This window comes from Ranitomeya imitator, chromosome 2 (genome assembly GCF_032444005.1).
Source record: "Ranitomeya imitator isolate aRanImi1 chromosome 2, aRanImi1.pri, whole genome shotgun sequence".
Lineage (NCBI taxonomy): Eukaryota > Metazoa > Chordata > Amphibia > Anura > Dendrobatidae > Ranitomeya > Ranitomeya imitator.
Genome location: NC_091283.1, coordinates 332,344,519 through 332,457,204, shown reverse-complemented (window position 1 = coordinate 332,457,204; position 112,686 = coordinate 332,344,519). Strand labels below are relative to the sequence as shown.

Genomic DNA, 112,686 nt, shown 5'->3' with positions numbered 1-112,686 from the left:
TTTTAGTTCGGCTCCCTGCAAATGCTGAAATAATTGCTTTTATAATTTGTCTTCAATACCTTGAAATAGACCAGGGGGCATGTCTTTTCCCCCTAGACAGAAACTCCTCCCAGCCGTCACTCAATACTCTGCGCGCCTGGCTCCGCCTCCTCTGCCTTCATTAACGTCCCACATGTATGCAGTCCTTGAGCAGCCGATCGAGGGTGCATACTGCTGTGCGAGATGTGAGCACGTTGTGCATTTGGAAACCCAGATTCTGACTCTAAATGTGCAGCTGGCAACACTGAGATCCATAGACAATATGGAGAGGAGTCTTCTGCTCACGGTGCAGACGCTCAATGGGACAGATGAGGGGGGTGATGGTGGGATGGAGCTGCAGGACAATGAAGTAGCAAGCTGGGTGACAGTTAGGAAGCGGGGTAGAGGGAAGAGTGCCAGGGAGGCTAGTCCTGATCTGGAACACCCCAATAAGTTTGCTAAGTTGGCAGATGAGGGGGGTGCCAGTACAGGGGTAGCACTGCTGCAGCCAGGCATGTCCTCTGAAAGCCGGAGGAGTGACTGCTCCAGTAAGGAGGGAAATAGGAGAGCAGGGCAGGCCAGACAGGTGCTGGTAGTGGGGGACTCAATTATTAGGGGAACAGATAGGGCAATCTGTCACAAAGACAGGGATCGTCGAACGGTGTGCTGCCTACCTGGCGCTCGAGTCCGACACATCGCTGATCGGGTGGACAGATTATTGGGAGGGGCTGGTGAGGACCCAGCGGTCATGGTGCACATTGGCACTAATGACAAAGTTAGAGGTAGGTGGAAGGTCCTTAAAGATGATTTCAGGGAATTAGGCTGCAAGCTGAAAGCAAGGACCTCCAACGTGGTATTTTCCGAAATACTGCCGGTACCACGTGCCACGCCAGAGAGGCAACGGGAGATTAGGGAGGTTAATAAGTGGCTCAAGAATTGGTGTAGGAAAGAGGGGTTTGGGTTCCTGCAGAACTGGGCCGACTTCTCAGTTGGCTACAGGCTCTACGCTAGGGACGGGCTGCACCTCAATGGGGAGGGTGCAGCTGTGCTGGGGGAGAGAATGGCTAGAAGGTTGGAGGAGTGTTTAAACTAGGAATTGGGGGGGAGGGTATTCATTTTATAGGAGGGGAAGATAGTGCAGACAGAGACCTGGGCACAAATAAGGAAGTTGGGGGTGGCGGTGGCATGGGGGTTGGGGTCAGAACAGTTAATAATTTAAGAAATAGAAGTACAGAGAGGAACATAAAGTGCATGTATACTAATGCCAGAAGCCTCGCCAACAAAATGGACGAATTAGAACTAATGTTGTTGGAGCATAATTATGACATGGTGGGGATATTTGAAACGTGGCTGGATGAGAGCCATGACTGGGCTGTTAACTTGCAGGGCTACAGCCTGTTCAGAAATGACCGTACAGATAAGCGAGGGGGAGGGGTGTGTCTATATGTAAAATCATCCTTAAAACCCATCCTGCGCGATAATATAGGTGAATTTAATGAAAATGTAGAATCCCTGTGGGTGGAGATAAGGGGAGGGGGAAAAAATAATAAATTACTGATAGGGGTTTGTTATAAATCTCCAAAAATAATGGAAGCAATGGAGAATATCCTCGTAAAGCAAATAGATGAAGCTGCGACTCAAGGAGAAGTCATTATTATGGGGGACTTCAACTACCCTGAAATAGATTGGGGAATAGAAACCTGCAGTTCCAGCAAAGGTAATCAGTTTTTGACAATTATGAGAGACAATTACCTTTCACAACTGGTTCAGGACCCAACAAGAAGGGGGGCACTGCTAGACCTAATATTAACCAACAGGCCAGACCGCATATCAAATATAAGGGTTGGGGGTCACTTGGGAAATAGCGATCACAAAATAATAAGTTTTCAAGTATCCTTTAAAAAGATGTGTAGTAGAGGGGTTACAAGGACACTAAACTTCAGGAGAGCAAATTTCCAACGGATGAGAGAGGATCTTGGTGCAATTAACTGGGACGATATCCTGAGACACAAAAATACACAAAGAAAATGGGAGACGTTTATTAGCATCCTGGATAGGACCTGTGCACAGTATATACCGTATGGGAATAAACATACTAGAAATAGGAGGAAACCAATATGGCTAAATAGAGCTGTAAGGGGCGCAATAAGTGACAAAAAGAAAGCATTTAGAGAATTAAAGGAAGTAGGTAGTGAGGAGGCATTAAATAAATACAGAAAATTAAATAAATTCTGTAAAAAGCAAATCAAGGCAGCAAAGATTGAGACAGAGAGACTCATTGCCAGAGAGAGTAAAAATAATCCTAAAATATTCTTTAACTACATAAATAGTAAGAAACTAAAAAATGATAGTGTTGGCCCCCTTAAAAATAGTCTGGGTGAGATGGTGGATGAGGATGAGGAAAAAGCCAATATGCTAAATGACTTTTTTTCATCAGTATTTACAAAAGAAAATCCCATGGCAGACAAAATGTCTAGTGATAAAAATTCCCAATTAAATGTCACCTGCTTAACCCAGCAGGAAGTGCGGCGGCGTCTAAAAATCACTAAAATTGACAAATCTCCGGGCCCGGATGGGATACACCCTCGAGTACTGCAGGAATTAAGTACAGTCATTGATAGACCATTATTTTTAATCTTTAAAGACTCCATAATAACAGGGTCTGTGCCACAGGACTGGCGTATAGCAAATGTGGTGCCAATATTCAAAAAGGGGACAAAAACTGAACTCGGAAATTATAGGCCAGTAAGCTTAACCTCTACTGTGGGTAAAATACTGGAGGGCATTCTAAGGGATGCTATACTGGAGTATCTGAAGAGGAATAACCTCATGACCCAGTATCAGCACGGGTTTACTAGGGACCATTCATGTCAGACTAATTTGATCAGTTTCTATGAAGAGGTAAGTTCCAGATTGGACCAAGGGAACCCAGTGGATGTAGTGTATATGGACTTTTCAAAAGCTTTTGATACGGTGCCACACAAAAGGTTGATACATAAAATGAGAATAATGGGGATAGGGGAAAATATGTGCAAGTGGGTTGAGAGCTGGCTCAGGGATGGGAAACAAAGGGTGGTTATTAATGGAGCACACTCGGACTGGGTAGCGGTTAGCAGTGGGGTACCACAGGGGTCAGTATTGGGCCCTCTTCTTTTTAACATATTTATTAATGACCTTGTAGGGGGCATTCAGAGTAGAATTTCAATATTTGCAGATGACACTAAACTCTGCAGGGTAATCAATACAGAGGACAATTTTATATTACAGGATGATTTATGTAAACTAGAAGCTTGGGCTGATAAATGGCAAATGAGCTTTAATGGGGATAAATGTAAGGTCATGCACTTGGGTAGAAGTAATAAGATGTATAATTATGTGCTTAATTCTAAAACTCTGGGCAAAACCGTCAATGAAAAAGACCTGGGTGTATGGGTGGATGACAAACTTAAATTCAGTGGCCAGTGTCAGGCAGCTGCTACAAAGGCAAATAAAATAATGGGATGCATTAAAAGAGGCATAGATGCTCATGAGGAGAACATAATTTTACCTCTATACAAGTCACTAGTTCGACCACACTTAGAATACTGTGCACAGTTCTGGTCTCCGGTGTTTAAGAAAGACATAGCTGAACTGGAGCGGGTGCAGAGAAGAGCGACCAAGGTTATTAGAGGACTGGGAGGTCTGCAATACCAAGATAGGTTATTACACTTGGGGCTATTTAGTTTGGAAAAACGAAGACTAAGGGGTGATCTTATTTTAATGTATAAATATATGAGGGGACAGTACAAAGACCTTTCTGATGATCTTTTTAATCATAGACCTGAAACAGGGACAAGGGGGCATCCTCTGCGGTTGGAGGAAAAAAGGTTTAAGCATAATAACAGACGCGGATTCTTTACTGTAAGAGCAGTGAGACTATGGAACTCTCTGCCGTATGATGTTGTAATGAGTGATTCATTACTTAAATTTAAGAGGGGACTGGATACCTTTCTGGAAAAGTATAATGTTACAGGGTATATACACTAGATTCCTTGATAGGGCGTTGATCCAGGGAACTAGTCTGATTGCCGTATGTGGAGTCGGGAAGGAATTTTTTTCCCCAATGTGGAGCTTACTCTTTGCACATGGGGTTTTTTTGCCTTCCTCTGGATCAACATGTTAGGTTAGGCTATGGGTTGAACTAGATGGACATATAGTCTTCCTTCAACCTTAATAACTATGTAACTATGTAACTAGGGCTCCCGGATTTACCGCCTCGTCAGTGACCACTGCGGTGCATCCCTCGCTTCCCAGACAACCTTCCGCGGTTGGAGCAGCAGCCGCAACAGCGACCACTTTGAGGAAGTCAACACGCAGCAGTCGCCCGTGTGTTCTGCTGCGGACCCGGCGCCTGCGCTGTAAGTTCAGAGGGCAGCGCAAACTGCAGGGACCCGAACTAAAAGAGCCACCTTGACAGAATGCAGCATTAGTGCTGCACAAGGTGTCTCTTTTAGTTAAAAACACCTGGGGGGATTTTTCTGTATTTTCATGACTATGAAAATTGTAAATTCACACTGAAGGCATCAAAACTGTGAATTAACACATGTGGAATTATATACTTAACAAAAAAGTGTGAAACAACTGAAAATATGTCTTATATTCTAGGTTCTTCAAAGTAGCCACCTTTTGCTTTGATGACTGCTTTGCACACTCATGGCATTCTCTTGATGAGCTTCAAGAGGTAGTCACCGGGAATGGTTTTCACTTCACCGGTGTGCCCTGTCAGGTTTAATAAGTGGGATTTCTTGCCTTATAAATGGGGTTGGGACCATCAGTTGTGTGGTGCAGAAGTCTGGTAGATACACAGCTTGTATTATTGCAATAAAAAAGCAGCTAAGTAAAGAAAAACGAGTGGCCATCATTACTTTAAAAAATGAATGTCAGTCAGTCCAAAAAATTGGGAAAACTTTGAAAGTATCCCGAAGTGCAGTTGCAAAAACCATCAAGCGCTACAAAGAAACTGGCTGACATGGGGACCGCTCCAGGAAAGGAAGACCAAGAGTCACCTCTGCGTCTGAGGATAAGTTTATCCGAGTCACCAAACTCAGAAATCACAGGTTAACAGCAGCTCAGATTAGAGACCAGGTCAATGCCACACAGAGTTCTAGCAGCAGACCCATCTCTACAACAACTGTTAAGAGGAGACTTTGTGCAGCAGGCCTTCTTGGTAAAATAGCTGCTAGGAAACCACTGCTAAGGACAGGCAACAAGCAGAAGACACTTGTTTGGGCTATAGAGCACAAGGAATGGACATTATACCAGTGGAAATCTTTGCTTTGGTCTGATGAGTCCAAATTGGAGATCTTTGGTTCCAACCACCGTGTCTTTGTGCGACGCAGAAAAGGTGAACGGATGGACTCTACATGCCTGGTTCCCACCATGAAGCATGGAGGAGGAGGTGTGATGCCGTGGGGGTGCTTTGCTGGTGACATTGTTGGGGATTTATTCAAAATTGAAGGCATACTGAACCAGCATGGCTACCACAGCATCTTGCAGCGGCATGCTATTACATCCGGTTTGCGTTTAGTTGGACCATCATTTATTTTTCAACAGGACAATGACCCAAAAAACATACCCAGGCTGTGTAAGGGCTATTTGACCAAGAAGGAGAGTGATGGGGTGCTATGCCAGATGACCTGATGGTTTGGGGTGAGCTGGACCGCAGAGTGAAGGCAAAAGGGCCAAGTGCTAAGCATCTCTGGGAACTCCTTCAAGATTGTTGGAAGACCATTCCCGGTGACTACCTCTTGAAGCTCATCAAGAGAATGCCAAGAGTGTGCAAAGTAGTCATCAAAGCAAAAAGGTGGCTACTTTGAAGAACCTAGAATATAAGGCTGCCGTCACACTAGCAGTATTTGGTCAGTATTTTACATCATTTGTAAGCCAAAACCAGTAGTGGAACAATTAGAGGAACAGTATAAAAGAAACATATGCACAACTTCTGCATTTATCACCCACTCCTGGTTTTGGCTTGCAGATACTGATGTAAAATACTGACCAAATACTGCTAGTGTGACGGCAGCCTAAGACATAATTTCAGTTGTTTCACACTTTTTTGTTAAGTATATAATTCCACATGTGTTATTTCATAGTTTTGATGCCTTCAGTGTGAATGTACAATTTTCATAGTCATGAAAATAGAGAAAAATCTTTAAATGAGAAGGTGTGTCCAAACTTTTGGTCTGTACGGTAAATATATGCCGGTGGGAGTGTAGTGTCTACAGATATACATCTATATATAAATATATGCCGGTGGGAGTGTAGTGTCTACAGATATACACTGATATCGTATATATATGCACCAATGTTCATACAGAAAAAGAATAACGTACAGGGATGATTTGTTGGTGATGATGTGATATCCACAAATATTTACCTATGGCTAATTATTACATAATTTAATCAAAACAGATGCTATCATACAGGAAAAAGGATAGGGAAATTGTTATTTAAAAAGGAATAAACTCAGCTTACGATGCTGATAGATAAAAATTCATAGTTAATAATAAATACAGTACATAAAAAGTTGAGATGGGTGGACCCCTGGATGTTCAGATCTGGGGAGTTTGGCTGAACAGTTAAAGGAAGTTCGGGTTTGGGTATGAGAACGGAACCCTGACCCCTTTCACTTGAATGGGGGGCCCGAACATCCAGTGTTCATGACAGTATGCATGACAGCGTGGCAAACACTGCTTCTGATTTTCTGACAGATGAGAGAATGAGCCCACAGTTATAAAAAGTTTACCTCTGGTCACTGGCATTGGCTGATGGGACTACTATTCCAATCAGCTTACACCTGCTGTCGCTAATAACAGCGAGAACAGGCAGCGGCTGATGAGAGTATTCATCAGCCAGTACCTACAATCTAAAGAAATAATAATAATTTAATAAAATGGTGTGAGATCCCCTGTATTTTTGGTAACCAGCCAGGCAAAACCGGCAGCTGGGAGCTGCAACCCTCAGCTGTCAATGTTAGCAAGGCAGATTATCAAGAATAGAGGTGTCCACATGCTGTTTTTTTAAATTTAAATAAATAATGTAAAAAAAATGTGGGATCCCCTCAATTTTTGACAACCAAGCCAAAGCAGACGGCTGGGGGCTGATATTCTCAGACTAGTAAGGGGCCATGGATATTGCCCCCTCAGCCTAAAATTAACAGTCCGCAGCTGCCCAAAAAAGGTGCATCTATTAGATGCACCAATTCTGACTCTTTGCCCAGCTCTTCCCACTTGCCCTGTGGCGTTGACAAGTGGAGTTCATGTCACCTTTGTAATGTCCAGGTGACATCAAGCCTACGGTTTAGTAAAGGAGAGGCGTCTAAATAAACACACAGCAAGTATAAAGTATTTTATTTGAAATGACACTTTTTTCCATTTTTATTTAAAAATAACAAACAACCGTTATGCTCAAATAACACCCATTCCATTGAAGCCATCCTCTCCTGTAAAAAACATAAAACAAAAATACTCAACCAATGCCAAATTCCACTCAAGCCGACGCCTCCTGTAAAAAAATAAATAAATAAAATAAAAAAACAACAATATCCCTCACCTGTCCGACTTTCTCTCCCACTCCATAATCCATGTCTGGGGATAAACACTTTTCAACCTAGACAGTGCCAAGATGCAACCGTCTAGGCTGAGAACCACTGGGGAATGAGCTGCTGCGAGCGCAGCATCAGTGACTAGCAGTGACATCATTGAGGTTACCACAGGTCTCTGAGGCTGCGTTCCCCACCATGCTAATGAAGTACAGTGACCTTGGTGAGATCACCGCTCACACAGTCTCATGGTACAGTGGTGATGATGTCACCACTAGTCATTGATGCTGCTCATTCTCCCATTTGCTCTCAGCCTGGACAGTTGTATCTTGGCACCATCCAGGTTGAAAATTGTTTATCCCCTGTGGAATGGTAACTGGTCATGTGATTAATGGGCAGTATGTATCACAGAGGTGGGTGGCCCTGTGATGGAAGCCTGGGCTTGTTTTGCTCAGCAGATCTACTGCTGAGGATTACTATACATTGGGAAGGCTTCCAAGTGACTTGGGGAGATGGGTGGGTCCAGTCACCTACATACACCACCCCCAGGGGGTGTGTCTGAAGACCCAAGATGGAGGCTGTGTTTGTGCGTGGCGGCAGTGCTGGCTAGTCTGAGCCAGAGTGAGGAGGCATGTGATATACCTCCATAGAGGACGCCTCTGAGGATAAGAGGTATTCGGGAACCTGGGCGGTCGTCGCAGACCATAAACGGACACTAAGCCGTATTAGGCACGAGGTGCTGTATGTCACCAAATTCATGAAGAAAGGTTTATGCTGTGTAAATAAACCAATTGGACTTTTTAACCCTGAGTATCCCAGTATATTCCTCAATAACCAGCCAAGTGAGTACTCCCCGTCCACAGATAATGGAGACCTGTCACACCTCAGACATGGATTACGACGTGTGACAGGATGATGGACAAGTGAGGGATAGCGTTCAATGGAATGGGTGTTATATGAGAGTAAGTGTGTTTGTTATTTTTAAATAAAAATGGAAAAGTGTGTTTTGTTTTTATTTCAAATAAAATACTTTATTCTGGCTGTGTATTTACCAGATAACTATAGGATTAGTAGTGGATAGGTGCCTTATAGTCGCCTCTCCATTACTAATCCGTGGACTTGATGTCACCAGACAATACAAAGGTGACATCAACCCTACAAATATGAATCCCACTTGCCACCACTACAGGGTAAGTGGGAAGAGCCGGGCAAAGTGCCAGAACTGGCACATCTAATAGAAGTGCCTTTTCTGGGCAGCTGCGGGCTGCTATTTTCAGGGGGGGCAATATCCATGGCTCCTTACCAGACTGAGAATAGCAGCTCCCAGATGTCAGCTTTAGGTTGGTTGGTTGTCATAAATGGGGAGGACCCAAAGCTGTTTTCTTTAATGATTTATTTCAATAATTAAAAAAACAGCGTAGGAACTCCTCTATTCTTGGTAACCAACCTTGCTAAAGCTGACAGCTGAGGGTTGCAGTGCCCAGAGGTCATTTTTTCCTGGCTGGTTATCAAACTTAGAGTGGAACCCTCGCCGTTATTTTTTTTAATGATTTATTTAGAGCACAGGTGCTGGCTGATTAATACTCCCTCTTGCTGTTATTAGTGGCAGCAGGTGTATGCTGATGGGAGCAGTAGTCCCATTAGCTGATGTCAGTGACCAGAGGAGTTAAGCTTTATACCTTCAATCACAGCTGTGGACTCACGCTTTAATTTGACAGCATGGGAAAAGAGGCTGTCTGCCCGTTGGTAATGATTGTCACGTGCATAACAGCGTGACAAACACACGGTGTTAAGGAGGCTGAACCCAAGCAGTAACACAGACTTCCTAGTGATTTCCTTGTTCAGCGTCCGTGCCTGAACAGTAGGCTCACCTACCATTACCATTCTAGGACACTGCCTTTTTTGGATATCAGTTTACAGGTTCAGGAGGATGGGTCCATTGACAAAGACGTTTATCGTAAAAATGCATCTGTGAATTCACTCCTCCATATTTCCTCGTCCCATACGCATTCTACAATTGGAGCTATTCCAATTGGGCAATTCCTACATATGAGAAGGATCTGTACGTCAGATGAGGCTTTCGAGAGGCAGGCAGTGGACCTTGGGGAGAGGTTTCGGCCCGAGAATATAGCAATAGGAGCTTTAAACGTGGCTATTCCCTGGCCAGAAACTCGAGGAGAAAGGATTTACTTATCCCTCATAAGTCTGAGAAATCTAATGATTTAGAAATAAGGTTTATTTCTACATACAACCACCAATGGGAGACCATGTGTAGGATTACGCAGAGACACTGGTCGGTCTTGAAAACAGAGCCCACTCTATCTAAGCATTTATCAGATCTACACATGATGACCGCATGTAGAAGTAGAAACCTGAGGGACATTTTGGTCAGGAGTCACTACGTGGCTCAAACACCTGATGTCTTTCAGGCAGGGAAACGCAAATGGGGTTTTTACCCCTGTGGTGATTGCATGGCGTGCCGGAATCACGTACGTGCGACGTCGTTCTCCTCTGCTGATGGCTGCAAAGAATATAAGATCACTTATTATATCTCGTGTTGTACAACCTTTGTGATTTATTACGCCACCTGCACATGTAAGTTAATATATGTTGGCCTCACTTCTCGGGAACTCTGGGTACGGACCCGTGAACATATGAGGGACATTATGGCAGCCAGCGAGGTGGATGACATCCAAACCCTGAAGACGATTCCAAGGCACTTCAGACTACACCACAGGTGTAACCCCAAGGACTTCAAGGTTTTTGGAATTGATCAGGTATGTAGTGAAATTAGATGAGCAACATAAAATGCCTACTCGCGCAGACTGAATGTCGTTGGATCTCAATGTTAGGCTCTATGACAACGGTCGGTCTAAATGAGCAATTAAGTTTTGTTCCATTTCTGTGATTATGCTGTTCTGATTTGGAATTTAACCGGTGTGTTGTTTCTCTATTTTTAGTACAGTTCTGTGTTTGATGGCTCACCTACACCTATTGTTCTTACCGTCCGGACCCTGCTGGGGGATGGGGATCAATGTAGTAGAACAACCTCCAGCACTCTCATAAGAAAAAAAGTCTTGTATCAAATGATGAATTCTTTATTATTATAATTATTTGTTCTGGGAGTTCACAGCCATGACAACAGGATATAACAGAAAATTTTCCCAACGTTTCGACCATAAAGTGGTCTTTGTCAAGGGTACAATCTGTGTAAGAGACAAGGTTCCAGACGGCAGTCCCAGAGCAGTCAGATGGGGATCAATGTCAGGCAATTACCCATGTTGGAATTAACACCTCTTCCTTTAAGAAGCTTATCCCACCTGGCATATGGATATGACAAATTCCCTCTCATCATTAAGGCTACTTTCACACTTGCGTCATTTGGCCTCTGTTGCAATGCATCGTTTTGGGAAAAAAAACCATCCTGCAAATGTGCCCGCAGGATGCGTTTTTTTCCCATAGACTTGTATTAGCGAAGGATCGCAACGTATGGCCACACGTTTCGTCCGTCGTGCACTGAATCCGTCGGAATTTGGCGGACCATCGTCTGGTAAAAACGTTCAATGTAAGGTTTTTTGTCTGCGTCGGAAAAATGTGTCACAACGGATCCTGCGGCATACGTCATTGGCTAGAATGGAAGCCCATGGACGCATGATCCGTCGTGACAGGTCGTATGACGGAATCCAGCGCTGGAGAATGTTTTTTTACACTGAGCATGCTCAGAATCAGGATTTATCTATAAATCAATATAAACCTGGCCTGGGGCGTCACCCCCAAATGTGCCAGCAAGACTCCTGCCAGAAGCCAGCCAGCATCCAGCCAGAATCTGTGCGTGTTTGCGTGCGCCTGTGAACTATTATTGCCAGCCTATTGGTCTCAAAAATAACATCAGAACATATGGTCGCCATCTTCACGAGCACTCCTTCCATCTCTGCCACTTTCTCTAAACCCTGTCAAAGATGGGGTGTAAAAACAGTCAATATATAGGTTTCCCTTAAAACGGATCCGGCAAAAAAAACGGATGAAACGGATGGTAAAAACGGACAAGGTGGATGCAACGGATCCAGTTTTTTGACGGAACGTCTAGCGGATCCGTCGAAATACTGTATGCGTTGCATCCGTTTTTCACTATTTTTGACGCATCCGTCGATACGTCACGCCGACGCATTGTGACGGCCGCCAGACGACGCAAGTGTGAAAGAAGCCTTAAATGGAAATCATTGCCAGAAGAGCAGCTCTGACCACTTTTATAGTCTTCACATATTTATTACTTTTAGTAGTACTTTATAACGGAGCACTGCTGTAACATGTATCACTTATTTATCTACAGTTAGGGCCAGAAATATTTGGACAGTGACACAATTTTCGCGAGTTGGGCTCTGCATGCCACCACATTGGATTTGAAATGAAACCTCTACAACAGAATTCAAGTGCAGATTGTAACGTTTAATTTGAAGGGTTGAACAAAAATATCTGATAGAAAATGTAGGAATTGTACACATTTCTTTACAAACACTCCACATTTTAGGAGGTCAAAAGTAATTGGACAAATAAACATAACCCAAACAAAATATTTTTATTTTCAATATTTTGTTGCAAATCCTTTGGAGGCAATCACTGCCTTAAGTCTGGAACCCATGGACATCACCAAACGCTGGGTTTCCTCCTTCTTAATGCTTTGCCAGGCCTTTACAGCCGCAGCCTTCAGGTCTTGCTTGTTTGTGGGTCTTTCCGTCTTAAGTCTGGATTTGAGCAAGTGAAATGCATGCTCAATTGGGTTTAGATCTGGAGATTGACTTGGCCATTGCAGAATGTTCCACTTTTTGGCACTCATGAACTCCTGGGTAGCTTTGGATGTATGCTTGGGGTCATTGTCCATCTGTACTATGAAGCGCCGTCCAATCAACTTTGCAGCATTTGGCTGAATCTGGGCTGAAAGTATATCCCGGTACACTTCAGAATTCATCCGGCTACTCTTGTCTGCTCTTATGTCATCAATAAACACAAGTGACCCAGTGCCATTGAAAGCCATGCATGCCCATGCCATCACGTTGCCTCCACCATGTTTTACAGAGGATGTGGTGTGCCTTGGATCATGTGCCGTTCCCTTTCTTCTCCAAACTTTTTTCTTCCCATCATTCTGGTACAGGTTGATCTTTGTCTCATCTGTCCATAGAATACTTTTCCAGAACTGAGCTGGCTTCTTGAGGTGTTTTTCTGCAAATTTAACTCTGGCCTGTCTATTTTTGGTATTGATGAATGGTTTGCATCTAGATGTGAACCCTTTGTATTTACTGTCATGGAGTCTTCTCTTTACTGTTGACTTAGAGACAGATACACCTACTTCACTGAGAGTGTTCTGGACTTCAGTTGATGTTGTGAACGGGTTCTTCTTCACCAAATTAAGTATGCGGCGATCATCCACCACTGTTGTCATCCGTGGACGCCCAGGCCTTTTTAAGTTCCCAAGCTCACCAGTCAATTCCTTTTTTCTCAGAATGTACCCAACTGTTGATTTTGCTACTCCAAGCATGTCTGCTATCTCTCTGATGGATTTTTTCTTTTTTTTCAGCCTCAGGATGTTCTGCTTCACCTCAATTGAGAGTTCCTTTGACCGCATGTTGTCTGCTCACAGCAACAGCTTCCAAATGCAAAACCACACACCTGGAATCCACCCCTGACCTTTTAACTACTTCATTGATTACAGGTTAACGAGGGAGACGCCTTCAGAGTTAATTGCAGCCCTTAGAGTCCATTGTCCAATTACTTTTGGTCCCTTGAAAAAGAGGACGCTATGCATTACAGAGCTATGATTCCTAAACCCTTTCTCCGATTTGGATGTGGAAACTATCATATTGCAGCTGGGAGTGTGCACTTTCAGCCCATATTATATATATAATTGTATTTCTGAACATGTTTTTGTAAACAGCTAAAATAACAAAACTTGTGTCACTGTCCAAATATTTCTGGCCCTAACTGTATATACTTTATATATGTTTTGTATGTATGGTATGTTATGTTTTTACATTGTTATTCTGTCACATATTTCCCCTTTCTCTTTACAATTATATAGTTATAATTTACTGCTGCTGATTTTTTTCACCATGCACCTGTCACTTTATTGCTGGAATTTCTTTCTTCCATATCCTGAGATACATTTAGAGAGGTTTTATGCATTAGATGTTGCCTCGCATGTGCGCATGCCCACTGTGATAGTATCCACGGGGCATCACCTCCGGCATCTGTATGCAGCCTGATGTGGTCTTTGACTTCATGGAGGATTTCCTCCTGACCCGTCTTGCTGCTGTTGATGCCCGACGTGTCGCCACTTTCGGGAGCTCTGTGCAGTGCGCATGCGCCGCTTAGCGTCGCTCATTGAGAGGCACCTAGTCCGGACGATATATAAACCCTTTTGGGACACACCGTGTTACGGCCCCCCGAAGAAGTCCATGCGAAACGCGCGTCGGGGCTGCATTGTACTGCCCATCACGCAGGCATTTTCATAGGTAAGCTGTCCTTCCATTTGACCATCTCTTATATTCTTGCTTAGTGCCTGACTTCAGCAATGCCATGTGGCAGGGCGGTGTATGGTACTTTTTTGCTCGGGGCATATGTGCAATAGACTATGAAGATTAGAGCGTGCCAATTAACCTTATACTGACATATTTGGCATTGGCTGCTAGATTTAATTTGCACCAAGCACTATATGTTGTTACTCTAGTAGAACTGTATTCCCTGATCCTGTTTACTTACTGTGATGCAGTCTGGTCCTCACACCTAAGCCTTTCTTTCTGTTTGACTTGCATCAAATACATACTGTTTTGTTACTTTATTATGCCTAATTATTTAAATAAACTTCAATTTAATTATAGTTTTTTGGACTATAACGCCGTTGTTTTTGTAGGATATATTTTCGGGGTGGGGGGGGGGCAATATCCATGGCTTCTTACCAGACTGAGAATAACAGCCCCCAGATGTCAGCTTTAAATTGGTTGGTTGTCAGAAATAGGGAGGACGAAAAGCTGTTTTTTTTTTTTTTATGATTTATTTAAATAATTTAAAAAACAGCGTAGGGACCCCTCTATTCTTGGTAACCAACCTTGCTAAAGCTGACAGCTGAGGGATGCAGTGTTCAGTGGTCAGCTTTGCCTGGCTGGTTATCAAATGTACAGTGGAACCCAAGCCGTTATTTTTTAAAATTATTTATTTAGAGCACAGGTGTTGGCTGATTAATACTCCCATCAGCCTGCTCTCGCTGTTATTAGTGGCAGCAGGTGTAGGCTGATGGGAGCAGTAGTCCCATTAGCTGATGTCAATGACTGGAGGAGGTGTGCTTTTACCTTAACCCCTTTACCCCCAAGGGTGGTTTGCACGTTAATGACCGGGCCAATTTTTACAATTCTGACCACTGTCCCTTTATGAGGTTATAACTCTGGAACGCTTAAACGGATCCCAGTGAATCTGACACTGTTTTCTCGTGACATATTGTACTTCATGACAATGGTAAAAATTCTTTGATAGTACTTGCGTTTATTTGTGAAAAAAACGGAAATTTGGCGAAAATTATGAAAATTTCGCAATTTTCCAACTTTGAATTTTTATGCAATTAAATCACAGAGATATGTCACACAAAATACTTAATAAGTAACATTTTTTTTTTGTTAGCGAGTTGTAAGGGTGAAAAGTTGACCAGCAATTTCTCATTTTTACAACACCATTTTTTTTAGGGACCACATCTCATTTGAAGTCATTTTGAGGGGTCTATATGATAGAAAATACCCAAGTGTGACACCATTATAAAAACTACACCCCTCAAGGTGCTCAAAACCACATTCAACAAGTTTATTAACCCTTCTGGTGCTTCACAGGAATTTTTTGAATGTTTAAATAAAAATGAACATTTAACTTTTTTTCACAAAAAATTTAATTCAGCTCCAATTTGTTTTATTTTACCAAGGGTAACAGGAGAAAATGGACCCCAAACATTGTTGTACAATTTTTCCTGAGTACGCCAATACCCCACATGTGGGGGTAAACCACTGTTTGGGCGCATGGCACAGCTCGGAAGCGAAGGAGCGCCATTTGACTTTTCAATGCAAAATTGACTGGAATTGAGATGGGACGCCATGTTTCGTTTGGAGAGACCCTGATGTGCCTAAACATTGAAACCCCCAACAAGTGACACCATTTTGGAAAGTAGACCCCCTAAGGAACTTATCTAGAGGTGTGGTGAGCACTTTGACCCACCAAGTGCTTCACAGAAGTTTATAATGTAGAACCGTAAAAATAAACAATCATATTTTTTCACAAAAATTATATTTTTGCCCCCAATTTTTTATTTTTCCAAGGGTAAGAGAAGAAATTGGACCCCAAAAGCTGTTGTACAATTTGTCCTGAGTACGCTGATACCCCATATGTGGGGGTAAACCACTGTTTGGGCGCATGGGAGAGCTCAGAAGGGAAGGAGCGCCGTTTGACTTTTCAATGCAAAATTGACAGGAATTGAGATGGGACGCCATGTTGCGTTTGGAGAGCCACTGATGTGCCTAAACATTAAAACCCCCACAAGTGACACCATTTTGGAAAGTAGACACCCTAAGGAACTTATCTAGAGGTGTGGTGAGCACTTTGACCCACCAAGTGCTTCACAGAAGTTTATAATGCAGAACCGTAAAAATAAAAAATCATATTTTTTCACAAAAATTATCTTTTCGCCCCCAATTTTTTATTTTCCCAAGGGTAAGAGAAGAAATTGGACCCCAAAAGTTGTTGTACAATTTGTCCTGAGTATGCTGATACCCCATATGTGGGGGTAAACCACTGTTTGGGCGGATGGGAGAGCTCGGAAAGGAAGGAGCGCCGTTTGACTTTTCAATGCAAAATTGACAGGAATTGAGATGAGACGCCATGTTGCGTTTGCAGAGCCCCTAATGTACCTAAACAGTAGAAACCCCCCACAAGTGACACCATTTTGGAAAGTAGACCCCCTAAGGAACTTATCTAGATGTGTGGTGAGCGCTTTGACCCACCAAGGGCTTCACAGAAGTTTATAATGGAGAGCCGTAAAAATAAAACAAAAATTTTTTCCCACAAAAATTATTTTTTAGCCCCCAGTTTTGTATTTTCCCGAGGGTAACAGGAGAAATTGGACCCCAAAATTTGTTGTCTAATTTGTCCTGAGTGCGCTGATACCCCATATGTGGGGGGGAACCACTGTTTGGGCGCACGGGAGGGCTCGGAAGGGAAGGAGCTCCATTTGGAATGCAGACTTAGATGGAATGGTCTGCAGGTGTCACATTGCATTTGCAGAGCCCCTAATGTACCTAAACAGTAGAAACCCCCCACAAGTGACAACATTTTGGAAACTAGACCCCCTAAGGAACTCATCTAGATGTGTTGTGAGAGCTTTGAACCCCCAAGTGTTTCACTACAGTTTGTAACGCAGAGCCGTGAAAATTAAAAAAAAATCTTTCCCCCCAAAATTATTTTTTAGCCCCCAGTTTTGTATTTTCCCGAGGGTAACAGGAGAAATTCGACCCCAAAAGTTGTTGTCCAATTTGTCCTGAGTACGCTGATACCCCATATGTTGGGGGGAACCACCGTTTGGGCGCATGGATGGGCTCGGAAGGGAAGGAGTGCCATTTGGAATGCAGACTTAGATGGAATGGTCTGCAGGCGTCACATTGCGTTTGCAGAACCCCTAATGTACCTAAACAGTAGAAACCCCCCACAAGTGACCCCATATTGGAAACTAGACCCCCCAGGGAACTTATCTAGATGTGTTGTGAGAACTTTGAACCCCCAAGTGTTTCACTACAGTTTATAACGCAGAGCCGTAAAAATAAAAAATCTTTTTTTTCCCACAAAAATTATTTTTTAGCCCCCAGTTTTGTATTTTCCCAAGGGTAACAGGAGAAATTGGACCCCAACAGTTGTTGTCCTATTTGTCCTGAGTACGCTGATACCCCATATGTTGGGGTAAACCCCTGTTTGGGCACACGGGAGAGCTCGGAAGGGAAGAAGCACTGTTTTACTTTTTCAACGCAGAATTGGCTGGAATTGAGATCGGACGCCATGTCGCGTTTGGAGAGCCCCTGATGTGCCTAAACAGTGGAAACCCCTCAATTATAACTGAAACCCTAATCCAAACACACCCCTAACCCTAATTCCAACGGTAACCCTAACCTCACCTCTAACCCTGACACACCCCTAACCCTAATCCCAACCCTATTCCCAACTGTAAATGTAATCTAAACCCTAACTGTAACTTTAGCCCCAACCCAAACTGTAGCCCTAGCCCTAACCCTAGCCCTAACCTTAGCCCTAACCCTAACCCTAGCCCTAACCCTAAACCTAGCCCTAACACTAACTCTAGCCCTAGCCCTAACCCTAGCCCTAACCCTAGCCCTAACCCTAGCCCTAACCCAAGCCCTAACCCTAGCCCTAACCCTAGCCCTAATGGGAAAATGGAAATACATTTTTTTAATTTTTCCCTAACTAAGGGGGTGATGAAGGGGCGTTTGATTTACTTTTATAGTGGGTTTTTTAGCGGATTTTTATGATTGGCAGCCGTCACACACTGAAAGACACTTTTTATTGCAAAAAAATATTTTTTGCATTACCACATTTTGAGAGCTATAATTTTTCCATATTTTGGTCCACAGAGTCATGTGAGGTCTTATTTTTTGCGGGACGAGTTGACGTTTTTATTGGTAACATTTTTGGGCACGTGATATTTTTTGATCGCTTTTTATTCCGATTTTTGTGAGACAGAATGACCAAAAACCAGCTATTCATGAATTTCTTTTGGGGAAGGCGTTTATACCTTTCCGCGTTTGGTAAAATTGATGAAGCAGTTTTATTCTTCAGGTCAGTACGATTACAGCGACACCTCATTTATATCATTTTTTTTGGTTTTGGCGCTTTTATACGATAAAAACTATTTTATAGAAAAAATAATTATTTTTGCATCGCTTTATTCTCAGGACTATAACTTTTTTATTTTTTTGCTGATGATGCTGTATGGTGGCTCGTTTTTTGCGGGACAAGATGACGTTTTCAGCGGTACCATGGTTATTTATATCTGTCTTTTTGATCGCGAGTTATTCCACTTTTTGTTCGGCGGTATGATAATAAAGCGTTGTTTTTTGCCTCGTTTTTTTTTTTTTTCTTACGGTGTTTACTGAAGGGGTTAACTAGTGGGACAGTTTTATAGGTTGGGTCGTTACGGACGCGGCGATACTAAATATGTGCACTTTTATTGTTTTTTTTTATTTATTTAGATAAAGAAATGTATTTATGGGAATATTTTTTTTTTTTTTCATTATTTAGGAATATTTTTTTTTTTTACACATTTGGAAAAATTTTTTTTTACTTTTTTACTTTGTCCCAGGGGGGGACATCACAGATCAGTGATCTGACAGTGTGCACAGCACTCTGTCAGATCACTGATCTGACTTAGAGCAATGCAGCCTTCACAGTGCCTGCTCTGAGCAGGCTCTGTGAAGCCACCTCCCTCCCTGCAGGACCCGGATCCGCGGCCATCTTGGATCCGGGTCTGGAGCAGGCAGGGAGGGAGGTAAGACCCTCGCAGCAACGAGATCACATCGCGTTGCTGCGGGGGGCTCAGGGAAGCCCGCAGGGAGCCCCCTCCCTGCGCGATGCTTCCCTGCACCGCCGGCACATCGCGATCATCTTTGATCGCTGTGTGCCGGGATTTAATGTGCCGGGGGCGGTCCGTGACTGCTCCTGGCACATAGTGCCGGATGTCAGCTGCGATAGGCAGCTGACACCCGGCCGCGATCGGCCGCGCTCCCCCCGTGAGCGTCGCCGATCGCGCTGGACGTACTATCTCGTCCGTGGTCATAGGGGCCCACCCCACCTCGATGGGATAGTACGTCCGATGTCAGAAAGGGGTTAAATCACAGCTGTGGGCTCACGCTTTCATTTGACTGCGTGGGAAAAGAGGCTGTCTGACTGGTGGTAATTGTGCCAGTAGTGAGGGGAAATAATGGCGGAAATGTCACTGACTGTGGATGTGCAAATTGCCTCTTTAGAGAAAAAGAGGACTTGAACTCTATAGCGCCACCTATTGGAAGTAGCGATCCTAAAAGTCACAATCAACCCTTTAACAAGTCTTGCAATATGACATAGCATAAAAGCCAAATTGAAATGAGATACTGATTTGGCTCTTATCCTAAGTCATATTGCAAGACTTGTTAAAGGGTTGATTGTGACTTTTAGGATCGCTACTTCCAACAGGTGGCGTTATAGAGTTCAAGTCCTCTTTTTCTCTGAAGAGGCAATTTGCATATTAAATTTCCCAGAGGAGCATTGCACAGCGAATAAGCCTCCTTACCTTGACAAGCCAGAGCTGGTATTTCACTCTCCATAAGGAGAAACGATACCCCTTAGACCAGGGCCGGTGTAAGCACCCGGCGCACCGGGCAAATGCCGGGGCCCTGGGGAGAGAGGGGGGCCCACTCACGCTGTCATAGATACAGCTGGGAGAGCAGAGCAGGAGATAACATGCTCTCTCCGCCCACAAAGTCACTGCTGGCTGCGTTCTCTTAACCCCTATGTGCCAGCTCTGACACAAGCATCTTCTCACTCAGTCAGTGCAGCCAGGCAGGCACACATAGGGGTTAAGAGAAGGCAGCCAGTGTGACATTGTTTGTGGGTGGAGAGAGTGCATGTTCTCTGCTCTGCTCTCTGCGCCTGGCTGGCTGCCGTGCTGCTGAAGTTATGAGGCAGATTCAGGAGGAGCTCCTAGTCCTACCAGTGCCTGAGTGAGTGGCGCTGCTATATACTACGTGGGCTGCGCTGCTATATACTACGTGGGCTGCGCTGCTATATACTACGTGGGCTGCGCTGCTATATACTACGTGGGCTGCGCTGCTATATACTATGTGGGCTGCGCTGCTATATACTACGTGGGCTGCTATATACTACGTGGGCTGCGCTGCTATATACTACGTGGGCTGTGCTATATACTACATGGGCTGCTATATGCTACGTGGGCTGCTATATACTACATGGGCTGCTATATACTACGTGGGCTGCTATATACTACATGGCTGTGTTTATATGCGATCATGAATCGGGGTATGTGTTAAAGGGGGGGCCCACTGAGACTCTTTCGCCCGGGGGCCCTCAAAAACCTGGAGCCGGCCCTGCCTTAGACCACTGACTGAGGAGAAGTTTTCATGTAGCGTCTTCACTCCCGATATCATTCACTGAGGCCCCTGATCATGTGACCCCTGACTCCTCCCCTCCTGTGACCTCATCACAGGTCCTGTGCGCACAGAGCAGCCATATATGTGGAGTGCGGCTCTGCGGGTGGAGGTAGGTGCTGGAGATTCCCCATTACTGGCGCATTAATACTAGGAATATATTGCACAGGGGATATCGCAGCCAATTCCCTGGAAACACAGAATTAGAAATGATTCTTTCTCCGCAGTTTCTATAGGACTTAATACATTCCTGATTCCGGAGAGTAATAGAAATACGGCAGAAAACAGGAAGAAAGTTCAGAGAAGAAGCTTCATAGAAAGACACTGAAGTTACAGACGCCATTTAACCCTTTGGGAGAAAGCGATTCCACCACTTTACCGTGTAAATCCCTCCAGAACTGTAGCAGTTAAAGACCCCAATATCCACAGGTGTCCCCTCTAATTGGGGGAAAACTATCACCTCTTATAATCCTCGGACAGTTCTGACAAACACGGTAAAGTGCCCCTTTATGGAGGTGACAGAAAGTCTGTTTAGTCACTTTAGCTTCATAGTATCAGCTCTAATCCAATGGGGAGAGAGCGATTTACCCTGAAGAGTCACAGATTGTGGGGGTGTTATAAAATGTTATAGTTAGGGGGGGTTTGTGTTGTCTCCTTAGAAGAATTACAATGGTTTTGTTCCTTTTCCGCTGATAGATACAAACGACCCAACTATGAAAGATGGGAACCAAGGAAACATGTATTACTCTTATAGTACGGGGCCTCTACACAGTATTGTATGGAAACCTTCATATAGACGGCCTGTGGTGATGGAGTCAATGACGGACTCTGGACAAATCTGTTTCTAGAGCCGTAGTAGAAGATGAAGATGTCGTCCTCATCATGAAGTAGTTATTTCTCCTGTCACGTGTAATGAATATCTCCTGCAGTATTGCTAATGCCGATTCCAGTGTCGGTAAATGAGACGAGAATTAGCGTTATGGAAGATGAGTCTATGAGAAACGTATTCAGCTGCCGACTCCGAGGGAGAAACTGCTTGTTGTCTGTGGCCTAAATATATAGGATTTATTAGTAGATGTAAAGAAGAAAACTAAATACTGTAAAATAATAAATCTCCTCATGTTTCCCTAATTATCTCCAGTAATTGTATTATTACACAGGATTGTTATGATATTACATCGTCTCATCTTCTCATTCAGGTCTCTACACTATTGGATCCTCTCAGTGAAGATCTTCTATATAAGAGAATTTTCCTGATTTACCCATCAAGGATGGATATGGACAGAGACAAGATGGTGGAGAGGATATTACACCTCACCCTAGAGATCCTCTTCCGGCTTACTGGAGAGGTGAGAGATTCTGATGACGTCACATTACATCATTCTTATCTATGGGAATAACAGATGGACAGAACTGGAGAGGTGAGGACTCTGGAAATGTCTGTAGTGAGATTTATTAATGTGTCTCTCCATAACCAGGATTACACCGTAGTGAAGAAGACCTCTAGTGAACGCTGTCAGGACCCTGTGTCTGAGGGATGGGGAAGACCCCTGAGCCCAATCACAGGACCTCCACCTCACCCCCTGATACATGAGGACATCAATGACCAGAAGATCCTAGACCTCACCTACAAGATGATTGAGCTGCTGACTGGAGAGGTGACACTGCTGGGAATGCTGGGACATTATACAGTAACACTATGAAGGGATCGGGGGGATGACTGTATCATTGTATGTGTCAGGTTCCTATAAGGTGTCAGGATGTTGCCATCTATTTCTCCATGGAGGAGTGGGAGTATTTAGAAGCACACAGAGATCTGTACAAAGACGTCATGATGGAGGTTCCTCAGCCCCTCACATCACCAGGTAATAGACAGGGCAAAACACACGGCCTATAACTATCTGTATGTAAAGAATGAATTCAGTCCCTGTATATGTTTCCTCCAGATCTATCCAGTAAGAGGACAACATCAGAGAGATGTCCCCGTCCTCTTCTTCCACAGGACTGTAAACAAGAAGATCCCAGTGTTCCTCAGGATCATCAGGTAGATGGAGAGAAGGTGTCATGAGATCTCCTCTATGATGTGTAGATGGCTGTGAAGGTCTTGTGCTCAGTCTTGTTTTATCCACCAGTATTATATGCTTTATACTTGTGTAATGGAACGGCGGAGATGGCAAGATTAGAGCTGATCATAGATTATTATTATTATTTATTATTATAGTGCCATTTATTCAATGGCGCTTTACATGTAAGGAGGGGTATACATAATAAAAACATGTACAATAATCTTGAACAATACAAGTCACAACTGGTACAGGAGGAGAGAGGACCCTGCCAGCGAGGGCTCACAATCTACAAGGGATGGGTGAGGATACAATAGGTGAGGATAGAGCTGGTCGTGCAGCGGTTTGGTCGATCGGTGGTTACTGCAGGTTGTAGGCTTGTCGGAAGAGATGGGTCTTCAGTTTCTTTTTGAAGGTTTTGATGGTAATTGAGAGTCTGATATGTTGTGGTAGAGAGTTCCAGAGTAGGGGTGATGCGCGTGAGAAATCTTGTATGCGATTGTGGGAAGAGGAGATAATAGGGGAGTAGAGAAGGAGATCTTGTGAGGATCGGAGGTTGCGTGCAGGAAAGTACTGGGAGACGAAGTCACAGATGTATGGAGGAGACAGGTTGTGGATGGCTTTGTATGTCATGGTTAGGCTTTTGTACCTGGAGTCTCTGGGTAATGGGGAGCCAGTGAAGGGATTGACAGGGGAGAGGCCGGGGAATAGCGGGGGGACAGGTGGATTAGTCAGGAAGCAGAGTTTAGAATAGATTGGAGGGGTGCAAGAGTGTTAGAGGGGAGGCCACAGAGCAGGAGGTTACAGTAGTCGAGGCGGGAGATGATGAGGGCATAGATGTGACTTCTCCATTTGTCTGTGACTTTTACAATATTTGTTTCAGGGTGAAGATCTGACCCATATTAATACTACAGAGACATATGTGAGGGGTGATGAGCGGTGTAAAGAGGAGATTCCTACATATGACTACCCAGGTGAGTAGTAACCACCTAATGCAGAGAGAGTCACAGATTATTCTCAGTCACCGGCTATGGCTGCTTTATCGATGGTGTAGTCTGGCCACATCACAATCATGTGATCACCATTGTGCCTTAAGACAACAATATTCTCCTTTATCCGAAAACTTTGAAATTACTTTGTGAAATTGTGAAAGCCACTGACCGTTACCTGCCCAGATCTGTAAACTACAAAGCGAAATGACAGTGTATGTAGAATGTGTAGAAGTTAGAAAATCACTTGAAGAAAAAGTGTTATGATGGACCTCTGCAAGAAAGAAGAGGGTAATGATGCTGTTGGCTTCCTAGAACCCTGATATCTTATTGGATGAATCTCCCTTCTCTCCCTTCTGTGCTGCTGAATGTGATCATATGGTCCCCACAAGACCAGGTCTTTCTGGCCAAACTTCACTTTTATGATCGACAACAGTAAATGTGCAGTGAGGGTCAAGTGTGAATTTCTATACAATAACCACAGAGTTTCCCTTCATCCTGACTTTTCTCATTGTTTTAAAACTGACTGAACAGAATTTCGATTCTTGTATATACCCGAGTATAAGCCGAGGCACCTACTTTTGCCACGAAAAACTGGGTAAGCTAATTGACTGAGTTTAAGCCAGAAATGCATTGTTCCCTCATCCTTATCATGGTATGCATGGCCCCCCTGTCCCTGTCATTGTATGCATGGCTCCCCCGTCCCTGTCATTGTATGCATGGCTCCCCTGTCCCTGTCATTGTATGCATGGCTCCCCCGTCCCTGTCATTGTATGCATGGCTCCCCAGTCCCTGTCCTGGTGTGCATGGCTCCCCAGTCCCTGTCCTGGTGTGTATGGCTCCCCAGTCCCTCTCCTGGTGTGCATTGCTTCCCAGTCCCTGTCCTGGTGTGCATGGCTCCTCAGTCCCTGTCCTGGTGTGCATGGCTCCCCAGTCCCTGTCCTGGTGTGCATGGCTCCCCAGTCCCTGTCAATGGTGTGCATGGCTCCCCAGTCCCTGTCAATGGTGTGCATGCCTCCCCAGTCCCTGTCCTGGTATGCATGGCTCCCCAGTCTCTGTCCTGGAATGCATGGTTCCCCAGTCGCTGTCCTGGTGTGCATGGCTCCCCAGTCCCTGTCCTGGTGTGCATGGCTCCTTATCCCAATATATGATTCCTGTTAAAAAAAACAAAACAAAAAAACATCCTATTTATCTGCCTGCGCTCTCTCGGTGGCACTGGATCTTTTTCCGGCTTCCAGCAGCTGTTCCTGGCGAGCGATCACATGGCCCTGCTCATTGAGGTAATGAATATGCATGCCACGCCTATGGGAGTGGAGAGGCATGCATATTCATTACCTTAATGAGCGGTGCCACGTGATAGCTCGGCTGGAAGAGCTGCAGGCGACGGCAGCCGCAACAAGATGCAGTGCCAGCACCGAAGGCGTGCCGGTAGGTGAGTATGATGTGTGCTGGATGCTGGTGGCTGCAGCTGGCACTGTGCATTACTACAGCAGCGGCACATGCTTTAGCCACAGCCACCGGCTCCTGCCTCTGTGACCCGCTGCTCCCCCTCCCCCGCCAGCTTTCTGGGTCCATAACTTGTGTATAAGCCGAAGAAGGCATTTTCAGCACAAAAAAATGTGCCGAAAAACTCTGCTTATACACCACGAGTATACATGGTAACTATTCAAAAACCATTACACCTGTATCATGTTATATCTCTAAGCTGTGTGTAGCTGATGGCTGTAATATACATTTATTCACACCTGCAGGAGATGTGTTGGCATGGCTCGAGCTCTGGTGTCATGGATTCAGTCCGTGTCAAATTCCATTATGTTTTCGATCATAAGGAATTCAGATTACTGCACAATCTCTCCTGAAATGGGGGCACTAATACTTTCTCTACTCTTTTCTTCTGGTCAGAACTCTTAGGGGCCCTGCAACTCCCTGAAATGTTATGTTTGACTATCTAATATTTCTTCTTGAAACTCATCTGATAGAAAATATTGATCCTTGAGATAGTTTAGATTGTAAGAGCCACCAAGACCCATACTCTAATTACCCCAGAGAGGTTTCACCACTACTCATTTTTTACTGATGACGACTGTTGAGTTTGATTGTTTCAGTAGATGTGTTATTGTCTATAGTCACAGTTTTAGACTACAGTAATTAGTGTCCAAAATACTCTGATTTAACCTCTTCCCGTAGCCAGTTTTTTTATCCTAATCAGGCCCCGTTTTTCAAATCTGTGCCATTTTATGTGATGATAACTTTGAAATTCTTCACGAAATATAAGCTCCAATTTTTTAATTTTCACAAAGGGGAATAGCAAAAAGATGGATCTTACAAATTATTTTCCAACTTCTCTTGAATCTGACAATACCTTATATACAGTTATACACTACTGTCTGGACATATGGCAGAGTTAAGAAGGGCAGGAACGCCATTTAGTTTTGGTTTTTTTAAACCAATAATTTTTATTGAATTTTCAAAAAAATTTTGAGCACACAAAGGGGGAAACAAATCCCATAAACACATACAATGACAAAATACCATAGGCACCAATACACATTTTACATACATTCATTAAAACATAACTTCTTCACCACCCCACAATAATAACGAAACTCACGGGAGAAAGCATGATGTTATAATCCCACTAATGTAAGTTTCAGAAGACCAAATAAGGTTTTGTATCTTCAGTGGAAAAGGGCTGACCTTTGGCTATCTAGCTTGGATCCCATATACACTGAATTCTCTTTTTGGCTGAGGCGGACTGAGTCAACGCCAATTCATATTGGCAATGTGTATTAATCACCTCTTTTATGGATGGCAAAACTGTCCCCCTCCACTTAGCTGCGAGTGCTAACCTGGCTGCAATCAAAATATGCAAAAAAGAGCCTCTAAGCACCTGCGGTACTTTATCTATGCCAATGTGTAAGACTCCCATGTTGAACTCCAAAACCAACTGCACCCCAAGAAACTCTCGTATTAAATCACCAATATCCACCCAGAATTGAGCTACAACTGGACATGACCACCTCATATGTCCTAGTGTCCCCCTTTGCCCACAACCTTTCCAACATGCCTGAGATTGGTCAGGTCCATAATGAGCTAACCGCACCGGACATTGGTACCACCTTAAGTGCACTTTTTAGCTGTTCCAAGTGATTTAGACATGATGATACTCTTTGCACTTCTCTTAAATCGTCCATCCATGTCTCCGGGTCCAGGGATATGCCCAGCTCCCCCTCCCACCGAATCATGTATGGTAATTTAGTATCAGCAACCGGGGTTTTCCAAGCACTATTTAGAATGCAAATTCCCCTAGATCCCAACTGCGGTCTCAGAATATACCCATTAGTCCTATGGTCCAAGGGATTCTTAAAAAATGATGACTCTGGTAATGTATGAATCAAGTGTCTAAGTTGCATATACAGATAAAATAGACATCATATACCCGGATGTTTTGAGGACAATTGATCGAAGGCGAGGATGAGAGCATCATAAAGCAAGTTCTGAAGAGTTTCAACACCTGCATTGATCCAATTATGAAGACTGATGTAAGGGATATGTGACTCAAGAGCTTTCAAAGACACATCGGTGAGGGGGATTTTTAATAACTTCGAAGCTATTTGTCTCCAATAGTCTATAGTAGCCGCCATCGTCGGAAGACATGGGGCATACGAAGTTTTCTAGTCTCACTTTCTAGTGTAAGCCAGGTTGAGCCCCTACTAGCATAAAATACTTCAATCTGTAGCCACCTATGAGCATTATCTATTAACCACCAGTCTCTTACCCCAACAAGAACTGCCATCCTAATCAAGTTGGGAACTCCCATTCCTTTCGCATCATACGAGTAATACATCAACTTTCTGGCCACCCTTGGTCTTTTATGAGCCCAAATATAATGATTTGCAATTTTTTGAAGAGACAAGAGAAATCTAATAGGAACTCTAACTGGGATACACCTAAGATGATATAGAATCTTAGGGAGCACCATCATTTTAAAAATATTGATCCTGGCTATCCATGACGCTGGAACAGAATGAAATTAATCTAATTTGAATTTGGTCTCTTTCAGAAAGTTAGAGAAGTTTCTCTCTATGAGCTGGTTAGAATGTGTAAGAACTATACCTAAATATGGGATCCCCTCATCTACCCATTTAAAAGGGTATTTACATTCTAATAATTCTCGAGTCGCGAATTTAACCAAAACAGGAAAAACTAATGATTTAGTGGCATTAAGTTTATAGTACGATACTTTAGTGAATTATTCTAACGTGGTGACAATGGCAGGAAAAGATGATTCTAAGTTAGTGCACGAGATAATTACATCATCCGCGTACAGTCCAATTTTGTGAATTACTGGCCCAACTTTAATGCCCATTATAGTTGGAGAGGATCGTACTTTTTCAGCTAATCGCTCCATACATAAAGAGAAGATGATGGGAGACAGGGGTCAAATCTGATGTGTTCAGTTAGTTATTGCAAATGAGTTTGACAATCCTGACGACGATACCCTAGCATTGGGGTTGGAATACATGGCACAGATCGCTGAGAATATGGGGCCCACCAAACCAAACTTCATCAATACACTCCTAAGATATCCCCAGTGCACCCTGGGAAAGGCTTTTTCAGCATCCAAAGACAGGAATGCCCTGGGGAGTCTACAGAGCTCCGCCACTCTGATTAAGTTAATAATTCTGCGTGTCCCGTCCTTTGTTTCCCGACTCGCCACAAAGCCAACCTGATCCGGGGAGATTAATGTGGGTATAACGTTATGTAATCTTAAAGCTAACATCTTAGAGAAAATTTTTACATCTCAGTTTAGTAGTGCAATCGGCCTAAAGTTGCCATGGAATGTTGGAGATTTCCCTGGCTTTGGCAGAGTACAAATTGTAGCTTCTAAGTTAGTTTTAGATATAGTCTCTTTATCCCACCATAATGTATACAAACGCAGAAGAAAGGGAGATAGAATCTTTTGAAACGAAACTGACCATAGTACTCATTTGGCAACCCATCTGGACCTGGAGCCTTATGACCCTTGGTGGACCTAATGGTGGTTTAAATTTCCTCAAGATATCGGTGCATCTGGCCTCCTGATGAGCCTGCATAGGTACACAAGATATCGGTGCATCTGGCCTCCTGAGGAGCCTGCATAGGCGAAACGCGTTGAGGCGTGTTCTTTAGATGGTGTCTCTTGTAACACAGCGGCACAGATGAGTATCCATACTCTGAGTTTGTGGCTATATGTGGGAAATTACTAACAGTGTTATAGTAAGACCGGAGCAGGGTAACAGGGACACATGTTTTACGTGTCAGTCCATGCATGGAAATGAGTAGATCCGGCTGTATCTATTTTGATTTTTACCCACACTGTTCTGAGCAATAGCCCATGCAAATGGTTGAACCGGTTGATGCATATTCACAATGTGCTAATGATCTCCGGGCCGCTGTGAATTAATTATTATCTAGTTGATATATATCTATCGCCATATGTGTTTGTATATAGCTTGTTTCTGTTGGGGAACTAGGTAATCCCTAGCATAGTAGTCATCTGTATAGTGCTAGAGGACCCCTTAATGTCTGGGTAGTGGCTTACACTAGTGGCTGTAGGGTTTATTAGGGCCCTTAGGGAGAGTCATCGTTGAGCGGAGGCGCCATAACGCTCCCCCTAGGGCGTCTACCTCCGCAGCCAGGGGCAGTATAGGTGCCTTTAATAGGGTGCTATAGGTTTCCCCATCAGTTGCTTTTTATTCGGTTTGAGCACATTTTTTGTTTTCTTTTTGTTGGTTTTTTTCTTGTCAGTTATTGTAGGTGGGGTTGTTGCCTTGTTTTTAATAATAAAAAGGAATTTTATACTGAGGTTCTACATATGAATGTGATGACTTATACCTCGTTTCTTTTGGATTTTGAGTTGGATTTATTTTAAATTTCCTCTTTAGTAAAGGGCGTATTAAGTAAATTCAGTTGTTCCTGGGAATCCTTAGGTAAGTTAATGCTTTGCAAGTACTGAAAAATTGCCGCTAGAGAGGGCTGGGGTGTATCAGGATCTTTCCCTAAATTATAAAGTTGAGTATAATATCTAGCAAACTCATTAACAATCTCCTTGGGGTTTCTGATAGGTTTCCCTTGGGGGTCCACTAGATGATCAGTCCTGGATCTTGCCTCTCTTTTCTTAACCCTACGGGCAAAAACAGCACCAGCCCTGTCCCCATTTGTGTAGGTTTTTAGTTTTAAGTTTAAAATTATGTTCAGGACTGGGGTAAATAACCGCTTGGCTTAGCATCTGTTTCATTCATGTGGGCAGTTAGCACAGTTCAGTTGCAGAGCAAGCTCAACCCTTATGCTTCCTCTCAAGTGAAGTCGACAGGGTATTGTACCTAGCGTCATAAGAGTTCATTCTCTTGGCACAACTTCTGCTTCATTCGTATGTGCGGTTTACTTGCAGAGCAAGCTCAATCCACGTGCTAACATCCCTGCAATGTTAACAGGGTATAGTAATTATTAATAACAATAATCTTTATTTATATAGTGCCAACATATTCCGCAGCGCTTTACAGTTTAACAGCTTCAAACCCAACAGTCATAAGTAACAACGTTAACAATACAATAATTAGCAAGATAAAACGACCCTGCTCGTGATAGCTTACAATCTACAATGAGGTGGGGGAGATACAAAGTACAGGTGTGTATTTACAATGATGGTCCAGCCATCTTCAGGGGATGGGGGATGGATGGAAGTAGTGAATGGGCTACACACACACAAAAATAAAATGACTTTGATTAGGGAACATGATTGGCCGCTCTGAACAAATGTGTTTTGAGGGAGTGCTTAAAAATATGCAAATTGTGAATGGTCCTAATATCTTGCGGTAGAGCATTCCAGATGACTGGCGCAGCATGGGAGAAGTCTTGGAGTCGGGAGAGGGAGGTACAGATTAGTGCAGAGGTTAGTCGAAAGTACTTAGCATTTTTAGTGCAGTACCTCTCTGTGAAGTAACTGAGCTTGGTACTCAGTGTTCTGATCACTCTGTGTGGCGTTAACAAAGTGTGTTTAGGTAACGCTCGCTGTTTTGTTCCGTCATTGTTCACACTAAGAGCAGGTTCATCTCTGTGCAGTGGAACCCGTGGTTCGATTGCAATTTATTTTATATTTTATTTAGTGCAATCTGCCAACTCTAACATTACAGTATGTTTCTGTCTTTAATACTTTCTGGAAATTAGCACGCAGTGGACGTTGGAGAGTAAAAATTGTAAATATGCAATTTTATTAACCAACACATAGTGCCCAGATTGTGCTCCAGGAGATACAGGCCGTAAATTAAGTGGGTTCCTCTCACTATTATAATGCCAAATACTTAGGATCCTAAATGTGGTTTGTGCACACCGAAAGGCTGAGAAGCGAGGGGAAGATTTGGGAGAAAGGATATTGCTGGATTGGATTATGGAAGCCATGTTGCTTTTGAAGGACCTTTAAGCCATAAATAATGTGGAAACCTTTTTTTTTCACTGACAGATGATGGACCTGAATGGGGGCTTCTTTTTTGTGCTACAACTAGAAGTTTTTAGTTTTATTTTCACCAACATAACATTGTTTAGTGGCTTTTTATTCCATTTTTGGCAAGCAGAATGAATAAACAGTAGTAGTAAGGGGGAGGTATGTCTCGTCAAAAAGAAATCTGACAGGTGCCCCGCCCACTATCAAATTGATATCAAATTGATATCAAAGTGATATCAAATTGATCTTATAGGGAATTAAATAGATATCATACGGCTATCGTAGTGTATTAAAGGGAATAAAATAGATATTATATGTCGATCGTAGTGTATGAAAGTGTATTAAATTGATTACAGGCACGATTCCTACAAATTGATAACAAAGTGCGCTGTTTTATAAGCCGATTGATACGTTAATGAGAATTGTTTCCTTGTGCCTATTATTTTATAGGGCCAATAATTATATAGGTTTTTGCTGCAGCTATTATTTATATAGGTTCTATTATGTATAGCATCGATATTATGCTTTTATTGTAAATTTGATACGCTAAAAAGGAGTAAAATAAAGAACGAGAGACGTGGTTTTCAGATAAAAGTTATAATGTTTATTGAACAAAATCAATGACGTTTTATAAAGACGTATGAATAAATTTAATTGTTCAATTAGAATCAATCAGTTACAATACAGAGCAATTAAACAAATCTTTTTTTCAGATAATAGTTATTTTTATTTTAATCAAATTAATTATCACTCAACTCTCGCTATTACAATCATATAGATGAAAACATAATATTTCTTACATAATAATTTATAGCAATACAAATGATAAATGCTACATAGTGAGCCACGTGGATTGTAGTATCGGCGATACTCTTTTTTTTTTTAAGTCTCATTGGCCCTTGAGCGATACCTTTTGGGGTAGAATGTAATGGACGGATTTCACGGCGTGGTGTGAATAGAGTTCGTGGCTTAGATGCCCCATCAGTTTCATTCAATGGAATTTTTAATCGATCAAATTGTTCTCTAGTAGTGGAATTACCCACAACGGTGGAGGGCACATTTAATTCAGCCATAGCCTGCATAAACGTATCCCAGCCCCAGGGGAAATTCTTCCTGGACATTGCATGACTCTGAGTTGTGTTACGCACCAAATCCAGCATGTTAGAGCCAGGAATTACAGTTCCTTTGAATATAAATTCACTTTTGTCATTCCACGATGTAATATTTTGGTTCTGTAACAGTCTGCTTAGTAAAAATTCTGCATTCTTTTTATATCGAGGATTTACATGACTTACAATTTGAAAACCATCTGTATTTTTATCAGCTTCAAAATTCAACAATTGTTGGTGATCAGATTCCTATGGGTAAATATTGAAGAATCAGTATTTCACACCTAAGGCGCCCGGATCATTTGGAGGAATTGACAAATTATTTAGAGAGACCAAACACCATGAAATTAAGAAATCTGATGTGGCTGATTGGTTGAATAACCAAGATACGTAGATTTTGCATAAGCCTGTAAGAAAAAGATTTCAGACAAATAAAATTATAGTTTCAGATATAGATAAGCAGTGGTAAGCGGATCTCGTAAGCTTGATTGAATATTCAAGGGAAAATGATAATGTCAAATACATCCTGACTGTAATTGATACTCTATCGAGATATGCATGGTGCGTGGCCTTATCAAACAAGACTGGATCAGCTGTAGCAAGATCATTCGAATTAATATTTCAAAATGATAAGCACATACTGGAATTGCAGAAGGATCGGGGCAAAGAATTTATAAATTCATCACTCAAGCGACTATGTAATATGCATAATAATGATCATTTTTTTACCAACAATACCGTAAAGGCCGCTATGGTGGAGCGCTTTAATCGTACATTAAAAACCCGTATGTGGCGCTATCTTACGAGACATAACATATTTAGGTACATTGATATTTTACTGGATTTGGTGCATAGCTACAATCATACTTACCATTCCACTATTCAGTGCCGACCGGTTGATGTCACAAAGCAAAATTCGCTACAAATATGGAGAAATATTTATAGCTCTATTATGTCTAATAAAATAATTAAACCGACTTTAAAAATTTCAGATAATATCCGCCTAGTACGATACAAACATCCATTCTGCAAAGGTTATGAGCAAACATATACTGATGAAATATTTACGATTATCGGAATTGACAAAAAATTCCAAATACCGGTTTACAAAATTGCTGATTTGAGTGGCAAACCTGTAGAGGGATCATTTTATAAGGAGGAGATACAAAAAGTACCAACGGATGAGAATCATCTCTAAAAAGTAGAAAAGATTTTGAGAAAAAAACGTGTCAGAGGTTCGACAGTTTATCTGGTCAAATGGGTTGGATATCTGGAAAAATTTAACAGTTGGATAAAAGATTCCCAGCTGGCGGATATATAAGAAGGGAATCCGCTTCATTTTTTATTACATTGCCAAGTAATGCTTCATCTACATATTTTCCAGAAAATTCCATATCCTGTTATAAGACAAAGCTGGCGAAACCAGTACATTTAACTGGACCATACGAGGTAGCTCTCACAGAAATTCAATATCCCCATACATGGTATACGTTTGAACAGAATGAAGGCAATTTCTTTATTGATAAACGAGGCGATGTATTAAGGGAGGATTTTGTAAAGTCGGGCTATTATTCAAATATTACGGATCTCATAAGAGCGATTAATGAGCGTATTGACTCTTTGAAGGTTGCCAGCGATGGTTTTAAACTTCGTTACGATGAAGTCAAGAGAAGCGTCACTCTATCGGATTCCCCCACGATACAGTTTGCTCCAGGTCAAAAATTGTCGCATATTTTAGGCTTACCGATTCATATTGAGATGTACGATAATAGTCTGCTGGATAGAAAGAAGACGTATGCCGATATAAAAGCAGGATTTTATACATTATATGTGTATACAGATATAATTCAACATCAACTTGTGGGAGACAGCTACCTGCAACTTCTGAGAACGGCTCAAGTCAGTGGAAAAAGTTCTGAAATTATCACCCTCCAGTACACAATTCCAGATTATGTACCTCTATGCAAACAACACTTTGATTCTGTAACCATCTCTATTTTGACAGATCAGGCGACCCCTGTTAAATTCAAGTACGGGAAAACAATTGTGCGATTACATTTTAAACCACGACGTGAATGACACGATAAAATGGTGTCTCAAAGGATATACGGCGATCCAACCATTTATGCCCACTACTATATTGCTCAGTCGGGTCATGGCTTAGAGGGATTTCGCGGTAATGAATACATGTATGGTGCCGGCCTTGCAGGCATTTTTAGAGGTCTTTTTAGAAGAGCTGTACCCCTTTTCAGAAAAGGCCTAGAGTTAGTAAAACCACACGTGGAGACGGCCATCAGAAACATTGCTAAAGATGCCATTACATCCCTCTCAACGTCCGTAATGAATAGATTAAACACATCTTGCCAGGAAGGTGACGGTATTGTTTACATTGGAAAGAAGCAGAAAAAAAGAAAAAGGCGTACTCCGCCTATTCTTATGAATAAAATTACAACCGCAAGACGCGCCCGTCAGAAACGAATAAGACGTTCTGTTGAAGACATCTTCTAAGCAATAATCATGGCTTTCGTACACGATTCTTCTGTAGAGTGCGCAAAATCTGAACTGGATATATTTGACGTACCCCCCACGCAAACAAGTATCGAGAAATCTTTTTGTAGAAGTTCAACCTATTGCAGCTCTGTCTGACAATGGTCTGTTGGAATTTTTCATATCGGGGCGCAGTGAATATTATTATGATTTGAACAACACTCTGCTCTACATTAATTGTCGTGTCGTCAAACAAGATAATTCTTCTATTGCTGATGGAGCCCGTGTAGCACTTATAAATTCCACTCTAGCTTCTCTTTTTAATCAGGTTGATATTACTCTGGGAGACCGGCTCATCTCGCAGTCTGACAATCTCTACAGCTACAGAGCCTACATTGAAACACTATTAAATTACAACTCGCAGACGTTATCGTCCCAATTCACTGCTGGATTATTTTATAAAGACACTGTGGGCCATCACAATGTTTGAACCCTGGATGGGACAAATGCAGGATTCTATAAAAGAGCCCTCGCAGTAGCTCCCTCTAGACCTGTTGATCTTTTAGGACCGATTTTTGCTGATATATTTAATCAACCGAAGCTTCTATTGAACGGAATTGACCTTAAGATCAAGTTAACATGAAATAAGGATTCTTTCTGTCTGATGTCGGCTGAAGCTGATCTGCTTAAAGTACAAATTTTACAAGGTCCAAAAGAAGAAATATAAATACCCGCACTGCTGTCATATGCGATCACCTATCAGCGTGCTATTCAGTGCTGTACTAGTACCTCTACCTCCTCCTGGTTGTGTGGGCACTAGGGTGCATAACCAAAAAAGTGCATTGAATCCAAAAACGAAAGAAAAAAAAGTAGCTAGCACTCACCAAGTCCGCTGCTGTAACAAGTCTTTATTAGGACATGGACAGGGAGAACATGATGTCTAAAGGATGACAGCTGTTTCGCGCTACATGCGCTTCCACAGATCCAGATTTTACAAGCCTCTCTCTATGTAAAGAGAGTACAAGTTTCGCCGGCTGTACGGATAGGCCATAGTCAAGCCCTGTTAAATGCCACAGCAAAATACGCTATTGATAGGGTATGCATGAAAGTGTACAGCATTCCCGCAGGGACACGAATCTCCAATCATGAGAACTTTTGTTTAGGTTCTCTTCCGCATTTGATTATATTGGGTTTTGTAGATAATGAAGCTCTCAGCAGAGCGTATAATAAAAACCCGTTGAACTTTCATCATTATAACATGAATAATGCGGCTATATTTTTGGATGGTCAGCAGATTCCGGCCCAGCCATATCAACCCATTTTCAATATTGATCTAGCAGTTAGAGAATATATGGCCCACGCCCATATATCTGGTAAACAAAAGGCTGATTGTGCTCCAGCGATTGATCGAGAAGAATCTATGGATATATTCACATTTTTGCATTTGATTTATCAGCTGATCAAGAACCTGGAGGACACCTCTCTCATTAAAACAGGTAACCTACATGCCGAAGTACGCTTTGCTCTTCCTACGCCACACACTGTAAATATGGTGGTGTATGCCCTGAACTCATCTATTCTAGAAATTAATAACCGTCGTGAAGTCTTCTATGATTTCTACTGATGATGGACTCCATACAAATTACAAGGCTGATGAAGAAGGATTGTTATACAGAACGAATATTTTCTGGGGTGTTTCCCTGTGATTTGCTTCCAGAAGAAAGAGTGACTAAGAGACCCGCGGCCTTAACGTATCAAATTGACAATAAAAGCATAATATCGACGCTATACATAATAGAACCTATATAAATAATAGCTGCAGCAAAAACCTATATAATTATTGTCCCTATAAAATAATAGGCACAATCAAATTCTGATTATCGGATCAATCCCACTTTGTTTCACTTTGGAATAATTCTTGGCCCTATAAAATAATAGGCACAAGGAAACAATTCTCATTAACGTATCAATCGGCTTATAAAACAGCGCACTTTGTTATCAATTTGTAGGAATCGTGCCTGTAATCAATTTAATACACTTTCATACACTACGATCGACGTATAATATCTATTTTATTCCCTTTAATACACTACGATAGCCGTACGATATCTATTTAATTCCCTATAAGATCAATTTGATACCAATTTGATATCAATTTGATAGTGGGCGGGGCACCTGTCAGATTTCTTTTTGACGAGACATACCTCCCCCTTACTACTAACAGTTGAACACCCCGCTCTACTGGTTCATGTTGAGTTTTTTTTATTAGACTGTGAACTGGCATTATCGGTGAATAATTCATTTTTTTTAGATTACTTGCCATTTTTACAGACAGTTTAAGTAGAAATGTTCAAAAAGAAAAAGTTAAAGGATATTTTATTAAAAAATAATAATTGATTTTATTCTCATTCTTGGCAGATGACTGTACCAGGAGATCTGAGGGTCAGCTGACATCTTCAGTTTTTAAATCGGATGATCTTGAGATACCACAGGATATAATTGTAGTGAATGCCATTACTCCAGATATACCATCATCCCTTCACAACAAAGATCTGTCATCTGATCCTATGAAACAGGACCTGTCTTTTGATTCATTACCGACTACTAAGGAAACTCAAAGTCAGAAAATAAGCATTAAAAAACAAACTGCTCCTAAAGTAAAGAAGCCATTTTCGTATTCAGAATATGGCAATCATTTTTCTCTTGAAAAGTCTATTCTTAAACATCAAAAAATTCACACATTGGAGAATAGATTTTCTTGTTTCAAGTGTGGGAAATGTTTTACCCAGAATTCAGATCTCGTTAGTCACCAGAGAACTCACACAGAGAAGCCATTTTCATGTTCAGAATGTGAAAAGTGTTTTTTATGGAAATCATATCTTGTTAGTCACCAGAGAACTCACACAGGCGAGAAGCCTTTTACCTGTTCAGAATGTGGTAAATGTTTTAACCAAAAATCAGATCTTCTTATTCACCAGAGAACTCACACAGGGGAGAAGCCATTTTCTTGTTCAGAATGTGGGAAATGTTTTAACCGTAAATCAGTTTTTCTTAAGCACCACAGATCTCACACTGGGGAAAAGCCATTTTCCTGTTCAGAATGTGGTAAACGTTTTAAGCAAAAATCATATCTTGTTGTTCACCACAGAACTCACACAGGGGAGAAACCTTTTTCATGTTCAGAATGTGGGAAACGTTTTAACAAGAAATCAGGTTTTCTTAAGCACCAAAGAACTCACACAGGGGAGAAACCTTTTTTTTGTTCAGAATGTGGGAAATATTTTGCACAGAAATCAAATTTTGTTGTGCACCAGAAAATTCACACAGGGGAGAAACCTTTTTTTTGTTCAGAATGTGGGAAATATTTTGCACAGAAATCAAATTTTGTTACGCACCAGAAAACTCACACAGGAGAAAAGCCTTTTTCATGTTCAGAATGTGGAAAATGTTTTAACCAGAAATCATATCTTGTTAGACACCAGAGAACTCACACAGGGGAAAGGCCTTTTTCTTGTTTAGAATGTGGAAAATGTTTTAACCAGAAATCGGATTTGGTCAAGCACCAGAGAACTCACACAGGGGAGAAGCCTTTTTTCTGTTCCGAATGTGGGAAATGTTTTGTGAAGAAATCATCTCTTTTTAGGCACCAGAGCAGTCACACAGGGAAGAAGTCTTTTTCATGTTCTTAATGTGGGAAATGTTTTACACGGATATAAACTCTTAATAAACATCTGCTTAATAAATATCAGAGTGTCACGATTTCTTTGCTCAGTGTGTCTTGCACACGGTAACAGATAGCTCAGTCATCCAATCTGGTGCAGGGGTGTCCTGAGCTATCGGTGGTTTAATGGACAGCTCAGCTGTAAAATGTGAGTCTGTGAGGTGCTGAGCTTCTTTCAGGTGTTCTCTGTTCCAGGTGACTACATAGTTACTTAGATGAGCTGTCAGTCTCAGACCTTTGCCAGATGTAGCATCTGCTCAGAGATTTGCCTTGTATTTCTGTGCTCTGTTGACATTGGGCTTCTTCCTGACCATTCATTTGCATAGCCCCTATGCTCTCATTCGCTATCTTCCTTGTATTCTCACCTCAGATCATGACTTGACTTTGACTTTTATCTTTTCACTTTTTAGTTTTCTATGTGCTCTATAGGTATCTGACCCTGGAACTTTTGACTACCCTGCCTCACAGCCTGCCATGATTGGTGACTATAGTAGTGTCACACTATGTCTGGCCTATTCTGCTTTTTTCTGCACCAATGGATCCAGTTCGTGTTCACTGCTGTGAACAGGTGCGGAATCTGACCCAGATGGCCCAGGATTTGACCAGGGTATACCAGAAGCTAAGATCTTCACAGTCCAAGCTGCAGGGTCAGCTTTCTGGTACTATGAGTGCTTCCCAAAGTTCTCCGCTAACGACTGTAGTTATGACTTCGGTATCAGCTGACGTGCAATTGGTCACACGAACCAGTAGTATGTGGAAAGGAAAGAAAGAGGGAAAATCTGCACTGCAGGTAGATAACAGTAAATCCAGGGCCACACTAGAATAATATGCGGTTTCTATTGTGTACGCATTTCAAAGTACTATACTTCCTCCTCGGAACAAAAAAAACATATGACAAGTGACAGAATGCAGCCATACAGCAAAGACCAAAAGTTTGGACACACCTTCTCATTTAAAGATTTTTCTGTATTTTCATGACTATGAAAATTGTACATTCACACTGAGGGTATGTGCACACGTCAGGATTTCTTCCAGAAATTTCCTGAACAAGACCGGACATTTTCTGAAAGAAATCCGCATGCGGTTTTTTTTTTTGCGTTTTTCTCACGTTTTTTGCGCTTTTTTTGCGTTTTTTTTCCAGAAGTTCCCAATGCAATAATATAGTGGGAAATCTGCAAAAAATCCACAAAATTAATGAACATGCTATGTTTTTTTACTGCGATGCATTTTTTTCGCGGGAAAAAAAACGCAACATATGCACAAAAATTGCGGAATGCATGATAAATGACGGGATACATATGTATGCGTATTTATAGCGAAAAAAACACGAAAAATCCTGAACGTGTGCACACAGCCTCAAGGCATCAAAACTATGAATTAACACATGTGGAATTATATACTTAACAAAAAAGTGTGAAACAACTGATTTTATTCTAGGTTCTTCAAAGTAGCCACCTTTGCTTTGATGACTGCTTTGCACACTCTTGACATTCTCTCGATGAGCTTTAAGACGTAGTCACCAGAAATGGTCTTCCAACAATCTTGAAGGAGTTCCCAGAGATGCTTAGCACTTGTTGGCCCTTTTGCCTTCACTTTGCGGTCCAGCTCACCCCAAACCATCTTGATTGGGTTAAGGTCTGGTGATTGTGGAGGCCAGGTCATCTGGCGTAGCACCCTATCACTATCCTTCTTGGTCAAATAGCCCTTACACAGCCTGGAGGTGTGTTTGGGGTCATTGTCCTGTTTAAAAAGAAATGATGGTCCAACTAAACGCAAACCGGATGGAATAGCATGCCGCTGCAAGATGCTGTGTTAGCAATGCTGGTTCACTATGCCTTCAATTTTGAATAAATCCCCAACAGTGTCACCAGAAAAGCACCATCACACCTCCTCCTCCATGCTTCACGGTGGGAACCAGGCATGTAGAGTCCATCTGTTCACCTTTTCTACATCGCACAAAGACACGGTGGTTGGAACCAAAGATCTCAAATTTGGACTCATCAGACCAAAGCACAGATTTCCACTGGTCTGATGTCCATTCCTTGTGCTCTTTAGCCCAAACAAGTCTCTTCTGCTTGTTGCCTGTCCTTAGCAGTGGTTTCCTAGCAGCTATTTTACCATGAAGGCCTGCTGCAGAAAGTCTCCTCTTAACAGTTGTTGTAGAGATGTGTCTGCTGCTAGAACTCTGTGTGGCATTGACCTGGTCTCTAATCTGAGCTGCTGTTAACCTGTGATTTCTGAGTTTGGTGACTCGGATAAACTTATCCTCAGAAGCAGAGGTGACTCTTGGTCTTCCTTTGCTGGAGCGGTCCCCATGTCAGCCAGTTTCTTTGTAGCGCTTGATGGTTTTTGCAACTGCATTTCGGGACACTTTCAAAGTTTTCCTAATTTTTCGGACTGACTCAGGAGAATACCAAGATTGTGGAAAGCAGTCATCAAAGCAAAAGGTGGCTACTCTGAAGAACCTAGAATATAAGACATATTTCAGTTGTTTCACACTTTTTTGTTGAGTATATAATTCCACATGTGTTAATTCATAGTTTTAATGCCTTCAGTGTGAATTTACAATTTTCATAGTGATAAAAATACAGAAAAATCTTTAAATGACAAGGTGTGTCCAAACTTTTGGTTTCAAAGGGTTTCAAAATATATAATTTACATATTGCTTATAAGATAAATGAAATTGAGAAAATAATAATAAAATGCATATTTCCGGTTATAAGTTTAATCTAAAAATAAATGTAAGTAATAACAAAAATCCCAGGTACATATTTACAAACCAGGGTGGTGGGAAAATAGTAAAACCCACCCCCGGAATAACCATATCAACTCCAATAAACTAAAAAGAAAAAAGGAGGACTAGGAGTACCCAATGTTATGCACTAAAAACAGTAATTTTATTATTCCAAATATAAGATTCAAAGTTCAATACATCATAACAAAAATAGTGCCAATCCAATGCAGGTTAAATAAATCCCCCGCACTCCCCCCGTGAAACCCAACAACACCTCAGGTAAATCCCATACATATATCAAGTTGATCATAAGAGGGTAACAATGGGCTCCAAGTCAATACATAGGAGACAATGTGAGCTAGTAAATAATCATAAGTATGTCTTTACTAGAAGGTCAATAACCCACCGTACCCAGTACTAAAACAGGTAACATTGATAAGCAGAGCTCATCTGTGGATGTGTGGGGAGGAGAGGGGTCGGACTGTGTACCCCGATGCGCATTTCGCGGCGACGCAAGCCCGCTTTCTCAAGGGGATATAACAAAGGCCCTGACTGGACCTTGAAATAACCCGACGATCCCGGTCACATGACCAAAAGCAGTCTATCGCGATGGCGCATGCGCATTGGGGCCGCCAAGTCCTAGTCTGAGGATAACGCATTATGCACAGCGTTCACGCGCCGGGAGGGGAATCCCATAGCGTGCACACCGGGCATAAAGATGCCCATCCACAGACGGTACCCGGCTGGTCACAACGCGATGCGCACGGCCATTTTAGATGTAACCCAGAATTAAAGGTCCATATGCTGTATTAATAAGTTGAGATATGACCGGCAATATCATGTGAATCGCTCCCCAATGTCCCTCAACAACATAAGGATGAACAAACAGCACATATGGATAGACCTGAGCCTATGCAATGTGATAGGACTTTGACCAGAGCTGCACGGCAAGAACACAGACGTCGGAATGGGCTGTGTTTTTACTGTGGTGATTCCACTCATGCTATCTCCAATTGTCCTAAGCGCACTAAGCGTTTCGCTAGGTCTGCTACCATTGGTACGGTACAGTCGAAATTTCTTTTGTCCGTTACTCTGATTTGCTCTTTGTCATCCTATTCTGTTATGGCATTTGTGGATTCAGGCGCTGCTCTGAATTTGATGGACTTGGAGTTTGCTAGGCGCTGTGGTTTTTTCTTGGAGCCCTTGCAGTATCCTATTCCATTGAGAGGAATTGATGCTACGCCTTTGGCCAAGAATAAGCCTCAGTACTGGACCCAATTGACCATGTGCATGGCTCCTGCACATCAGGAGGATATTCGCTTTTTGGTGTTGCATAATCTGCATGATGTGGTCGTTTTGGGGTTGCCATGGCTACAGGTCCATAATCCAGTATTGGATTGGAAATCTATGTCTGTGTCCAGCTGGGGTTGTCAGGGGGTATATGGTGATGTTCCATTTTTGTCTATTTCGTCATCCACCCCTTCTGAAGTCCCGGAGTTTTTGTCGGATTACCGGGATGTATTTGATGAGCCCAAATCCAGTGCCCTACCTCCTCATAGGGATTGCGATTGTGCTATCAATTTGATTCCTGGTACTAAGTTTCCTAAGGGCCGACTGTTCAATTTATCTGTGCCAGAGCACGCCGCTATGCGGAGTTTTGTAAAGGAATCCTTGGAGAAGGGTCATATTCGGCAGTCGTCGTCACCATTGGGAGCAGGGTTCTTTTTTGTGGCCAAGAAGGATGGTTCTTTGAGACCTTGTATTGATTACCGCCTTCTTAATAAGATCACAGTCAAATTTCAGTACCCTTTGCCGCTGCTGTCGGATTTATTTGCTCGGATTAAGGGAGCTAGTTGGTTCACCAAGATAGATCTTCGTGGTGCGTATAATCTTGTGCGTATTAAACAGGGCGATGAATGGAAAACAGCATTTAATACGCCCGAGGGCCATTTTGAGTACCTGATTATGCCATTCGGGCTTTCCAATGCTCCATCAGTATTTCAGTCCTTTATGCATGACATCTTCCGAGAGTACCTGGATAAATTCCTGATTGTATATTTGGATGATATTTTGGTCTTCTCGGATGATTGGGAGTCTCACGTGAAGCAGGTCAGAATGGTGTTCCAGGTCCTTCGTGCAAATTCTTTGTTTGTGAAGGGGTCAAAGTGTCTCTTTGGAGTTCAGAAGGTTTCATTTTTGGGTTTCATTTTTTCCCCTTCTACTATCGAGATGGACCCTGTTAAAGTCCAGGCCATTTATGATTGGACTCAGCCAACATCTGTGAAGAGTCTGCAAAAGTTCCTGGGCTTTGCTAATTTTTATCGTCGCTTCATCAGTAATTTTTCTAGTGTTGCTAAACCATTGACTGATTTGACCAAGAAGGGTGCTGATGTGATCAATTGGTCTTCTGCGGCTGTGGAAGCTTTTCAGGAGTTGAAGCGTCGTTTTTCTTCTGCCCCTGTGTTGTGCCAGCCAGATGTTTCGCTTCCGTTTCAGGTTGAGGTTGATGCTTCTGAGATTGGAGCAGGGGCTGTTTTGTCGCAAAGAAGTTCTGATGGCTCGGTGATGAAACCATGTGCCTTCTTTTCTAGAAAGTTTTCACCTGCTGAGCGCAATTATGATGTTGGCAATCGAGAGTTGTTGGCCATGAAGTGGGCATTCGAGGAGTGGCGTCATTGGCTTGAAGGAGCCAAGCATCGCGTGGTGGTCTTGACGGATCACAAGAATTTGACTTATCTCGAGTCTGCCAAACGGTTGAATCCTAGACAGGCTCGTTGGTCGCTATTTTTCTCCCATTTTGATTTTGTGGTTTCGTACCTTCCAGGCTCTAAGAATGTGAAGGCTGATGCCCTGTCAAGGAGTTTTGTGCCCGACTCTCCGGGTGTTCCTGAGCCGCGGGTATTCTCAAAGAGGGGGTAATTTTGTCTGCCATCTCCCCTGATTTGCAGCGGGTGCTGCAAATATTTCAGGCTGATAGACCTGACCGTTGCCCAGCGGAGAAACTGTTTGTCCCTGATAGGTGGACGAATAAAGTTATCTCTGAGGTTCATTGTTCGGTGTTGGCTGGTCATCCTGGAATCTTTGATACCAGAGATTTGGTGGCTGGATCCTTTTGGTGGCCGTCTCTGTCGCGGGATGTGCGTTCTTTTGTGCAGTCCTGTGGGATTTGTGCTCGGGCTAAGCCCTGCTGTTCTCGTGCCAGTGGGTTGCTTTTGCCCTTGCCGGTCCCGAAGAGGCCCTGGACGCATATCTCTATGGAATTTATTTCGGATCTCCCTGTCTCTCAAAAGATGTCGGTCATTTGGGTGGTTTGTGATCGCTTCTCTAAGATGGTCCATTTGGTACCCTTGTCTAAATTGCCTTCCTCCTCTGATTTGGTGCCATTGTTTATCCAGCATGTGGTTCGTTTACATGGCATTCCGGAGAACATCGTTTCGGACAGAGGTTCCCAGTTTGTTTCGAGGTTTTGGTGAGCCTTTTGTGGTAGGATGGGCATTGATTTGTCTTTTTCCTCGGCTTTCCATCCTCAGACAAATGGCCAAACCGAACGAACTAATCAGACTTTGGAAACATATCTGAGATGCTTTGCTTCTGCTGATCAGGATGATTGGGTGTCCTTTTTGCTTTTGGCTGAGTTCGCCCTTAATAATCGGGCCAGCTCGGCTACTTTGGTTTCGCCGTTTTTCTGCAATTCTGGTTTCCATCCTCGTTTCTCTTCAGGGCAGGTTGAGTCTTCGGACTGTCCTGGTGTAGATACTGTGGTGGATAGGTTGCAGCAGATTTGGACTCATGTGGTGGACAATTTGACATTGTCCCAGGAGAAGGCTCAACGTTTCGCTAACCGCCGGCGCTGTGTGGGTCCCCGACTTCGTGTTGGGGATTTGGTTTGGTTGTTGTCTCGTTATGTTCCTATGAAGGTTTCCTCTCCTAAGTTTAAGCCTCGTTTCATTGGTCCGTATAAGATTTCTGAGGTTCTCAATCCTGTGTCGTTTCGTTTGACCTTTCCAGCTTCTTTTGCCATCCATAATATATTCCATAGGTCATTGTTGCGGAGATACGTGGCGCCTGTGGTTCCATCCGTTGATCCTCCTTCCCCGGTGTTGGTTGAGGGGGAGTTGGAGTATGTGGTGGAGAAGATTTTGGATTCTCGTATTTCGAGACGGAAACTCCAGTACGTGGTCAAGTGGAAGGGTTATGGTCAGGAAGATAATTCCTGGGTCTTTGCCTCCGATGTTCATGCTGCCGATCTGGTTCGTGCCTTTCATTTGGCTCGTCCTGGTCGGCCTGGGGGCTCTGGTGAGGGTTCGGTGACCCCTACTCAAGGGGGGGGGGTACTGTTGTGAATTCTGTTGTCAATCTCCCTCCTGTGGTCATGAATGGTACTTCGGCTGGTTCTGTCCATGGGCTTCCTCTGGTGGTTGTGAGTGGAGCTGCGGCTTCTGAGTTTCCTTCCACAGGTGACGAGGTTAATTCGTTAGCTGGCTGCTCTATTTAACTCCACTTAGATCATTGCTCCATGCCACCTGTCAATGTTCCAGTATTGGTCTAGTTCTCTCCTGGATCGTTCTTGTGACCTGTCTTCCCAGCAGAAGCTAAGTTCCTGCTTGTTTTTCTCTGGTTTGCTATTTTTCTGTCCAGCTTGCTATTTTGATTTTTGTCTTGCTTGCTGGAAGCTCTGGGACGCAGAGGGAGCGCCTCCGCACCGTGAGTCGGTGCGGAGGGTCTTTTTGCGCCCTCTGCGTGGTCTTTTTGTAGTTTTTGTGCTGACCGCAAAGTTACCTTTTCTATCCTCTGTCTGTTCAGTAAGTCGGGCCTCACTTTGCTAAATCTATTTCATTTCTGTGTTTGTAATTTTCATCTTTACTCACAGTCATTATATGTGGGGGGCTGCCTTTTCCTTTGGGGAATTTCTCTGAGGCAAGGTAGGCTTTATTTTTCTATCTCTAGGGCTAGCTAGTTTCTTAGGCTGTGTCGAGTTGCATAGGGAGCGTTAGGAGCTATCCACGGCTATTTCTAGTGTGTGTGATAGGATTAGGGATTGCTGTCAGCAGAGTTCCCACGTCTCAGAGCTCGTCCTATATTATTAGTAACTATCAGGTCATTCCGTGTGCTCTTAACCACCAGGTCCATTATTGTCCTTACCACCAGGTCATAACATGGTTCCCAACCTGTAGATCACTAAGGTTTTTAGATCTTTTAGGGGCTATTAGGGGAAAAGTACCCAGAGCGGCCCCAGGGAGGAATCAGTCCCCAAATGGGCCAATGTTTCCTCAGAATGGCACCCATGTTGTCCCATTCATGATTGTAGTTGGAGATGAACTGAATGGGTCCATCACCACCTGAATTCCTGCTCCTTTTGGCTGTGTGTAACAAATTGTTACGTGGGGTTCTCCTTGCACGATCATACCCAGACTTGACACATCTGCGGCTGTAACCACGAGCCGAGAAAAGATTTTTTAGATCTTTGGCTTGTGCCTCGAAGTTACTATCAGAGGAGCAAATTCGTCACATCCTGAGTAACTGTCTGACCGGGACAGCCCTAATGGTAGCTGGATCATGGGCTGAAAAGGCATGTAATAACGAGTTGACAGATGTAGGCTTCCTGAAGATGTCCGTCTGGATGCACCGGCCAGAGTCAACCTCCAGGAGGTCATGCAGGAAATCAACAGTCAACAATCCTATCATTAAAGTATATGTCAGCCGAATGTTAGAAGTATTATCATTAAGAATCCTCTTGAAATCTCCGAGCTGGTGAGGTGCCCCATCCCACAGAAAAAAAGATGTCATCAATATAGCGATACCAGCATAGCACATGGGAAGGAATCGGTGGGCCCCTGTCACCAAAAATCACCCTCTTCCAAGTGCTCCCAAGAAGAGATTTGCACACTAGGGTGCACTCACCAACTCGAGGATCAACTCACACAAAGGGCTGTCCAGGTCAGAGGCCCCCAGGAAGAGAGGAACAGCATCCAAGCCCTGAGAATGATCAATGCAAGTATAGAGACGCTCCACATCAGCAGTAACAAAAAGAGTATTGGTGTCCACAAGGACAGAATGTCCGTCATGTTGCAAACAAATGAGCGCAGTGTTTCCACAAGAGATTTAAGGTAAAAGTCAATAAATTGACATACTGGATCACATATGCCCCCAATCCCCTATAGGGAGTCCAGGGGGATCAAGGGCATCCTTGTGGACCTTAGGTAACATAAAATGTTGGGGTTCTGGGGGACCTGACCATTAAACCATCAAACACACTCTTGGTAATGGGTTGAAAGACAATTTTAGATATGTTTTGGGATCCTTAATTTGGCGGAAAACTTCCTTCTCATACTTGTCATTGGGCCAGATAATTATATTCCTCCCTTTCTCCACCGGTTTAAACACAACATCTTTAAAGGATTAGAAACAAAACCTCAGATACAGATACCATTGCCATAAGAAATAGTCCTGTCTGGATACCCAGGACTAATTGGGATAATACCCCGAGATACTTCCTAATATATAGAAACCAAGGAACATGAAGTATATCAACTCATCAATGTATTAAAAAGGTATAAATTTATTGAATCAAAACCTAAATTTACAAGACAAAACTCCAAATAAAATAAATAAAGATATAACATACAGATAAAGTTGAATATTGAGAATGGGTGCCCTAAAACCAATGTTGCATCATGGATGTAGAGAAGGGATATACATAGTAGTAATTAGATCCAATAAATGACTACCGGGAAAAAAATATATATTCACATGCTAGTGCTTACTACATCCTCAAGCAGCCATAAGGATCAGAGCCATATTACTAAGTGAGGCAGAAATACCCCGTGGTCCAGTGACCCCAAAGTGATATCACGATCAATACAGGGGAACTAGTCCCATGCTGTGTTCTTACCCTTCTCACTATCCATAGATGCCAACACGCACCCCTACGCGCGTTTCGCCCACGGCTTCCTCGGGCCCCCCCATTCTCAATATTCAACTTTATCTGTATGTTATATCTTTATTCATTTTATTTGGAGTTTTGTCTTGTAAATTTAGGTTTTGATTCAATAAATTTATACCTTTTTAATACATTGATGAGTTGATATACTTCATGTTCCTTGGTTTCTATCTTTAAAGGATTGTAGTTGTGTGATGGCATACCGCTTTGTGGATGTTAAAATGTCATGACTCCACCTAGAGGACAATTTTTTAAATCCTCACTGACCAAATTTGTAAAGATTTCAATAGTTGGGCTAAAGTACAAACGGGGGAATCTAGTAGATCTAGGCATGATTGAAGAGGGGAACTAAATAAAAATAAATATAGCGTGATGTAAAAATATCGGTATGTAGGTCAGGCTACAAGTCACAGGCCCAAAGTATCGAAATTGGAGTGAGTGATGTGATGTTGGCGTGCCACTGAGAAAAATCAATGAACCAGAAGATTTAAAAGAGGGGGGATGGGATGTATAGAACCATAAATGTATTACAAAGTGGATTGTAGTGAATAAGTGTTTATCACATTGGAATGTTACATTTTTAATTATTAGTAATTATGAGCGAATATACTCGATATTTCCCGAGCATGCTCGGGTGTCCTCCGAGTATTTGTAATTGCTCGGAGATTTAGTTTTCATCGCCGCAGCTGAATGATTTACAGCTATTAGCCAGCATAAGTACGTGTGGGGGTTGCCTGGTTGCTAGGGAATCCCCACATATAATCAAGCAGGCTAACAGATGTAAATCATTCAGCTGCTGCAAGGAAAACTAAATTTCCGAGCACTAAAAAATACTCGGAGGACACCCGAGAATGCTCGGGAAATCTTGAGTAACGAGTATATTCGCTCATCACTAATTATTAGATATTATATTGACATATAAAACACATTTTTAATGTGAATGTATGAGAAAAATAAGATACTAAAGGACTAGCCATAGAAAGAAAATAGCGTGGGAAGAAATCTATGCGGCTCGGAAAGTCTTTTAGATGAGATCATCAGTCGGGGATAAACCAGCTGCTAGAGAGAGAGGCTGGGGGAAATCATGACGTGACGTGACAACATTCTTGTACAAGCCTCCAGCGAAGCCGAGAAAGAGGAATAAAGAAGAGATCTTCAAGCAAAATAAGTGGCAAAACAAAAAATGAAGTGGAAGTGAGTTCAAATCCTACCTGAAATAATAAATTGAAGTAACCTATCATTGGACAAATATTAAGAGATTATACCGTACACAAAATATAATTATTCAAAATATTTAAGAAATATATATTTCATAAAAATGGTGATTGATAAAAATCAAGCATAACATGGAAAAGTCATTCGGCAAGATAATATATTCGTGAGGGGTAGTTTCTACAGTGGGTACAGAAAGTATTCAAACCTCTTAAAATTTTTCACTCTTTGCTTCATTGCAGCCATTTAGTAAATTCCAAAAAGTTTTTTTTTTCTCATTAATGTACACTCTGCACCCCATCTTGACTGATAAAAAAACAGAAATGTAGAAATTTTTGCAAATTTATTAAAAAAGAAAAACTGAAATATCACATGGTCATAAGTATTCAGACCCTTTGCTCAGACACAAATATTTATGTTACATGCTGTCCATTTCCTTGTGATCCTCCTTGAGATGTTTCTGCCTACTTCATTGGAGTCCAGCTGTGATTAATTAAACTTTAAACTGATAGGACTTGCTTTGGAAAGGCACACACCTGCCTATATAATCTTATAGATTGTAAGCTTGCGAGCAGGGACCTCACCCCTAATGTCACTGTTTAAATTGTCTTAACTTGTACTGAATTTATTGCCTGTACATGTCCCCGCTTAATTGTAAAGTGCTGCGGATTATGTTGGCGCTATATAAATAAAAATTATTATTATTATATAATACCTCACAGCTCACAGTGCATGTCAGACCAAATGAGAATCATGAGGTCAAAGGAACTGGCCAAGGAGCTCAAAGACAGAATTGTGGCAAGAGACAGATCTGGCCAAGGTTACAAAAGAATCTCTGAAGTACTCAAAGTTCCTAAGAGCACAGTGGCCGCCATAATCCTTAAATGGAAGAAGTTTGGGACTACCAGAAGTCTTCCTAGACCTGGCCGTTCAGCCAAACTGAGCAATCATGGGAGAAGAACCTTGGTGAGAGAGGTAAAGAAGAACCCCAAGATCACTGTGACTAAGCTCCATGGAAGCAGTAGGGATATGGGAGAAAGTTCCACAAAGTCAACTATCACTGCAGCCCTCCATCAGTTGGGTTTTTATGGCAGAGTGGCCCAACGGAAGCCTCTCCTCAGTGCAAGACATATGAAAGCCCGCAAAGAGTTTGCTAAAAACACACGAAGGTCTCCCAGACTATGAGAAATAACATTCTCTGGTCTGATGAGATGACGATAGACCTTTTTGGTGATAATTCTAAGTGGTATGTGTGGCGAAAACCAGGCACTGCTCATTGCCCGCTCAATACAATCCCAACAGTGAAACATGGTGGTGGCAGCATCAGGTTATTGGGGTGTTTTACAGCTGCAGGGACAGGATGACTGGTTGCCATGGAGGGAAAACATGAATGCGTCCAAGTACAGAGATATCCTGGATGAAAACCTCTTCCAGAGTGCTCTGAACCTCAGACTTGGCCGAAGGTTCACATTCCAACAAGACAATCAACCTTAGCACACAGCTGAAATAAGAAAGGAGTGGCTTCAGAATAACTCGGTGACCATTCTTCACTGGCCCAACCAGATTCCTGACCTAAACTCAATTGAGCATCTCTGTAAAGACCTGAAAATGGCTGTCCACCAATGCTCACCATCCAACCTGACGGAACTGGAGAGGATCTGCAAGGAAGAATGGCGGAAGATCCCCAAATCCAGGTGTGAAAAACTTGTTGACTCATTCAAAAGAAGACTCATGGCTGTACTAGCTCAAAAGGATGCTTCTACTCAATACTGAGCAAAGGGTCTGAATACTTATGACTAGGGTTGAGTGAAACGGATCGGACAAATTCAAAAATCGCCAACTTTCATGAAACCCGACCTGATCCTAGTGTGCTTCTACTCAATACTGAGCAAAGGGTCTGAATACTTATGACCATGTGGTATTTCAGTTTTTCTGTTTTAATAAATTTGCAAAAATGTCTACATTTCTTTTTTTCAGTCAAGATGGGGTGCAGAGTGTACATTAATGAGAAAAAAATTAACTTTTTTGAATTTACCAAATGGCTGCAATAAAAGAAAGAGTGAAAAATGTAAAGGGGTCTGAATACTTTTTGTACCCACTGTAACAATATATATATTTGTGAGGTAAATGGGTCAGCCTATTCCTTACATATGAACATTTGCAGACAGCTAGCTTCTCAGGTGTGATATTGGCTGCTTTCAGGTTCTCTCTTTGTGGAGACCCTCACTCAGTTACACCTCAGTGGCTGAGCTGACTTGCCCTCCCAGAAATGCAGTGAAAATCCTCTCACAATGGCGGCTGTCCGCTGCCTTCCCTTCTATCTCCCTGTGGCAGGGCTCAGATCCCTTTAGAGCAGAGGTCTCAATCTGCATTCCTCAAGGGCCGCAAACAGGTCATGTTTTCAGGATTTCCTTGTATTGCACAGGTGATAATTTAATCACATGCACAGAATGATTCCAGCACCTTGTGCAATGCGAAGGAAATCTTGAAAACACGCATGGTCTGAGGCCCTCAAGGAATGCAGTTTGAGACCCCTGCTGTAGAGGCTTGTCTATTGTCAGTCTCAGATACCAGTCCTTGCTGCCATCATATCCTTTTCTGACTGACTCAAATCTTACCGCTTCATAAAATTTTGCTCCTCCCCATAACATGTGACTTTCCGAGAAGCAGTCATTGGTTAACTGCACTGTCAATACGCCTTCCCATAAAACTCACTAAAACCTTTACTGATGTTGTCCTTGTAAAATACATTCACAATTAAGACAAGCAAAGAAATGGGAATAACATAGGAAAAAAACCACATACATTGAAAATGCAGAAATAACATAATAACAAAAATACTTTTATCTCAGAAACGTTATGTGATATAGCAAAACGAAGCATATTTTTTATATCAGCACATCAAACTCCATAAAACAGACATATCTTTGCTGATTAATTTTTTTTATGTTGACCAGTGTTATAAGAAGTCCAGTGCAAGAAAATCAATAACCCATATAGAGAATAGATTGCACATAGAAGAACCAAAGGATATCATAAAATAATTTGTATTAAACAACTTGTATTAAAAAAATATATCTGTTACAATAGTATAGGATGACAAGACAGTGAAAACTACCAATAGTGGAACCACAGGTCAGAGGCAAAAAAATAAATAATGAATCCAAATGCCCACACCAAACAACAGTTGTATACATATATCATAATTAGATATTACACCAATATAGAACTAAGTAAAGCCACTGGTGAGTATCACCAAAAGATAGTGGAAAATGGAAGGGTAAATAGAGGATAGTGGTAGATAATAATTACTTCATACCTGCGGTGCCATGGCCCCTACGCACGTTTCGGCGTGTGTGTCCCTTCTTCCGGGAGAGTACTTTTGGTAGTTCTCACTGTCTTATCATCCTATACTATTGTAACAGGTGTATGTATGTGTGTACGGTATGTGTATATAACTGTGTGTGTATGTACGGTATATGTAGGTATGTACAGTATACACCATGCTCCAAATTATTATGCAAATTATATTTTTCTCAGATTTTCCTAAATCATCTGTGCAAATGACAGTCAGTCTAATAAAAGTCATTGAATTTTATTGAAGAAACCTCCCAATCAGGGGTGCCGCTACCATGAGGCAAGTTGAATACTTTGCCTCAAGCGGCACTGCCTTCAATGGAGAGAGAGGGCGGAAGATTCTGCCGCTATAGTAACTGAATTTGCATCCTGAATCCTTCCTTCCAGTCCTCCCCGCCTCACGTGACCAGTCACGTGATTGTGACATCATCACAGGTCCTGAAGCTGAAGCTGCTCCTCTCCTGCATCTGCTTGGGCTGCTCAAAGAAGGCTGTTCTGGTTTCTGTGCACACAGGAGCTGTGATGAGGTCACAGGAGGGGAGGAGTCAAGGGTCACAAGATCAGTGGCCTCGGTGTATGCATGCAGGACTCTGCTGTGCTGGTTGTCTTGGTGCTGGATTAGGGGAAGTTTATGTGTGGGGTCAGGAACGGTTTATAGTGTGGTTGTAGCAGAGCCATGTGTGTGAGGCATATGGAGCAAAGCAGCGTGTTTACAAGGTGTATGGAGCAGAGCCGTATGTGCAAGGTGTATGGAGCGAAGCCGCGTGTGTACGAGGTGTACGGAGTGGAGCCGTGTGTGTACAAGGTGTACGGAGTGGAGCCGTGTGTGTATGAGGTGTACAGAGCAGAGCCGTGTGTGTATAAGGTGTACGGAGCGGAGCCGTGTGTGTATGAGGTGTACAGAGCAGAGCCGTGTGTGTATGAGGTGTATGGAGCGAAGCCATGTGTGTATGAGGTGTTTGGAGCAAAGTCGCGTGTGTACGAGGTGTATGGAGCGGAGCCGCGTGTGTACGGGGTGTATAGAGTGGAGCCGCTTGTGTACGGGGTGTGTGTACGAGGTGTACGGAGTGGAGCCATGTGTGTATGAGGTATACGGAGCAGAGCCGTGTGTGTATGACGTGTATGGAGCGAAGCCGCATGTGTACGAGGTGTATGGTGCGGAGCCGCGTGTGTACAGGGTGTATGGAGTGGAGCCCTGTGTGTACGGGTGTATTGAGCGGAGCCGTGTGTGTACGGGGTGTATGGAGCAGAGCTGCGTGTGTAAGGGGTGTACGAAGTGTATGGAGCTGAGCCGTGTATGTGTATGGAGCGGAGCAGAGCCGTGTGTGCACGAGGTGTATGGCACGGAGCCGCATAAGTACGTGGTGTACGGAGGGGACCCTTGTGTATGAGGTGTATGGAGCGAAGCCACGTGTGTAAGAGGTGTAAGGAGCGGAGCCGTGTGTGTATGAGGTGTACAGAGCGGAGCCGTGTGTGAGGTGTATGGAGCGGAGCCATGTGTGTGCGAGTTATATGGAGTGAAGCCGCGTGTGTACGAGTTGTATGGAGCGGAGCCGCATGTGTACGGGGTGTATGGAGCGGAGCCATGTGTGTACAGGGTGTATGGAGCGGAGCTGAATGTGTGTGGGGTGTATGAAGCTGAGCCATATGTGTACGGGGTGTACGGAGCAGAGCCGCGTGTGTACGGGGTGTATGGAGCTGAGCAGTGTATGTGTACGGAGCAGAGCCATGTGTGTACGGGGTGTATGGCACGGAGCCGCATAAGTACGAGTTGTATGGAGCGGAGCCACATGTGTTCGGGGTGTACGGAGCAGAGCCGCGTGTGTACGGGGTGTATGGAGCTGAGCCGTGTATGTGTACGGAGCAGAGCCATGTGTGTATGGGGTGTATGGCACGGAGCCGCATAAGTACGTGGTGTGCGGAGGGGAGCCGTGTGTGTACAAGGTGTATGGAGCCGTGTTTATGGGGTGTAGAGCTGAGCCGGATCTGTAAGGGGTGTGCGAAATGGAGCCCTGTGTGTTGTGAATTCCGCTCTTGGGCTCCCTCCGGTGGTTGTAAGTGGCACTTTTGTGAGTTCTGCTCTTGGGCTCCCTCTTGTGGTTTCTAGTGGTATGGCTGCTCCTTGGAGTTAGCTGTCATCAGCTGCCTCCACTTATCGTCTCTTCTGCTCGGCTAATTAGGCCTGGCTCTTTCTTCAGCCAGTGCCACTTGTAAATGGTTCCTGGTTGGATTCACATCTCTTTGGAATTTCCCTGTTATCCTGACCAGTTCAGCAAAGCTAAGTTTTTGCTTGCGCTTTTCTGTTCACAGATTGTGGACTTATCCGTTCAGTGCTTTCTATGTTTGTCCAGCGTTATCAGTATGAATTAATTCTGTCTTGCTGGAAGCTCTGGGAAGCAGATTTGCCCTCCACACCTTTAGTCAGGTGTGGAGATTTTTTGTAAACTCTGCGTGGATTTTTGTAGTGTTTAATACTGACCGCACAGTATTCCATCCTGTCCTATCTATCAAGCTAGACTGGCCTCCTGTGCTCATCCTGGTTTCATTCTGTGTATGTCTTTTCCCTCTCCACTCACAGTCATTATTTGTGGGGGGCTAATCTATCCTTTGGGGATTTTCTCTGAGGCAAGCTAGTTTTCCTGCTTCTGTCTTTAGGGGTAGTTAGCTCTTAGGCTGTGACGAGATGCCTAGGGAGAGTTAGGAGCATTCCACGGCTACTTCTAGTTTTGTGTTGAGCTTAGGGACTGCGGTCAGTACAGTTACCACTTCCTTTAGAGCTCGTTCCATGTTGCTCCTAGACCACCGCATCATAACACCTGTGTGTACGAAGTGTGCAGAGCTGAGCCATGCGTGTACAGAGTGGAGCAGAGCCTTGTGTGTACGCAGCGTAGCCGCTTAAGTACAAGGTGTATGGAGCAGAGCCGCATGTGTACAAGGTTTACGGAGTGGAGCCATGTGTGTACAAGGTGTACGAAGCGTGGCCGCGTGTGTACAAGGTGTACGGAGCAGAGCTGCATGTGCACTGAGTGGAGCCATGTGTGTGCGCGAGCTGTACGTGGCGGAGCTGTGTGTGTACAAGGCATACCAAGCGGAAACGTGTGTGTATGAGGTGTGCGGAGCCATGCGTGTACGAAGTCGGTGAATGGTGAGGAGCAAATTTCATACCTCCCAACATCCTGGATCCAGCAGGACAGTCCCGATTTTAAGAGTCTGCCCCACTGTCCCGGCCAGGAGCTTACTTTTCCCGCGGACACAGGAGTACACGGCGGAGCCCCGAGGAGCACTTTAAAACTCGCACGTGATATTCCACCGGAAGTGACGTGCTGGAAGCTAACAGGAAATGAGGTAATTTCGGGAGGAGATTGTGACGGAACCATGGAGGCACTTCAGGGAATGATTCAGATCCATCACCGTGTCCTCCGACAGCGGGATCGCCTTGGAATCGGGGATGCCGGCCATATGAGCGGATCATGATATGTCCTGCATCGGGAGACTCAGGTGGGCATTACAATGGGAGCCAAGCTGCTGTAGTATCTTTATAGAATCTTTCTTTTTCTTTCTCTCTCTGTTCTTTCTTTCCCTCTCTCTCTTTTCTTTCTATCTGTGTTCTTTTTTCTTTCTCTGTTCTTTCTCTCTCTCCTTTCTTTTTTTGCTCTGTTCTTTCTATCTCTCTGTTGTTTCTTCCCCTCTTTCTCGCTCTATTTTCTTTCTTTCTTTCTTTCCCCTCTTTCTTTCTCTCTCTGTTCTTTCTTTCCCTCTTTCTCTCTGTTCTTTCTTTCGCTCTCTATTCTTTTTCTTTCCCCTCTTTCTATCTCTCTGTTCTTCCTTTCTCTCTCTGTTCTTCCTTTCTCTCTCTGTTCTTTCTTTCTTCCCCCTCTTTCTTTCTCTCTCTGTTCTTTCTTTCCCCTCTTTCTTTTTTTCCCCTCTTTCTCTCTCTCTGTTCTTTCTTTCATTCTCTGTTGTTTTTCTTTCCCCTCTTTCTTTCTCTCTGTTTTTCCTTTCTCTCTCTCTCTCTCTCTGTTCTCTTTTCTTTCTTTCTTTCTTTCTTTCTTTCTTTCTTTCTTTCTTTCTTTCTTTCTTTCCCCTCTTTCTTTCTCTCTGTTCTTTCTTTCCCCTCTTTCTTTCTCTCTGTTCTTACTTTCTCCTTTCTTTCTCTCTGTTCTTCCTTTCCCTATAACCATTATAGTCATTTTGCTATCAGGTCAGATTAATATTGGGGATCCGAGAGGCCAGTGGTACCTTTTTAACAACCCTCCCCCCCCCCCCTCCTTTTTCTGTTCGTTGGTTATAGGGCACTTCCTTCACTGTGGTACCCCTTTGCTTTTGTTTGACTTATTTGGCTTTTTACAATTTTACCTAATAAAGGATAAGTTTTAATATGCACCTTTCTACACAGATAATCTATTTTGTGGATTGTCCAATTCCTGATTTATATGTTAATTAAGGGATATTATTACTGCAGTGATGTATTTATTTTATTTTTTTGAGGATACTGTTTTAAATAAAGGAGGCGGTCCTGTTAATGTGCAAAGCAACACTGTCCCTTTTTTTCTTCATCTGGTGTAGTTTAGACTTTGGGATAAAATTAAGTAGTGTGTTCTGGAAGTGGTGCTCTAGAGAACTTTGTTACTTCCTGCAGAGATGAGCCCTGGCAGGAAGACGTGATGGTGGTCTGTACTGGATGAAGATTAAAAGCGAAGATGAAGGACTTCTCCTAGAGATGTCACTGGTGAGTTAGTGTATTACATGTACACGCACACTATACACTGCATACTATATACAGCGGTCCAGTGTATAATGTCACTGGTGATCACTGTATTACCTGCACACAGACATTGTATACAGAGCTCCTGTGTATAATGTCACTGGTGATCACTGTATTACCTGTACACTGACACTATATACAGAGCTCCTGTGTATAATGTCACCGGTGATCACTGTATTACCTGCACACTGACATTGTATACAGAGCTCCTGTGTATAATGTCACCGGTGATCACTATATTACCTGTAGACTGACACTATATACGGATCTCTTGTGTACGTCACTGATAATCACGTATTACCTGTACACTATACACTATATACAGAGCTCCTGTGTATAATGTCACCGGTGATCACTATATTACCTGTACACTGATACTATATACAGAGCTCCAGAGAAGCCGTACTGGGCCCACGGCACCTAAGGGGAGGCCGACATGACAGGGTTACGTGGGACTTGGTGAGCTGAAACAGAGTTTTAGTTAGGATTTGGGTCGGTATGGGGTTAAGTGGATTGTGAGGGGAGGGTTAATGGCCATGGTCTAAACTGGGAAGGAGGTGGGATTAAGGGGCGAAGGGGAGGGGGAGCATAAAAGGGAACACGCACCTCACGCAGGCATCCATTTTAGGTACCTGCTAGACGAGAGTGGAATCTCCCACCCACCCTCTTTTTCTTGCTAGGCTAAATGGTGCGAATTTGGCCCGTTAGGTTATTTCTGTTATGGGGTACACAAAAATACTTGTTTATGGTGTTGTTAATACTAACGGTGTATTGTCACGGCAGTTTGTCGGGGGTGGAGGTCCTCGAAGTCGGTGGAAATGGTAAATGGCGGTTCACTGGGGGGGGGATCTTGAGAGGTCCTGAACTCCCCATGAGCGAATTTAACAAAGCGTGGTTCGATTATCCCGCTGGAGGGCCCCTGGCATGGGTTCTGGTTCGGTGGACCAGGATTGGTTGTTATCTATCCCTGAGCTGGTGCTTCACGGCTGGGGGTAAGACTTAACCTGGGCTGAACAATGTGGAATTTGGATACTGAGGTTTATAACTTTGGGGCTTCGAGGACTACCCCTCCTAATTTTGGTTGTTAAAGAAATTTGTGTTCTACTGTATGTTAATAAAATGGCTGCTGTGGCCAATTAACCCCTTTCTGACATGGGACGTACTATCCCGTCGAGGTGGGGTGGGCCCCCATGACCACGGACGGGATAGTACGTCCAGCGCGATCGGCGGCGCTCACGGGGGGAGCGCCGCCGATCGCGGCCGGGTGTCAGCTGTTTATCGCAGCTGACATCCGGCACTATGTGCCAGGAGCGGTCACGGACCGCCCCCGGCACATTAACCCCTGGCACACCGCGATCAAAGATGATCACGATGTGCCGGCGGTATAGGGAAGCTTCCCGCAGGGAGGGGGCTCCCTGCAGGCTTCCCTGAGCCCCCCGCAGCAACGCGATGTGATCGCGTTGCTGCGAGGGTCTTACCTCCCTCCCTGCTTCCTCCAGCCCCGGATCCAAGATGGCCGCGGCTCCGGGTCCTGCAGGGAGGGAGGTGGCTTCACAGAGCCTGCTCAGAGCAGGCACCGTGAAGACTGCAGTGCTGCATGTCAGATCAGTGATCTGACAGAGTGCTGTGCACACTGTCAGATCACTGATCTGTGATGTCCCCCCCTGGGACAATGTAAAAAAGTAAAAAAAAATTTTTCCAAATGTGTAAAAAAAAATAAAAAAAAATATTCCTAAATAATGAAAAAAAATATATATATATTATTCCCCTAAATACATTTCTTTATCTAAATAAAAAAAACAATAAAAGTACACATATTTAGTATTGCCGCGTCCGTAACGGCCCGACCTATAAAACTGTCCCACTAGTTAACCCCTTCAGTAAACACCGTAAGGAAAAAAAAAAAAAAACGAGGCAAAAAACAACGCTTTATTATCATACCGCCGAACAAAAAGTGGAATAACACGCGATCAAAAAGACAGATATAAATAACCATGGTACCGCTGAAAGCGTCATCTTGTCCCGCAAAAAACGAGGCGCCATACAGCATCATCAGCAAAAAAAAAAAAAGTTATAGTTCTGAGAATAAAGCGATGCAAAAATAATTATTTTTTCTATAAAATAGTTTTTATCGTATAAAAGCGCCAAAACATAAAAAAATGATATAAATGAGGTATCGCTGTAATCATACTGACCCGAAGAATAAAACTGATTTATCAATTTTACCAAACGCGGAACGGTATTAACGCCTCCCCCAAAAGAAATTCATGAATAGCTGGTTTTTGGTCATTCTGCCTCGCAAAAATCGGAATAAAAAGCGATCAAAAAATGTCACATGCCCGAAAATGTTACCAATAAAAACGTCAACTCGTCCCGCAAAAAATAAGGCCTCACATGACTCTGTGAACCAAAATATGGAAAAATTATAGCTCTCAAAATGTGGTAACGCAAAAAATATTTTTTGCAATAAAAAGCGTCTTTCAGTGTGTGACGGCTGCCAATCATAAAAATCCGCTAAAAAACCCGCTATAAAAGTAAATCAAACCCCCCTTCATCACCCCCTTAGTTAGGGAAAAATTAAAAAAATGTATTTATTTCCATTTTTCCATTAGGGCTAGGGTTAGGGCTAGGGTTAGGGCTAGGGTTAGGGTTTGGGCTAGGGTTAGGGCTAGGGTTAGGGCTAGGGTTAGGGCTAAAGTTAGGGTTAGGGTTAGGGCTATGGTTAGGGCTAGGGTTAGGGCTACAGTTTGGGTTGGGGCTAAAGTTAGGGTTGGGGCTAGGGTTAAGACTACAGTTAGGGTTGGGGCTAAAGTTACGGTTAGGGTTTAGATTACATTTACAGTTGGGAATAGGGTTGGGATTAGGGTTAGGTGTGTGTCAGGGTTAGAGGTGTGGTTAGGGTTACTGTTGGGATTAGGGTTAGGGGTGTGTTTGGATTAGGGTTTCAGTTATAATTGGGGGGTTTCCACTGTTTAGGCACATCAGGGGCTCTCCAAACGCGACATGGCGTCCGATCTCAATTCCAGCCAATTCTGCGTTGAAAAAGTAAAACAGTGCTTCTTCCCTTCCGAGCTCTCCCGTGTGCCCAAACAGGGGTTTACCCCAACATATGGGGTATCAGCGTACTCAGGACAAATTGGACAACAACTTTTGGGGTCCAATTTCTCCTGTTACCCTTGGGAAAATACAAAACTGGGGGCTAAAAAATAATTTTTGTGGAAAAAAAAAAGATTTTTTATTTTCACGGCTCTGCGTTATAAACTGTAGTGAAACACTTGGGGGTTCAAAGTTCTCACAACACATCTAGATAAGTTCCCTGGGGGGTCTAGTTTCCAATATGGGGTCACTTGTGGGGGGTTTCTACTGTTTCGGTACATTAGGGGCTCTGCAAATGCAATGTGACACCTGCAGACCATTCCATCTAAGCCTGCATTCCAAATGGAGCTCCTTCCCTTCCGAGCCCTCCCATGCGCCCAAACAGTGGTTCCCCCCCACATATGGGGTATCAGCGCACTCAGGACAAATTGGACAACAAATTTTGGGGTCCAATTTCTCCTGTTACCCTCAGGAAAATACAAAACTGGGGGCTAAAAAATAATTTTTGTGGGAAAAAATTTTTGTTTTATTTTTACGGCTCTCCATTATAAACTTCTGTGAAGCCCTTGATGGGTCAAAGTGCTCACCACACATGTAGATAAGTTCCTTAGGGGGTCTACTTTCCAAAATGGTGTCACTTGTGGGGTTTCTACTGTTTAGGTACATTAGGGGCTCTGCAAACGCAATGTGACACCTGCAGACCATTCCATCTAAGTCTGCATTCAAATGGCACTCCTTCCCTTCCGAACCCTCCCATGCGCCCAAACAGTGTTTCCCACCACATATGGTGTATCATCGCACTCAGGACAAATTGGGCAACAAATTTTGGGGTCCACTTTCTCCTGTTACCCTCGGGAAAATACAAAACTGGGGGCTAAAAAAATAATTTTTGTGGGAAAAATTTTTTGTTTTATTTTTACGGCTCTGCATTATAAACTTCTGTGAAGCACTTGGTGGGTCAAAGTGCTCACCACACCTCTAGATAAGTTCCTTAGGGGGTCTACTTTCCAAAATGGTGTCACTTGTGGGGGGTTTCAATGTTTAGGCACATCAGTGGCTCTCCAAACGCAACATGGTGTCCCATATCAATTCCTGTCAATTTTGCATTGAAAAGTCAAACGGCGCTCCTTCCCTTCCGAGCTCTCCCATCCGCCCAAACAGTGGTTTACCCCCACATATGGGGTATCAGCGTACTCAGGACAATTTGTACAACAACTTTTGGGGTCCAATTTCTTCTCTTACCCTTGGCAAAATAAAAAAATTGGGGGCGGAACGTTAATTTTTGTGAAAAAATATGATTTTTTATTTTTACGGTTCTACATTATAAACTTCTGTGAAGCACTTGGTGGGTCAAAGTGCTCACCACACATCTAGATAAGTTCCTTAAGGGGTCTACTTTCCAAAATGGTGTCACTTGTGGGGGGTTTCAATGTTTAGGCACATCAGGGGCTCTCCAAATGAAACATGGCGTCCCATCTCAATTCCAGTCAATTTTGCATTGAAAAGTCAAATGGCGCTCCTTCGCTTCCGAGCTCTGCCATGCGCCCAAACAGTGGTTTACCCCCACATGTGGGGTATTGTCGTGCTCAGGACAAATTGTACAACAATGTTTGGGGTCTATTTTCTCCTGTTACCCTTGGTAAAATTAAACAAATTGGAGCTGAATTAAATTTTTTGTGAAAAAAAGTTAAATGTTCATTTTTATTTAAACATTCAAAAAATTCCTGTGAAGCACCAGAAGGGTTAATAAACTTCTTGAATATGGTTTTGAGCACCTTGAGGGGTGTAGTTTTTAGAATGGTGTCACACTTGGGTATTTATTATCATATAGACCCCTCAAAATGACTTCAAATGAGATGTGGTCCCTAAAAAAAAATGGTGTTGTAGAAATGAGAAATTGCTGGTCAACTTTTAACCCTTATAACTCCCTAACAAAAAAATTTTGGTTCCAAAATTGTGCTGATGTAAAGTAGACATGTGGGAAATGTTACTTATTAAGTATTTTGTGTGACATATCTCTGTTATTTAACTGCATAAAAATTCAAAGTTGGAAAATTGCGAAATTTTCATAATTTTTGCCAAATTTCCATTTTTTTCACAAATAAACGCAGGTACTATCAAAGAATTTTTACCATTGTCATGAAGTACAATATGTCACGAGAAAACAGTGTCAGAATCACTGGGATCCGTTGAAGCGTTCCAGAGTTATAACCTCACAAAGGGACAGTGGTCAGAATTGTAAAAATTGGCCCGGTCATTAACGTGCAAACCACCCTTGGGGGTAAAGGGGTTAAATCCAAACATATATCTCAGTCTGTTTATTGGGGTATGGAAGAAGTTAATTTTATAGGAAGTTAAGTGCAAGGGATCCCGTCTTAAGGGGATGGGAAGGTTTTTATTCAGGTCACGGAACTCAAGTATACCATTTTGTCATGTGTATGTCACTGGTGATCACTGTATTACCAGTACACTGACATTGTATACAGAGCTCCTGTGTATAATGTCACTGGTGATCACTATATTACCTGTACACTGACATTGTATACAGAGCTCCTGTGTATAATGTCACCGGTGATCACTATATTACCTGTACACTGACACTATATACGGATCTCTTGTGTACGTCACTGATGATCACTGTATTACCTGTACACTATACACTATATACAGAGCTCCTGTGTATAATGCCACTGGTGATCACTGTATTACCTGTACACTGACACTATAGACAGAGCTCCTGTGTATAATGTCACCGGTGATCACTGTATTACCTGTACACAGACACTGCATACTAAGTACAGATCTCTTGTGTAAAATAGCACTTAAGGTGATATTAGTATTGTTTTTTTTTGTTAATGATCAGTATTGTAGTATTCAATCACTATGTGGTGGTAATATGTTGTCCGGCTATGGTGTGGCGTTATTTGTTCCTTGTATGTGGTGGTAATATGTGATCTAGTCATGGTGTGGTGATATTTGTTTGTTGTTTGTATACCTAAATTGTATTGGATATTTTAACAAATGTTTAATACGTTAGAGTAGAGTAGAGCTGGACCAAAAGAGTCTGCCTTGCCTTGGTGGAGGCTTAAAAAATCTTTCCTATTAGTTATCTAGAGCACCGCTTCCAGAGCACATTCCCCACTTTTTTCCTTTCTTCTACACTACACATCTGAATACAGACGTTCACCCACCATTAATATATACAGTAATTGGTTATTACGCAACCCTCCATTCCAAATATAAATTATAATCCGCCACTGTGCCCCCACTATCTGTACATAGCCACTTTCCTCATTTAATATATAAATTAATTAGCACCTGTACTCTTTCCCCCAATTTATTTCCAGTCACTTTATCCTGAACGACCCCACTATGTACCCCCAGCTCTAACCCATACCCCGATTCATTATAGTTACATGCCCCTTCTGCCTCAATTCATTGTCATGTCTTCTCTCTCTCCCACCCTCTATTCATCAACTGCTCTTCCCCACCCTCAAAATTCATTATTTGCTCTCCCCACCTTCAATACACCATTTGCTCTCCCCACCCCCACCTTCAATTCAATTGTGGTCCACCGGCCCTCACACTCACTTGATATGCAGTCCCCATCACCCCCACTTCATCATTTGCAGTCCACCTTACTTCATCATTTAGTCCCCTATCCCCCCTTCACTTCCTCTGCAGTCCCCCTTACTTCATCATTTGCAGCCCCCTATCATTTCATCATTTGCAGTCCCCCTCAAACACAATTCATCATCTGCAGTCTCCATCACTCCTACATCATCACTTGCAGTCCCCATCATTTGCAATCCCTATCACCCCACATCATCATCTGCAGACCTCATCATTTGCAATCCCCATCACCCCCACCTCATCATTTCCAGTCCCCATCTGTTGTGAATTCAGCTTTTGGGCTCCCTCCGGTGGTTGTAGAGGGTAATGCAGTTGTGCCTGGACTGCAGGAGTGGACAGGTGTATCTACTAATTGCAAAACTGACTGGGGTATATAGCTTTGCAGGATCCTTTAGTCAGTGCCAGTTGTCCATTGTTTTTGAAGGATTCACTTCCCTGCTGGTCTCTCCAGTTTGCTGTGCTTTTCTACAAAGATAAGTCCTGGCTTTGTTTTGCTGTCCACCTGATGTGGACCTTATAGTTCTGTGCATTTTCATGTTTTTGTCTTGTCCAGCTTAGTCTGTGAAGGATTTTTTTGCAGCCTAGCTATTTCTCTGGAGATGCAGATATACCCCCCATGTCTTTAGTCAGATGTGGTGATTCGTATGTTCTGTGGTGGATATTTTCTAGTGTTTTTATACTGACCGCATATTATTCTGTTCTATTCTTTCTTTTTAGCTAGTATGGCCTCCTATGCTAAAATCTGATTTCATTTCTGCGTATGTTATTTCCCTCTCCTCTCACAGTCAATATTTGTGGGGGGCTATCTATCCTTTGGGGATTTTCTCTGAGGCAAGATAGGTTTCCTGTTTCTGTCTTTAGGGGTAGTTAGATCTTAGGCTGTGCCGAGGGGTCTAGGGAGTGTTAGGTACCCCCCACGGCTACTTCTAGTTGCGCTGCTAGGTTCAGGGTTTGCGGTCAGTACAGGGACCACCTTCTCCAGAGTCCGTCTCATGCTACTCCTAGGCCACCAGATCATAACAGAACAACTGGCCAACAATGAGTTAATTGCATCTCAGAAGAAGGGAGGGAAGCTTTTGAGCCATTTTTTTTTCCTTAACCTGTTTGGTATTTTCCTCCCTCTTTATATCTGGGTGGCTACGGAATCTAGTATTAACATGAATGTTCAGGAGTTAGTTTCTCGGGTGGATCAGCTTGCTGCTAGGGTAAAGGGTATTTCAGACTTTATTGTTCAGACTCCTGCCTTAGAACCTAAGATTCCCACTCCTGATTTATTCTTTGGTGACAGATCCAAATTTTTGAGTTTCAAAAATAACTGTAAACTGTTTTTTGCATTAAGACCCCGGTCTTCTGGTGATCCTATTCAGCAGGTTAAAATCATCATATCTCTGCTGCGTGGTGACCCACAGGATTGGGCATTTTCCCTGGAAACTGGCAATCCTGCTTTGCATAATGTTGATTCGTTCTTTCAGGCATTGGGGTTGTTGTATGATGAGCCTAATTCTGTGGATCAGGCTGAGAAAATCTTGTTAGCCCTGTGTCAAGGTCAAGAAGCAGCAGAATCGTATTGCCAGAAATTTAGAATATGGTCTGTACTGACTAAATGGAATGAGGATGCCTTGGCAGCAATTTTCAGAAAGGGTCTTTCTGAATCCATTAAAGATGTTATGGTGGGGTTCCCCACGCCTGCTTGTCTGAGTGATTCTATGTCTCTGGCCATTCAGAGTGATCGGCGCTTGCGCGAGCGCAGAGTTGTGCACACTGTGGCGTTGTCCTCTGAGCGGAGCCCTGAGCCTATGCAGTGTGATAGGATTTTGTCTAGAGGTGAACGTCAAACATTCAGGCGTCAGAATAAGTTGTGTTTTTACTGCGGCGATTCTGCTCATGTTATTTCTGATTGCCCTAAGCGTACAAAGAGAATCGCTAGTTCTGTTGCCATCAGTACTATACAACCTAAATTTCTGTTATCTGTAACCTTGATCTGCTCACTATCATCATTTTCTGTTATGGCATTTGTGGATTTAGGCGCCGCTCTGAACTTAATGGACTTAGAATTTGCCAGACGTTGTGGTTTTCCCTTGCAGCCTTTGCCGAACCCTATTCCTTTGAGGGGCATTGATGCTGCACCGTTGGCTAAAAATAAACCTCAGTTTTTGACACAGCTGACCATGCGCATGGCCCCAGCCCATCAGGAAGATTGTCGTTTTCTGGTGTTGCATAATTTGCATGATGATATTGTGCTGGGTTTTCCATGGTTGCAGCTACATAATCCGATGTTAGATTGGAAATCCATGTCTGTGACTAGTTGGGGTTGTCAGGGGGTTCATAATGATGTTCCTTTGATGTCAATTTCCTCTTCCCCCTCTTCTGAAGTTCCTGAGTTTTTGTCTGACTTCCAGGATGTATTCTATGAGCCCAAATCCAGTTCCCTTCCACCGCATAGGGACTGTGATTGTGCTATTGACTTGATTCCAGGTTGTAAGTTCCCTAAGGGCCGACTTTTCAACCTGTCTGTGCCTGAACATACCGCCATGCGGAACTATATTAAGGAGTCTTTGGAGAAAGGGCATATTCGGCCATCTTCTTCACCATTGGGAGCGGGGTTCTTTTTTGTTGCCAAGAAGGATGGCTCCTTGAGACCCTGTATTGATTATCGCCTCTTGAATAAGATCACGGTCAAATTTCGATACCCTTTGCCTTTGTTTACTGATTTGTTTGCTAGGATTAAGGGGGCTAGCTGGTTTACTAAGATTGACCTTCGAGGGGCATATAATCTTATTCGTATCAAGCAGGGTGACGAATGGAAAACTGCATTTAATACGCCCGAAGGCCATTTTGAATACCTTGTGATGCCATTCGGACTCTCTAATGCCCCATCTGTGTTCCAATCCTTCATGCATGATATCTTTCGGAGTTATCTTGATAAATTCATGGTTGTATATTTGGATGATATTTTGATTTTTTCCAATGATTGGGAGTCTCATGTGAACCAGGTCAGGATGGTATTTCAGATCCTCCGTAATAATGCTTTATTTGTGAAGGGGTCAAAGTGCCTCTTTGGAGTGCAGAAGGTTTCTTTTTGGGTATAATTTTTTCTCCCTCATCTATAGAAATGGATCCGGTTAAGGTTCAGGCCATTCATGATTGGATTCAGCCCACATCTGTGAAGAGCCTTCAGAAATTCTTGGGCTTTGCTAATTTTTATCGTCATTTCATTGCCAACTTCTCCAGTGTGGTTAAACCTCTAACCGATTTGACCAAGAAAGGCGCTGATTTGACGAATTGGTCCTCCGCGGCTGTTTCTGCCTTTCAGGAGCTTAAACGCCGATTTACTTCTGCCCCTGTGTTGTGTCAGCCAGATGTTTCTCTTCCATTTCAGGTTGAGGTTGACGCGTCTGAGATTGGGGCAGGGGCCGTTTTGTCTCAGAGGAAGTCTGATGGTTCCTTGATGAAACCGTGTGCCTTCTTTTCTCGGAGGTTTTCGCCTGCGGAACGCAATTATGATGTCGGCAATCGGGAGTTGTTGGCTATGAAGTGGGCATTTGAGGAGTTGCGACATTGGCTTGAGGGGGCCAAGCACCGTATTGTGGTCCTGACCGATCATAAGAATCTGATTTACCTCAAGTCTGCCAAACGGCGGAATCCTAGACAGGCTCAATGGTCCCTGTTTTTCTCCCGTTTTGATTTTGTGGTCTCGTACATTCCTGGTACTAAGAATGTTAAGGCGGATGCCCTCTCTAGGAGTTTTTTTCCTTATTCCCCTGGGGTTCTTGAGCCGGTCGGCATTTTGAAGGAAGGGGTGATTCTTTCTGCCATCTCCCCTGATTTGCGACAGGTTCTTCAGGAATTTCAGGCTGATAAGCCTGACCGCTGTCCTGTGGGGAAACTGTTTGTTCCTGATAGATGGACTAGTAAAGTGATTTCTGAGGTTCATTGTTCTGTGTTGGCTGGCCATCCTGGGATTTTTGGTACCAGAGATTTGGTTAGTCGGTCCTTTTGGTGGTCTTCTTTGTTGCGGGATGTGCGTTCTTTTGTGCAGTCCTGTAGGATTTGTGCGCGGGCTAAGCCTTGCTGTTCCCGTGCTAGTGGGTTGCTTCAGCCTTTGCCGGTCCCTGAGAGACCTTGGACGCATATTTCTATGGATTTTATTTCCGATCTTCCTGTTTCCCAAAGAATGTCGGTTATCTGGGTTGTCTGTGACCGATTTTCTAAGATGGTTCATTTGGTGCCTTTGCCTAAATTGCCTTCTTCTGATTTGGTTCGTTGTTTTTTCAGCATGTGGCACGTTTGCATGGTATTCCGGAGAATATTGTGTCCGACAGAGGTTCCCAGTTTGTTTCTAGGTTTTGGCGGGCCTTTTGTGCCAAGCTGAGCATTGATTTGTCTTTTTCTTCTGCATTTCATCCTCAGACAAATGGCCAGACTGGGCGAACTAATCAGACCTTTGAGACCTATTTGAGATGCTTTGTGTCTGCTGATCAGGATGATTGGGTGGCTTTTTTGCCATTGGCCGAGTTTGCCTTTAATAATCAGGCTAGTTCGGCTACTTTGGTTTCGCCTTTTTTTTGTAATTTTGGTTTTCATCCTCGTTTTTCTTCTGGGCAGGTTGAGCCTTCTGACCTTCCTGGTGTGGATTCTGTCGTCGACAGGTTGCAGCAGATTTGGGCTTATGTGGTGGACAATTTGGTGCTGTCTCAGGAGGAGGCTCAGCGTTTTGCTAATCGTCGTCGGTGTGTTGGTTCCCGGCTTCGGGTTGGTGATCTGGTTTGGTTATCTTCCCGTCATGTTCCTATGAAGGTTTCTTCCCCTAAGTTTAAGCCTCGATTTATTGGTCCTTATAGGATTTCTGAGATTATTAATCCGGTGTCCTTTCGCCTGGCGCTTCCGGCCTCTTTTGCTATTCATAATGTCTTCCATAGATCTTTGTTGCGGAAATATGTGGAGCCCGTTGTTCCCTCTGTTGATCCTCCGGCCCCTGTGTTGGTCGATGGGGAGTTGGAATATGTTGTTGAGAAGATTTTGGATTCTCGTTTTTCGAGGCAGAAGCTTCAGTACCTTGTCAAGTGGAAGGGTTATGGCCAGGAGGATAATTCTTGGGTTTCTGCCTCTGATGTCCATGCCGTTGATTTGGTTCATGCCTTTCATCGGGCTCATCCTGATCGGCCTGGGGGCTCTGGTGAGGGTTCGGTGACCCCTCCTCAAGGGTGAGTACTGTTGTGAATTCAGCTTTTGGGCTCCCTCCGGTGGTTGTAGAGGGTAATGCAGTTGTGCCTGGACTGCAGGAGTGGACAGGTGTATCTACTAATTGCAAAACTGACTGGGGTATATAGCTTTGCAGGATCCTTTAGTCAGTGCCAGTTGTCCATTGTTTTTGAAGGATTCACTTCCCTGCTGGTCTCTCCAGTTTGCTGTGCTTTTCTACAAAGATAAGTCCTGGCTTTGTTTTGCTGTCCACCAGATGTGGACCTTATAGTTCTGTGCATTTTCATGTTTTTGTCTTGTCCAGCTTAGTCTGTGAAGGATTTTTTGCAGCCTAGCTATTTATCTGGAGATGCAGATATACCCCCCATGTCTTTAGTCAGATGTGGTGATTCGTATGTTCTGTGGTGGATATTTTCTAGTGTTTTTATACTGACCGCATAGTACTCTGTTCTATTCTTTCTTTTTAGCTAGTATGGCCTCCTATGCTAAAATCTGATTTCATTTCTGCGTATGTTATTTTTAATTTAAATAGATTTTTATTAACAATATAAAAAAAAAGGAGAACAACAGAATGCCATTTACATTGCATTATATCAGATACACATTTTCTTACTTTAATAAACCCCAACATTACCCCAACTACCCCCCTCCCCCATAAGACAGCTCAGTCTCAATCTCCACCCCACCGAGGCATTATCTGCCTCTTGTAATTTATCCTCTTCCAGGTCTTAGGAAACACGACGCCTATACTCCTCAATCCAAATCAAGCCAAGGAGACCATATTTTATTAAAGAGTTCTATTTTCCCCCTTTTACTGTACACCCCCTTTTCCAATTTTAGACCATGTTGAACATATTGGAGAAATTCCCTTCTCACAGGTGGTTCCGCGTTTATCCAGTTTCGTGCTATTACTTTCCTGGCCATGTAGAGTAGCCTAGCAATTGCAATCTTCCAAGTATTGTCAACTCCAATTTCTTCCACATATCCCAGCACACATACTATCGGGTCTCTAACAACTCTGCACTTATACGCTGCTTCAACTCGGCTCAAAACCACCACCCAAAAGGCAGCCAGTCTCGGACACGTCCACATCATGTGATATATTCCTGCCTTCTCACTCGCACACCTCGGACACCCAGAATTGGCACGCAATCCCGCTTTGTATAACACTTCCGGAGATTTATATACCCTATGCAAAATGTATAGCTGCGAGAGCCTATATGGTTCACTCAAGGATAGTCGCGGAACCCACTCCATCACCGATTCCCAGGTTTCATTTTCCATCGGCCCCACTTCTCTCTCCCACTTAGCTCTCGCCTTTATAGGGAAATCTAGCAGAAATGTGTGCATAAGGTCCTTATACAGAGTGGAAATAACTCCCCTTGTAGTACCCTCACCACACACATACTCCAACACTATATCATCTTGAACCCTGATATCAGCCTTCTTATTCTGAGCTCTAAAGGCATGTCTCATCTGCGCATACTGATATTCCCCTGTGGATCGCAAACCAAATTCTTCCTGCAATTGGGAAAAGGACTTCAGCTCCTGCTGCTGGATTATCTGGTGAACAAAGCAAATTCCCTTATTCTGCCATTCCATCAATCCTCCCAGGGCCTCAAAATCCTTTAAGTTGTGGTTAGACCATATCGGTGTGAATTTAGTCAACTCTGTAACCCCACGAATCTGCCTTAATCTATTCCATAATTTACGAATCAGGAACAGGGTTGGGTATATTTTCCCCAGCGCGCCCAATGAGCCATCCTCCAAACACCTGGCCATCGGTCGTCGGTCCGTCACCTCTTCCAATAGCTGTTGTACTGCACTGGATGACGCCCCTCGCGCCCAGCCCTTCAAATGCTGGCTCTGGGCCGCAAGGAAGTATATTTCCGGGTTGGGCAAAGCCAAACCACCATCTTCCTTGGGTCGTTGAAGCGTCTCCAAGCTAATACGTGGATATTGTCTACCCCATATCAAACTTCTAAAGAGGGCATTAATCTGCCTGAACTTCCCCCGAGGGATCCAAATTGGTGCGTTATGCAGAACATAAAGAATTTTGGGCATAAGGACCATTTTAATAAGGTTTACCCTACCGACGACCGATAGATGTAGCTTATTCCAGGCGTCTACCTTTGCCTTGAGTACCCCCATAACAGGAGTCAAATTTCTTTGCAGAAACTCCGCCACCGGCACCGAAATCCATATTCCAAGATATTTAAATTGGGAAACCACCTTCAGCCTCTCATCCCCAACATCCTCACTCACATTCTCTCCTACGTCATCCACTCTAAAAAGAACCGTCTTATCCCAATTAATTGTTAGTCCCGACACAGTACCAAATCTCTCAACAATTTCAACGGCCCCTCTTAGTGAATTGTCTGGATCCTCCAGGAACAGCAAAACATCATCCGCATATAACGCTATTTTTTCCTCTACTTTGCCATACCTAAACCCAGGGACCCCATCCGACTGCCGAATCTTAGCAGCAAGAGGTTCTACAGCCAACGCGAACAGGAGGGGTGAAAGCGGGCATCCCTGCCTAGTACCCCTAGCCAGCCCTATAGGACGAGATAGCTCCCCATTTACTCTAATTCTGGCGGATGGTAATGAGTACAACAGCTGTATCCAGGCCACAAACTGCGGGCCAAACCCCATACATTCCAGCACCTGCCAGAGGTACCCCCATTCGACGCTGTCAAACGCCTTGTGTGCATCTAGCGATACAATCACTCTTCGACCACAGTTATCAGACTCTACCTGCAAATTTACATATAACCTCCGCAAATTGATCGCCGTTGATCTATCCGGCATAAAGCCAGATTGGTCCGAATGCACCAGACTCGCAATAACACTAGAGAGGCGGAGAGCCAACACCTTGGCCAGAAGCTTGACATCAATTGTTAGTAAAGAAATTGGGCGGTACGACTCCGGTTTCCCCAAGTCCTTATCCTCCTTTGGAATGACCACTATTATGGCCTCTCTCATAGAGGCTGGCAAGCGCCCACAAGACCTAGCTTCCTCCAATACCATTTTTAATCTAGGAATCAACACTTCTGCCAACCCTTTATAGATCTCAGCGGGTAACCCATCGACCCCAGGCGCCTTCCCATTGGCCATAGACATCAATGCCCGACTCAATTCCTCCTCAGTGATAGGGGCCTCAAGGCTCTCCCTATCTGCCTCACTCAGTCTCGGCAAATCCAGACCTTCCAAGAAAGTCAGTGCATCCTCGACCGATTCACCAACCCGAGAGGAATACAAATCTGCATAGAAGTCCGCAAAGGCTCTCAAAATTTCAGGTGTTTCCGTTATTTTACCTCCACTAGCAGAATCCAAAGAGTGTATATATGAAGAACCTCTCTGAGCAGCAGCCACTACCGACAGCATATGTCCCACTGTTTCTCCCTCCTGATAGAACAATACCCTTTGGAAATCTCGTTTCCTCTCAGCTTTGCCTAGCAGAATTTTTTCCAAATGATTTTGTGCGTTTTTCATTCTTCTCTCTGCCTCAGGGGTTCCCAGTGTGGCCATCCCATCCTCTGCTTCCTTCAACTCCTCAACTGCCGCTTTTTCTACCTCTCTCGTCCTCCGCTTACACCTACTAATGTCCCTAAACAGTAGTCCCCTCAGGTACGCCTTCATTGCATCCCAAATTGTAAGAGCGTCGGCGCTTCCATCATTTAAGAGAAAGAATTCCGCCACCTCCCGTCCTATACTTTCCAACTCAATACTCTGTAACCAATTAGGATGAATCTTCCATTCTCTCCCACTTAGCGAGCGAGCCCCCTCCAATCTAACCTCTACTTCAATTGGACTATGGTCCGACAAGGCCCTTGGCAGATATCTCACCTCCCCAACCAATGTGTCCAAAATCCTGTTACCCAGAGCCATATCAATCCTAGAGAGTGTGGCATGTGCCGGTGAATAACATGAGTACCCTCTCTCCCCCACATGTCTAACCCTCCACAGATCAATCAAACCTATCTCCTGTATATAGGTGCCAAATGTTGTTATGTGTCCCTCCGACCTATTCTGAGTATTTTTATTTTTATCCCAATATTCATCACAGATGTTATTTAGATCTCCGATAATTATTAACGGTGTCGGTCCCCATTTTTCCACTCGCTCCATTACTTCTCTAATCTTCCTGCTAGAGTAGGGAGGCGGAATATACATCGCGGCAACACACAGCATCACTCCATACAGTATACACCGTAATAGTACATACTGTCCCTCCACGTCCACATATACCTTCACCTCCTCATACTGAACTCCCGCTGGAACCAAGATTGAGACTCCTCTTGCATACGTGGAGAAGGTAGAATGATATCCCTTCTGGATCCATCGTCTATTCAAAACATCCACTTTTTCCCTTACCAAATGCGTCTCCAGCAAGCATATCATTGAGGCCCTTTGGTCTCTTGCATATTGCAAACACGCAGCACGTCTAGATTTCTCCCCTAGGCCTCTCACATTCCAGCACAAAATCTTAAAACGGGTCCCCATCACTTGGCTCATCTTCACTATAAGTATCATCAATTTTGAGCTCAGGCTGTCTAACTACCCTCCCCCCCCCCCCCCCTCCCAACTCACCCTCCCACCCTTCCCCCCTCACATCTAACCATTCCACCTCTTTCCAAGAGTGGGGCATCATCGCCCATAGCGAACACTCCGTTTGGCATTACCTTCCCAACCCTCCTCCCACCACTGTACATAACAGGATTTCAGACATTTTGAAAAATAACGTTCTCAAAACATTTTAACTTAGAATTATTTGCACACACAAGAAGTCTGCATAAACTTAAAATATGTCGCAAACCCTTCCTCCCCCTTTCCCAGCAGCCATTACACCATCCCTTTCCCTTCTTCCCCCCCCATACCCCTTGGCTTGTCAATCACATGACTCTTTTCCAACTGACAGATAAGTAAACAACTTCAGACTCTTCCCACAGTTTCAGTCTCCTTTTCCTTTAAGCTTTTTAGCATTAATATCGATCCACTGGGTAGCGTCCTCCGGCTTCTGGAAAAAATGAATTTTATCAAACGCCACCACCCTCAGTCTTGCTGGGAACATCATGGAATACTGCACACCCAATTCCCTCAGCCGTCTCTTGATACCCGTGAACATCATCCGTTGTTTCTGCACCAGAGTAGAATAGTCTGGGTATATAGCAATCTTTTGACCTTCAACTGTCAGATCCGTCATGTCTCTGGCCTTCCTCAGGATAATGTCTCTGTCTCTATAGTTTAGAATTTTGGCGAGCATGGTACGGGGATTCGCTCCAGGGACAGGTGGTTTCGGCGGGACCCTATGCGCTCTTTCTACCGCGAACACTTTTGTTAGCGCCATATCTCCAAATGTCTCTAACAGCCATTTTTCAATATATTCCGTTGGATTCCTCCCTTCAGCTTTTTCAGGGATGCCCACTATGCGAATATTATTTCTTCTGGACCTGTTCTCAAGGTCCTCATTTTTCGCAGCCAATTCAGCTATTGCTTGAGTGAACTTTTTCTCTGCTTTTTGCAGCTGCACTATATGGTCTTCTGCAGTGCTCACTCTCTCCTCTACCTCCCCCACACGTTTGTCAATCTTCTGCATGGCTGCGTTTATCTGGGCTGTGTCCCCCTTAACCTCCTGTATCTGTATGGTCAGAGATTGTTTACATGAAGAGACTAGCGCAAAAACGTCTCTTAGGGTAGGCTCAGCTTCTGGCGCCATTTCCTCGGGTCCCCCTTCTGCCACCGCCATTTTACTCTCCTTTCTCCCCTGTTGTACCTCATGTTCTCCTGCTGGGCTCTCCTCCTCCTCCTCCTCTTCGGTATCAGCTCCGGCTCCCTCCTCTGCGGCCTCCGCTCTCGCAAACTGCTGGAGCTTTGCCGCTACCTCCATGCGCTTTCTGCATGTGGCGTTCTCCTTGTCTGCCTTTTCCCTCAAGTCGGCGCCATCTTGGATTGCGCCTGCATCCCCGGCTCCCGCGTCCTTCTGCCGTCTCCTGGTCATGTTCGTCGGTTCCAGCGCTACCGAACAGCACCGCCGGCCTCTCCAAGTCTCCCCGCAGCCAGTAAGCCCCCGCAGGGACCAAACAGCAGCGGCTCTGCAGGATTTTACAATATACAGCGGCGGGAGCTCACAGCCGCACGTCCGCTCACATGGACTCTCAGGCCACGCCCCCTGCGTATGTTATTTCCCTCTCCTCTCACAGTCAATATTTGCGGGGGGCTATCTATCTATATTTGGCGGATTTTCTCTGAGGCAAGATAGGTTTCCTGTTTCTGTCTTTAGGGGTAGTTAGATCTTAGGCTGTGCCGAGGGGTCTAGGGAGTGTTAGGTACCCCCCATGGCTACTTCTAGTTGCGCTGCTAGGTTTAGGGTTTGCTGTCAGTACAGGGACCACCTTCTCCAGAGTCCGTCTCATGCTGCTCCTAGGCCACCAGATCATAACACCCATCACCCCTGCAGCATTTGCAGTCCCATCACCCCCACATCATCATTTGCATACCCCATCATCATTTGCAGTCCCCATCACCTCCACTTCATCATTTGCAGTCCCCATCACCCCCACATCATCATTTGCTGTCCCCATCATCATTTGCAGTCCCCATCACCTCCACTTCATCATTTGCAGTCCCCATCACCCCCACATCATTTGCAGTCCCCATCACCCCCACATCATCATTTGCAGTCCCCATCACCCCTGTATCATCATTTGCAGCCCCCATCACCCCCACTTCATCATTTGCAGTCTCCATCGCCCCCACATCATCGGTTGCAGTCCCCATCGTCATTTGCAGTCCACATTATTATTATTATTATACATTTTTATAGCGCCATTTATTCCATGGCGCTTTACATGTGAATACAAGGCAAATATAGACAAATACATTAAACATGAGCAGATAACAGGCACACGGGTACATAAGGAGGGAGGACCCTGCCCGCGAGGGCTCACAGTCTGCAGGGGATGGGTGATGAAACACTAGGAGAGGGTAGGGCAAGTTGCGCGGCGGTTCAGTAACTTCAGGATCACTGCAGGCTGTAGGCTTGTCGGAAGAGGTGGGTCTTCAGGTTCTTTTTGAAGGTTTCTATGGTAGGCGAGAGTCTGATGTGTTGGGGTAGAGAGTTCCAGAGTATGGGGCAAGCACGGGAGAAGTCTTGGATGCGGTTGTGGGAGGAAGAGATGAGAGGGGAGTAGAGAAGGAGGTCTTGAGAGGATCAGAGGTTGCGTGTAGGTAGGTACCGGGAGACCATGTCACAGATGTATGGAGGAGAAAGGTTGTGGATGGCTTTGTATGTCATTGTGAGGGTTTTGAACTGGAGTCTCTGGGCGATAGGAAGCCAGTGAAGGGCTTGACATAGGGGAGAGGCTGGGGAATAGCGGGGAGACAGGTAGATTAGTCGGGCAGCAGAGTGTAGGATGGATTGGAGCGGTGCCAGAGTGCTAGAGGGGAGTCCAGAGAGTAGGAGGTTGCAGTAGTCGAGGCGGGAGATGATAAGGGCATGCACTAGCGTTTTTGCGGTGTCGCGGTCAAGGAAAGCACAGATCCAGGAAATATTTTTGAGTTTGAGACGGCAGGAGGAGGCAAGGGCTTGGATATGTGGCTTGAAAGAGAGGGCAGAGTCGAGGATCACCCCGAGGCACCGGGCGTGTGGGACTGGGGAAAGTGAGCAGCCATTGACATTGATGGATAGGTCTGGTGGAAGGGTAGAGTGAGATGGGGGAAAGATGATGAATTCTGTTTTGTCCATGTTCAGTTGTAGAAAGCGAGCAGAAAAGAAGGCTGAAATAGCAGACAGACAGTGCAGGATTTTGGTAAGTAAGGAGGTGAGGTCAGGTCCGGATAGGTAGATCTGCGTGTCATCAGCGTAGAGATGGTACTGCATACCGTGGGATTCTATGAGCTGTCCCAAGCCGAAAGTGTAGATGGAGAAGAGTAGGGGTCCTAGAACAGAGCCTTGAGGAACACCAACTGACAAGGGGCGAAGTGAGGAGGTGGTGTGGGGGAGGGAGACACTGAATGTTCGGTCTGTCAGATATGACGAGATCCAGGAAAGGGCCAAGTCTGTGATGCCAAGAGATGAGAGAATTTGTAGCAAAAGGGAGTGGTCCACAGTGTCAAAGGCAGAAGACAGGTCCAGGAGAAGGAGGACAGAGTAGTGTCGCTTGCTCCTGGCAGTTAGTAGGTCATTGGTGACTTTAGTTAGGGCAGTTTCAGTTGAGTGATGGGAACGGAAGCCTGATTGTAACCGATCAAAGAGGGAGCAGGAGGAGAGGTGGGAGGACACATCACCCCACATCAACATTTGCAGTCCACCTTACTTCATCATTTACAGTCCCCTATGCCCCCTTCACTTCATCTGCAGTCCCCTTACTTCATTTGCAGCCCCCTATCATTTCATCATGTGCAATACCCCCTCAAACACACTTCATCATTTGCAGCCCCCTATCATTTCATCATGTGCAGTACCCCCTCAAACACACTTCATCATTTGCAGCCCCCTATCATTTCATGTGCTGTACCCCCTCAAACACACTTCATCATTTGCAGCCCCCTACCATTTCATCATGTGCAGTACCCCCTCAAACACACTTCATCATTTGCAGCCCCCTATCATTTCATCATGTGCAGTACCCCCTCAAACACACTTCATCATTTGCAGCCCCCTATCATTTCATGTGCTGTACCCCCTCAAACACACTTCATCATTTGCAGCCCCCTACCATTTCATCATGTGCAGTACCCCTTCAAACACACTTCATCACCTGCAGTCTTACTCCCCCCCACCTCACCCATTTAAAAAAACTAAAATGTTTTCAAACTTACCTCAGTTGTTCGCGGGGCGTCTAGTGTTTTCACCAGTGAAGCAGCAGCTAGAATGTATGGGCTGCTGAGAGGACCTGACAGGAGCCCCTACATTCTAGCACATTCACTACTGAAACGGCTAGACTGTATGGACTGTAGTCAGGACTTGCAGGGAGCCCATACACTCTAGCCACAGCCGAGCAGGAGCTGCGCAGCCGACTAGGTAAGAAGACAGTGCATAGCTACAAAAACGCTCCCGGGCCCCAGTGCCGACCTGTGCGCCACAGTGCACAGCATTTTAGTGCACAATGGGGCCCGATCAGAAGAAGCACAAAAGTGGGGCCCCGGAAATGCGGGCCCCTCTGTGTACTGCTGCTGACCGGGCCCCATACAGCAGTAAGGGCAGTAATGCCCTGATGGCGGCCCTGTCTGTGTGTGTTTGCGTGCGCCTGTGAACTATTATTGCCAGCCTATTGGTCTCAAAAATAACATCAGAACATATGGTCGCCATCTTCACAAGCACTCCTAACATCTCTGCCACTTTCTCTAAACCCTGACAAAGATGGGGTGTAAAAAGCCAAATTGAATTGAGATACTGAATTGGCTTTTATCCTAAGTCATATTGCAAGACTCGTTAAAGGGTTGATTGTGACTTGTAGGATCGCTACTTCCAATAGGTGGCGTTATAGAGTTCAAGTCCTCTTTTTCTCTGGAGGCAATTTGCATATTAAATTTCCAAGAGGAGCATTGCACGGCGAATAAGCCTCCTTACCTTGACAAGCCAGAGATGGTATGTCACTCTCCATAAGGAGAAACGTTACCCCTTAGACCACTGACTGAGGAGAAGTTTCCATGTAGCGTCTTCACTCCCGAGTCCCGATATCATTCACTGAGGCCCCTGATCATGTGACCCCTGACTCCTCCCCTCCTGTGACCTCATCACAGGTCCTGTACCCACAGAATGGCCATATATGTCAAGTGCGGCTCTGCTGGTGAAGGTAAGTTCTGGAGATTCCCCATTACTGGCGCATTAATACTAGAAATATATTGCACAGGGGATATCGCAGCCAATTCCCTGGAAACACAGAATTAGAAATGATTCTTTCTCCGCAGTTTCTATAGGACTTAATACATTCCTGATTCCGGAGAGTAATAGAAATACGGCAGAAAACAGGAAGAAAGTTCCGAGAAGAAGCTTCATAGAAAGACATTGAAGTTACAGACGCCATTTAACCCTTTTTGAGAAAGTGATTCCAGCACTTTACCGAGTAAATCCCACCAAAACTGTAGCAGGTAAAGACCCCAATAGCCACAGGTGTCCCCTCTAATTGGGGGAAAACTATCACCTCTTATAATCCTCGGACAGTTCTGACAAACACGGAAAAGTGCCCCTTTATGGAGGTGACAGAAAGTCTGTTTAGTCCCTTTAGCTTCATAGTATCAGCTCTAATCCAATGGGGAGAGAGCGATTTACCCTGAAGAGTCACAGATTGTGGGGGTGTTATAGAAATGTTATAGTTAGGGGGTTTTGTGTTGTATAAGAATCACAATGGTTTTGTTCCTTTTCCGCTGATAGATACAAATGACCCAAATATGAAAGACGGGAACCAAGGAAACCTATATTACTCTTATAGTACGGGGCCCCACACAGTATTGTCGGGAAACTTCATATAGACGGCCTGTGGTGATGGAGTCAGTGACGGACTCTGGACAAATCTGTTTCTAGAGCCGTAGTAGAAGATGAAGATGTCGTCCTCATCATGAAGTAGTTATTTCTCCTGTCACGTGTAATGAATATCTCCTGCAGTATTGCTAATGCCGATTCCAGGGTCGGTAAATGAGACGAGAATTAGCGTTATGGAAGATGAGTCTATGAGGAACGTATTCAGCTGCCGACTCCAAGGAAGAAACTGCCTGTTGTCTGTGGCCTAATATATATAGGTTTTATTATTAGATGTAGAGAAGAAAACTAAATACTGTAAAATAATAAATCTCATGTTTCCCTAATTATCTCCAGTAATTGTATTATTACACAAGATTTTTATGATGTTACATCGGCTCATCTTCTTCTCATTCAGGTCTCTACAATATCGGATCCTCTCAGTGAAGATTTTCTACAAAAGAGAATTTTCCTGATTTACCCATCAAAGATGGATATGGACAGAAACAAGATGGTGGAGAGGATATTATACCTCACTCTAGAGATCCTCTTCCGGCTTACTGGAGAGGTGAGAGATTCTGATGACGTCACATTACATCATTCTTATCTATGGGAATAACAGATGGACAGAACTGGAGAGGTGAGGACTCTGGAAATGTCTGTAGTGAGATTTATTAATGAGTCTCTCCATAACCAGGATTACACAGTAGTGAAGAAGACCTCTAGTGAGCGCAGTCACGACCCTATGTCTGAGGGATGGGGACGACCCCTGAGCACAATCACGGGGCCTCCACCTCACCTACTGATACATAAGGATATCAATGACCAGAAGATCCTAGAACTCATCTACAAGATGATTGAGCTGCTGACTGGAGAGGTGACACTGCTGGGAATGCTGGGACATCATACAGTAACTCTATGAAGGGATCCGAGGATGATGGTATCATTGTATGTGTCAGGTTCCTATAAGGTGTCAGGATGTCGCTGTCTATTTCTCCATGGAGGAGTGGGAGTATTTAGAAGGACACAGAGATTTGTACAAGGACGTCATGATGGAAGTTCCCCAGCCCCTCATATCACCAGGTAATAGACAGGACTAAATACACACGGCCTATAATTATCTGTATGTAAAGAATGAATTCAGTCCCTGTATGTGTTTCCTCCAGATCTATCCAGTAAGAGGACAACACCAGAGAGATTTCCCCGTCCACTTCTTCCACAGGACTGTAAACAAGAAGATCCCAATGTTCCTCAGGATCATCAGGTAGATGGAGAGAAGGTGTCAGGAGATTTCCACTATGATGTTTAGACAGTTTTATACTTGTTTTATACTTGTTTTATACTTGTGTAATGAGAACGGTGGAGATGGCAGGATTAGAGCTGATCATAGATGTGACTTCTCCATCTGTCTGTGACTTTTACAATATTTGTTTCAGGGTGAAGATCTGACCCATATTAATACTACAGAGACATATGTGAGGGGTGATGAGTGGTGTAAAGAGGAGACTCCTACATATGACTACCCAGGTGAGTAGTAACCACTTAATGCAGAGAAGTCACAGATTCTTCTCTGTCCCCAGCTGTGGCTGCTTTATCAATGGTGTAGTCCGGCCGTATCACAATCATGTGATCACCATTGTGCCTTAAGACAACAATATTCTCCTTCATCTGAAAATGTTGAAATTACTTTGTGATCTTGTGAAAGCCACCGATTGTTACCTGCCCAGATCTGTAAACTACAAAGCAAAATGACAGCGTACATTGAATGTGCTGACAAGTTAGAAAATCACTAGAAGAAAAATATGATGATGGGCCTGTAAGAGAAAGCGGAGGGTAATGATGCTGTTGGCTTCCTAGAATCCTGACATCTTACTGGATGAATCTACCTTCTCTCCCTTCTGTGCTGCTGAATGTGATCATATGGTCCCTACAAGACCAGGTCCAGTCTTTCTGGCCAAACATCACTTTTATGATCGACAACATTACATGCACAGTGAGGCCAAGTGTGAATTTCAATAAAATAAAAACAGAGTTTCCCTTTATCCTGACTTTTCTCATTCTTTTAAAACCGAGTGAACAGAATTTCTATTACCGTATATACCCGAGTATAAGTCGAGGCACCTACTTTTGCCACGAAAACTGGGTACGCTTATTGACTCGAGTATAAGCCGGATATGTATTGTCCCCTCATCCCTATCGTGGTATGCATGGCCCCCCTGTCCCTGTCATTGTATGCATGGCTCCCCCGTCCCTGTCATTGTATGCATGGCTCCCCCGTCCCTGTCATTGTATGCATGGCTCCCCCGTCGCTGTCATTGTATGCATGGCTCCCCCGTCGCTGTCATTGTATGCATGGCTCCCCCGTCGCTGTCATTGTATGCATGGCTCCCCCTTCCCTGTCATTGTATGCATGGCTCCCCCGTCGCTGTCATTGTATGCATGGCTCCCCCGTCGCTGTCATTGTATGCATGGCTCCCCCGTCGCTGTCATTGTATGCATGGCTCCCCTGTTGCTGTCATTGTATGCATGGCTCCCCCTTCCCTGTCATTGTATGCATGGCTTCCCCGTCGCTGTCATTGTATGCATGGCTCCCCTGTCGCTGTCATTGTATGCATGGCTCCCCCGTCGCTGTCATTGTATGCATGGCTCCCCTGTTGCTGTCATTGTATGCATGGCCCCCCCATCCCTGTCATTGTATGCATGCCTCCCCCGTCCCTGTCATTGTATGTATGGCTCCCCCGTCCCTGTCATTGTATGCATGGCTCCCCCGTCCCTGTCATTGTATGCATGGCTCCCCCGTCCCTGTCATTGTATGCATGCCTCCCCCGTCCCTGTCAATGGTGTGCATGCCTCCCCAGTCCCTGTCAATGGTGTGCATGCCTCCCCAGTCCCTGTCAATGATGGGCATGCCTCCCCAGTCCCTGTCCTGGTATGCATGGCTCCCCAGTCCCTGTCCTGGTTTGCTTGGCTCCTTATCCCTATATATGATTCCTGTTAAAAAAAACAAAAAAAAAAACATCCTATTTATCTGCCTGCGCTCCCTTGGTGGCACTGGATCTTTTTCCGGCTTCCAGCAGCTGTACCTGCTGAGCGATCACGTGGCCCTGCTCATTGAGGTAATGAATATGCACGCCACGCCTATGGGAGTGGAGAGGCATGCATATTCGTTACCTTAATGAGCAGTGCCACGTGATAGCTTGGCTGGAAGAGCTGCAGGCGATGGCGGCCAGAACAAGATGCAGTGCCAGCACCGAAGGCGTGCCGGTAGGTATGATGTGTGCTGGAAGCCAGTGGCTGCAGCTGGCACTGTGCACTATTACAGCAGCGGCACTTTAGCCACAGCCACAGGCTCCTGCCTCTTTGACCTGCTGCTCCCCCTCCCCCGGCAGCTTTCTGGGACCATGACTTGTGTATAAGCCGAGGAAGGCGTTTTTAGCACAAAAAAAATGTGCTGAAAAACTCAGCTTATACAAGAGTATACATGGTAACTATTCAAATACCATTACACCTGAATCATGATATACCTCTAAGCTGTGTGTGGCTGATGGCTGTAATATACATTTATTCACACCTGCAGGAGATGTGTTGGCTCGAGCCCTGGTGTCATGGATTCAGTCCGTGTCAAATTCCATTATGTTTTCGATCATAAGGAATTCAGATTACTGCACAATCTCTCCTGAAATGGGGAGCACTAATACTTTCACTACTCTTCTGGTGAGAACTCTTAGGGGCCCTGCAACTCCATGATCGTCTTTAACAAAAGGTCTCAATTACCTCTTACAAATGCCCAAAATCTAAATTTAATACACCTCGGCTCTGCGTTATTCTAAAATATTATGTTTGACTATCTAATATTTCTTCTTGAAACTGATATGATAGAAAATATTGGCCCTTATGATAGTTTAAATTGCCAAGAGCCAACAAACCCCAAAGAGGTTTCACCACTAGTTACTCATATTTTACTGATGACGACTGTTGAGTTTGATTGTTTCAGTAGATGTGTTATTGTCTATAGTCACAGTTTTAGACTACAGTAATTAGTGTCCAAAATACTCTGATTTAACCTCTTCCCGTAGCCAGTTTTGTGATGCTAATCAGGCCCCATTTTTCAAATCTTTGCCACTTTATGTGGTGATAACTTTGGAATTCTTCACGAAATATAAGCTCCAATTTTTTAATTTTCACAAAGGGGAATAGCAAAAAGATGGATCTTACAAATTATTTTCCAACTTCTCTTGAATCTGACAATACCTTATATACAGTTATACACTACTGTCTGAACACATGGCAGAGTTAAGAAGGGAAGGAACGCCATTTATTTTATTTTTTTTAAACCAATAATTTTTATTGAATTTTCAGAAAATATTTGAACACACAAAGGGTGAAACAAAGCCCATAAACAAATACAATGACAAAATACCATAGGCACCAATACACATTTTACATACATTCGTTAAAACATAACTTCTTCACCACTCCACAATAATATTGAAACTCACGGGAGAAAGCATGATGTTATAATCCAACTAATGTAAGTTTCTGAAGACCAAATAAGATTTTGTATCTTCAGTAGAAAAGGGCTGACCTTTGGCTATCTAGCTTGGATCCCATATGCACTGAATTCTCTTTTTGGCTGAGGCGGACTGAGTCAACGCCAATTCATATTGGCAATGTGTATTAATTAATCACCTCTTTTATGGATGGCAAAACTGTCCCCCTCCACTGTCCCCCTTCACTTAGCTGCGAGTGCTAACCTGGCTGCAATCAAAATATGCAAAAAAGAGCCTCTAAGCACCTGCGGTACTTTATCTATGCCAATGTGTAAGACTCCCATGTTGGACTCCAAAACCAACTGCACCCCAAGAAACTCTCATATTAAATCACCAATATCCACCCAGAATTGAGCTACAACTGAACATGCCCACCACATATGACCTAGTTCAATAGATCAATCTGAGGACGTAGAAAAGTCAATTGCAAAAGTATATTTTATTTTTAAAGGGAAAAAATTGTTTGACCAGACCAGTGAGCCAACGTTTTGGCCACAATTGGCCTTTTTCAAGGCGGTTATCTACAAAGGCTTAATAATCAAAAAATTGATGAATATATCAAACATAAAACCATAATAAATAAATATACGCACTGGTCAAATACAATACGGTTTGACATATAGATCCGTGGACAATGATCCATCATCATTAATGATGACTTGAGTGTCCAAAAATGCAATAGATTTCTGATCGTATTGTATTGTGAAAGTTAATTTAACAAGGCTCTCATTAATGGTATGACAGAAAGACAAGAGAAACTCAATGTCTCCACAGCATATGAGAAAAATATCGTCTACGTATCTCTTCCATAGTACACAGTACTGCTGAAAGAGTGGATGTGTGTAAACTAATTTAGATTTAAATTCGGCCATAAAAATATTGGCATAAGGTGGCGCCACGTTGCTGCCCATTGCAGTGCCATTTCGTTGAATAAAAAACTCATCTTCAAAAAGAAAAATGTTTTTTGTTAAAATGAGTGCGTTTTTTATTTATTATGGTTTTATGTTTGATATATTCATCAATTTTTTTATTATTACGCCTTTGTAGATAACCGCCTTGAGAAAGGCCAATTGTGGCCGAAACGTTGGCTCACTGTATGTCTGGTCAAACAATTTTTTCCCTTGAATAATAAAATATACTTTTGCAATTGACTTTTCTACGTCCTCAGATTGATCTATTGAATTATATGCTTTTTTTTAGGACAATTTAATTCTTTCTGACTGAGATCCCCTTGATCTGTTGCTGAAGATATGACCTAGTATCCCCCTTTGCCCACAACCTTTCCAACATGCCTGAGATTGGTCAGGTCCATAATGAGCTAACTGCGCCGGACATTGGTACCACCTTAAGTGCACTTTTTTAGCTGTTCCAAGTGATTTAGACAAGATGATACTCTTTGCACTTCTCTTAAACCGTCCCTCCATGTCTCCGGGTCCAGGGATATGCCCAGCTCCCCTGAATGTGTAAGAACTATACCTAAATATGGGATCCCCTTATCTACCCACTTAAAAGGGTATTTACATTCTAATAATCCTTGAGTCGTGAATGGAACCAAAACAGGAAAAACTAATGATTTAGTGGCATTAACCCCTTAATCCCATTGGATGTACTATCCCGTCAAGGTGACCTGGGACTTAATTCCCAGTGATGGGATAGTACGTCCAGCGTGATCAGATGCGCTCACGGGGGGAGTGCGGCCGATCGCAGCCGGGTGTCAGCTGACTATAGCAGCTGACATCCGGCACTATGTGCCAGGAGCGGTCACGGACCACCGCCGGCACATTAACTCCTGGCACACTGTGACATGATCACAGTGTTCCGGCGGTATAGGGAAGGATCGCGCAGGGAAGGGGCTCCCTGCGGGCTTCCCTGAAACCCTTGGAGCAACGCGATGTGATTGCGTTGCTGAGGGTCTCCTACCTTCTTCTTCCTGCAGGTCCCAGATCCAAAATGGCCAAGGGGCTGCATCCGGGTCCTGCAGGGAGGTCAGAGCAGGCGGCGGGAATCCTCCCTGCTATGCTGTGTGATCGCTGATCTGACACAGTGCACAGCAAAGTGTCAGATCAGCGATCTGTCACCTTACTGTGATGTCCCCCCCGAGGCAAAGCAAAAAAAATAAAAAATAAAAATATTTACATGTGTAAAAAAAAAAAATAATAAAAAAAAAATATTGTTCCAATAAATACATTCCTTTATCTAAATAAAAAAAACAACAAAAGTACACATATTTAGTATCACCACGTCCGTAACGACCCAACCTATAAAACTGTCCCACTAGTTAACCCCTTCAATGAACACCGTAAAAAAAAGGCAAAAAACAACGCTTTATTATAATACCGCCGAACAAAAAGTGGAATAGCACGCGATCAAAAAGACGGATATAAATAAACATGGTACCGCTGAAAATGTCATCTTGTCCCGCAAAAAACGAGCTGCCATACAGCATCATCAGCAAAAAATGAAAAAGTTATAGTCGTCAAAATAAAGCGATGCAAAAATAATTATTTTTTCTATAAAATAGTTTTTATCGTATAAAAGCGCCAAAACATAAAAAAATATAAATGAGGTATTGCTGTAATCGTACTGACCCAAAAAATAAAACTGCTTTATCCATTTTACCAAACGCAGAACGGTATAAACGCCCCCCCCAAAAAAAAGAAATTCAGGAATAGCAGTTTTTTGGTCATGCTGCCTAACAAACATCGGAATAAAAAGCAATCAAAAAATGTCACGTGCTTGAAAATGTTACCGATAAAAACATCAACTCGTCCCACAAAAAACAAGACCTCACATGACTCTGTGGACCAAACTAAGGAAAAATTATAGCTTTCAAAATGTGGTAACGCCAAAAAATATTTTTTGCAATAAAAAGCGTCTTTTAGTGTGTGACGGCTGCCAATAATAAAAATCCGCTAAAAAAACCCGCTATAAAAGTAAATCAAACCCCCCTTCATCACCCCCTTAGTTAGGGAAAAATAAAAAAATTGAAAAAATGTATTTATTTCCATTTTCCCATTAGGGTTAGGGCTAGGGTTAGGGTTTGGATTACATTTACGGTTGGGATTAGGGTTAGGGGTGTGTCAGGGTTAGGGATGTGGCTAGGGTTATGGTGGGATTAGGGTTAGAGGTGTGTTTGGGTTAGGGTTTCAGTTAGAATTGGTGGTTTCCACTGTTTAGGCACATCAGGGGCTCTCCAAACGCGACATGGTGTCCAATCTCAATTCCAGCCAATTCTGCGTTAAAAAAGTAAAACCTTGCTCCTTCCCTTCCGAGCTCTCCCGTGCGCCCAAACAGGGGTTTACCCCAACATATGGGGTATCAGCGTACTCAGGACAATTCGGACAACTCCTGAGGTCCAATTTCTCTTGTTAACCTTGGGAAAATAAAAATTTGGGGGGCTAAAAAACCATTTTTGTAGGAAAAAAATAATTTTTTATTTTCACAGCTCTGCGTTATAAACTGTAGTGAAATTCTTGGGGGTTCAAAGTTCTCACAACACACCTAGATAAGTTCGTTGGGAGGTCTAGGTTCCAATATGGGGTCACTTGTGGGGGGTTTCTACTGTTTAGGTACATCAGGGGCTCTGCAAATGCAACATGACGCCTTCAGACCAATCCATCTAAGTCTGCATTCCAAATGGAATCCTTCCCTTCCGAGCTCTGACATGCGCCCAAACGGTGGTTCCCCCCACATATGGGGTATCAGCATACTCATGACAAATTGGACAACAACTTTTGGGGTCCAATTTCTCCTGTTATGCTTGGGAAAATACAAAACTGGGGGCTAAAATATAATTTTTGTGAAAAAAAAAAGAATTTTTATTTTCACGGCTCTGCGTCATAAACTGTAGTGATACACTTGGGGGTTCAAAACTCTCACAACACATCTAGATAAGATCCTTAGGGGGTCTACTTTCCAAAATGGTGTCACTTGTGGGGGGTTTCCATGTTTAGGCACATCAGGGGATCTCCAAATGCAATATGGCGTCCCATCTTAATTCAAGCCAATTTTGCATTGAAAAGTCAAATGGCGCTCCATCCCTTCCGAGCTCTGCCATGCGCCCAAACAGTGGTTTACTCCAACATATGGGGAATCAGCATACTCAGGACAAATTGCACAACAACTTTTGGGGTACAATTTCTTCTAGTACCCTTGGCAAAATAAAAAATTGGGGGCGAAAATTTCATTTTTGTGAAAAAATATTATTTTTTATTTTTACGGCTCAACATTATAAACTTCTGTGAAGCATTTTGTGGGTCTAAGTGCTCACAACACATCTAGATAAGTTCCTTAGGGGGGTCTACTTTCCAAAAACGTGTCACTTGTGGGGGGTTTCAATGTTTAGGCACATTAGTGTTAGGCTCTCCAAAAGCAATATGGCGTCCCATCTCAATTCCAGCCAATTTTGCATTTAAAAGTCAAATGGCGCTCCTTCCCTTCCGAGCTCTGCCATGCGCCCAAACAGTGGTTTAGCCCCACATATGGGGTATCGGGGTATTCAGGACAAATTGTACAACAACTTTTGGGGTCCATTTTCTCCTGTTACCCTTGGTAAATTAAAACAAATTGGAGCTGAAGTAAATTTTTTGTGAAAAAAAAATTAAATGTTATTTTTTTTTTTTAAACATTCCAAAAATTCCTGTGAAGCACCAGAAGGGTTAATAAGCTTCTTGGATGTGGTTTTGAGCACCTTGAGGGGTGCAGTTTTTAGAATGGTGTCACACTTGGTTATTTTCTGTCATATAGACCCCTCAAAATGACTTCAAATGTGATGTGATCCCTAAAAAAAAATGGTGTTGTAAAAATGAGTGTCAGGTCGCCATTATCACCGCCGCGGCCCCTGCTGTCCGCTTTTACTTACCGCTCCTCGGCGTCCCGGCGCGCTCCTGTTCCAGCGCCGCCTTCTCTGCTCGCTCTCCCGGCTCCTGCTTCCTGTCGAGCGCACGCGCACTAGGGTGTCCTGCGCACGCGCACTCTGCCTTCCCTGCTCCGGTCAGCCCTGTGTCTCGCTGGCAGCGCTGACGTTACTAGCAGCGCTCCTGCGCGTCCACAGCTCCCTCTACTGGGAGCACTTGTATGCGCACTCTGCCTTTTTCTTTGGACACTCTTTCCCCTGCTCTCTGTGGTCCTGGAAGACCATGACCCGGAAGGTATGCTGCCACTCTGCATTTAAGGCCGCCTCTTCCTTTTGGCTGTGCCTGTCTGTCATTTGTTTTCTGGCAAATGCCTCTGGCTCCTTCGCTTCCTAGCATGCCTTACGTTCTCCCTGCTGCTTGTCTCTGACTTTTCGTTTCTGTGTATTATCATTAACTGTCTCCGTGCTTCCTTTGCAGCTCCAGTTCTCCTGTACCTTCTTTTCTTCCCGGTGTTCCAGATCCTCTGCCTAGTCATTCCGCCATCGTCTCCTGCGCTTCCGTGGTCTCGTGTCTCCATCCTGTCTTCCGGTTTGTCCTTCCATTCTCTGTCTGTCTTGTCAGTTCCCGTTACCCGTTCCGCTTCTCCTTCTTCGTTCTCTTTTCCGTCGTCCCTGTCCTGACCTTTTCCTTTCCTTGTACTTTGGTACCGGCTGCCGTTCAGTAGTCTCCCCTGGGCCTGCTCCTAACGCTCCCTGTATAGGGGGCGGTCCACCTGGTCCACTCGTCCTGGGGAGGTTCGCTGTTTCGGTCCAGTGGGTCCACTTATCTCGCTTTCCTGGTCCCTGAGCGTAACAGTACAGACAGGCCATGGATCCCGCTGGTACCTCTGCTTCCATCCAAAAGGAACTCTTGTTTTTACGGGAGAACCAAAGCCGGATTATGGGTTTTCTTAAATCTATGGAGTCCCGTTTAGCTGCTCTTCAACCCTCCGACCCGGGCAGCGCAACCCAGCTGGCCAGTCTCCAGCAAGAGCTCGCCCAGCAATGTGATACCCAGGGCCACATACTGAGTTACATGGCTTCTGTGGATAATCGTCTGCTCGCCCTTCAAACTGCCACCTCAGCCCCTGCCCAGGCTCCGGCTTCGCACCCTCCTCCTCGTCTGGCTAGGCCGCCGCGATACGGGGGAGATCCTAAATTGTGTCGAGGTTTCCTAAACCAATGCCAGATGCACTTTGAACTTCTGCCACAACAATACCCCACTGACCGAGCTAAGGTGGCCTTTATTGTGTCTCACTTGGAGGGTGTGGCCCTGGCCAGGGTTAACCCCCTTTGGGAACGTGATGATCCTCTCGTCTCCCAACTCTCTTCATTTCTAGAGACCTTTCGTAAGGTCTTCGATGAGCCGGGACGGTTGGCTTCTACTACCGAGTCTCTTTTTAGTCTCCGCCAGGGTACTCTTTCTGTCGGCCAGTACGCCATTCAATTTCGTACCTTGTCGTCCGAGCTGGGCTGGAACAATGAGGCTTTGGTTGGGGCCTTCTGGCGCGGTCTGTCTGGTCGAATTAAGGACGAGTTGGCGGGTAGAGACACTCCTGCAATTCTGGAGGATCTGATTTCCCTGGCGACCCGCATTGACTTGCGTTTTCAGGAACGTCTCCGTGAATTGGCCAGGGAGAGGAGACCGCTTCGTCCAGTCCTATCTTCTCGCAGTCCTCCTCGCTCTCCTCAAGTCTCTCCTTCTGTGGTATCTGCTCCTGAACCTATGCAGGTGGACCGTATCAAGCCGGCGGAGCAGCGTCGTAAGGAGAGACTGGCACAGGGTCTCTGCTTTTACTGTGGCAGTGCCTCCCATCTTCTGCGTTCCTGTCCGGTGAGGCCGGGAAACGCTTCCGCCTAGGTCAGGTAAGGGAGGCTTAGGGGCGGCACGGTGGCACAGTGGTTAGCACTGCAGCCTTGCAGCGCTGGAGTCCTGGGTTCAAACCCCACCAAGGACAACATCTGCAAAGAGTTTGTATGTTCTCTCCGTGTTTGCGTGGGTTTCCTCCGGGTACTCCGGTTTCCTCCCACATTCCAAAGACATACTGATAGGGAATTTAGATTGTGAGCCCCATCGGGGACAGTGATGATAATGTGTGCAAAATGTAAAGCGCTGCGGAATATGTTAGCGCTATATAAAAATAAAGATTATTATTATTATTATTACCTGGGTGATAGTGATTCCTCTCTACCTTTTACTCTTTCTGTTCAGTTGCATATCAGTTCCGCTCGCTTTTCTGAAATAGCGTATGTTGATTCTGGAGCGGCTGGAAATTTTATTCAACTCGAGGCGGTCAGTAGGTTTCAAATTCCTGTCAGATCCTTGGAGTCTCCTCGGCAGTTAGCTTCAGTTGACGGTCGGCCCTTGCAGGAGACCGTTACTTTGGTTACAGAAGAAGTGGAACTGCAAATCGGAGCTTTACATCGGGAGAAGATTGCCTTCTACGTGTTGCCATCTTTATCTCATACGTTTCTCCTGGGTCTTCCGTGGTTAAGAATACACGAGCCAGTTTTAGATTGGCATTCTGGTGATGTCCTCCGTTGGGGTCATTCCTGTCAAACTAAATGTCTACGTCCTGTTCTTCCTTTAAGGTCATCCATGTCTACTTCTCCTCCGGCAGGTTTGCCTTCAGCCTATCACTCCTTTGCTGATGTCTTCGATAAGAAAGAAGCGGAGAACTCGCCCCCGCATCGCCCATATGACTGCCCGATCGACCTCGTTCCTGGTTCAACTCCACCCAGAGGACGAATCTATCCACTGAATCTTCTTGAGTCTCAAGCCATGTCCGAGTATGTTCAGGAGAATTTAGCCAAGGGTTTCATCCGGAAGTCCTCCTCACCCGCAGGTGCAGGTTTCTTTTTTGTTAAGAAGAAGGACGGAACCCTCCGTCCCTGCATCGACTACCGTGGTCTTAATTGTATTACTATTAAGAACAAGTATCCACTGCCTCTTATTCCTGAACTTTTTGATTTGCTACGGGGAGCTCGAATTTTTACTAAGCTGGATCTTCGCAGGGCCTACAATCTTATCCGAATTCGTTCCGGAGATGAGTGGAAGACCGCTTTCAACACCAGAGATGGTCACTACGAGTACCTCGTCATGCCTTTCGGCTTATGCAATGCCCCCGCGGTATTCCAAGAATTTGTGAATGACATTTTCCGTGATCTTTTGTATTCTTGCATGGTGGTATATCTGGACGATATTCTCGTTTATTCTCCTGACCTGTCTACTCACAGAAGGGACGTTCGTCTTGTTCTTCTGCGTCTGAGGGAGAATCGTCTATTCGCCAAGATCGAGAAATGCGCCTTTGAGCAGTCATCTCTTCCTTTCCTGGGATACATTATCTCCGACTCTGGTCTATGCATGGATCCGGAAAAGGTGTCCGCCGTGCTCAACTGGCCACGTCCTCTTGGTACCAAAGCTATCCAGCGATTCGTCGGTTTCGCGAATTACTACCGACAATTCATTCCTCACTTTTCTTCTCTAATCAAATCCATCATCTCCTTGATTCACAAGGGATCCGATCCTCACATCTGAACCCCTGAAGCTGAAGATGCCTTTCTTTCTTTGAAACAAGCCTTCTCCACAGCTCCCGTACTTCATCGTCCTGAAGTCAATAAACCTTTTATCCTCGAAGTGGATGCTTCTGCAGTAGGAGCAGGGGCAGTACTGTCTCAAGAATCCTCGTCTGGGTGATTTGTCACCTGCGGTTTCTTTTCCAAGACTTTCTCTCCTTCTGAGCGAAACTATTCTATTGGTGACAGGGAGTTATTGGCCATAAAGTTGGCTCTACAAGAGTGGAGATACCTTTTGGAGGGAGCTGTTCACCTGTTCAGGATCTATACGGACCACAAGAATCTAGCTTATATTCGTTCGGCTCAGAGACTTAATCCCCGGCAAGCTAGATGGTCCCTTTTCTTTGCTCGTTTTAATTTCGAGTTACATTTTCGTCCTGGCAATAAAAATATTAAGGCCGACGCTCTCTCCAGAAACTTTTTGGCTATCGACTCAGAGGAAGAGGCTTCGCATATTCTGGATCCCTCCAAGGTCATCGTAGTAGCTCCCGTCAATCTGTCTTCGCTGCCTCCGGGCAAGACCTTCGTCTCTGAGCACAACAGAAGGCGAGTTTTACGTTGGGGCCATGCCTCCAAGTTTGCTGGTCATGCCGGTCTTAAGAAGACACTCTTGCTTCTTTCCCGCTACTACTGGTGGCTGACTCTTTCCCAGGATGTTCAAGATTTTGTTGCTTCTTGTCCGTCTTGTGCCAAGAACAAGATTCCTAGACGACGGCCCTCAGGACTTCTTCATCCGCTGCCAGTTCCTTCAGCTCCGTGGCAACACATTGCAATGGATTTCATCACGGATTTGCCTCGCTCTTCCGGCTGCACTGTCATCCTTGTTGTTGTGGATAGGTTCTCCAAAATGGCTCATTTTTTATCCCTTCCTGGTTTACCCTCTGCACCTGAACTGGCAAAAATTTTTGTCCACCATATTTTTCGTATTCATGGCTTTCCTCAACATATCGTTTCAGATAGAGGAGTTCAGTTTACATCTCGGTTCTGGAGAGCGCTCTGTAAATATATGAACATCTCACTTGACTTCTCTTCTGCCTACCACCCTCAGTCCAACGGTCAAGTGGAACGCACCAATCAGACTCTGGTAACTTATCTTCGTCATTTTTCCAATGCACATCACAGTGACTGGTCTGATATTCTTCCTTGGGCAGAATTTGCATACAACAACCATCCCAGTGAATCTTCTTCCAAGTCGCCCTTCTTTATCGTCTACGGTCAACATCCTGGTGTACCTCTACCGGTTCCTCCTGTCTCGGGGGTGCCGGCGGCTGATCTTTTGTCCGGGGAGTTCTCCAGGATCTGGCAGGAGACTAAGACCGCTCTTGAATTTGCGCGAGACAGAATGAAGAGACATGCTGACAAGAGGCGCCTAGACCCTCCGTTATATCATCCCGGTGATAGGGTATGGTTATCCTCTAAATTTGTTCGCTTAAAGATTCCTTCTCGTAAATTGGGTCCTCGTTATATTGGGCCTTTTGAGATTCTGACCTGTATTAATGATGTCTCCTACAAGTTAAAGCTGCCCTCCTCGCTACGCATTCCTAATTCCTTCCATGTTTCCCTTCTGAAGCCACTTGTTCTCAATCAGTTTCATGCCTCTACTGAGCCTTCTTCCCGGCCGGTCTCCGCTAATGATGTTTTTGAGATTAAGGACATCCTTGCCATGAAGAGAGTGAGGGGGAGGACCTTTTTTCTGGTAGACTGGAAGGGTTTTGGTCCAGAGGAGAGATCCTGGGAGCCTCGGGAGAACATCCAAGCTCCTCGAGTTTTGGCTAGATTTCTTTCTGGTCTTAGAAAGGGGGGAGGTAAGGAGTGGAGTACTGTCAGGTCGCCATTATCACCGCCGCGGCCCCTGCTGTCCGCTTTTACTTACCGCTCCTCGGCGTCCCGGCACGCTCCTGTTCCAGCGCCGCCTTCTCTGCTCGCTCTCCCGGCTCCTGCTTCCTGTCGGGCGCGCGCGCACTAGGGTGTCCTGCGCACGCGCACTCTGCCTTCCCTGCTCCGGTCAGCCCTGTGTCTCGCTGGCAGCGCTGACGTTACTAGCAGCGCTCCTGCGCGTCCACAGCGCCCTCTACTGGGAGCACTTGTATGCGCACTCTGCCTTTTTCTTTGGACACTCTTTCCCCTGCTCTCTGTGGTCCTGGAGGACCATGACCCGGAAGGTATGCTGCCACTCTGCATTTAAGGCCGCCTCTTCCTTTTGGCTGTGCCTGTCTGTCATTTGTTTTCTGGCAAATGCCTCTGGCTCCCTCGCTTACTAGCATACCTTACGTTCTCCCTGCTGCTTGTCTCTGACTTTTCGTTTCTGTGTATTATCATTAACTGTCTCCGTGCTTCCCTTGCAGCTCCAGTTCTCCTGTACCTTCTTTTCTTCCCAGTGTTCCAGATCCTCTGCCTAGTCCTTCCGCCATCGTCTCCTGCGCTTCCGTGGTCTCGTGTCTCCATCCTGTCTTCCGGTTTGTCCTTCCATTCTCTGTCTGTCTTGTCAGTTCCCGTTACCCGTTCCGCTTCTCCTTCTTCGTTCTCTTTTCCGTCGTCCCTGCCCTGACCTTTTCCTTTCCTTGTACTTTGGTACCGGCTGCCGTTCAGTAGTCTCCCCTGGGCCTGCTCCTAACGCTCCCTGTATAGGGGGCGGTCCACCTGGTCCACTCGTCCTGGGGAGGTTCGCTGTTTCGGTCCAGTGGGTCCACTTATCTCGCTTTCCTGGTCCCTGAGCGTAACAATGAGAAATTGCTGGTCAACTTTTAACCCTTATAACTCTCTAACGAAAAAAAAAATTCTTTCCAAAATTGTGCTGATGTAAAGTAGACATGTAGGAAATGTTACTTATTAAATATTTTGTGTGACATATCTCTGTGATTTAAGGGCATAAAAATTCAAAGTTGGAAAATTGCAAAATGTTCAACATTTTTGCCAAATTTCCGTTTTTTTCACAAATAAACGCAGGTAATATCAAATAAATTGTACCACTATCATGAAGTACAATATGTCTCGAGAAAACATTGTCAGAATCACCAGGATCCGTTGAAGCATTCCAGAGTTATAACCTCATAAAGGGACAGTGATCAGAAATTGGCCCAGTCGTTAACGTGCAAACCACCCTCGGGGCTTAAGGGTTTAAGTTTATAGTACAATAAAGCGAATTATTCTAACGTGGTGACAAAGGCAGGAAAAGATGATTCTATGTCAGTGCACGAGATAATTACATCATCCGTGTAAAGTCCAATTTTGTGAATTACTGGCCCAACTTTAATGCCCATTATAGTTGGAGAGGATCGTACTTTTTCAGCTAATCGCTCCATACATAAAGAGAAGGGGTCAACTCTGACGTGTTCCGTTAGTTATTGCAAATGAGTTTGACAAAAATCCTGACAATACCCTAGCATTGGGGTTGGAATACATGGCACAGATCGCTGAGAATATGGGGCCCACCAAACCAGACTTCATCAATTGTTGTGAATTCCGCTCTTGGGCTCCCTCCGGTGGTTGTAAGTGGCACTTTTGTGAGTTCTGCTCTTGGGCTCCCTCTTGTGGTTTCTAGTGGTATGGCTGCTCCTTGGAGTTAGCTGTCATCAGTTGCCTTCACTTATCGTCTCTTCTGCTCCGCTATTTAAGTCTGGCTCTTTCTTCAGACTGTGCCACTTGTCAATCTTTCCTGGCTGGATTCACATCTCTGCTTGGATTCTCCTGGTTTCCTGACCAGTTCTGCAAAGATAAGTTTTGGCTTTGCTAATTTCAGTCCACATGTTGTGGACTTATTGTTCTGTGCATTCTATATTTGTCCAGCTTGTCATTATGGTTTTTTTCTGTTAGCTGGAAGCTCTGGGAAGCAGATTTACCCTCCACACCTTTAGTCAGGTGTGGAGATTTTGTAAACTCTGTGTGGATTGTTTTGTAGTTTTTATACTGACCGCACAGTATCCTTTCCTGTCCTATCTATCAAGCTAGACTGGCTTCCTATGCTAAAATCTGATTTAATTTCTGCGTCTGTTATTTTCCCCTCCTCTCACCGTCATTATTTGTGGGGGGCTATCTTTCCTTTGGGGATTTTCTCTGAGGCAAGATAGGTTTCCTGTTTCCATCTTTAGGGGAAGTTAGATCTTAGGCTGTGCCGACGGGTCTAGGAAGCATCAGGTACCCCCCACGGCTATTTCTAGTTGCGCTGATAGGTTCAGGGTCTGCGGTCAGTACAGATACCACCTCCTTCAGAGCTTGTCTCATGTTGTTCCTAAACCACCAGATCATAACAGTACAAGTGGCCAAAAATGAATTAAATCAGGGCCGGCTCCAGGTTTTCGAGGGCCCCGGGCGAAAGAGTCTCAGTGGGCCCCCCCTTTAACACATACCCCGATTTATGATGCCCAGATACGGCAGAGAAATGTATAGTACAATGCCAGATTTCACTTCTTACATGAGTGACAGCTATTGTAGATTCTGCAGTGTATATATACAGGAGGAAAGGTGCTGTGCAGTGTATATATACAGGAGAGGTGCTGTGCAATGTATATATACAGGAGGAAAGGTGCTGTGCAGTGTATATATACAGGAGAGGTGCTTTTCTGTTTTGAGTTTTTCTATGAAACAAAGACTTTTCTACATAAACAACTTTGTTTGGTTTTGCGGCCCCAACAGATCTGTGCTACAAAGTAACAGGCGGCTCGGGCATTAATGAGGGACCTGATGCTGAATCCTTTCCACAAACCCTAATGACCCAATTAGTGCCCTGTCATTAGAAGCTCATTAAACGCCTCCCTGTCCCGGGCAGTCATGTACAGTATGGGGGGATCCTGCAGCCCACCCCCTGACTGCTCCATTCCATACACTGCCCTCTGTCGCGCTCACTATTATCCTGTGCATTTCTCTGTCATCGTTACCCCATGTTACACTTGTCACCCCCCACTACAGAGTAGCAGGGCAACCAATGTCACCCCCTCCCGGACCCTAATGGCAGCAGGAAATGTCTGCTCCTCTATTGGGTTGGAACCCGATTTAATCAAGGAATAATGTGGATTTGTTGCCGGTGGCTGCAGGGGAAGGGTTAAGTGATGCCATGTCCTTGGTGGGAGCAGTGGCAGCTGCTGGGACCTGGACAGACACAACCAATGTTGCTGTGACTGCACAGTGTGACCTAGAGGAGAGAAGCTGAGACTCCGGAGCAGAAATCACCCACATGCCAGCACTGGGCAGAGTCCCTCCAGTCTCCAGCCTGGGGCCACGGGGCCCCAATGTACAGCCCACAGCTCAGTTTTATCCATGGCAGCAGCTCCCCTTCCTCCTGGCATCTGGTTAACCCCATTTATGCGGGTCGGATTGTTATCTTTAAGGTTCAGCAATAACCTTCATACAGATGGGAAGGGGTTAAGCTTCTTCCTACCCCACTGGTGCAGGTTTGGTGCAGCATGCATGTATTCTGGGTGAGCTGGGTGGCTACAGGCTGCACCCCACCAGCTGCTCCTCCAGACATCACCCACATTTTTAGGCAGCGGAGACAGACAGACAGCAGACTGAGCCACAACTGCAACCACTGCTGGATACCATAACACTCACTCAGGGCAGCACTGGTAGGACGGAGCTCCTCGGAATCTGCCTGATAAGTTCAGCTCAGCACTGCAGCCACCCAGGGGGGAGAGCAGAGAACGTGCTGTCTCCGCCCACAAACAGTCACACTGGCTGCCTTCTGTTAACCCCTATGTGTGCCTGCCTGGCTGCACTGACTGAGTGAGAAGATGCTTGTGTCAGAGCTGGCACATAGGGGTTAAGAGAACGCAGCCAGCAGTGACATTGTGGGGGGAGAGAGCATGTTATCTCCTGCTCTGCTCTCCGTGGGCCCCCCCCCCTCTCCCCAGGGCCCCGGCATTTGCCCGCTGTGCCGGGTGCTGACGCCGGCCCTGAATTAAATGTATCTCAAAAGAAGGAAAAGAAAGTTCTGAACCACTTTTTTTTCTGTGCTTTGGTTTGTCTTTTTTTTTTTCCTCTTGATATCTGGGTGGTTCAGGATATATGTTTTGGCATGGATGTTCAGGGTTTGTTTTCTCGTGTGGATCAACTTGCTGCGAGAGTACAGAATATCCATATGTTGTCCAGACTCCGGCTTTAGAGCCCAGAATTCCTACTCCTGATTTGTTTTTTGGGGACAGATCCAAGTTTTTGAACTTTAAAAATAACTGCAAATTGTTTTTTGCTTTGAAACCCCGTTCTTCAGGTGATCCCATTCAGCAGGTGAAAATTATCATATCCTTGCTGCGTGGTGATCCGCAAGACTGGGCTTTTTCTCTTGAAACAGGGGATCCGGCATTATTGAATGTAGATGCATTTTTTTCAAGCGCTCGGATTATTGTATGACGAACCTATTTCTGTGGATCATGCAGAAAAAACCCTGTTGGCCTTGTGTTAAGGTCAGGAAGCGGCAGAGTTAAGGTACCGTCACACATAGCGACGCTGCAGCGATACCGACAACGATCCGGATCGCTGCAGCGTCGCTGTTTGGTCGCTGGAGAGCTGTCACACAGACAGCTCTCCAGCGACCAACGATCCCGAGGTCCCCGGTAACCAGGGTAAACATCGGGTAACTAAGCGCAGGGCCGCGCTTAGTAACCCGATGTTTACCCTGGTTACCATCCTAAAAAGTAAAAAAACAAACGCTACATACTTACCTTCTGCTGTCTGTCCTCGGCGCTCTGCTTCTCTGGTCTGGCTGTGAGCGCCGGGCAGCCAGAAAGCAGAGCGGTGACGTCACCACTCTGCTTTCCGGCTGACCGACGCTCACAGCCAGAGCAGGAGGAGTGCAGAGCACAGCGCTGGAGGACAGACGGCTGTAGGTAAGTATGTAGTGTTTGTTTTTTTACTTTTAGGATGGTAACCAGGGTAAACATCGGGTTACTAAGCGCAGCCCTGTGCTTAGTTACCCGATGTTTACCCTGGTTACCAGGAAAGACATCGCTGAATCGGTGTCACACACGCCGATTCAGCGATGTCTACGGGGAGTCCAGCGACGAAATAAAGTTCTGGACTTTCTTCCCCGACCAGCGATCTCCCAGCAGGGGCCTGATCGCTGCTGCCTGTCACACTGGACGATATCGCTAGCGAGGACGCTGCAACGTCACGGATCGCTAGCGATATCGTCTAGTGTGACAGTACCTTTATACTGCCAGAAATTTAGAAAATGGTCTGTGCTCACTAAATGGAATGAAGAGGCTTTGGCTGCTATTTTCAGAAAAGGTCTTTCTGAAACCCTTAACCCCTTCATGACCGGGGGATTTTTCGTTTTTCCGTGTTCGTTTTTCGCTCCCCTCCTTCCCAGAGCCATAACTTTTTTATTTTTCCGTCAATTTGGCCATGTGAGGGCTTATTTTTTGCGGGACGAGTTGTACTTTTGAACGACATCATTGGTTTTAGCATGTCGTGTACTAGAGAACGGGAAAAAATTCCAAGTGCGGTGAAATTGCAAAAAAAGTGCAATCCCACATTGGTTTTTTGTTTGGCTTTTTTGCTAGGTTCATTAAATGCTAAAAATGACCTGCCATTATGATTCTCCAGGTCATTACGAGTTCATAGACACCAAACATGACTAGGTTATTTTTTATCTAAGTGGTGAAAAAAAATTCCAAACTTTGCTAAAAAAAAAAAATTGCGCCATTTTCCGATACTCGTAGCGTCTCCATTTTTCATCATCTGGGGTCGGTTGAGGGCTTATTTTTTGCGTGCCGAGATGACGTTTTTAATGATAGCATTTCGGTGCAGATACGTTCTTTTGATCGCCCGTTATTGCATTTTAATGCAATGTCGCGGCGACCAAAAAAACGTAATTCTGGCGTTTCTAGTTTTTTTCCCGCTACGCTGTTTAGCGATCAGGTTAATACTTTTTTTTTATTTGATAGATCGGGCGATTCTGAGCGCGGCGATACCAAATATGCGTAGATTTGATGTTTTTTTAAATGATTTATTTTGATTGGGGCGAAAGGGGGGTGATTTAAACTTTTTTTTTTTTTTTTTTTTTTCACATTTTTTTAAACTTTTTTTTTTAACTTTTGCCATGCTTCAATAGCCTCCATGAGAGGCTAGAAGCAGGCACAACCCGATCGGCTCTGCTACATAGCAGCGATCTGCTGATCGCTGCTATGTAGCAGAATTGCACGTGTGCTGTGAGCGCCGACCACAGGGTGGCGCTCACAGCGACGGGCAATCAGTAACCATAGAGGTCTCAAGGACCTCTATGGTTACCATTCACAAGCATCGCCGACCCCCGGTCATGTGACGGGGTCGGCGATGACGTCATTTCGGGCCGCCCGGCCGGAAGCGGTAGTTAAATGCCGCTGTCTGCATTTGACAGCGGCATTTAACTAGTTAATAGGTGCGGGCAGATCGCGATCCTGCCCGCGCCTATTACGGGCACATGTCAGCTGTTCAAAACAGCTGACATGTCCCGGCTTTGGTGCGGGCTCACCGCGGAGCCCTGCATCAAAGCAGGGGAGCCGGCATCGGACGGTATAGTACGTCCGATGCCGGTAAGGGGTTAAAGATGTTATGGTGGGCTTTCCTACGCCTGCCGGTTTGAGCGAATCTATGTCTCTAGCCATTCAGATTGATCGGCGTCTGCGCGAGCGCAAAGCTGTGCACCATATGGCAGTATCCTCTGAGCATAGTCCTGAACCTATGCAATGTGATAGGATTTTGACTAGAATGGCAGGAATTCAGACGTCAGAATAGGCTGTGTTTTTACTGTGGTGATTCGGCTCATGTTATCTCTGATTGCCCTAAGCGTACTAAGAGAGTCGCTAGGTCTGTTACCCTTAGTACTATACAGCCTAAATTTCTCTTATCTGTGACCCTGATTTGCTCATTGTCATCCTTTTCTGTCATGGCATTTGTGGATTCAGGCGCTGCCCTGAACTTAATGGACTTAGAATTCGCCAGGCGCTGTGGTTTTTCCTTGCAGCCTTTGCAGAGCCCTATTCCTTTGAGGGGCATTGATGCTACACCCTTGGCCAAGGATAAACCTCAGTACTGGACACAGATGACTATGTACATGGCTCCTGCACATCGGGAAGATTGCTGTTTTCTGGTGTTGCATAACCTGCATGAAGTTGTTGTAGTGGGATTTCCATGGTTACAGGAACATAATCCGGTGCTGGATTGGAAAACTATGTCGGTGACTAGTTGGGGTTGTCGAGGAGTACATAGTGACGTTCCTTTGATGTCAATTTCCTCTTCCCCCTCTTCTGAGGTCCCTGAGTTTTTGTCGGATTTTCAGGATGTATTTGATGAGCCCAAGTCCAGTTCCCTTCCTCCACATAGGGACTGTGATTGTGCTATTAACTTGATTCCTGGTTGTAAGTTCCCTAAGGGCCGACTTTTCAATCTGTCTGTGCCAGAGCATGCCGCCATGCGGAGTTATGTTAAGGAATCTTTGGAGAAGGGGCATATTCTGCCCTCTTCGTCACCATTGGGAGTGGGTTTCTTTTTTGTTGCTAAGAAGGATGGCTCCTTGAGACCCTGTATTGATTATCGTCTTCTTAATAAGATCACGGTCAAATTCCAATACCCCTTGCCTTTGCTTACTGATTTGTTTGCTGAGATTAAGGGGGCTAGTTGGTTTACTAAGATTGACCTCCGAGGGGCATATAATCTTGTTCGTATTAAACAGGGTGACGAATGGAAAACTGCATTTAATACGCCCGAAGGCCATTTTGAATACCTTGTGATGCCATTTGGGCTCTCTAATGCTCCATCTGTGTTCCAGTCTTTCATGCATGATATTTTCCGCAATTATCTTGATAAATTCATGGTCGTATATTTGGATGATATTTTGATTTTTTCCAATGATTGGGAGTCTCATGTGAAGCAGGTCAGGATGGTGTTCCAGATCCTTCGTGATGATGCTTTATTTGTGAAGGGGTCTAAGTGCCTATTCGGAGTTCAGAAGGTCTCTTTTTTGGGTTTTATTTTTTCTCCCTCGTCTATAGAAATGGATCCTGTTAAGGTCCAAGCTATTCATGACTGGATCCAACCCACATCTGTGAAGGGTCTTCAAAAATTTTTGGGCTTTGCTAATTTCTATCGCCGTTTCATTGCCAACTTTTCCAGTGTGGTTAAGCCCCTTACTGATTTGACGAAGAAAGGCGCTGATGTGACGAATTGGTCCTCTGAGGCTGTTGAGGCCTTTCAGGAGCTTAAACGCCGATTTACTTCTGCCCCTGTGTTGCGTCTACCGTATGTTTCTCTTCCTTTTCAGGTTGAGGTCGACGCTTCTGAGATTGGGGCAGGGGCCGTTTTGTCTCAGAGGGAGTCTGATGGTTCTTTGATGAAACCGTGTGCTTTTTTTTGCAGAAAGTTTTCGCCTGCGAAACGCAATTATGATGTCGGCAATCGGGAGTTGTTGGCTACGAAGTGGGCGTTTGAGGAGTGGCGACATTGGCTTGAGGGAGCTAAACACCGTGTTGTGGTCCTGACCAATCATAAGAATCTGATTTACCTCGAGTCGGCCAAGCGGCTGAATCCTAGACAGGCTCGATGGTCCCTGTTTTTCTCCCGTTTTGATTTTGTGGTCTCGTATCTTCCGGGATCTAAGAATGTTAAGGCTGATGCCCTCTCTAGGAGTTTTTTGCCTAATTCTCCTGGAGTCCTGGAGCCGGTTGGCATTCTTAAGGAGGGGGTGATTCTTTCTGCTATCTCCCCTGATTTGCGCCGGGTGCTTTAGGAATTTCAGGCTGATAGGCCTGACCGCTGTCCAGTGGGGAAGCTGTTTGTTCCTGATAGATGGACAAGTAAGGTAATTTCTGAGGTTCATTGTTCAGTGTTGGCTGGTCATCCTGGGATTTTTGGTACCAGAAATTTGGTTGCTAGGTCCTTTTGGTGGCCTTCCTTGTCTCGCGATGTGCGTGCTTTTGTGCAGTCCTGTGGGACTTGCGCCCGGGCCAAGCCTTGCTGTTCCCGCGCTAGTGGGTTGCTTTTGCCTTTACCGGTCCCTGAGAGGCCCTGGACGCATATTTCCATGGATTTTATTTCGGATCTTCCTGTTTCCCAGAAGATGTCTGTTATCTGGGTTGTTTGTGACCGGTTCTCTAAAATGGTCCATTTGGTACCTTTGCCTAAGTTGCCTTCCTCCTCAGATCTGGTTCCATTGTTTTTTCAGCATGTGGTTCGTTTGCATGGCATTCCGGAGAATATTGTGTCTGACAGAGGTTCTCAGTTTGTCTCTAGATTTTGGCGGGCCTTTTGTGCTAGGATGGACATTGATTTGTCTTTTTCTTCGGCGTTTCATCCTCAGACTAATGGCCAAACTGAGCGAACTAATCAGACCTTGGAGACCTATTTGAGATGCTTTGTGTCTGCTGATCAGGATGATTGGGTGTCTTTCTTGCCGTTGGCCGAGTTTGACCTTAATAATCGTGCTAGTTCGGCTACTTTGGTTTCACCTTTCTTTTGTAATTTTGGTTTTCATCCTCGTTTTTCTTCTGGGCAGGTTGAGCCTTCTGATTGTCCTGGTGTTGATTCTGTGGTGGATAGGCTGCAGCAGATTTGGACTCATGTGGTGGACAATTTGACGTTGTCTCAGGAAAGGGCTCAACGTTTTGCTAACCTCCGTCGGCGTGTTGGTCCCCGGCTTCGTGTGGGGGATTTGGTTTGGTTGTCTTCTCATCATGTTCCTATGAAGGTTTCTCCTCCTAAGTTTAAGCCTCGGTTTATTGGTCCTTATAAAATTTCTGAAATTATTAATCCGGTGTCTTTTCGTTTGGCTCTTCCAGCCTCTTTTGCCATTCATAATGTTTTCCATAGATCTTTGTTGCGGAGATATGTGGTGCCCGTTGTTCCCTCGGTTGACCCTCCTGCCCCGGTGTTGGTTGAGGGAGAGTTGGAATATGAGGTTGAGAAGATTTTGGATTCTCGTTTTTCGAGGCGGAGGCTTCAGTATCTTGTCAAGTGGAAGGGTTATGGCCAGGAAGATAATTCTTGGGTTGTTGCCTCCGATGTCCATGCTACCGATTTGGTTCGTGCTTTTCACTTGGCTCGTCCTGATCGGCCTGGGGGCTCTGGTGAGGGTTCGGTGACCTCTCCTCAAGGGGGGGGTACTGTTGTGAATTCCGCTCTTGGGCTCCCTCCGGTGGTTGTAAGTGGCACTTTTGTGAGTTCTGCTCTTGGGCTCCCTCTTGTGGATTCTAGTGGTATGGCTGCTCCTTGGAGTTAGGTGTCATCAGCTGCCTTCACTTATCGTCTCTTCTGCTCCGCTATTTAAGTCTGGCTCTTTCTTCAGCCTGTGCCACTTGTCAATGTTTCCTGGCTGGATTCACATCTCTGCTTGGATTCTCCTGGTTTCCTGACCAGTTCTGCAAAGATAAGTTCTGGCTTTGCTCATTTCAGTCCACATGTTGTGGACTTATTGTTCTGTGCATTCTATATTTGTCCAGCTTGTCATTATGGATTTTTTCTGTTAGCTGGAAGCTCTGGGAAGCAGATTTACCCTCCACACCTTTAGTCAGGTGTGGAGATTTTGTAAACTCTGTGTGGATTGTTTTGTAGATTTTATACTGACCGCACAGTATCCTTTCCTGTCCTATCTATCAAGCTAGACTGGCCTCCTATGCTAAAATCTGATTTCATTTCTGCGTATGTTATTTACCCCTCCTCTCACCGTCATTATTTGTGGGGGGCTATCTTTCCTTTGGGGATTTTCTCTGAGGCAAGATAGGTTTCTTGTTTCCATCTTTAGGGGAAGTTAGATCTTAGGCTGTGCCGAGGGGTCTAGGGAGCGTCAGGTACCCCCCACGGCTATTTCTAGTTGCGCTGCTAGGTTCAGGGTCTGCGGTCAGTACAGATACCACCTCCTTCAGAGCTTGTCTCATGTTGTTCCTAAACCACCAGATCATAACAATCAATACACTCCTAAGATATCCCCACTGCACCCTGTGAAAGGCTTTTTCAGCATCCAAAGACAGGAATGCACTGGGGAGTCTACAGAGCTCCGCCACTCTGATTAAGTTAATGATTCTGCGTGTCCCGTCCTTTGTTTCCCGACTCGCCACAAAGCCAACCTGATCCGGGGAGATTAATGTGGGAATAACGTTATGTAATCTTAAAGCTAACATCTTAGAGAAAATGTTTACATTGCAGTTTAGTAGTGTAATAGGCCTAAAGTTGCCAGGAAAAACCAACCACCAGAACTATAGACCCAACCCAAAGAAATTAGTAGCATGGATTTACGTTTAAAAATATTACTTTATTTGTAGTGGTAACAACATATTTTATGTGCACATGTTTGAAAACATAAAATAATAATACAAAAAGTGACATATATAAAAAAAATCACCAATTATTATTATTATTTTTTTTTTTTTTTATTGTTATAGCGCCATTTATTCCATGGCGCTTTACATGTGAGGAGGGGTATACATAATAAAAACAAGTACAATAATCTTAAACAATACAAGTCATAACTGGTACAGGAGGAGTGAGGACCCTGCCCGCGAAGGCTCACAATCTACAATGTATGTGTGAGGATACAGTAGGCGAGGATAGAGCTGGTCATGCAGCGGTTTGGTCGGTCGGTGGTTACTGCAGGTTGTAGGCTTGTCGGAAGAGGTTGGTCTTCAGGTTCTTTTTGAAGGTTTCGATGGTAGGCGAGAGTCTGATGTGTTGTGGTAGAGGGTTCCAGAGTAGGGGTGATACGCGAGAGAAATCTTGTATACGATTGTGGGAATATACCAATATATACCAATATGTATAAAAAACCTAAATAGGCATAAGGTGCACCATAAAAGGAAAAATTATTACACAGAACTCCTACAGATAAAATTTGAGTTCCTTCTCTTGGCACAGCTTCTGCTTCATTCGTATGTGCGGTTTACTTGCAGAGCAAGCTCAATCCACGTGCTAACATCCCTGCGATGTTAACAGGGTATAGTAATTATTATTATTATTATTAACCCACGTCAGGAGCAATATGTTTCATAACGAGTTTAGGGGCATTGCGCCTGTCCGGCACAGGCTAGAAAATTGGCTATATTTTCCTTTTTAAAAAATGTCAATGCTCTAAAAGTGATCCGTTATCTTAATAGGAATGTAATAAATGAGAATACACATAATCAGGTGTAAAAAAAAAATGTTTAATAACCAGAAAAGTAATATGTTTCTATGTCTTGAGAATCCTCCTCACTCTCTCCATCTTGATCTGTATCAGACACATCTGGGCATTCTTCCACATGATCTTCTGCATCAATGTCACTTTCTTCCCCTAAATCTTCTAGCTGTAAGGGGTCTGTCTCATCATCAAGCAGTATATTTTGCACTTGCTCAACATGAAGGGCATTGGACAAGTCAAATATTCTCCTCACCATTTCATAAGAAAAGCAAAAGCAAGAGAGAGAATATGTGTTTGGGCGCAATGTGCCTGAGAAGCACACTCTTATTTCTAACAAAACCTTCTATGACAAATCCACAAATTTAGCACTAGCTATTCATAAAACAAGCTAAAAAAACAATTGGGATGAATAAAAACAGCAAATTCTAATCGTCAAAAGTGTGACGCATTCAGGGGCAATGAGCCTGAGAAGCCAAAACACTGATATCTGATCTCCTGCAGCTCTGCAGCACAAGAGGCTTCTCAGGTTTCACACAGCCTTTAAAGTTATGAAGGTACTGGGAGGATGGTGTTTCCCAGAAAAACCACTGAAAATAGAGAAATGAAACTAAGTGAGCTGCGCCTGTCAGATCAGTTGCCCCTCACAGAGGGTTAATGATAATAATAATAATCTTTATTTATATAGCGCCAACATATTCCGCAGCGCTTTACAGTTTAACAGTTTCAAACCCAACAGTCATAAGTAACAACGTTATCATTACAATAATTAAAGCAAGATAAAACGACTCTGCTAGTGAGAGCTTACAATCTACAACGAGGTGGGGTAGATACAAAGTACAGGTGTGTAATTACAATGATGGTCCAGCCATCTTCAGAGGGTGGGGGATGGATGGAAGTAGTGAATGGGCTACACACACACACACACACACACACATAAAATGACTTTGTTTAGGGAACGTGATTGGCCACTCTGAACAAATGTGTTTTGAGGGAGTGCCTAAAAATCTGCAAATTACCAACACATAGTGCCCAGATTGTGCTCTGGGAGACACAGGCCGTAAATTAAGTGGGTTCCTCTCACTATAATAATGCCAAAATGTGGTTTGTGCACACTGAAAGGCTGAGAAGCGAGGGGAATATTTGACTTTGGGAGAGAGGATATTGCTTGATTGGTTTATGGAAGCCATGTTGCTTTTGAAGGACCTTTAAGCCATAAATAATGTGGAAACCTTTTTTTTTCACTGACAGATGATTGACCTGAATGGGGGCTTCTTTTTTGTGAGACAAGCAGAAGTTTTTAGTGGTTTTATTTTCACCAACATAACATTGTTTACTGGCTTTTTATTCCATTTTTGGCAAGCAGAATGAATAAACAGTTGAACACCACGCTCTACTGGTTCATGTTGACTTTTTTTTATTAGACTGTGAACTGTCATTGTCGGTGAATAATTCATTTTTTTAGGTTACTTGCCATTTTTACAGATAGTTTAAGTAGAAATGTTCAAAAAGAAAAAGTTAAACGATATTTTATTAAAAAATGATAATTGATTTTATTCTCATTCTTAGCAGATGATTGTACCAGGAGATCTGAGGGACAGCTGACATCTTCGGTTTTTAAATCGGATGATCTTGAGATCCCACAGGATATAATTGTAGTGAATGCCATTACTCCAGATATACCATCATCCCTTCACAACAAAGATCTGTCATCTGATCCTATGAAACAGGACCTGTCTTCTGATTCATTACTGAATACTAAGGAAACTCAAAGTGAGAAAATAAGCATTAAAAAACAAACTGCTCCTAAAGTAAAGAAGCCATTTTCATATTCAGAATATGGCAATAATTTTTCCATTGAAAAGTCTATTCTTAAACATAAAAAAATTCACACATTGGAGAATAGATTTTCTTGTTTCAAGTGTGGGAAATGTTTTAACCAGAATTCAGATCTGGTTAGTCACCAGAGAACTCACACAGAGAAGCCATTTTCATGTTCAGAATGTGGAAAGTGTTTTTTATGGAAATCATATCTTGTTATTCACCAGAGAACTCACACAGGCGAGAAGCCTTTTTCCTGTTCAGAATGTGGTAAATGTTTTAACAATAAATCAGATCTTGTTAGTCACCAGAGAACTCACACAGGGGAGAAGCCATTTTCTTGTTCAGAATGTGGGAAATGTTTTAACCGTAAATCGGTTTTTCTTAAGCACCAAAGAACTCACACAGGGGAGAAGCCTTTTTTTTGTTCAGAATGTGGGAAATATTTTGCACAGAAATCAAATTTTGTTGTGCACCAGAAAATTCACACAGGGGAGAAGCCTTTTTTTTGTTCAGAATGTGGGAAATATTTTGCACAGAAATCAAATTTTGTTACGCACCAGAAAACTCACACAGGAGAGAAGCCTTTTTCATGTTCAGAATGTGGAAAATGTTTTAACCAGAAATCATATCTTGTTAGACACCAGAGAACTCACACAGGGGAAAGGCCTTTTTCTTGTTTAGAATGTGAAAAATGTTTTAACCTGAAATCGGATTTGGTTAAGCACCAGAGAACTCACACAGGGGAGAAGCTTTTTTTCTGTTCTGAATGTGGGAAATGTTTTGTGAAGAAATCATCACTTTTTAGGCACCAAAGCAGTCACACAGGGAAGATGTCTTTTTCATGTTCTTAATGTGGGAAATGTTTTACACGGATATAAACTCTTAATAAACATCTGCTTAATAAATATCAGAGTGTCACGATTTCTTTGCTCAGTGTGTTTTGCACACGGCGACTGATAGCTCAGTCATCCAATCTGGTGCAGGGGTGTCCTGAGCTGTCGGTGGTTTGATGGACAGCTGTAAAATGTGAGTCTGAGGCTGCCATCACACTATCAGTATTTTACATCAGTATTTGTAGCCAAAACCAGGACTGGAACAAATAGAGGAAAAGTATAATAGAAACATATGCACCACTTCTGCATTTATCACCCACTCCTGGTTTTGGCTTACAAATACTGATGTAAAATACTGACCAAATACTGCTAGTGTGACGGCAGCCTGAGAGTTGCTGAGCTTCTTTCAGGTTTTCTCTGTTCCAGGTGACTACATAGTTACTTAGATGAGCTGTCAGTCTCAGACCTTTGCCAGATGTAGCATCTGCTCAGAGATTTGCCTTGTATTTCTGTGCTCTGTTGACATTGGGCTTCTTTCTGACCATACATTTGCATAGCCCCTTTGCTCTCATTCGCTATCTTCCTTGTATTCTGACCTCAGATCATAACTTGACTTTGCCTTTTATCTTTTCACTTTTTAGTTTTCTATGTGCTCTACTGTATAGGTATCTGACCCAGGAACTTTTGACTACCCTGCCTCACAGCCTGCCATGATTGGTGACTACAGTAGTGTCGCATTATGTCTGGCCAATTCTATTTTTTTCCGCACCAATGGATCCAGTTCGTGTTCACTGCTGTGAACAGGTGCGGATTCTGACCCAGATGGCCCAGGATTTGACCAAGGTATACCAGAAGCTAAGATCTTCACAGTCCAAGCTGCAAGGTCAGTTTTCTGGTACTATGAGTGCTTCCCAAAGTTCTCCACTACCGACTGTAGTTATGACTTCGGTATCAGCTGACGTGCAATTGGTCACCCGAACCAGTAGTATGTGGAAAGGAAAGAAAGATGGAAAATCTGCACTGCAGGTTGATAACAGTAAATCCAGGTCCACACTAGAATAATATGCGGTTTCTATTGTGTACACATTTCAAAGTACTACACTTCATCCTCGGGACAAAAAAACATATGACAAGTGACAGAATGCATCCATACAGTAAAGGCCAAAAGTTTGGACACACCTTCTCATTTAATGATTTTTCTGCTGTATTTTCATGACTATGAAAATTGTACATTCACACTGAGGCACGTGCACACGTCAGGATTTCCTGAACAAAACTGGACATTTTCTGCGCGTTTTTTGCAGATTATTTGCGTTTTTTTTCCCGGAGGTTTCCAATGCAATAATGCAGTGGGAAATCCGCAAAATTAATGAACATGCATCGTTTTTTACTGCGATGCATTTTTTTCGCGGAAAAAAACGCAACATATGCACAAAAATTGCGGAATGCATTATAAATGATGGGATGCATATGTATGCGTTTTTTAAGTGTATTTAAAGCGAAAAAAACACGAAAAATCCTGAACATGTGCACACAGCCTCAAGGCATCAAAACTATGAATTTACACATGTGGAATTATATACTTAACAAAAAAGTGTGAAACAACTGAAAATATGTCTTATATTCTAGGTTCTTCAAAGTATCCACCTTTTGCTTTGATGACAGCTTTGCACACTCTTGGCATTCTCTTGATGAACTTCAAGAGGTAGTCACCGGAAATGGTCTTCCAACAATCTTGAAGGAGTTCCTAGAGATGCTTAGCACTTGTTGGCACTTTTGCCTTCACTCTGCAGTCCAACTCACCCCAAACCATCTCGATTGGGTTCAGGTCTGGTGACTGTGGAGGCCAGGTCATCTGGCGTAGCACCCTATCACTCTCCTTCTTAGTCAAATAGCCCTTACACAGCCTGGAGGTGTGTTTGAGGGTCATTGTCCTGCTGAAAAATAAATGATGGTCCAACTAAACGCAAACCGGATGGAATAGCATGCCGCTGCAAGATGCTGTGGTAGCCATGCTGGTTCAGTATGCCTTCAATTTTGAATAAATCCCCAACAGTTTCACCAGAAAAGCACCCCCACACAATCACACCTCCTCCTCCATGCTACATGGTGGGAACCAGGCATGTAGAGTCCATCCGTTCACCTTTTCTGCGTCGCACAAAGACACGGTGGTTGAAACCAAAGATCTCAAACTTGGACTCATCAGACCAAAGCACAAATTTCCACTGGTCTGATGTCCATTCCTGGTGTTCTTTAGCCCAAACAAGTCTCTTCTGCTTGTTGCCTGTCCTTAGCAGTGGTTTCCTAGCAGCTATTTTACCATGAAGGCCTGCTGCACAAAGTCTCCTCTTTACAGTTGTTGTAGAGATGTGTCTGCTGCTAGAACTCTGTGTGGCATTGACCTGGTTTCTAGTCTGAGCTGCTGTTAACCTGCAATTTCTGAGGCTGGTGACTCGGATAAACTTATCCTCAGAAGCAGAGGGGACTCTTGGTCTTCTTTTCCTGGGGAAGTCCTCATATGAGCCAGTTTCTTTGTAGTGCTTGATGGTTTTTGCAACTGCACTTGGGGACACTTTCAAAGTTTTCCCAATTTTTCGGACTGACTGACCTTCATTTCTTAAAGTAATGATGGCCACTCGCTTTTCTTTACTTAGCTGCTTATTTCTTGCCATAATACAAATTCTAACAGTCTATTAAGTAGCACTATCAGCTGTGTATCCACCAGACTTCTGCTCAACACAACTGATGGTCCCAACCCCATTTATAAGGCAAGAAATCCCACTTACTAAACTTGACAGGGCACACCTGTGAAGTGAAAACCATTCCTGGTGACTACCTCTTGAAGCTCATCAAGAG

At 44.1% G+C, this 112,686-nt stretch overlaps 1 protein-coding gene across 1 annotated transcript; it reads left to right on the top strand.

The window, feature by feature from the left end:
- Positions 1-20,599: 20,599 nt before the first annotated feature.
- On the top strand, positions 20,600-109,904 carry LOC138663592 (zinc finger protein 605-like). Its single transcript, XM_069749852.1, has 9 exons — positions 20,600-20,941; positions 22,029-22,178; positions 22,308-22,487; positions 22,571-22,694; positions 22,776-22,873; positions 23,776-23,866; positions 37,379-38,614; positions 87,783-87,794; positions 109,154-109,904. Exons 1-9 carry the CDS (start codon positions 20,915-20,917, stop codon positions 109,846-109,848), a joined length of 2,613 nt encoding a protein of 870 aa, XP_069605953.1. The 5' UTR covers positions 20,600-20,914; the 3' UTR covers positions 109,849-109,904.
- Positions 109,905-112,686: the final 2,782 nt, after the last annotated feature.

Bases quoted from the DNA above. Each gene is read 5' to 3' on its own strand.
- LOC138663592 (XM_069749852.1), top strand. From the start codon at position 20,915: ATGTGGAGTGCGGCTCTGCGGGTGGAG. The intron at 20,942-22,028 runs GTAGGTGCTGGA...CTTCTCATTCAG, and splicing joins GTGCGGCTCTGCGGGTGGAG to GTCTCTACACTATTGGATCC. The intron at 22,488-22,570 runs GTGACACTGCTG...TGTATGTGTCAG, and splicing joins TTGAGCTGCTGACTGGAGAG to GTTCCTATAAGGTGTCAGGA.